This window comes from Thamnophis sirtalis, unplaced genomic scaffold, assembly GCF_051295495.1.
Source record: "Thamnophis sirtalis isolate CommonGarterSnake01/CBP01778 unplaced genomic scaffold, rThaSir2_p1.2 scaffold_2, whole genome shotgun sequence".
NCBI classification, from domain to species: Eukaryota; Metazoa; Chordata; class Lepidosauria; order Squamata; family Natricidae; genus Thamnophis; species Thamnophis sirtalis.
Genome location: NW_028261382.1, coordinates 119,945,086 through 120,089,264, shown reverse-complemented (window position 1 = coordinate 120,089,264; position 144,179 = coordinate 119,945,086). Strand labels below are relative to the sequence as shown.

Sequence of the window (144,179 nt, the reverse complement as noted above, 5' to 3'; positions counted from 1 at the left end):
CAATTACTTACAAATTAATTTTGAATTCCTCCCCCTTCCTCCGACCCACATACCTTTTCCAGCTGTGTCACAGAGGATTTCAACTCTGCTCTTATCTGCCATGATGAAAATGTAAAAATGTAAAAGGAGAAAGGCAAGAGCTGCTGCGGTCAGGCTGGATTAGCTACTGCCAGAGTCCCCAATGGATGACTCTGTTTAACTGTTTAAAAAAGCCTCTAAACAAAGTGCCCTCTACAGGAGGAGGCAAGAGAACCACATGCCTCATCTACATAAGGAATTTTTCAGCTTTTAACCCTTGCTTAACTCTGCTCAAGTGATCATAAAGATGAGGCACATGGTTCTCCCGCCTTCTCCTGTAGGGGGCACTTTTTTAGAGACTTTTTTAAACAGTTAAGCACTAAGCAGAGTCATCCACTGTGACTCTGGCAACAACTATCTCAGCCTTTTTCCTTTTACATTATTTTTCTTTTCATGATGACAGTGGTGAGGCTCTTGCCTCCCCTGCCTCCCCTGACTGCATGTCACTGATACACACACACACACAAAATGTGTGTGTGTGTGTGTGTGTGTGTGTGTGTGTGTGTGTGTGTGTCTGTAGCCCTCGAATTACAGCAGTTTGTTTAGTGACCACTTCCAATATCTTGCATTTCAAAAATATGGGGTAGCTTTATAAGTCAGGATCCAGGTACACAGTTTGCTTGAAGAGGATATCGAAAGATGCTCAGTTACTTCAAACTGAAAGATGGGTGGCAAATACATTTGATAATAATAATGATAATGATGATGATAACAACAACAACAACAACAATAATAATAATAATAATAATAATAATAATAAATAGGAATCAAAGAGAAAGCAACTAATGGTCTGAGTATACCAACAAAGAATAGTAACATCAAGAATGATTTGCAGACTCAGAAGCAAACTGAGGAAGAAAGGGAGGAAGAGGATGCTGAAATGGATGAAGATAAAGAACAAGGAAGCACTGAAGAACAAACACCAACAGATATTGCTCAATTAGCTGAGAAAATAAAACATCAAATGGAAGATGCTGAAAGAACACGTTTGCCAAAGCTGAACCAAGTGAACCGGAAAGAATTGAGAAAGATACTAAAAAAGGTAAATGAGGCTGTGCAAACCATTCAAACCACTACATTAGCTCTAACAAACCAGCTGATGTTATGCAGCAGCCTTCATAATCACCAAAGAATTGGGTTTGAAAATACAAACGAACCAAGGAGGCAAGAAGAGGAAGCCTAAATGGAAAATTCGGTTGGAATTGAAAATCAAAAAAATTCATGAAGACTTGAGCAACTTGAAGAACCTAAGGCAAGATCAGCTAAAGAACAAGCAGGTCAAAAGCAGCCTGGAAGCAGGATATGATTGGAGAATAAAGAGATTGTGATAGTAATTGAAGAACTGAAGCAGAGGGTTGTTGCCGTTGCTGAAAAGATTAAAAGGTATGAAAACCGAGTAACTCAGTTCAAGGAAAACTCACAGTTCAGAACAAATCAGCACCAGTTTTATAAGAGCTTAGAAAGTGGAGATTGGGTAACAACAAATGAAAAGCCTGATAAAGAGAAAGCTCTGAAATTCTGGAAGAATTTGTGGGAAAATAACAAGAAGCACAACAGAAATGCAAAATGGATCAAACAGATTGAGGATTCTATTAAAATGCATAAAATGGAAGATGTGAAAATAACAAAAGAAATGGTGCAAAGACAGTTAAGAAAAGTGAAGAACTGGAGTGCACCTGGACCAGATGAGTTACATGGCTTCTGGTTAAAGGCATTTATAAGGGTGCACAAAAGATTGGCAGCCAAAATGAACCAGATGTTAAAAACACCTGAAAATGATGAATGGATGACAACTGGAAGGACATTTTTGATCCAAAAAGATAAAGAAAAAGGAAAGGATCCTGGAAATGATAGGCCAATCACCTGTTTGCCAACAACATACAAGCTCCTTACTGGTATCATTGCAAACCAAATTTATGGATACTTGGAAAGAAATAACTTGCTTCCTGTAGAACAGAAAGGATGCTGCAAAAATTCAAGAGGAACAAAGGACCAACTGTTGATTAACAAACTAATCCTAAAGAATTCAAAGAAAATACGAATCAACCTGTTCATGGCTTGGATGGACTATAAGAAAGCATTTGATTCAGTTCCCCATAGCTGTATCAAGAAATGTCTGAAAATCTTTGGCATCAGCAACAACATACAAAAATTCATGGAAACTTCAACGAACCTCTGGAAAATGAAGCTTATAGCTAATGAAGAAATACTGGGTGAAGTTGAAATTAAACGAGACATTTTCCAGGATGATTCCCTTTCACCCCTACTATTTATACTCTCAATGCTACCACTGACAATCATTTTGAATCATTTACTTCAATCATTTCAATCATTTACTACATAATAAAGTCAAGGAATTAACTTCAGCCAAGTACATTCGATGAATTTGCAAGATATTAAAGTCCAAATTGAGTGGAGGAAACATCATAAAATCCATAAATACCTGGGCTATACGTGTGATTTAATACTCTGCAGGAATAACCCAGATGCAGTTGGACAATTTGGACAGAAAAACAAGGAAGCTTATGACAATGAATCGTGCTTTGCACCCTAAAAGTGATGTTGACCGATTATATCTACCAAGAGTAGAGGGTGGCCGAGGACTCCTACAAGTAAAACAGACTGTGGAAGAAGAAAAACACAGCTTGAATGATTACATCCATAAAAGTGAAGAACCAATGATTAAGGAAGTAAATAAAGGAGGCCTTTTAAACACAACTAAGTCAAAAGCTGAATATAAGAAAGAAGTAATTGAGAAGCGAACTGAAAATTGGAAAAACAAAGTTATGCATAGCCAATACTTGAAAAGTATTGAAGGCAAAGCTGACCAAAAGCTGACTTGGAACTGGTTAAGATCAGGAGCACTGAAAAAAGAAACAGAAAGCTTTATTTTGGCAGCTCAAGAACAAGCCTTAGCCACAAACTGCATGAAGGCAAAAATTCAACATATTACCACCAACAGCAAATGTCGCCTCTGTAATGAGAAAGACGAGACAGTCAACCACTTGATCAGTGGGTGCAGCAAAATTTCACAAACTGACTACCTACAACGCCATGACCGCGTTGCTAAGATCATTCACTGGAAATTGTGCCAAAAGTTTGGATTTGAGTACAGTAAAAACCACTAGGAACATCAGGTTCAGAAGGTTTTAGAGAATGAGAAAGTCAAGATCTTGTGGGACTTCAGAATTCAGAGTGACAGGCGCTTGGCCCACAACACACCTGACATAACAATAGTTGAAAAGAAAAAGTATGATTCATTGACATTGCAATACCTGGAGATGCACGAATTGAAGATAAACAGCAAGAAAAAAATCACAAAGTACCAGGACTTGCAAATTGAAGTTGTGCAACTGTGGAAAAAGAAATCGTGTGTTGTCCCAATTGTAATTGCAGCCCTTGGAGCAATACCTAAAGGGCTACCTCGCTATTTGGGAATTTTAAATTTATCAGACTTGAACCTTCTGTTTCTACAAAAAAACACCCTACTTGGAACAGCTTATATCCTCCAACATTACCTTAAAGGTTCCTAGGTCCTTGGTTAGGATTCGAGCTGTTGAGCTACCAACCAGCCCCAAAGGCTGTGAATCTCACCAAAGATTAACATAATAATAGTAATAATAATAATAATAACAACAACAACAACAACAATTTCAAATATCCCACATCCGATGAGTTTAGCTTCTCCAATCATGATAGTAACACCCTTGATATATTTATCCCTGATGCATCTGTAAATCATAGTCTGTTCCTTCTCCCAAAATTAATCTCTCATAGTAGTTCTTTGTCAATATAACAATGTTTTAATAGCTGTTCAGTTGCTGTAATGATCTAATTCTGTAAAGCTGTATGTTATATGTAGCAATGAGTATGCAGGGTTATTGACTGCTACTGCTTTAAGAGGCTGTATTATAAGAGAGGTTCTGTGAGGGCGTAAGTTTCTCTCCGTGCGTGTTTCTGTGCTGTAGTTGATGATTGATTGCCTGACTTTGCCTAATACGTGTATGTATATATTCCTTGTTGATGAACCTCTATTTGAAAGAAAAATCTGTTTACTGCATTTTGCTCCTGGGTTGTCTCAAAATAGTCACACTGTATGCACTCTGACATTCTTGAAGCAAAATCCAGACTGTCAACCATCCATCCAAAACCAAAGTAATATTTCCAGCTTCTACCAAAGAGTTGTTAAGTTTTGGTGCATATCTCCAGATGTGGACCATTAATGGTGGCTACCAACTAACTCATGAGGCCCATATTTTTTGGAACTGGGCAGAATATTTTAATAGTTTATCATCAATACCAGTTTTCAGAAATACTGCATAGCAGTGTTAAAAATCACCCAAGGTGGTGTTTGCACAGAAAGGATTTGAAGAATGAGCATTTCCACAAACAATCATCCATACTGGAGCTAGACAATTGAAACTATTAAGGGAGGGAATGCACCCAGATATTATTAAAATCAGTGTTTATAGTATGAGCATGGATGTTACAAATTATCTTGGAAAGGTAGATAACTTTCCTTGTTGGAGATTTTAATGCTTAGGCAGTATAACCATTAGTGAAGAATTTTCTAGATATAACTTATTTTCTAAGATCTTTGATTGACTAAATAACCTTCAAGGTTTGTTAAAGCTTAATAAATCTGTTTAAATCTGTCCCCTATCCTCCTCTTGGATATTCTCATTGTCGCAGAGCAAATGAAATCCTTTTTTTTTTTTCATTACTATTCAATTTATGGAGTTCTTGGTGCTCTCTGAGCTTGGTTATTTGTTTGCAAATGTTTCATTAGAGTAATGAAACATTTGCAGGCAAACAACCCAGCTCAGAGTCTCGACAATTTAACACTGAGCTACAAATATTCTCTTCTGTTGAGATTATTCAAATCATAAAAACACACTTGGCTGGTTCCTGAATTGATAACCAAATCATAAACGGGAAATTAAGGTGGCGCTCCTAAGCATGCTTGCTTGAAAGCTAAGCCCATTAGAATCATAAATCTTGCTTAAGGAACAATAGGTTACAGGTGGCAGCAAGATATAACATCTGCAGTTATTTCTTACTTAAATTTAGAAATTGAGACATTAGAGGGAAGGAAGAGTATATGTATTCAAGAAAGGAAAGTAGACTTTCCCACCTTTTACTTTAGTATCAGTCACATATGAAAAAGAAGAAAAGGAAAAATGGGGTATAAAAGTACAATAGACTTATTAAAAAAATCTTGCATGAATCCATTAGAAACTACCAAAATTTGCCTTCAAATAGAAGGTTTGAATGTGTCAGGAGAGAAATATTAAATGGAACATGCAGAAATCAATTAATTTTGTTCTGTTTTAAATGTAATTTTAAAATGAAATGCAAGTTCCTTTTTAATTGGTTTAACTCTGCCTACATTTTAGAATATGGACTGCAATTCAAGATCCTACAGGAGATTTTAGCCTGGAAGTTGTGCATGCCTAAATTATAATACATATCAAGTTCAGATTCTTCCTGTTGACCAAGTTCTAAATGAGCTTCAGAAATTTTATACACTTGCCCATGAATAAAATGTGATGCTTGGGCACATGTTTATCTAACAAAATTTTATGCGATGATGCAAATTGGTATGTACTATTTATCAGCCAACTGTCCATTTGAAACTCTGGCAATAAATTCTTTACTGGAAGCTTTCAAGTGGCTGTCTGTTGGGAACAGGTAAGCACTGAGCAAGCAGCTAGACTAGTTTGTTTCTCGACCTCAGCAACTTTCAGATCATTAGATGTGTGGCCTCCAACTCCCTGAATTTCCCAGCCAGCATGGGAGTCCATACATATAAAGTTGCTGAAGTTGAGGAATCCTGGAGTAGATGACCTATGCATATTTCCAATATGTCAGTTCTCCAGTTCTCCGATTCTAACAGATCTTTTCTGGTATAGAACCCAATTTTTCTTCTCAGAACTTGCACCAAACTTAGTTCTGTTTTGGGGACCAGTGAAAAAGTGTGCACCTGACTTTTGGAGCCTTAATTTATGTCATTTAAAAGTCATCTTGTCAATTTATTTACTTCATATAAAGAACAAGAATATAAAAACCGGAGTCAAAAGATAAAACCAGAAATGTATAGCTGTTGAGTGCTCACAACTCCACTTCCAATCAAACAGAACACTACATTCTATTCCTCTCTTTATTCTGTTTGGTTCTTTTTTTTTCTCCTCTGGTTGTATCCTACCTTGATGTCTATTGATATTCAACTCTTGAAAAACATATAGACCTGCGATACATTTATGCCTAATATTAGGGCACAGATTGGCACTGAAAGAAATATAATTATGTCTATCATTTGAACTTTTCACCATCTACCTATTATGTACAATTGATGGTATACCCTAAAGAGCTTGAAGCTCAACTCCTATTTTATTTGCCCTGGTTATAGCTTATTTTTCAGAAAATGCTAACAGTAAGGCTGAAAGTGATATGATAATTTCAGCTCTGGCATGTCATGCACATTTTATGTGGAGCACGGAGCGTGTAGATAATTGTTTTCATCCAGCTTTTTCCCTGGCATTTCCCTGCTGTATATAATAGCTTTTTATAACTCAGTACTACTGCATTTAACAATGAGAAGTGCATACTTTAGGCCAATTTTAATGAGCCAACTTGGGATATTAAAAATAAGAGTATCAAGGCCAAATAATTGAACGAATACGGCAAACTATGGCTTTTAACTACAAGAAAAACACAAACTAGAAGGAAGACTTGCCTACTATTCAAGAATGGACATTGAAAGTAACAAACCTAGCTGAGATGGCTAAAATATCTGCATATCTCAAGGTCTATTCAAATGAGAGATATAAACTGAAGTGGAGAAGATGGATTGACTATACTCAAAATAATTATGGGACTAAGAAATTCCAGATAGCTTATGACTGAAGAAACAAGGAATGATATAATATGTTTAGATCTAGCCTAGCAAGGAGGAGTTAAAGCTCAAATGAAAGATGATATTAACTTTTTTAAAGTTTATTTTAGAATGTTTGTGTTAAAGATTTATACCCTGTATTTGTTCTGGGAAGGGGGGAGGAAGGTTGGGGGGGGATTGGGGGGAGGGAAGTAAATATTTGTAAAAGTTTTTTTCCCAAAATTCTCAATTAAAAAAAAAAGAAATACACAAACTGAGCATCTGTACTAAAGTCTACAGTAAGTAAGTCCCAATCATTAGCAACGATCTCCATCATTTATGTGCAGTTTCCCCCCCCCCCCCAATAACTCTATAATGATCATGTCTAACTTTGCTCATCTGGCAGCTAAATGAAAAGGAATCAAGCCTGAAAGCCCTAGTTTATCTTGTGACGTTAGCATGGAGAGGTTTTATGACTTAGGTGCTGCTAACACATTTTTTTTTCATAGGATTATCTCAATTAGAAAAATATCAGGGTTTTTTTTAACTTTTTTTCACTTTTAAAGACTATTGTATCTGGTGATGGGTGGTGGAAATGAGATGGTCCTAGTTTCTATTCTTTCATTTGTTTTTGAGATGCCTTTAAAGCATATGTACATGGTCATTTTACACATTTAAGGTAAAGGTTTCCTTTGCACATATGTGCTTGTCATTCCCAACTCTAGAGGGCAGTGCTCATCTCTGTTTCAAAGCCTAAGAGCCAGTGCTGTCCGAAGACGTCTCTGTGGTCATGTGGCCGGCATGACTAAATGCTGAAGGCACATGGAACACTTTTACCTTCCCATCAAAGTGGTCCCCATTTTTCTACTTGCATTTTTATGTGCTTTCAAACAGCTAGGTTGGCAGAAGCTGGGAAAAGTAATGGGAACTCACTCCATTACATGGCACTAGAGATTCGAACTGCCGAACTGCCGATCTTTCTGATTGACAAGCTCAGCATCTTAGCTCTTGCCTTACACATTTACCACCCGGGAAAAGAACAATGAAACAGTTTGGGCATACCTGTGAGACTCCAATATATTAGAATTATATGCAGCTTTTACGAATGTTAAAATTACGTTGTAATTCCCCTTATACTCTTGCAACAGAACATACACTCAATCACATAAAGGAAGGATACTGGGAGTAAGTGAAAAACCTGATAAATTACTTGCTCTACGCTGAAACATTTACAACAATATCTGGACTATTAAAAAAAAAACTCCCAATGATTCTAGTTCAATGAATCACATATATGTATTTCGTTATATAATAGTGAGTCAAATGTAATTGAGGGACTAATAAGTCACTTTTTTATATAGAATGGTTTTTCCAAAGAACTGGTTTCATCTAATCTTGTGGTTAAAACACCAGGCAAGAAAACCAAGAGACATTGAATTCCAGTCCCCTTATATGTAAAAGCCAGCTGGGTGACTGGGCTAGTCCCTCTCCCTCTCCTTCCACCCCTCTCCCTCCCTCCCTCCCTCCCTCCTTCCCTCCATCCATCCGTCCGTCCCTCCCTCCCTCTCTTTCTCTCTCTCTCTCTCTCTCCCAACCCACTAAACAGTATGTTGTTGTGGGAAAAATAGGAAGAGGAAGGAGTGTTAAATATGTATGTGGTCTGGTGTTATTTATAACAGGAATAAAGGGAGATTTTTAAAAATGTAGAAAAAAGATACTCATGATCAGCTGAGCCTTTATTTTTCCAATCAACCATTGATATTATTACATCTATGAACATAGGAAAAGTTCCTAGTCCAGATGATTAGTTCATTGAAAGCTACAAGACATATTAAGGTCTGTACCTTAATACTCTTGAGAGATTTTTATTGATGCTCTGGGAGATTAATATTGATGATTTTGAAGGCTAGAAAAGATCTTGTTGCATGTTATGTGTTATCTGATTTTCTTGTTAAAAGTTGATGGAAAAATACTGACAGCACCTCTAGCAATGAGATAATAAATAAAGATACTGTAGTCCTCGGCTTATGACCATTTATTTAATGATCATCCTTCCCAGCTGCTTTCACCATGCACAGTCAATTGGGGAAGCCAGATTCACTTAACAACCCTATGATTTGCTTAATGACTGTGCCAAGAAACGGTCGTAAAATCAAGCACGGTTGCATGATAACTCACTTAACAACTGCATTTGCTAGTGACAGAAGTTCCAGTCCCAATTGTAGTGGTAAGTCAAAGACTACTTGTATTATTTTTGATTATTCATCCTGCACGATCTAATTTTATAAAGACCTGCCAAATGTCTATATTATATTACTACTTAATATTGTGGGTGCATATTAAAAAAATTAAAATCAATAATAGCCATCATTTTGAACAAAGAAAAAAGCTTTAGATATGGTGCAGTGGAGATTGTTGAAAGACATTTTTATAAATATGCACTCTTTTTAAATTACTTGAATCAATATTATGGTACTCCTTTTGCTAGAGCTAATTAAAAATGGAATCATTTTATCAATGACACATGAAAGTCATCTCTAATATTCTTTCCCCCTCCTTATTTTGATTTGATATTTGAACCACTGGTTTTCAGGATTTAATAAATACAAAACGTTTTGATGGAGCTTAAACAGAAACTGCTATAATATGCTGGTATATTTATCATACTTAACATTGTTTTCTATGTATTTTTAATACCAAAATTTAATGATATAGTAAAAAAGGCAATTTATCAGGCTATTAATTTATTAGAATTGGTTCCTATGCTTCCTGTGGGCTATAGTATTTCTATGGAAATCCATCAAATTTAGTAATCGGCTTGTTGCTTGAATTCTTTTAAATATCTTTGGAACAACTATTCTGAGAAAATTATCTTCATTTGTTGATTGAAATATATCAGGGTTTTTCTCCCATAAAAAGCCAATGCAAACATATATTAAAATCACATAATATTAATATTTATTATTATTTATTACATGTATATGCTGGCTGATGGTAAATCTGGATGGTTCACACCTGTTAAAAACTGTTACGGAGAGCTAATGGAAAAAGATAAATGTTATACAAATGAATATTGCTTTAGATTTATATAAAGTAATATTCATTGCATTAATCAATTTTTTAATAAGTGTTCTGTAGGAAATTATCACCCAGGCCTCTCCCAGAAAAATGAAATATCCTAGGAAATATTGAAAAGGCAGAATATTTCTCTGGATGTGAAAAGGAAGAAACATAATTTAAAAGACAGAATAGCTGCCTGCAGCTTCCTGCCCATCCCCACTTTGTCAATGGGCCATTAAGAAGGCCAAGCTAGTCCCTTTACATAATAAGGAGTTCTCCCCTTCAGCTCCAGGGGGATGGGATTAAGGCATGATAATATTGGCCCTTTACCCAACTCACCACATGGCATCTGAGAACTCAACCAAACCTGGATTCAAAACGCAGCCTAGAGTTGCCCTGCATGGCCCCATGGGAGTCTGACAACCAATCAGAATACAAGCTCAAGATCAAAGGCCAGAGAGGGCGTAAGACCAGGGACTCAGCATCTCAGTCCTTCCTTCTCTTTTCTCCACCAACATTGAAGCGATGATACCTTTTCTGTTCAGGACAGGATACAGTGATACCTTTTCTGTTCAGGACTCAAGCCATGTGGTCCTGTCCACCAATAAACCATCTTTCCAAGCAGCCTCCATGTCTCCAGTGTCTTTTTCCCCACTTGGAGCCGAACCCAGAAGGACATTTCTTTTAACAGTTCCTATGTTCACAACTGATTTCAAGCAGATTATGATGGTTTTAAAGTCTAAACTTGACAAGAAAGCCCCAAAGACTTAATTCAATCTCCAGTGATGTACCAGCCTGTTGTAATGATAGGAGTTATCTATTTGACCTCTGGTGTGGTATATTTTATTTATTATGTTTTATTATTTTATCATTTTCCTTTGTGTTTAATTTTTAAAACACTTCTTAGCCACCTAGAGCTGCCTGGCGAGCTGCCTGCAACTATACATTTTATAACTTTATTGATTTTCAGAAAAAAATAAAATGAAATGTTAAACAAACAGAAAAAAAAAATTTGAAAGAAGAAAATGGTCAGAACAGAAAAAGGGTTAAAAGATGCAAGGGGAAAAAAGAGGAAAAATAGAAAAAGAATGACTTCTGATTTTCTTTGGTACACATATAAATAAACAAATACATGAAACTTTTACTCTAAGATTAGCATCTATCTGCATTATTTCCACAGTCCCAGATAATTCTAATCATCAAATCCCCCAAATCAACTTTTCTTCTCTTTCAGTTTCTCAAAAAAAGTTCAGAAGTGGTTTCCAAGCAGAAATAACTTTTATCAAAGTCTTTTCTGTTCTTAAGGCTGTCAGTTTCACTTTGCCAATTCCAGCAGCTTCACTATCCATTGTTCCACTGCAGGTATTTGTATATCCTTTATATGTGACAAAAGTCTTGCTTTTGTCACATATAAAACATGGGGTCACCCTATATATCGGAAAAATCAATAGCTAACATTTCAATGGGAAAAATGATTGCCTAGATTTACTTTATTTAAATGGCACCTACCATATCTTATTTTGTAATTCTTCCTGCATCTCACTTCATCATTGGGAATATTAGTGACCTGTTTATGGAATTCAAGTGATCAAGCCATGGCACTTTTAAAAAGTTATTACTGTGTAACTATCTCTTTGACATCCAGAACTTGGCCCCTTTTTATCAACAGCTCTGTTATATTTCTTACATTGAAAAACCACAAGGGTCATTTGCTGAGATAGAATTATAATTTTGACGCTTGTTTCCATGACGAATTTACAGCAGGTGACAAGGCCTGTTTGAACATGGCAGGTAAACCTTTGCTTTGATAGTCATGGGCAATTAGAAGTATTCATATTGTAGATCAGTTTAGTGCTGCAAACAAAACAAAACAAAACAAAACAAAACAAAACAAAAAGCAAAACAAAGTATTGCTGAGTGCGGTGGCAGCAAGAAGCAGCGTTCCCGCCACTGTCCCCGACAGAGGCGTCTCGCATTTATGTCTGCCATACACGCGAGATGCCTCTGTTGGGGACAGCGGCGGGGACGGAGGAGGCAGGGTGCGAGGCGGCAACTGGTGAAGAAAGGGGAGAGGAGGAGGAGGAAAGGGAGAGAAGAGCAGGACGGGGTCCCGCTGGGAGGGGGAGAGGAGGAAGTCATCATCTCTCTCTCGGCCCCCTCTTCTTCTCCTTCTCCCTCCTCTCCCTCCCTCTCTCTCTCCCCCTCTCTCATATTAAATAAAAAGGAAGCCTCTAATTTTGATGGTTCTTGTTAGCCACTGGCTTGTTCTCTACAGGGCGGGGCATAACCTTTTCCTAGGGGGTCACAGCAACACTTGTAATAACAACACAAATAATTCATACACCATTCGAAAGCCCATCAAAAACTGAGTTTATTGACACGATTTAATAGTCAGTATGACCACCATTAGCCCTTCTAACAGCATTCAAACGAGGTGGATAAGAACACAACAAATCTTCAAACAGTTCCGTTCGATTTTCCAGATTTTTCAACACAATTTCCAAATTCATTCTCAAAGTTTCAACCGAAACAAATTTAACATTTAATAGCTCATTCAATTCAGTTTTTTATGGGCTTTAAAATGAGGTGTCACGGAAGTTGTAAACTGCTGTCGATCTTGCTGTGACCCCCTAGGAAAAGGTTATGCCCGCCCTGTACTTGTTTTTAGAAAAATATTCAAGATTTCATTAATGCTTTTCTTCTGAAAAAAAAAAGAGAGCAACAACCATCCCCAATTAAAATGAAGCACAGCCTTGAGATTTCCACTTTCTAATCCACTTAATTCGAAGTTATAAAAAGACACGTTCAAATAACTGCACACTATACATACTTGAGGATAAGTTGAGAATTTTAGATGCTAACATCACTCCAAAAACTATGTTCAGTTTTTCTGGAAATGGATTTATCTACAACTATACACAGCAATGTTTTTTAAATGTGCTCATATTTCCCATATATGCTCATGTCAAAGTTCATCCATGTATAATTCAACCCTTGATTTTTAATCAAGGCACCATAAAAATATGGATTGGTTTCTTTGTGGGTGGCACTCTTTTTCATGGTAATTGGGTTAAAATAATCCAATGGGCTTATCCACACGTCTATATGGTATGCAGAATACGATATGTATTTTTTTCACCAAAAGCCCCCACCCCTGTTAGTGCATATAGATTTAAGTGTTTAGTAGGGAATGAGATTGTTAAGGAGGAAGAAGTGACCAACAGACTAATGTTATATGTTCCTCATGATTGCTTGATAATTTCCTCCCTCTTTCTCACACACATCCTTATGACATGACTTTCTTTTGAATCGATCTTGTGAATGAGTCTCACAGTTAAGAATAAAAGCTTGTTTTTCCAGTTTCCATGCTGGACCGTTGTGGTAATTTTGTATTATGAGACGTGGTGGTACAGTGGTTAGAGTGCAGTTACTTCTGCTGACTGCTGTCTGCCGTCTGCCTGCAATTTGGCAGTTCAAATCTCACCAGGCTCAAGGTTGACTCATCCTTCTGTCTTTACAAGGTGGGTAAAATGAGGATCCAAATTGTTGGGGGCAATATGCTGACTCTGTAAAGCACTAATCCTATAAAGCACTGTAAAGCAGTATATAAGCCTAAACACTATTGTATTATGTATGCTGATCCTAACCCAGAGACAGAATCTGATGATTGTGCATCCTTTAGAAGTTGCCACAGTGTTTTTACCTTTGATGTCTGGAAGTCCCTTGTCATCATAGTGATTTGCTTTGTTTTCCTACTTGCCAGTAGGGAAGTCATGGTGTTCCTGCTCTCCAACATTATTTTTATTTATTGACTTCTTGTGTGCCTTTTCTTCTTAGTGTGTATGGTGCATTTTCATTAGACCCAGATAACCTGAACAACTACGGACAAGAAGTTTTATGCTTAGTTGTTTTTCATTTGATTTATGTGTTTTATTTATTGCATGCTGCCATTGCATTGACTTTTGTATTGTATTAGCTGCCCAGAGTCACTTAGATGAGATGGGTGATCATATAAATCATTAGCAGAGAGTAGTTATAGTGATCTATTTATTGCACCACATTTTCATGGACCAATAAATCCTGGTTTAATTTTAAAAGCTCGTAAAAAATGGAAATTGTTTACTCTGTAGAGTGGGGAATCTGGTCCTCAAGATATGAATTATGCTTTTGACAGCCCCCCCTTTTACTAGCATAACCAGTAATGAGGAATGATGGAATCTTAGCAACCGGGGTGTCAAACTCAAGGCCTGTGGGACAGATCCAGCCTGTGGGATGCTTAGATATGGCCCTCACGGCAGCCCTGGAAACAACGAAGGACCGCCCCACAGTGTCTCTGCCAGTGAAAACAGAAATCACAAGCTCCATTTTCGCTGACAGAGGGTTGCAAGAGGCCGTCCCAACTGAAAAAGGAGCTCGGGAGCCCATTTTCACCACATGTGGCCCTGACGTGAGTGATATTGTAGGAAGTTATCACCCAGCCCTCTCCCAGAAAAATGAAATATCCTAGGAAATATTGAAAAGGCAGAATATTTCTCTGGATATGAAAAGAAAGAAACATGTTTTAAAAGACAGAATAGTTGCCTGTAGCTTCCTGCCCATCCCCACTGTTAATGGGCCATTAAGAAGGCCAAGCTAGTCCCTTTTACATAATAAAGACTTCTCCACTGCAGCTCCAGAGTGATGGGATTAAGGCATGATAATATTGGCCCTTTACCCAACTCGCCACATGGCATCTGAAAACTCAACCAAACCTGGATTCAAAACGCAGCCTAGAGAGTTGCCCCTGCATGGCCCTATGGGAATCTGACAACCAATCAGAATACATTTCTTACACAGGAACAGGAAACAGAGAGGTGGGACTGAACAGGTTATAAAAAGCCTAGCAAGACCCTCCCTCGGCCCTTCTCTTCTCTACCAACATTGAAGCATGTGATCACCTTTTCTGTTCAGGGCTCAAGCCCTGTGGCCCTGTCCAACAATAAACCATCTTTCCAAGCAGCCTCCATGTCTCCATTGTCTTTTTCCACACTTGGAGCCGAACCCAGAAGGACATTTCTTTCATCAATATCAAGCTAGCCACGTCCAGAAAGAAAAACAAAAATCCACAAGAGTCAAATCCTACTGAACTGTAAAGAAGAAAAGGGATTAAAAAAACACCTTAGTGATGATGAGACACATAATGTGTTGTCATTTCATTCCAGTTGCTCATTTCTCCTCTAGTAAAACTGAGTTTTCTATTAGATACAAAGAGGGGGAATATATTTCCTTGCCTTCCTTAAAAAAAAAAAATCAATTTCTCAATACACAATAGCATCTGTTAGTAGAGGAGGAATCACATCATGATTGAAGCTTCAGTTAAAGTTGTTCTTCAATTGCCAGAGTTGTCAGGTTTTGTGTATTGTTTTTGTGCTTCTGTCTTCATGACTTTCATCTTCATAGATCTCCTCTAGGCCCACCTCTTAGAAATTTCTGCCTGCAATTTTTCAAAACCCTGAACTGCATGTTTATATAATAGTCACTATTTGAATTCAGACTAATGTTTGAAGGAAAAGCAATGCATAAAAAATATCGGAGAGAAAGAAAAAAAACCGAACGTTGCATTTTATTCCAGCCTTCTTCAGCACTGTTTCATAAGAGCCAAGGTGGCGCAGTGGTTAAATGCAGCACTGCAGGCTACTGCTAGATCAGCAGGTCAGCGGTTCAAATCTCACCGGCTCAGGGTTGACTCAGCCTTCCATCCTTCCGAGGTGGGTAAAATGAGGACCCAGATTGTTGGGGGCAATATGCTGACTCTCTGTAAACCGCTTAGAGAGGCCTGAAAGGCCTATGAAGCGGTATATAAGTCTACTGCTATTGCTATTGCTATTTGATGAAGTTTATGTCCTTGCTTATTTTGATGTGCTTTTGGTCTTAGTTTCTGTTCCTGTGACTAAAGTTTTAGCCACAGGATATGACTTTACTCATTTGGGGAGCTTAACTTTACCCCTCCTTAACTGTAGACATGCAGGCTGTATGAAGTAGCGCTGAGGTTGAGTTTATGCCTTGCCAAGAGCAGAATCAAACAAGCAGATTTTGTATAAATTGAGTGTGACACCTTTCATAATGAATCTAAAAGACAGCTGATTTCCGGATAAAGTTTGTGCATTAAATGTGAGCTGCTAAGACGTCCTTGTTCAAGACTGATAAATATTTTGCCAAAGACTGTAAAAAGGTGTAAGCAGAAGGCATGTAAATTAGGGCCGTAATAAGACTCTGAAAATGTGCAGTGCTTGAAGGATGCTTTTAGCAAAGACACCTTCCCTTCAGAGGTGACTCATGAAACATTATCTCTCCGTTTCTTGAAAGCAAAGCAAAAACGTTGTGAGGCTTTGCATTGTCTCTAGGGCCTTCTCTGACATATCCTGAAGCTAGACACGAAACAGAAAGAACATCTAGCAGCTACACGACCGATGAAGCATCTTAATACATATACATATAAACTTGACATATGTTGTGGCAGGAACAGCTAATGGTACTCAGTTTAAAAAGCACTGCTTCCTGGAAATGTTATAAAACTTAGTCAAGAAACAAAAGAGTGACAGTTCCTTTATGATAATTGGTACTTGTTCTCTTTAAAAAAAAACCACACACATTTGAATGGATATTGCCTTTTTTTGTTATCCCAATTAAATTAAACAGAATTTAGGTGGATTAGGAAGTCAGATTGTTCTCATTGTTTGGCCATTTGGAGATTAGTTGTTTCCATTCACATAATTTGTGAGCCTGTGGACAAAAAGCACTGTGCCATTCTTTATTTAGCTACCAAAAAACACCCGAATTTTGGACGTATCTAAAATTGTCCTTCCAAGTGATGAAACATGTTACCATCTGTTTATGATTTTATATAAATCATTATATATGATTTATATTCTTTCTATACTGCTTGGATTGACAGAGATTATTCTTGGTCTCCCCCAAGCACTACATCTGTAGAAATATTTCAGAAAGCCATCAAATAATTTCCTTGGTACTTTTGGAAATTTTCTTTGGCAAGAATATACTTCTGATTTGAACGGACCATTTTTTGGATTGCAAGTAACAAAATTACACGAAGGGTGATAGATTGAATAAACATGAGCAGAAGGGGCAAAGATTCTGCTTAATTGCAGCTAAATGTGTTGTAAAATTTAGTTTTCTTTGCATTCCGGCTCTTCTCTAGAGAGTTTTTGATAATAGCAGTAAAGCATTAATGATTCACTGGACAGTTTTTAAAACCCTGCTTTCTCTCAGCTCAGAAGGCAAGCAATAGCATCTGGCTGACTTTGGGCCCAGCTGCTAAACAATGTTCACCCTAGTTATTGCTTTAATAGAAGAATCAGCAAAGAATCTCAGGGATCTGGCCTTTTTTCAGCGAAATTCAATACATACACCTCCTGGGGGAAAGAAAAAGACAAGGCACTTCTGTGCTGTTGCCAAGAAACTACATGGAATTGTCCAGGAAGTACTCAGGAGTCAGACTTGGCTTTGACGGAGATTTTACACATCATAGAAAAGCAGAATGCCGGTAGAGAAGGGAAAGTTTTAACAGGAGAGCTATTGAATGATGGCTTAGCACATTAACAAGATCAGGCAGTCCATTCCACGTTAGACAATCATAGAATTAACTAAATGAATATTGAATATTGTTCTGGACTTTGTCACAACATTGATGTTTATGGTTTTAGATGGCCTTATTTATTTATATTTATTTATCCTTCTGACCCATCTGAAAGGGAAGAACACCGGAGGGAATTGACTGACTTTGGAAATGATTTCTGGACAAGAAAAGATATGTTCCATTTACTAGGACTAGACAAAATGTGTTTGGCTGAAATATACTGGGCTTAATCAGGAATACTTTAAATAGAATCAGGGCTAGGTGGGTGGGACAAAGCCACTCATTCTTAAGAATTGGTCAAGGAAGTAGGTAGCTGTAGTAGTCTGTTGAATTGCTTAATAAAAAAATCAAGAACACTGGGTCATAAATGTTTATGGAGATTCTCAGTCATCCAGATAATGGTTGTCCTAAAGGTGCTTCAAGGAAAAACAAAGGTAGCCTTTTGAAAAGCACCTTTGGGACGGGATCATAAAGTTCATAGTCTTTGTGGTCTCTGTAGTAATGACCAGAATATGGACAATAAGCAAGAAGAGCTTAAATTCTTACACAAAGAAGTAATATGACTTAATAGAAATAAACTGGAATCCAATGAGACGAATCCCACGATTGGAATATACCATTCAGAAGATACAATTTGTTCAGAATGGAATGGAATGGAACAGAAATAATGGGGGTAACAGAAGAGGAGAAGTTGAACTGTACATTAAGAATATTCCCAGCTGATCAGAAATCTAAATGAATGAGCTTGCCAATGCTGTAGACCACATGTAGTTAAAATAAATGGAGGAAAAATAAACACAATAGTGAAGCTCAGACAGCCAAAGGCATCTGACTGCCCCCACTAGTTTTGCTACATGCAGTTCAGTACATGTAAAATTAAACTACTAAAGATGTGAGCATAACTTTCTTCAGACATGCTACTGAACTATGGTTAACTGAAAGCACAATTCCATTTTCAACATGGAAAGAAGAATTAGAAAAGAGCTGTTAATCTAGCTAGATGTGGTTCGTTGGTGGTGTAACTCCTTTTAAAGTAAAAGTATCTTAGCTGCCTCTTTCCTCTTATTAGTATATAGTAAAAAGGCAGTCTAGAGAAAGGAATAGCTTTTGCTGCAATTTTGCTTTAAACTAGCACATGAACATTTTTGAAAATTATTGGCTTCACAGTTGTAGTAACTGGAAGTCTTGTACAAAATATGTTTTGTTCTTTTATCCCATGGTAAAATCTACTTTCCCAGCCAGATTATCTTTAATGGGTTTTGGTAAGATTGTTCCTACTAGTAAAAACTTATATACAGCCATTTTAACTCACAATCTTTTTCAAATAGTACCAGCTCAGAGAAGACAATTTGTAACAAATCTTTAAATTTTCTCAAATCCTTTTTGAATGTCAGGGTAAAAAACACTGAAACCTTTTCATTTTTTAAAAAACTATTTTATTTCTCAAATGGATGAGGATTTGCCTCCGGAAATCAGATACAATCCAACTGCAATTACCACATTTGCACATAATGAGAATTTTGAGCTTCAATTAAAAGTATGCTTAAGAAAAGTGGATGTACATATTCAGTCTGATTTGTTCAATGAGCCAATGCAAGCATTTAGGAAAAACATTTAAAGAAAATGTTAAAAAAAATCCAATTAAAACAAAACTAAAAATATATTTACTTAGCTGCAAATGACATTTTCAGAATGTCTTAACTGATTCAGGAGACCAAATAGAAACAGTCACAATAAAAAGCTTTAAGGTAATTTGAAAATAATACTACATTTATTAAAAAATAAATCTCCAAATGTTTCTCTCCTAAATATACAGCAGAACAACAATGGTCATCCTTTAGGAGACAGTACACATTATATCTTTGCAATATAGTTGATACTGGTATTTTGTACTTTTGTGCTACGTTATGGAGTCATAAGTGGAGCTCAGTTACAAATGCAGAGAGATCAATGATATATGTAGTCATTATGAGACCATGATTAATTCTCATTGCTTACTTTTATTATAAATAGAACTTTGGTTGTGAGAACATACAACCTCTCATTTGTTGCTTGAAAACCCAAAAAAGGATCATGTGTTTCCAGAGTTGCTACCAACTGTTTAGCAAGCTGATCAACTTGTCTGCCTTCCTTTCGGTTGTAGAGAACAGTAGTTAGAGGGCTTGGCTGGCGATAGAAGAACACTCTTCGCTGGCACTCGCAAAGGGCAGAATATGAGTGGTCTGGTGCACAAGCCATGAATTTCTTGTCCCGCTTGGATGCCTGCACATAACCTAAAATGCAAAGAGCCAGCAAAAGCAAATAATTAATTTTTTTTATCTCACAGACCAGTTGTCATTGTGTGAGCTTTTGCTCTCTTATTTTGTGCAGTGTAAGATATGTATGGGGAACATTTTCTTTGGGACTAATGCACACAGGGGTATCAAATTCAAGGCCTGGGGGCCGGATTTGGCCTGTGGGGCGCTTAGATCTGGCCCGCAGGACTGCCCTGGAAACAGTGAAGGACCGGCCCACAGTGCCTCTGCCAGCAAAAATGTAGCTTGGGAGGGCCATGGCGGCCCTCCCAAGCTCCGTTTTCACTGGCAGAAGGTTGCAGGAGGCCGTTGCAGCTGAAAATGGCACTCAGGAGCCCATTGTCACTAGCAGAGCACTCAAACCACCACTGGTGCTCCTGACATAAGTGACATCTAGTTGGCCACTCCCAACCCCCCAAGTTCAAACACAACCCTGAGTGTGGCCCTCAATGAAATCAATTTTGACACCCTTGCTCTAATAGAATAGATTTTGGAAACAACAAGGCCATACAGCTATGGCAAACATGCTAAGAGGACAGCATATTAAAAATACATTAGTAGAACCTCATATCTAGACTGGCTCTCCAGAGCTTTTCAACGCAGCATTTGAACTCTATGATATGTTGCTCTCATTCTAATTCAAAGTAAACATCAAATGAAAATGAGTTTCTAAAGCTTAAAGAATTACCCTGATTATCTTTGACACATCTGTCTAAGCCCTATAATTGTGCAGCTGGCAAGATATTTTCAAATCTTTCATTATACATGGGAAAAGTGGAGCCATATTTTCTTTGGAACCAATTACTGGAACAGATTATCACCAAAGTGTTATGTTGTATGCCATGTTGCAACAGGCTAATAAACGAGAAGGAAAATATTGCTAGTTTTTAATCAAACTCTTAAGATGAAGCCAAAACAAAAAGGCCAGATTTCATTCTAGCTATCTGAAACATAACAAAAATCGTGGGCATTTTAGGTTGTTTTTTTCTTCCAAATAGCACTTTTAAGCTTTTAAGCTATTCACTGATATACTTCTATTTTCACCTTTCCAGGCAATATCAACAGAAATTAAATTTCTTCTTTTACAGACCAGGTTTGTTATTGGTATAAATGTTTCCATTTCACTCTGCAATGCATACATATCATGCAAAGAATTTTATAATAAGAGAAAAGCACAATTTAAAACCACTGAAAAATGTGGGTGTCCCTACAAATGTACACAGAGGCAATACTGAAAACGTATTTTCAAAAACAGCTAATGAAACTACACATTAGAGAGAGGGTGGAATTAACATCTAAAGTTTAAGCTGTCTTTTAGAGGATGTCAGATTCTCTGGTAAAAATGGGTGTTCCAACCTTCGATTACCAGGATTTTATGACTATTACAAATAACTTTTGCTGACTAGAATCTGTTCAAGGTAACTCAGCCTAAAGATGTTGGAAATATCAGTTTCTTCAGGAAGATTTCATTTAATTTGGGCTTTTATCCTCAACTGGATGTAGTCCACGCTTATAGCAATGGACAAATTTATTCTCTCCATATTTTCCCTAACATTTCAGAAGCTTTCTTCTACAAAGCTAGCTTCTAATTCTTAAAAAAGAAAAATAGATTTGATGAGACAACACTTCAATTACTCTACTGACCTCGTTTATCATAAGATTGCTATTTTCTGAGATAACCAGAGATGGTATTCAGCCGGTTTGGACCGGTTCGGGCGAACAGGTAGCAGCGACCTGTGGGTGGGCCAGCCCCGCCCAACCGCTGCGGCTCTACACTGTTCTATTTAGCTATGTTTTCGAAGCCGTGAGCATGCATGCAAGCTGCATGTGTGAGCAAAGTGCATGCGTGGAATGTGCGCATGCTCACGAAGCGAGCATGAGTGTGCGGGGCAAACTGGTGGTAGACTTCTGTGAATCCCACCTCTGGGGATAACCATTTCCAAAACTCAGCCCAAACAAATTTTCATTGGGAACTTTGCTATATGAACACAGATGACTGAACTAAGTGGAAAAGCGCTTCAATTGTTCAATCAGAGAACAATACTGTGTAGACCTTTCCTCTTACCTAAGGCATTGAAAGTAGAAATATGCTCCCATTTGTCTTGCTGATCTGGGCGAGGCTGCCAGAGAAGAGCATCAACATCATGGCGTAAGCAGAAGCACGGCATTTCCTTAGGATCTACAACTGCTGAGAAAAGATACTGATTGCTTCCAAGGTTTACCTGCAGGATTAAGAAAAGCAATCTTCTTTATTACCAATACAGAAATTACTAACTGGCTACACAGAACACAGTGATATTAGTAAAAAAAAAAGTTGACCAGTCCAAACCTCTGTATATTGCATTTTCCAGCCCAGTTCTGATCTGCTCTAAAGGATTAGGATTTGGGGACTGGAGGATTAGCGCACACTATATAAAACTGATTATAGTCAGTTGTGCTCCCTGATTCAGTTTGGTGTAGTGTTTTTAATGCTGGATCTACAGGTTCAGATCTTTGTTTGGTGATGAATCTTCTTGGATAAACACAGATTAATTTATTAATTTTATAACCTTTTCCAATATAAGTAATATTCAAAATGATTAACAGTTTTTTTTTTAAAAAAAACAACAGTACAAGTGAAACAAAAGTAATTCTTTCACTATTACTTGCAGTGCAGTATTATATTTCAAAAGACTTATGCCAGAAAAAATGCAATAAAATTTTTGGAGGTATCATTATGGGAATTTTATGTAGGATGTCCATATAGATTGTGGAATTCTGTGGGTTGTACTTAAACTGGAATAAAGATTCCTATTTAAAGTCTATGAACTTGGGGTTGGCTGTATGTTCCTTTAGAAAGGCAGTTTTTATTTGTCTTCCCCAGACCTATAAATGCCAATAGCACACTAAAAAAGAATCTGCTGCAATAGAAATCCTAATGAGGAGGGTTGATACGCCAAACCATTAAAGCTGCTGTTTCCAATAGAAGCAAAAAACTATCTTCATGCCAATTTAAACACATACCTATTTTTTTTTCAGACTTTGAATGGAATCCAAACAAATAAATTACCCTATTTTGAATTTGGAAAAGGGTATAAGGTGGTCAAAAAGGATCCAGACGCTACATATTCAATACCTTTCATTGTATTTTATAAAAAACACAGTGGCTTCACTGCTAAAAACCAAGGTTCAGAATTTGTAATCAAGAACAGTTAACTTCTTAATACAGTATCTTCTTTCCTGAAATATATTTAATTTTATATCAATTTTTGAGCATTACTACAGTTGCCTAGGCGTGTCATAAGTATGCTCTGAGTAGCAAGATGCCAATTACAAACACTTCGTTTGTAATTTTTGTCCTTGCAACTGAAGCTCTAGCATTATATGAACCCCAGGAAAGTTATTTATACCATAGAGGGATGTAACTTTGGTTTTAAAACTCTCAAGGGATTGAAAATGGGATCTTTTTCATGGTTACTGTATGGGCATTTCACACAAGTTGGAAGTTTTGAAACATGGGTTGTCACCTCGTGAAGACAGCATACTGCATACCCATTAGGTATTTACTTAGCTTTGCTGAGTTCAATAGTTTCATACCAATGTTTTAAATAAATCAAAATCAAAAGATACAGAGATTAGCAGAGGAGAAATCATGTTCCAGTTTTTTTAAAAAATATAGACTTTAATTAGAATTTGTTAATTTCTAGTTTTTAGTACCTACAAAATAAACAGCAGATGCTGAGAGATAATATTTTACATCTTCTGAACTGCAAAATTATTTATAGGGAATAACTGGCAATATTTATAATTACGTAAGATTGTAAGAAAATCTTACTGGATTAGATCACAACCAGCATTTCTCCAACATTTTGATGCTCACAGGAGCCAAATGTTTATGCGTTCTGAAAAACAGGCAGTGCAGACATCTTTCTGCCCAGCTGCTCATTCATCCTAAATTCAGATCATTTATGAACAAGTTCAAAAGCAATTTACCCAATATGGATCTGTTTTTCATGCTGCCTTCATTACTTTATCAATAACTCAAGGCAGTGAACATACTTAATATTCTTTCCTCCTCCTATTTTTCCTCACATGAACTCACCTCAAATTCTAACTCTCCTCCGCTGAGAAAAAAAGCCCATTTTTCCTTTGTTTTGTTGACCCACTTATCAATTCCCAAAATGTCAGGTCCTCTTATCCCATGACCAGCAAATTGATTCAAAAACCTTTGATTAGAAACTTTATCAATGACTTTTCAAAAATGCAGATATAGTGCCAATATTTATACATACACTTTCAAAGTACTCTAAAAGTTTGGTGTGGCAGAATTTACCTGAGTACCGTGTTTCCCAGAAAACAAGATAGGGTCTTATTTTCTTTTGACCCCCGAAATAAGCACTTGGCCTCATTTTCAGGGAGGTCTTATTATTTTTGAGGTGTAGGTGGCATGGTTGCTGCTGTGTTGCAATATTTGGGGGGGGGGTTATTTTAGCACATACGCTCAAAAGCCCAATTGGGCCTATTATCCGGGAGCGGGTTTTTTTTTTTGGGGGGGGGGGGAAATAGAGTAGTACTCATGCTGCTTTCCTTTTGACAAGGCTTGTTCCTTTCTATGCTTAAATACTGTTTCCTTGCTTCTCATTTCTATCAATTTGCCAGGAATATGTTAATCTGATTGTTCTATAATTTCTGAGGCATCGCCTGTGTCCTTTTAAAAATGTTATACAGTTTGTAGTTATACTCTTATCCACATGAAGTAAATCAAGAACAAAGAATCTCCAGACAGCAGAAAACGTCCATGTTATTGGAATGAAAAATGTTAATGCAAATGAAAAATATTTTTTCCACCTGTAAAATTCAACTTTTAACTTTTTAAAAAAAGAACAAATAAGGTAATAATGTGTGTGTGTGAATGTGTGTGTACCCCATTTTTTAACTGAGAAATAAAATCCACATGGCAATATGCAAAAGGTCAACTTACATTGCTGAATAATTAAATGATAAACAAAAAAGTCACTGCAATTTAATACAGTTCATTACACCAAGGAATAATTTTAGATATTATACTTTTTTTCTACTCTAGTAACAAAAGCAATTGAACAAAAGTTGCATTAACGTAAAAAAGAAAGGTTACATAGACAATTACACAAAATTGCACATGCACCAAATTGGCAGTAATGCCGGCAGCACCCCGCCCCCTGTTCTGACTTATATCTTGTTCTTCAGTAGTCAACATGCTGTTGCCCTGCATTTTTGTGTAAACTCAATAGCAATAGCATTTAGGCTTATACACTGCTCCATAATGCTTTACGGCACTCTCTGAACATTTTCTAGTGTCAGTAAATTTCTCCCAACAATCTGGGTCCTCATTGTATTGACTTCAGACGGATGAAAGGCTGAGTCAACTTCGAGCCCCATCAGGGTCGGCTCCATGATTTGTGTTGTCAATGGAGTAGATAAAGTTTTCAAACTCAATTTCCTTGTCATCGGAATTTGCAGAGAAAATACGTCCCTTAAGTGCCCCGCCCCAAAATAGCACCCAACATATGAGGAAATTTTAACTTTTTTCTTCTCAGAATAGCACAATAACAAAAAAAGGGGAGAGCTGAAAATTATGCCGTTTACTCTGACCAACTGTGTGGTATGCAACTCTCAAGGATGGGATTCCTGGGAGCTATAGTCTAATGTATTTGGAAAGCACTAGGTTGAAAAGGCTAATATAGACTGAAGATCTAAGCTTCAGTAAGCCTATAGATAGGTTCATCTTGATTGCATTGTGCTAGAAGTTAATACTCGTTCTGCTATTCCCTTCTAAATGTCAAGCTGCGTAAGTATTAGAAATCTGAAAAGGTGAGGTTTATTTTTAATGATAGTTAAGAGTAGATTGCTGCACAGCAGATTTTAAGTTAGGTTGACATGACCCATTAGAATGAGCTCTATTAAGCACTGGGTGGTTCCTGGCTAATGAAATGTTATGGCATGTCCGTCCTCCTAGCTTTAAGGGTTCAAGCTGACACTAGTGATAAGGTGTTTAACGGATCAATTCTTGGTGGCCACCTAACATATGATGGTGCAGATAAAATACCATGAGGAAATTCAAATACTGATTGTTGCAGGAAAAATAAAAGAAATCGAAAGCTACAATGAGGAAAGCAAGCGGTAGTACAAATTTATGGAGATTACTCTTCTATTTGAGGGATAGCACCTCAAATTGGAAGCTATGTTTTTATCCAGTATTCTTTTAATAAATGACTAGTGGAATAAACAAGTTTGCCCATTCAATGTGTATTAACTTGGCAGCTAAAAAAGAGCTCTAGCTTTTTTTCTTCACCAATTATGTCCCAATAAGTCAAGGTTGTCTCTTGGCAAACCCACAGATAGATTTTCTCCAGGATGATCATTCTACAACCTGATCCTTCATGGCATCCAAGGGTGTACCCATCACCCCCATAATTAAGTCCAGAAATTTACTGCTAATCATTGCCTTCTTTTACTTTCTACCTTTTTCAGAATTAAAGACTTCTTAACAGACATGGGTCTTCACATATGTCCAAAATACAGTCATTTCAACCAGGTCATTTGTGCCTCAAGTGATAACTCTGGATCAATTTGTTCAATGATCCATTTGTTGTTGTATTTTTTGATGCCCATGATCTTCCTAGGAACCTTCTCCACCATCAGAGTTCAGAAATGTGTCAATACTCTTTTTATCCTGCTTCTTCAAAATCTGTCAGACCCATAGAATCCCACGGAAAAGCCACTGCTTGCATAATGTTGATATTTGTAAACAAAAGCATGTTCACTGATCATCTTTCTGATTGTCCTAGGTATAACTTGCTTTTGGAAAGAGGGGGAAGGAAAGAGAGCTGGAAAATTATAAAGGTGAATGGTTTCCTTGGTGACAGCATGTTTGTCGTTGATAGTGGTCTCTAAGGAGGACCATAAAATAAGATTCTGGGAAGACCAGGGAACCAGGTGGGCTGAGGGGACAGCTCTACTAGATCAGGCATGTTGGCAATGGTTGAGGGAAGTAACTCGGGAAGAGATCACTTGCCATATTGTTTTAGAAAAGACCAAAGTCACAAAAAAAAATTGACCCTATCCATTTCTGTCTGAAAGGACATCATTATAGTGGAAAACCAATTAGAACAGGGGTATCAAACTTGTGCCCACGACCTGGATGTGTCATGCTCCGTAAAGGCAAGAGTCACAATGCGTCATGTGTCGCAATCAAGTTTGACACCCGTGAATTAGAAGGTCCAGAAAAACCAACAGAAAAAAGAAATGAACTCTGTCAAATTGTCAACCCTTATGGAATTTAAGAATATAATCTAATGCTTACCACATGAGTGATCTTCATGGTATGACCGTCAAATCTACACAAACTTGTACTGTCTTCAAGGAAAATGTCGCATTCTTCTAGCTCTTGAGCATTGCATGGAGGATTTTCTTTGTTAGGATCTGGATTCTGAAATCAGGAATTCAATTTCGTTTTCTATGCATTCTGTGAGCCAACATTAATAAAATAGCAGTAAAAAAGAAGCATGTGATATAATAATAAATCTATAATACATGTATTGCATCCAGTATTTTACTGCTACCTTAAAAAGGATTTAATTCCAGAATATAGTTAATTCATAGGAATATGGGATAATTGCACCGTAAATTGAAACATTTCAGACTGCAGGTTGGGCAACAATGATTGTTTCTCATTAAAAAAAAACCCTCAAAATTCTGAATTTTGGGAGGCCTACTGTGCTGGGTTTTTGTCTCCTTTTTAAATTAATGTATATTGAACTTTACTTCAAGGTGTAATGATTTAATTTTGTATCTGTAGTCTGAGATATGCCCATCCTGCCTACCTAAAGATAACGGGTGTACTGGTGCCTGCCCAGAGTACCAGGTACCGTTCTGGTATGGTGCTCCGGAGGGCCCACGCACCCGCCCGAGCTCCTTACCTGTCCTTTAAAGCCTTTGGCGCTTCCACGCATGGCGTATATAGCGCCTGTGTGATGCTCCGCCGAGCAGCTGGAGCATCGCGGAGGCTTGCAGAGGCGTTGCTGGCAGGTACGACGCATGTGTGTGTTGCACGTGTCCATGTGGACAACGCCGATCTAGAACCCACATTGGTGCGTATGCAAGAGTGTGCATGCTTACCAGCACCCATAATGCATAGCGCCCCCCCACACGTGCTTGCGCACACAAACCGTCCCCCTACTCTCCCCCCCACTGCGTGCTGCACTACTCACCTCCAACCTGAGCTTGGTATTTCCTCCAGTAACAAACTTCCGGTAGGCCCATTGGGCCCGTTTTTCCCCTCCTCAAGCTTCGGAGACTTTTCTGAAGCCTGGGGAGGGTGCAAATGGTGTCTCCTGGCCCTCCGGAAGGTCGAAAATCAGCTGGCGGGTGTGTGCATATGCCCTGGAACTGACAGCTTGTGTGCCAGCAGACATGGCTACACGTGACACCTGTCCCCCCTGTGCCATAGATTTGCCAACACGGCTGTATTATATCCAATAAAGTATGATTTCAAAAATCATGCAACATACAATTTAACCACTAGATTACAATACATTTTGGTATGAATTAAAACCACAAATTTTATCGTTGGTTTACCATTTCATCAGAGGTAAGATATGTCAGCTGCTCAGCTATTGTGGCACTTTGAGCTGGGTCCATAATAAATTCCCCCCGAGAATCACCAATTATCAGTTCTGGCCATAAACGCTTCTCTTCTTCCTTCTTAATTAAAATTATCTCTAATCTGGGAAGGGATAAAATAGATAAACATCGATAAGCCATAACCAAGGATAGAACACAAGACTTAATATTAAATAAATTAAATTAATCTATTCACAATGCTTTGTAACTGAGGGTTCTTCAAGGAAATCCAACTATGAATTCAAACCTATAATGTAAATAGTGCACTTTCACTGGAACAGTTTAGAATTGAATCATTCCTTAAGAAACTCTGCCTCCAGGCCTTATATACTCAATTTTTGATGACTGAAATCAATTCCAAAACCGTAAAGAAAAACAAACCATCTGCAATAGGAAAGCGAATGAATCATGTGGATTTATAGATGACCACATGAAAAACTTCAGTTATAGATACGAAATTGAGTCAACATTCTTTTATGAATCACACATGGGTGACTATTTACAAACTCAGATATTAAATGATATATAGGGACTGCTTGTTGAATGCTACATACTACTGATATTCATTTCATTGTGGCATTCTACATTAAAGATATTTTAGTAATGACACCATCTGATTACCCCTTTTCCCCATTAAACAGAAGGTGGGTGAAAAATGTAACAAATTCAACAAATTCAACAGATCAAGTATACAACACTAAAATAAATACCTATTTTCTTTAATTATCCATGTGGAGCTTTCATGGTCAATCAATGAAAAAAGGTCACCTTTCAGTATAGGAAACTGTGGATCTTTCAATGCTACACTGAGATGATTTGGAGAAAAGCTGACATGTATATCTTCTTTGGTAAAGTTTTCATGGAGTCGGAAAGTGATTGTCAAATCATCTTCAGTCTGCTGCCAGTAATATAGAGGTTCTATAAACAGAAGCACATAGTGGGAGTACATAATTAGGTAAAGGTTAAAACATTAAAGATTTGTGGAATAGCTGTCAAGAACCCAGTTATTTGTACAATAAAATGTTGCATTGCCTAGCTACCTGAAACTAGAAAAAGACAAGTAACAGCAGCTTCAAAGTACATTGTCAGTCATCATTTAAAATGTACGAGGAAGTACAAATAATCATTAAAAATAAAGAGAATTTAAAAATACGCATAGATAAACAGAATAATAAAGAGTTGCAAAAGAGCAGTTTAGGCTATTAGCTCAATCTATTGCTCAATGAAGAAATGCAAATTAAAGCATCCTAGAAAAATGACCAACTAATTAGCACTAAAACACATCCAGGTGAGGGGTTCCATGGTCAAACTGCTTTTAACATCAGGACACCTTTTCTAGCACTGAAAAGTGTAATTATATCCCTTATTAGTAATCTTTTATCAGGGTTAACAATATTCGTGTTTTCCATTTTTCTTCACTTAGATTTATAGTCCCTGATCATCTTTATTGCCCTACTTTGAAATTATTCCAATTTTTCAGGATCCATAAATCATGGAGCCCAGAACTAGAGGCAAGAGGCTAAAGAATGACCAAAAAAGAAAAGAGCAGAACAGTTACTTCCACCGATTTTGAAATTATATTTATGTTGATACAGTCCAATGCAAGTTGAACTGTATGCAATTATCATCCAATGAATTAAATGACAGGCCTGTTAGTCATATTTTCCTTCACTGTTCCCATTTATAAAATCACATCAACAATTGTATCTTATGAATCATTGGAAAACATTATTAGTGTCATTCTTAGACACTAACTTAATAGTGTAATAAACGTACCACAAATGTACTGTAATTTACTAAGCCATCAATATAATACACCAACTTTTTAAAATAAAATTATCACTTTTCCTTATTTGGCTATACAGGATAGATGAAACTATTGGCATGTAATCTTTTCTAGCAAATTTGGTAGCTAGCTAGCTAAAAAGGCAGAAGCTTTTGAATGAACATCATTACCCATCATTTATGTCTGAACGAGGCTATGATAGCATCTTCTGGGAAGTCTACTTATCTTATTCGCATAAATGGATATAAATTGGAATATGTCATATTTCTGTATCATCATAGCTTCTTATAATCTTACAATCATAAGTATTGAAGGCTTTGGCAAGTTAAATATTTAAACAGATGCCCTTGTATACAGGTAAATATATTGTAACTCTAACTTCTACAATTACTTCCTTTAACTGTAAAAACTGTGTGACAAGCTAATATATCAAGGTTGCTTTTGATGTTCTGGGATTACATCCCAGCATGGCTATGCTGAAGAATTTTCAAGCCTGCATGATTTTAATTATGCTTTCCACTATAAAGTTGCAGGATAGCATGAATTGTAGCGAGGTTACCTTTCCTGTTTGCTTCTGTTTTCTCCTTTTCATTTTCATCTTGCTTGGTTTCACCATTCTGCAAAAAAGTATAGGGCTTGTAGGAGATAACCATCAGGCCATTGCCATCTGGTTCTAGAGCTGCATAATGAGGAACAGATTTTCCTTGAAGAACTCGGCGTTTGGAGACCTCATACACTTCTTCACCTGATTTAAAAAACAAACTTTGAATTTTTAATCCCTCCCATTTTTAAAGGATAAACATTCAACAATACTTTGATCATACCAAAATTTGGGGCATCATCTGACAATGTCTTTAGAAGGCTTTAATATAGCCTTCATGAAAGGAACCAACATGAAGTCCTTGGAAAAGTGTTATGTAGATATAGGAGCACATAGAACATGTATTCTCCTTATAGCTCCAAGGTTAATTATGCTACTAACAATTTTTCTGGAATATCTCAAAATCCTCAGCTGCAAGGCGGTGTTTTGAATATATTCACAGCCTTGAATTATTTGTAAAAATTCTAAAGATGGGATAGAAATATTTTTTTAAAAAAAAATGTAAATGTTCTTGTGAAGCTTGATGGATTCAGAGAGAGTGATCAGCCCAAAGTCCCCCGGACTGGCTTTCCATTTTCTATCCTGCCTGATATCCAGAGCTCAAGGCAGAGAACAAGGACACACTCCTCTCATTTTTCCATGTAATATGAAGTAGGCCGGGCTGAGAGAAAGTGACTAGCTCAAATTCACACAGCACATTTTCATGACTCATTTCTATTTCCAGGCTTTGCCTTAGAGAAAAGCTATTCAAAAAGATGACTGTAACATGGAGTCTGTTTCAGCCATCTGAAATTGTTTCTATACATTTTTGGGAAACAGGAAGGATAACAAAATATGTACTGAAAACTAACTTAATTTCAATGTGATTTGCTACTATTTTTAAATGCCATCCCACCTTACCATATTTTCTTTTAAGAAATATTTTCTAACAGCTCTTCCAAACCTTCCGCCTATTAGGTATTTGCAAATTTGTATTCATATCCTTTCGCCATTCCCCAACTTAACAGTTTCCAGAATTCCTACAGTAAGAATGTAATAAGTATGTATAGATACCCAGTGAACTTTCTTTCATATACCAGCAAAGTAAAACCAAGTGAAACACTCACCCTCCTTAGAAGTATTCACAATTGTAACCCACTCCAATGAAACATGAAAGCCGCTGCCTTGTGCATCCAATTCATCCTTTTCTATTCGTAAGAGCAACACACCAACTGAATGTGCACCCGACTGCACAAATGATAGGCTGTGGACTATAATAAAAGGAGTCTCAAATTCTTCACTGAATAGAATCTGGAGAAAGAAGGAATTTTAGTAAGTGACTGAGTAATATTTTCTGAGTGCACAATTCATTCTTCAGATCTAATAGAACTATCAGGCTGTGTTTTTGTGGTGGTAACTCAGCATCTAGTATTTCCAATCCACACAGTTCATCTAACAGAATAAAATACTCATTTGAAGTGCTTGAGATGTTGCTGATGATATATGGTAATTTGCTTCCAATTTTAAGATCCCCCCCCCCATACAAATCAACAAACTATGTTGTTGGTCCCATATGTATTTGTATTTATTGGGATTTATAGGCCGCCCTTTTCCCTGAGGGGACTCAGGGCGGCTTACATTCGTAGGGAAAGGGGAAGTGCAATATAAAACAAAAACAGTATGTGACAAAAATAAACAGTAAAAAACACAACTTTCATTCAGCATTCAACACTCGGGCGGGGTGAATTAGAAACTTATCCCCAGGCCTGGCGGGATAGCCAGGTCTTGAGGGCTGTGCGGAAGGTCTGGACGGTGGTGAGGGTGCGAATCTCAACGGGGAGGTCGTTCCACAGGGTCGGAGCTGCTACTGAAAAGGCTCTCCTCCGCGTAGTCGCCAGTCGGCATTGACTGGCGGATGGGATTCGGAGGAGGCCCAATCTGTGTGATCTAATTGGTCAGAGGGAGGTAATCGGCAGGAGGCGGTCTCTCAAGTACCCAGATCCACTACCATGGAGGGCTTTAAAGATGGTGAGTAATACCATGAAGCGCACCCGGAGATCGACAGGTAGCCAGTGCAGCTCGCGGAGGATGGGTGTTATGTGGGCGAACCGCGGTGCGCCCACTATCACTCGCGCGGCTGCATTCTGGACTAACTTTATAACTAAATCATCTATCCCGAGCAATCTACACATAAATCTGGAGTCTAGACAATAAAACTTATTCTGCCTCTCCATCTTTTTATTCCTAAAACTCTTTTGCAAAGAGCAAAATATCACTTCAATGATATTCTTCAATATCACCTTCAAGCCTTTTTCTCAGGGACTGACTTATCATGATGGATGAATCCCCTTAATTGTAGCTTTATGTCACAAACCACGAACACTAGCATGCCTTGCATACACTTCCTTAATCATCCAGGAAAATGGCTCCGCCACCACAGATATTGCTCAATCTATAATAGAAAGCTCTATGGGCAAGTTGGAAATTTGTTTATCTTTTCGTAAACCAGTTTTATGAATCAAATTCCAAGACTGATTATGAACACATGAATGAGAAAAGATACTAAAAACTCTACTGAAATACTGAAAAAGCTCTGAGAGCTTTACAGATGTTTATAAGATATCAGTGCAGCTCTTGAGATAGAATGTATAAGAAGATAGGATGGAGAACCAATTTGGTCTATTATTTAAGGCAGCAGGCTAGAGGGGGAAGGAAGGAGATCGTAAGTACAAGTCCCACTTTGGCCATGAAAGTCAGCCGAGGGACTTTGGGGTCAGTGAATAGCTCTCAACCTAACTCATCTCCCACAGTTGCTGTGAGGAAAATAGGAGGAGGAAGGTACGGTGGATATGTTTGCCAGTTTGAATTATTTGTAAAAATAATAAAAGCAGGATACAAACAAATAAATAATAGTAACAGAATATTCCAAATTCTGAATTTAGTTATTATAGTCAACTCTCAACACCATTTCTAGGGGAAAAAGCTAATAATGATAATTATTATTATTCTGCAATGAACATACCTAATACTCTTTCTTCTTCCTATTTTCCAAAGAAAAATCCTTTGTGGTGGGTTGGGCTAAGACAGTCACTGGCCCAAAGTCACCTAGCTGGTTTTAATACCTAAGGTGGAACTAGAACTCATAATCTTTTGGTTTCTAGCCGGCTGCCTTAACTATTAGCTGATTTGAGGAGTAACAGAAGAATTAATGATATTTTTTTTAAAAAAACCCACTAAAGATTCTAAACTAGCAAAAAGCTAGATGTTCTGAACATTAGTTCTTTTGCTATATAAAATATGGAGAAGAAATAATTAATTTCTACGCTGTATCTTTTTCTTTCAGAAATGTAATTTATAATTTCTTTACTCAGAAAATGTTAAGAAATGGGGCAATCTTTAATGCTTGACAATAGCACTTTTGATGCTAGCTACAGCGAGATGCAATTAAGATCAACATGATGCTGAATGAATTAACTTTCTATATGAATTCATCTGCATATCTAGCATTTGGACAAAAATTATCATTCTAGAAATCAACAGAACTATGCAAAAATGCATATTTCATAGATACTTTAGAGAAAATGTATTTTTTTCTAGGAACTATTAGCCTTTATAGTTAGTTGTCTTTATTTTCATATTTTACCTATTTCTGAACATTAATGGTTAGATCTTTTTATGACTAGCAGTAATGTTTTATAAACATTTTTATATTTAATGGTATGATGCATTTAATTTTTTGCAGGTAGCAATCCTTGACTCACAACAATAATTTCCATTATAAATCATGATGGTCATAAGTCAAGGCAGCCACGGGACCGAACCTGATTTTATGACGCTTTTGCAATAGTTGTTAAGCAAACATCATAGTTAAGTGAACACCATATTCGTAAAGTGAATAAATGTATTTCTACTGCCATTTTTTGTTTGCTGGAAACCAATAAAAAAAACATAGTCACCTGAGTAACCACAACTGTAACTAGTTGTAACAATGAACTGGTTATCAAGCATCCAAAATATGGTAATGGGATTGAGTGGTGTGCAGCCATCAGAACTGCAGGTTGTAAATAGCTTTTGTGGGGTCCATTGAAACTTAGAACAATCAGTAAGTGACTGGTCATTTAACAAGGACTTAACAAGGACTTTAACAAATTTTAATTTAGGGATAGTGGTTTTTTTGCCCATTGTCTAGAACTGTTTTGTGTGTGTATCATATATTTGTAAAATTATAATATATAAATGACAATAATTATGTTTCATGAGATTAACAGTCTTTAATGAGGAAACAAGGAGGAAAACACTTATCTTACAATTTGAAACATATATGAAAGTCAATATGTTTATACTGAAGCAAGTGAGCAGTAGAAAGAGGGTAATTTTAACCAAGCATCTTGAACCATTTGAGAAAATATAGTTAATGCTTCTCAACACAAGACAAATTCTCAGAACTTACTTCCCACTTTTCACAAGAACCATCATCCCGCTTGCCAGTTTGAATAAGATATAGTCGTCCTGTTCCATCTGAAAGGGTAACCCAGGTGGGAGATGTGAAATGTAGTGATGCACAAAGACGATTATCACAAGCTAATAAGTCTGCCGGAAGCCTGAATACTTCTCTTGGTTTTTTTAAGGCAGTGTCCTACAAAGGAGGAAAACAAGAATGTGTTTAAACTCAAAAAACAAAGAATAAAAAATTGTAACAGTGTAGCTGAGGACTCTGGTAATGGTTTTTGGTCTATACATTCCAAAATAAGCAGAAACAAAGTTGAAAATGATAAGAAGTCCAAAGAAAACATAATCTCCTTATTAAAAAAGCAATATATGCTAAACAAGAATGTGTAGTGATTGATCCATAAGTTCTCTGATTAAGGGAAACTCAACCTTTGCCTCTGACAGGGGTAGTATTCCCCTGAAGCGGGATAAAAGTAAAAATCTGCTAGTATTTTTGGACTTAAGTTTCGTAGCATATTAATGCATGGCTAGTATTTTGGTTATTAACACACACACACAACCCTTTCTATTACATCAATTAGAACTACTTCTGGAATGAGATGTCTGGAATATTGATACATATACTTCTTAATATTCACCTGCACAATCTCTCATATCTTTTCATATTTAAATTAAAAACAGGTGCATAGCTTTAACTGAAGAGGCATTACACATTACAAACTGCAGCCTTTTTGACAAATATCCAGATCATTCATAATTACCTACCGGGTAATAACAGAGAGAAGATTGTTAATTTTGCATTTTGCTTTGACTAGCTAGAATAGAATACTTTACTGGCCAGCTGTGATTAGACATAGAATTGTCTCCAGTCCTCAGGCATGGAAGTTTAAACTTCCCCCTTCTGAATATTTAAATTTGAGACCCAAAAATGTGAAAAACAATATTTTTACTGAAAATTACACATGTAGCTCTTGGAGACATATTTGCAAGAAAATCTGCCCAGTTTGCTGCTACCGCCATGGACATCTAGCATATTTATTTTAGAATGAACTTACCAAAGTAACACTTAAATTCATGACTCTTCCAAGCTGATCAACATAATAAACATTATCTTGGTACCAGGAATCAAGATGTAGGTAATTATACATGCCAAATGCACGCATGTGTTCCAAGGTGTACTGATCATCTCTCAGTTTGACTTCTGCTACCGCTGAAGGGGGAAACAAACAGGAAAATTATATTCCATAACCACTTAGGAAATGAACTTACAATATTTAACTGATGGATCTTGTTCAAAACATAGTTTTCTGATTATATATTTAAAATAAGGGTACTGTAGTTTTGCGCAAGATACCACAAAAGTAAATATAGAGAAACCAGGCTGATAAGCAAAATTAGTATTAGAGTGCCATCTACTGTCTAACTTTTCTTTAAATACTTAGGCAAGTTTTAAAGGCATTTTTTTTCCTAATAGCTTTCATAGCTTCTATTTCCTCGGCATTCAGAAACACAAAGAAAGAAGTTGTGACAGCAACTTTAATCTACAAATCTACCACACCTATTTTCTTACACCAAGACCACAAACCTCTTGAGAAACAAAACAAACTAATATTATACATAGATACAGCAAGCTAAATAATAAGAAATAACTCAATTTTCATTAGTGGGATTATCAAGTAACAGAATACTGAATACTAAAAGCTGTCTAATCATCACAATGTTGTAACCTATTTATAGTATATTAAAAGCATTATCATTTTCCCATGTTCAACTAGTTTGCCATTACATCTTAGGGATCTCCCAAAGTATTTATCCAGCTGATCCTATATGGCAAGGTTGATAGGCTCCAGTATCTTCCAAATAAATGTTTCTGGATATTTGCATGTTCTTTATAGCAGTATCTACCCTCTCAAATGAGGTTTCCTCCAAGATTTGAACAGGTGCCAAGATAGAGCCTTGTTAGGTATTACAGTAGTTACATAGTATACAAGCGTCTATCTCACAATCATTCTTAATTCTACAGTGTTACTATAAAGTAACATCATCTAAGATTAACCTTTGCTTAAATCACCACCTTAAATCATCACCATATTGATTCCCTTTGATTTAAGATCTTTCTTTCAAGTAGAGAAATAATGTACATTAAAATCTACCTTTAATGAATTAGCCCAGAAAAAATTTACAGGCATCTTGAAAAATATTTCTTTTAAACTATTCAGAAGAAATATACAACCAAACTATACATTTGAAACCAAAGTATCTGTATATGTACTGAACAATTAAGTACAGAAACCCATATATGTGTATACCTATTATTTTTATGCTGTTTTATTATATATTTTAGATGACTTTATTCTATATTGTATTTATATTGTGTTTTAACTGTATTTTAAATGTCTATACCTACTGCTGATAAGTTAAAAATGAAGATAAGTTAAAAATGAATATGCATTTTTATGAAATGATCTTGCCTAATCTTGAAAATCTAATATTTGGACCTCAAACATTTCAGCTCATCGATCCCTTCATGAATTTTCAGATTGTTCATCCGAAACATTTATGATGTTGGTTCAGTGGTTAGAATTTATTATGTGGTGGCTCACTGGTTAGAATGTGGTACTGCAGGCTACTTCTGCTGACTGCCGGCTGCCTGCAATTTGGCAGTTTGAATCTCACCAGGCTCAAGGCTGATCTTTCTGAGGTCGGTAAACTGAGGACCCTGATTGTTGAGGGCAATATGCTGACTCTGTAAACCGCTTAAGATAGGGCTGTAAAGCACTGTGAAGCGGTATATAAGTCTGGGTGCTATTGCTATTATCTGAAATTAATTTAATAAATACAACTTGATCCTTAACTAATAGTACTACAAAGAACAATTTTGCTATTTTGGATAGTCTCATGACTCCCGAGGTGGCGCAGTGGTTAAATGCAGCACTGCAGGCTACTTCAGCTGACTGCAGTTCTGCAGTTCGGCTGTTCAAATCTCACCGGCTCAGGGTTGACTCAGCCTTCCATCCTTCCAAAGTGGGTAAAATGAGGACCCGGATTGTTGTTGGGGGCAATATGCTGACTCTGTAAACCGCTTAGAGAGGGCTGAAAGCCCTATGAAGCGGTATATAAGTCTAACTGCTATTGCTATTGCTACTCCCATCCACCTTTGGGATCCCTGTTTATTTTTCTGGGGAATCCTGATCTAAGCAGACTCCAATCTGATGTTTTTAGAACTTGGATGGGATATCAACAGGAAATCTGAGAGCTCCACTCATTTGGAGAATGAAAAAAATACCTCGGCCATTTTTTTAAGGATGCCAAGAAAACTACAGAGCCAGGTTGGTTTTGTGGTTAAGACTCCAGGCTAGAAACTAGGAGACCAGAAAGCCGACTAGGTGCTCTTGGGCTGGTCATTTTCTCTCAGCCCAACTCCCCTTATGGGGTTGTTGTGTGGAAATTAGGAGGAGGAAGATGTATCAGATATGTTCACCGCCTTGAATTATTTATAAAAATAAATAACTAAACAAATAAATGGGAAATAAATAATTTATTATGGTAAATAAATGTTGTGTTCTGCTGTTGAGTTTTTAAATACTGGATTTTTTTTCACCATCTGGGGAAGCAAGAACAGCATCTCGGTGGGAGCTGCCGGATCCCGAAACAAATTGGATGACTGTTAGATGTCGTTTTGTTACAGCACTGGCTCTGTTTATGTTATCTGTTTAGTTGACTGTTTTATTTTCTTGTGATGTATTGATTGATTAATTTTATATGCCTGCCATCTCGATGTCAAGAAACTGTTGGCTATTAGTTTCTCATTCCTTTGAGCCAAATTTGATTTCTGGTGGCTTTATGGAGATGCATCCATCCATCCATTACTTTATTCATCCATCCATTCCTTTATTCATTCATTCATTCATTCATTCATTCAATATGCCTCCTAACTCACAACTGGCAAGCAACTATCAACTATTATATTCTTTTGAGCCAAATTTGATTTCTGGTGGCTTCATAGAGATGCATCCATCCATTCCTTTATCCATCCATCTATCCATCCAATATGCCTCCCATCTCACAACTGGCAAAGGAACTATTATGTTCCTTTGAGCCAAATTTGATTTCTGGTGGCTTCATAGGGATCCATCCATCCATCCATCCATCCATCCATCCATCCATCCATCCATCCATTATGCCTCCTAACTCACAACTGGCAAGCAACTATTGACTATTATGTTCCTTTGAGCCAAATTTGACTTCTGGTGGCTTCATTGAGTTATTCTTTCTTCCTCAGGTAAGGAAAAAAAAACCCGGTATTTAAAAACTCAACAGCAGAACACAACATTTAAAAAAAAAACATTTTCTTCAGCATGGGCATATCCTCAGCTTTGCTCCCTTTTGCCTGCCTCCCTCTTGCCTCCCGGCCGATCGCCTGGAAGCGCTGTCCCTCTCCAGCCAGCCTCTCAGGGGGCTGGACTAGAACACCTCCAAGGTCCCTTCCACCAGCTCTATTCTATCCTATTCCCTGCAGCAGGACCGCAAATCCGGGAACAGCCGAGCCAGAGGGTTCCCTTTCTCCCCAGCAACCGCCACCTCCACCCCATCGCTGCCTACATTTTCCCCGTAGCCCAAACCCGGGCGCCCCGCTGACACTCACGCGAGTCCAGCCCCACTTGGTAGCAGGCCAGCGGCTCCAACGAAAGCTTGTAGCCCTCGAACCTGGGGTCGAGCAACAGTCGCTTGACGCGCAACGAACAGTTCGCCGCCGCCTCCATGCCGCGGGCCTCGGCCTCAACCGCCGCCGCTGAGGAGAACGGGCTTCCGGAGTGGCCCTCTAAGCCTTTTCAGCCGCCGCAGCTCTGAGGCCGTGGCAGCAAAGCCTCCCTCCACCCACTCCGCGAAGGATTCTGGGTAGGAAAGTAGCGCAGAGCCTGCTGGGAATCGTAGTTTTGGAGCCCCTGTTGCCGGCCTTTCAAACGCTCCTGTGCGTTTCGTGCTGGGGCAATTGCATTTTGGCTCCTGGTCCTTGTGGGATGGGTGGAGGCGGGGGGTCAGTGCTTAAGGATCACCATCATCACCCTAATTCAAATAATTCAAAGCAACGCTGGTGAGCTCATAAAGGTTGCTCCTTTTTTACATACATAATAGACAGACCATAGGAGAGTGCCCAAAATGGATATTTGGGTTACTCCTTGGTCTAAAGCAGGGGTCACCAACCAGTGGTCTTTTGACCACTGGTGCTTCGTGAGAAAATTTTGGTGGTCCGCAGAAAAATTATTTGCATTTTTTATATTGCACTAAATATTATTTACATTTTAAAACCATATTGGTGGTCCGCGAGATTTAAAATTATGAATTTAATGGCCCCTGAGGTCCGAAAGGTTGGTGACTCCTGGTTTAAACGAGTGACCACAACCCTGACCACTTTGAGAATCCTAGATTTCAAGTTCCAGAATTCCCCAAGCAGCCATGTTGACTGGGGAATTCTGGGAGTTGAAGTCCAGATTTAACAGATTAACAGAGTTGGAAGGGCCTTGGTAGGTTATCTAATCCAATGCCCTCAGCACCCTAGTCCAACCCCCCTCCCCAGCACCCAAGCAGGAAACTCAATAGCATTTCTGAGAAATGACTGGCCGGTCTCTTTTTGAACGCTTCCAATGATGAAGCTCCCACAACTTCCAAAGGCAAGCTGTTCCATTGGTTGATTGCTCTCACTGTCAGAAAATTTCTCCTCATTTCCAGGTTGAATCTCCTTGATCGGTTTCAACTCATTTTTCAACTCAAATGGGTGTTGGTTACTCACCTGATACGCCCCTTCTCCGAATGGTCATCATGGGTTATTCCAGCCATGTCTGGATGATGTTTCCACCTGATGGGAGAATAGAGATGAATAGAATAGAATTCTTAATTGGCCAAGAGTGATTAGACACACACGAAATTTAAAACACAAGGAATTTAAGCCATTTAAAGTAATAAAGGCAGGATAAAAATCCAAGAGACAGACAGACACAGACAGTTTATTGACTTTGGTTTAGCATATTAAATGAGCTCAATCATTAGGGATAATGAAATTTTGATTTCTTGGTTATGCTTAGTGTGTTGTATGGATGAGGACACCTAACATGCTATGCCCTAAAACTATGGTCTATGAACAAAATAATCTGCATCCAGACACTATGCTAAACCAAGATTAAGCAAACCACATTATGTCTTGGTGCAATGGGTCTACTTGCCTTCACAGTCAATGTAACTATTAGGATTTATTTTTAGGTTTAGTTAGAGTAACAGTTGGAATTTCCAGATATGTCTTGTTTTCAATACAGTGAATAGGATTTCCTGCCTGAGCAGTGAATAATATAGGGTTTCCTACCTGAGCAACTCTGTTATTCTGATATGTGTCTTGCCTTGCATCTAGTTACCCATATTATACAATGATTTCACACTCCAATAAAATGTAAATTGAATTACAAGTTTATTGGAAATAAAATTAATTGAACTGTAAGGATCCTATTTCTGAATTTTATTGGGATCATTCTGAATTTGGAAGCCACTGTTTACTTCCCTGTGTACCATTTACTTTCATGCTTTTCAAGAAAACTACCTAGAAAAATGAGTGACTGAAATTTACTTTCCATTCATTTTAAATAAAGGTCAATTCTTGATGGAACAATCATGTGTTTTCTTTTAAAATTGTTCATTATTTTTTTCTCTGGGATGTTTTCCCCATGTTTCCCATATTCACCAGGATTTCCTAGTGTCTCCCATCCCCAAAAACTAACCTGATCCCGCCTTGAATTCTGGTTGCTTTTCAATAGAACCAAACCAAGCTTCTGGTTTTTTAAAAAGTAAATCCCAAATACAACAGCCAATGGGAATCCGCCTCCTCCACCTCCATTTTGCTAAATAGCTAATTTAAAATCAGAAGAAATTGACTGCGGCATCAACATAAATCAACCTAGCGACCCAAAAGAGGGGGAAAAATGCAGTACAGAAGAGCATTGTGGGAAAAGTAGTTTTTATGTTAAGGCGGCGTGAAGGCGTCATGGGAACGGCTAAGAGACAACGTCCTTCTGGGAGTTGTAGTTTTCGTTGGGCGTCGAGCCGTTAAAGCCATGCGGCGGAGAACTACGTTTCCCAAATCTTTCTGCGGGGATTGAGGGAGGCTGTTGCGAGGCTTCTTTCTCTTTAGTTGGGTAAAGTCTGGGGCAACCTGGGGAGAGTTGGTCTTGTCGCGAGTTCGAGTCTCCATCGAAACGGGTCTCCTCGGAGGCTGAACTCGTGGAGGAGGAAGCAAGGGCTCGACGGAGAGGTAACCCCATTTGTTTAAGGGGGGCGGGCAGTGCATCTAATGGAGGCTTTTGTGCTAGTGTAGATGTCGATTCCTCTTCGAATTTGCTTGGTATTCCCGTCCCCCTTTTTTCCCATCCCTTCCAGTTTCCCTTCCTTAAAAGAGAAACCGAGCCCAGATCTGACTTTTCAGTCATTGCGAGGCTTTTTTCAGTGGTTATAGTTTGAGCATCATCGTCATCATCGTATTATTATTATTATATGATGAAACTGATGGGCGTGCAACTCAAAGCGTGGAGGACTCAAAAGGGGTGGTTTTCAGAAGAGGAGGGGGATCCCCATTCTTATTCAGTAAACTCAATTGTTTGGCTGCTTGATCCACTCAACACTTGGAAAATTGCAATTTGTACAACAGGGTCACATACTGTAGGTCGCTGAATTTAAACCCCTCTTATATAGGCTGGGTTTTTAGCTGAGTAGGGGATGCATGTTGTGTGAATGCCATCGAAATACATACCATGCAGGTTTTATTTTTTGTTTGTTTATTTTGATTCGTCAATCCTTTACAAGATAATAGGTATAAGAATAAACATGAGTATGAATGAAATGGGGACAAATTAATGGAGACACTAGGACAGGGACAGTAGGCATGTTGGTGCGCTTATGCACGCCCCTTATAGACCTCTTAGGAATGGGGTGAGGGCCTGTGAGGTCAATCGTAGAAGTTTAAGGTTAAAGTTATGGAGATTTGAAGATGTAACAACAGACTCAGGTAGTGCATTCCAGGCATTGGCTGCTCTGTTGCTGAAGTCGTATTTTCTGCAATCAAGTTTGGTTTCTGGGAAATCAGATCCAAATTGGCAACAGGACAAGCTAACTTTGTACCAAGTCAAGTCACAATATTGATGTCCTTATTTCAGTTGTGGGATCTGCAGGTTGAGGAGCTGTACCAAGAATTTATGGAAGCCAGAGATTACCCTTGAAATAGTTTGCGTCATTGAAATCTCTGCTTTTCAGTAGATCTGGTCTACTTGCACGCAGGAGGGGAAAAATGAACAAGGATGCACAAATGAGAGCAACTATTAATCAAAAATTAATTGAAACAGGAGAACGAGAACGGTATGTGGGTTTTATTTTCTAGTCTACTTGCAGAGCTGTGTTGCTTGCTGGTTGAGAACACTATTTAATGTTTTTCTAGTACCTGGTGTGGATATACCATATTTCTAACAATGTTGTTTTTACAGCCTTAAAGAATTACTGAGAGCAAAATTAATTGAATGTGGTTGGAAAGATCAGCTAAAGGCACACTGCAAAGGTAATTGTCACTTGGGAATAGAATGTTACCTCTCACTTCATTAATTGTTCATATGTTGGTACCATGGTCACAAATCTAATATTCATGTAAGATGTATGTTCTCATGTTGCATTTTCAATCACAAATGTATGCTATATAGACAATATTTTTTTAAAGGAAACAAATTTCAATGTCACACTAATAACATGATTCCTACATCTGGCCTACCCCTCTTTCTTCTATTTTGTCTTTTTTCAATATTTATTTATTTGTATCCCACCTTTATTATTTTTACGAATAACTCAAGGCAGTGAACATCTTCCTCCTTTTTCCCCACAATAATGTGAGGTAGGTTGAGTTGAGAGAGAGTGACTGGTCTAAGGTTACCCAGCTGGCTTTGAGGCAAAGAGTGGGACATGAATTCATGATCTTCTACTATCTAGCTTTGTGCCTTAACCATTAGACCAAACCGTTTCTCAGTCGTATTTTTTACAGACATTCTGAGATTAATGAAAAATATTAGGTATATTTGTAGAATATGCTAAGTTAACTATAAAGCTAGCATGGAATACAACTGGGCTGCCCTGAAAGTAAATTTCTCTTCCTGTTAGCCTGCAAAATAGGCTGTTTATCTACACTCTCTTCTTTCCCTCCTTCTAGCCTAATTCTATTTTCTTTCCTGGCAAAAGCTACATAAAAGGATGGATGGAAATTGCAATCAGAATGATTTCTATCCCCAAAGATTATGGACCTTATCTGGGCCCTGTAAGTTGTGTATCAGTGTACACACACACACTCACACATACAGATATACACACTGCATGGACAAGTTCCTGCCGGCAAGATTTGCATTTCTTCCTTCCTAGAGCTGAGAGAGGGGTGTCTGGCCCAAGGCTGCCCAACTGGCTTTCTGCTTAAGGTATTACTCATAGTCTTCAGGTCTGATGCTTAACCACTGCATCAAACTGGCTCTCTGTATTTTAAATTATTTTTCTTTATTCCAATTATTTTGAAAGGGAAAATTTAAATAAAATAGCAATGTCAACTTAGGTGGCAATGATGGCTAGTTATAGACAAAGATAGGTTCTTCCAAACAAGGACACAACTGGATGATCTTGCGTATAAATTGCTGTATTAGTTTTAAATAATGTAGCACTACTTTAATTGAGTTATGCAATTCAACAATTAAGGAACTCAAACACCAAAGCGCTCTAATCGGGATTTCAAGAGGGTTTTTTTTTGTCATGTGTTGAATACATTGCTATTCAAAAACTACTCAAAATAGGTTGGGTTGCATGGGACTAAATGAGGGAGTGGAAGAATGAGTAGATGTTGGATTCTAGAATATGTAAGTGTGTAGTTCAGACCACAATCCAAAGTATGCTTATTTATTTTTTTAAAAGCTCTATTTTAAAATAGAGCCAGTTTGATCTAGTGGTTAAGGCACCAACCTGGAAAGTAGGAGATCCTGAGTTCACGTTCCACCATAGTCATGAAAGTCAGCTGCATGACATTGGACAGGTCACTCTCTTAGCCCAAACAACCTCACAGGGTTGCTGTTATGGAAAAAATAGAAGGAAAATGTTTTGGATATGTTCACTGCTTTGACTTGTTTGTAAAAATAAATAGGCAGGATACCAATAAATAGTGTTTAATGTATAAATAGGTTTGTGCTATTGAGTTTAATGAGCAAAAATTATGTTTTAGTTACAGTTTGTGTAACTAAAGCAAACCTCTGTATTTTTATCTGACATAACACCTATCTGCTTGTCTTTATTTTGCTTAGATGTCATCAAAGAAAAAGGGCTAGAACATGTTACTGTTGATGATTTGGTGGCTGAAATTACTCCAAAAGGCAGAGGTAATAATGTTCTGTTGCTTTGGTACTTGAGCATAAAGTATACACTGAGTTGTTGGAATTAATTATTTCTAGGCGCTAAGCAATCTTCACTTGTATAGCTTTAAAAAGATGACTGATTCATGTACTCTCCTGCGATGCCCTGGAATTTACATTTGCATTTTATTCCAGTGTTTTTCAACCTCAGAAACTGATACAGCTGTTAAGTGACCCCAATGGAAATTTTCCTTTTTTTTACCGGAAACCAGAAGTTACACATCAGTGTCCAGCAGAAATCATAATAAATTGCAATTAAAAAGCTGTAAATGCGGGCAAAAACTCAAAATGCGATCACATGACTATAGAATGTGGTCTGGCTGTTGAACTTGAAAACTTGGTCATAAGTAGCTCTGGGCAGGTCCATCGTAACTTTGATCACTAAGTGACGAGTTGTAAGTTGGGGACTATCTGTATTTGAAATGATTTGCATAAAAGAGCAATAGTTTCATCTTGCTCTTTTCTTTTTCTTTTCTTTTTCAGCTTTAGTACCTGATAGTGTAAAGAAAGAACTTCTACAGAGAATAAGAACATTTCTGGCTCAACATGCCAGTCTTTGAGCCGTCCATTTGAATCTTCCCATGCTTTAACATGCTGTGTTCAGTGAATCACACGAAAAACTGAACAAACATTTTTCATACTTCCAAGTTCAAGTTCACTGTTTTTTAAAAATATTTTGTTTACTTACTCCAAGTCCACTTCGATATCCTGACTTCTTAATGTTTGAATAAAAAGAACAATGCCAACAACCTGCACTTACATGTTGAAATCAAGGATGTTTTGCCATTGTGTGTCTTAATGGGTCTGACCTGAGTCTATATACTTTAATATTAAATGGCTTCTCTGCCATCCTGCTAGGTGAATCCTGCAGAAAGGATAGGAAAGAATAAATTCTAAATATTTGGTGTCAACTGCAAAACAGCACAGCAGCAGAGGGAAAGCAAAGAGGAAAATAGATTACCGTACCATGGCTCCAAATAATGGCACATGACTAGTGACATGCAAATCCAGCCATTGCAGGCTTACCATGCTGACCTCGGATGAAAAGGCCAGCGTTTGTGTAACAACTTACACATTTTGTCATCTGTTTGCTTTTCCCTCCACCCCTTGGATGTCCAGGAGAAGAAGAATTCCTTTGAAATAATGGAAGGTACAGAATAGTAAACTTCAGATTCTGCCACCTTTTAGCCTGTCACAGTCCATAATGAGTAAGTAATAAGATGAATTCGGTCGTCGTCTTTTTTTTAAAAAAAGTAATAAGTAATGTGAGCCAAGGTGGCACAGTGGTTAAATGCAGCACTGCAGGCTACTGCTAGATCAGCAGGTCAGCGGTTCAAATCTCACCGGCTCAGGGTTGACTCAGCCTTCCATCCTTCCGAGGTGGGTAAAATGAGGACCCAGATTGTTGGGGGCAATATGCTGACTCTCTGTAAACCGCTTAGAGAGGCCTGAAAGGCCTATGAAGCGGTATATAAGTCTACTGCTATTGCTATATAATGTGTTTCATGACCAAAGAAGCCATATTCCATAATCTGCAACACAATTTGAGCCACATATACTCCAGTTGCTACAAAACTATCAGGATGTCAAAAATACAAGGCTCTCAGAAATACTTCTTACTTATTAGTATAATGTATAGGTTTGATTGAAATAATGTAGTAGCATTATTTTGAAAGTTTTAAATTTGAATGGCTCAATGGATCTGAGTCTAGAATAGAATAGAGTTGGAAGAGACTTTGGAAGTCTTCTAGTGAAACCCCCTGCTTAGGCAGGAAACCCTACAGCACTACAGACAAATGGTTATCCAACATCATCTTAAAAACGTCCAGTGTTGGGCATTCACAACTTCTGGAGGCAAATTGTTCCACTGAAAGTTCTAACTTTCAGGAAATTTCTCCTTAGTTCTAGGTTTCTCCTCTCCTTGTTTAACTTCTAGGAGACTAGCTTTAGGAGAGATTAGCTTCTCTACTAAATTGAACCTATTTCTAGTAGGATTGCATTTCATGTCTGTTACAGTTAGTCCTTGACCTACAAATCATTCACTTAGTGACCGACCATTTGATGTTACAATGGCACTGAAAAAAGCAACACGACTGTTTTCTACATAACTGTTGCAGCATCCCCACAGGCATGTGATCAAAATTAAGAGGCTTGGTTACTGGCATGTATTTATGATGGTTGCAAGGCAATGTTCTAGAATCATGTGATCTTCCTTTGTGACCTGACAAGCAAAGTCAAGGGGGAAGTCAGATTTATTTACTAACCATTTTTACTACCTTAACTGTGGCAAGAAAGGTCACAAAATGGAGCAAAACTCACTTAACAACTGCCTTGCTTAGCAACAGAAATTTTGGGCTCAGTTGTAGTAAGTTGAGGACTGCCCGTTTGACTATTGTAAGCCAGGACCAGGCTATGTGGTATCAAAGTGTAGCCGGCATATTTGTTACAATTAAAAGTATCTTGAGTTCTTGAAATGAGTGTGTGCATGGCCCTTACAAAGCCAGTGTTATTTACATTGCAAATATCCAGAGGTGGTAGCAGATTGCCTCTCTCTGCTGCCTACTAGTGATCGCCTAGATGTTTGCAGCCTAATTAAAGTAGATTTAGTATCAAACAGATCAAATGGAGGTAACAATTTCTGAAGGACAGTGTTCTTTGAATACCATTAAGCAAATATATGGATGTTAGGTCTCAATTCTGTAAAAAATGAAATGCTTCATAAAAAAATCTATTAATTAAAATGTATTCCTCAGTAATTTTAATTTGTATTTTTTTTAAATGAAACTGAATCGGGGTGAAATAAAATATGTTTTTGGAACAGAAAATTGAGCCCCAATTAAAACTAACATGAATACTCTGAAGTTAATGTTTTGCTAACTTTACAGTCTTAATTTTTCAGTTTAGAAACATTGCATTGTTTTAAAGGTTTATTTGGAGAAGTTTCCTTGCTTTTCATTTGGGTACAATCACATGCCAGCAAAAGGAATTGACTTTCCAGATTCCTATTTATGCCATAAGAATATATGATTTGATTAATGACACATTTTTTCTGCTAGCAATTTAACCCCATGGATGTAGCACCCTTTGAAAGTCCAAATGAATTGCCACCTATCTTCTCTTTAAAAATGCTTTTGAACATACTGTTAAAAAAAACAAAAAACACCAACTCCCAGCCCACTATATCTTAAGACATGTCTTTTTCGGAACTATATGCATGTATTATATATTTGATGATAAAGAAGTTGACAGTTTTATTTTGGAAGGCTCAAGTATAGACCATGATGGATAATATGCTGGATATTAATATTATAGAAGAAGGCAACGGTAAGCTTAAAGAGACAATCACAAAGATAAGTACATTTCAGGGAAGCAAAAATCAGCTGATGATCTTTAGATGTGAAAGCTGGACATTGCAAAGAGGGAAAATATCGTGAAGATTTGGAGATGGTTACAGTTAGTCCTTGTTTAACGACTGCCTCATTTATCAACTGTAACTTTCCTAAACCTCTCAGGTTGGCAAAGCACTGTAAAAACAACCCCAGCTTAAACCACTCCGCCTCGCTGTACCATTTTCCCTACTTCTAAATAAAAACATGCATATATTCCGATCAGTGAATGCAGACTAGCCAGCATGAAAAAAGCCCTTTCAGCGCGAGCCCGGCGGCTAACCCATCTGTCAGAATGCTTCATAAAAATTCTATTAATTAAAATGTATTCCTCAATACTTTCAATGTGTATTTTTTTAATGATGAAAGTGAATCAGGGTAAAATAAAAAATATTTTTGGAACAGAAAGCTGGGCCCCCATTAAAAGTAACATGAATATTCTGAAGCTAACCCATCCGTCAGAAATGATGTAGGGCAGGCGTCTCCAAACTAGGCATCTTTTAAGACTTCTGGACTTCAACTCCCAGAATTCCCCAGCTAGACATGCTGGCTGAGGAATTCTGGGAGTTGAAGTCCAGAAGCATTAAAAGTTTTCAAGTTTGGAGCTGTCTGGTGTAGGGTCTCCTGCTTTTTTTGGGTGGGGGGGAGTTGTACTAAAATGACCTACAAGATCCCTTCCAACCAATTTATAAACCTTTTCTACTGAGCCGCCAGCCAAAGGCGAATCCGAGGTCACGTGGCCAAGCGGGTCCTGTGCCTCGTAAGCTCCACCCTCCCTCCCGTCGCTCCCCGATAGCTTCAGCTTTGTGCGCTTGCGCAGAAAACGTCCATCTTTCCGGTTCAGTCCCCACCCCTTTCTTCCGAGGCCGAAGCCCCGGTTGGTTTAAGGTGTTGGGGCGGGACCGGAAGAGGCGATTGCAGGTGGGGAGGGGGCGGCGTCTCTAGGGTGACAGGAGGGTGGAGCCGGTAGTGGCCGGTGAGGGAAGCTATGGAGGAGCCGAGAGGCGCGGCTGGGACGGAGCCCCCCCAATCCTCTTTTGAATGAAGGGAAGTCGCGGTCGCCGAGGGAAGCGGCTGTCCCTCGGCTTGAGCCACGACGCTTCCACGTCCGCTCGCCTTCGCGTTGGACAAGGTGAGCGAAGGGAGCGCGCCTGCCCCGGAGCCGCCTCCCTTTGAGCCACTTTCTCTCCCGGTGGAAGAAGAAAGCGGGCGGGCGGATCTTGCTACCCCGCTCCTCCCTCAGGCCGGAGTCCTGATGAGGCGGACGCTGGTTGGTTTGCCATGCATATCCCGGAGGTGGGCGGCCTTGCCGTCCCAAGGAAGCCTCCGGGAGGGTCCAACGTGGCTTTTTCTGTCAACGGACCTTTTTGGGGTGGCTCAGTGGCTAAGACGCTGAGCTTGTCGATCAGGAAGGTCGGCGGTTCGAAACCCTAGTATAAGGTCATCTGCGTGAGCAGGGGGGTTGGATTAGATGACCTCCAAGGTCCCTTCCAACTCAGTCCAGTACAAAATCTTTGGTTTGGGTGTGTGTGTGTGTGTGTTATATTGGGGTGGCTCAGTGGCTAAGACGCTGAGCTTGTCGATCAGAAAGGTCGGCTGTTCGGCGGTTCAAATCCCTAGTATAAGGTCTCCTGCGTGAGCGGGGGTTGGACTAGATGACCTCCAAGGCCCCTTCCAACTCTGTTAATCTTAATCCAATACAAAACCTCTACCGTTGCAAAAATTTAAAATCATAAATGAATGCAATGTCGGACACTTACTTTCCAACTGAATTTAGGGAAGATTTAAAGAAAAAAAAATCATGGTGCACCTGTAAATTTAGCTGGTAAGGTTTCCCATGTTTGTCCCAAAGGTGCTTTTTTTTTTTGTCCCAAGAGACAATTTCTTAGAAGACGTTTCGCTTCTCATCCAAGAAGCTTCTTCAGTTCTTTATAGGATAGTGGGGAATAGAAGGGTTATATCCCCCCCCCCCCCAAAAAAAAAGGATGCAAATGACCAGCTGTCTGCAAGTGATATAAATCCTTCTATTCCCCAGTATCCTGTCAGAGCTGAAGAAACTTCTTGGATAAGGAGGGAAACGCCTTCAAAGAAAAACCAGTAAATCCAGTTGCCTTTTGAAAAAAAGAAGCACCTTTGGGACAACCATGACCTTTGATGACTGAAAATCTCCATAGAGTTTCTGTGGTTGGTTGGTTTTGTTTTCCTCCATGGGAAAGAGAAGGGTAAATATTAGAACAAAAAGTTTCTCTCCCACGCAAGCTGATTTTAGTATGGCAACACCTGTGACCATGCTGGTTTTGTTTTTTATTTCAACAAGCACTTTTTGCCCCAAGGAGCAACACTTTTATTTTTTGTGATATTCACAGTGATCTTTGAAGTTGACATTGAGTACTTGGTTTCTCTGATGCGTTCAGCATTTAATTACTGTGGTGTCCAAATTATTTATACAATTTATGAAGGGGAAGCCTATGTTCAGCAAGCTTGATTTCATTCTCATAAATCCTAAAACCCATATTTGGAATTGCGGTATCCTGAGAAATAAGGCTTTAGATTAGATTTTAAAAGTCTCTTGGGTATATTTTCCACTATATTGCATTTACCAGCTAGTTGATGGGATGTGAGCAACATATATTAACTTTCTACCTGTTTGTAGTTTCTAAATTTTTGACTATAGAAATGTGAGTATACTTGAGATAAAACTTGGTTGTTCATGTGGCACACTAGACTAAATGTATCAAAACAGACTGTTTGATACTAAATGTATCAAAACAGACACATACACTGGCATGTGTGTGACTATAGCTAGTAATCTCTGTTTCGTTAAAAATTATAGTATATGAAAGCCTGAGTTGAATAGAGTCCTGCATCTGGTGATGATCATGGCATATGAATGATTAAGATATGGATTGTAAGGTATTGGTAATGGTAAAAAGCATGAATTAACATATTTTACTATGTTCTTTCCCAGTGAGGAATTGAATACTGTCAAGAAAGTGAACACACACACACACACACACACACACACACACGAAACTGAAAATATGTATTGGAAAGTATTTGCAATTATATAGGTTTTTAGAAGATAGAAATCTATAGGTTAGTCATCATTGAATGTTATGCTCCAGTGAAAGGGGAAGAAAAGTAAGTTGATTTTTGAAAAGTCAAATTATTTGATGAATAGTTTGATCCTATTAATCCATCTTCTACTCTCTTGGAGTAGACTACTCTCTTTCCACTGGGATATTCTACTCAGATGGGCAAAACAGTTTTCATCCAAATTATGGGGTTTTTAAATGTTGTTTTCCCCCTGTTAATTCAGAGACACATTCTCATTAGTATTAATTATAATGCACATAGTTGGGATATCAAAGAAAGCTAACGGGAATACGGAAACGGAATAGATCACACTATGGTTTGGAAAAGAAGCACAAACCATCCACAATTAGGTTATTGAGCTAGTTAGTTAATCAACTAACTTGCTGTCCCACCTTGTCAGGAGAAAAAACATTTTCTATTTCTTGAAGTGCTCTATATATCTATAGATTCTGACAGTTTTTGTTGAGGTCTAGCACAGTATGAATACATATTCCACTAGTATTCTTGATTTCTTAAAAATCAGTGGCAAATTTGATGTAGCAATTCTGCTTGCAGACTAGCACTGTGAACTGCATTAGATCTTCTTCAATACCACACTTTCCTTTTGTTTTTTGATAGTAATATGCATTTGAAGTCATACTTAATAGGTTATAACTACATTGAAGTGCCAGAGCAACCACCATTGCAAAGTAGCATTACTCTTACAAGTACATTTTCCCCTCTTTTTCAGGTGAAGTCTTTCATCATGGCAATTACACAGTTCCGTCTATTTAAAATTTGTACATGCTTGGCAGCAATACTATCTTTTTTTAAAAGATTGATTTGCAGGTAAATATCAAAGGTTGCATGTGAGTTTGCTCTGATTTTTCTTCTAAGATTCTAACTCATTTCTCTTGAGAGCTTGGGAAAGGGGGAATGTAGTATTCCTTAATACTTCTTTTATGACAGTTTAAAACGGTTACAAACAGGAAGTTAAATTTCTTCCTTAATTGAACAATAAATAGTGATGTAATTTGATATTGCATTGAGATTTTTAAAAAATCATTAATATCCCTATTATCTTTGTATAGATCAGGGGTAGTCAACCTTTTTATACCTACTGCCCACTTTTGTATCTCTGTTAGTAGTAAAATTTTCTAACCGCCCACCTGTTCCACAGTAATGGTGATTTATAAAGTAGGGAAGTAACTTTATTTATAAAATTTATAAAGCAGAGTTACAGCAAACCCCTACCGCCCACCATGAAAGCTGGAACGTCCACTAGTGGACGGTAGGGACCAGGTTGACTACCACTGGTATAGATAAAGAAACCAGTATTATAACGATGCTTACAAAAACAGAAAACTATAATGTCATGTGATTAGTTTTAGCACTTAAGAATAAATGTCTGATACAAATTTTTATTTATAAAAGAACCTGTTTTGTAGGTGTGTGCTTCTTTCTTTGCGTACATACAATGAGTAATTGATTGAATTAATAAATATCTCAAGTATTAAGAGAAAGGGAAATAATATATTTACTTTAGGAAAAAGCCACAAAGTCAAATAACATAAAGGACAGTTGGTAATATAATACTAGTATTTGGCTAAGATTAAGTTTTGTACTGTTTTGAGAACTGCTGTGAATTGTTACTTGAATTATAGATACTACTTCTGATTAAACAGGTATATGAATAAGTATATATTCAGAAAATGTTTATAAATATTTTCTAAGGGACTAAGGAAACATATTAATTTTTGTTTAAGCTTTTATCACAACAGAAAAAAATGCCGAGGCATGCAATAAACTTTACTTTTTATTTTGTAAGCATTTGTGCTGCATCAATAGTGGCTATAATCTTTGGGGCAAAAGAAATCTAATATTTGATTTGGTTTATAAAGGAAAAGGACTGGCAATTTCTCTTTAAAATTCAGATGATTGGAACAGGAATATTTTTCCTTACTGTAGTTCTCCCGTTTTTGTTTAATATTTCCTCTGGTTCTATAAAGTTACTTTGCTCTTAAGATTTTGATTTTATAAATATATGCTATACTTTTCTACTCCATTTTTTAAATAATGTATTTTTTACGCTTTCAAATATACATGTCCAGTGTGCATACTATTTTTTCACCTGTCTGCAGGATTTGGAAGTTTAACACAGCACATTTTTTAATGTCTTGGTAGAAATAAAATGTAGAGCATGTTTTTAATACTGAAAAGCACTAAAGCATATAAATCTCTTCAATATTTCAATATTGAAATCTCTTCAATATTTCAATATTTCAATATTGAAATCTCTTCAATATGGAAAATAAGACATTCTTTATATTATAGGAGAATTCATCTAAATGAGCATGAATGTGGCAGTTGACATACCACAATGTAATCTGTAATGTTGTTTTATAGATATACTAAATTGTTTTCTTAAAGTTAGCTTTGTTAAATGTTGATTCTACTGTACTTTTTCTTATTGCATCATTTTATAAAGGAAGCTCATTATACCTTAATGAAAAATTCCTTGAGTAATATGGATAGTACCAGTAAAAGATGTGCCTTGGGTTTTAGATTGATAGAAAAAGATCTGGAGATCAGAACTGTTGGTTTTTATTTTTAAATTAGAATTTTAATCAGAACGGGTAACCCTCAACTTACAATAGTTCATTTAGTGACCATTCAAAATTACAACAGCAATGAAAAAAGTAACTTATGACCCTTTTTTGAACAATTGTTGTATCATCCCCATAGTCATGTGATCAAAATTCAGACTGACAACTGACTAATATTTATGACAATTGCAATTTCCCAGAGTGATCACATTTTGTGACCTTCTGACGAGCAGAGTCAAGGGGGAAGCCAAATTCACTTAACTGTGTTAACAACTGCAATGGTTCACTTAACAGCTGTGGCAAGAAAGGTTGTAAAATGAGGCAAATTTCACTTGACAACTGTCTTGCTTAGCAACAGAAATTTTGGGCTTGCTTGTGGTCATAGGTTGAGGACTCCCTGTAGCTAAACTTAAATGAAAAGTGCTAAGTTTTTAAAATATTCTTTTAATTTAGCTTTTAAATTATTTGTTATTTACAACTTTTATCAAATGTGTGAGAGTTAAGAAGAAACTTTTGTTTTTTCAGGACTGGAAGAGGACGAAAGCTTAGTGGAGACCAAATAACTTTGCCAACTACTGTGGATTTTTCGTCTGTTCCTAAACAAGTAATATATTGAATGGTCTGGATATCAATATTTAAACCCAATTCTTCTACCAAATGACCCAATAAAAATAGGTTATAAATTATGAACATTGGATGGCCAATAAAGAACGGAACTCTTTCCCTTTTCTTTTTAGCCAGAAGTAGAAGATTGGTCTTCATGGGATGAAGATGCCCCTACAAGTGTGAAAATTGAAGGTGGCAATGGCACTGTGGCCAATCAACAAAATGGATTGGAAGAAATGGAGCCTGATTATTTTAAGGACATGGCACCAACAATAAGGAAAACACAGAAAGTATGTTTTCAGCACTCTCACAACAGTCTAAAATCTTCCATACTTCCTTCTAATGTGGTTACTTAGCAGTGAAAATTGATTTCTATCTGTGGCTCAGTTAGATAGCATATGCAGTTAACTACTATACTTTAAAAATGATCATATCCAGTAGAGGTACAGCATTTGAGCTATTTAAATTCGTCATCATAGATTTGAATATATTGAAACTGCCAAAGCAGGCAATAATTTTCTCTCTTCAGTTTTACATCATAAAAAAACTTCATTTCTACACAAAGTTTACTGACTTTTGTGTTTGTATTTTTTGAGAGTACAGCAGGATATATATGTAGCAAAGAAGTCATTTACATTATTTTTTCTTTTCTGTTTTGTATTTGAAATGTAATCATATTGAATGACCTGTATGTTAACATAATTTCCCACTCATTTTAATGTGTTTATATATGTTGAGCTTTATAGTTTTAATCAAGGGTGAGGTTAAAGAAGAAAGTTTGAAACCAAAACTAGTTACTACATATGAATTAAGTTATGTGGATTGAGCGAGGTTATACATTTTTGTTTGAGGGTTTAGCAGGATTGCATGCCAACTTCCTTCAGACTGATGCTGTGGTAAAGCCCCACCTCATTCCACTAAGCAGCTGGACAAGCCTATATGTGCAGAGTCAAAGTGGTTTGCTTCAGTTTGCTTCAGTCCTATCCCTTACCATTAGTAAGCTGTAGGGATATTGCATGTAATTATGTATGTAATTGTATGTGCAAAGATAACTTATTTCAGATTATAGAATACTGAACAGTCTGGAGTGTGTATTATATCAAGAGGAATAATCAGATAAGCTTTTGAAAACAACATTGGACCATTTGAAAAGTGAATAAGCCTGCAAAAAAAGTACTTTTCTTGCCTGCAGATGTTAACAGAACAGAAGTATTTGCTTCTACATTTAAACAAACTACTTTTTTCTCTTTTCATTCATACCCAAGAGTTGATGAAAAATGTAAGAAAAGCAGTGCTTTCCAGCATCACTTACAACCAGGAGTTAAACTTAGTTTAGGAATGATGGCTGAAACCTTGTGCCCAAAAAAGAAAAGAGCAGAGAGCAGTGGTTTAATTGTAGTGAAGGCAAAAGAGGAAGCAGCCCGCAAGCACAGAGGATCCCTCATCTTGTGTTCTCCCCATCCTCATTTTTTTGTCTCATGCTTTTAAGAATCCTGATTGGATGACTGTATTTGGCCTGCAAAATCCTCGTGTCCATAGGAAACAGTGAAAAGAGTTTTCTGCATTTCTGTCAAAATGTCTGGTTGTTTTATAGCCTAAATCTGTTAGTCCAAGTACAGGGCCGTAAGAGGAGCTATATCAGAAGAGTAGCATGGAAAGAGAGAGGAGCTGTTCTCACAGCCAGTTCCACTTCCAAGTCACTAACCAGAAATCAAATGATTGAGCTGACCAAATTAAGGATACTTTGGTTGATTGAAAAAGTGATGGAAAACTTGCAGGGTTCAGACACATTGCTCTTCTTGCACTGGCCAGAAATGTAAGTGGACATCTGTGAAACAATGAACATAGTATTGTTGTGTGACATCAGTTTTTATAGTTGGGCTAATAAGTTTCCAGTTTTATTTGTTAATAATAGTAATATTGCAATTACTATTTTCAATTCATACTTTTCAGATCATTGTTAAAAAACGTGAACCTTTAAATTTTGGCAACCAGGATGGTAGTGCCGGATTTTCAAGTAGATTAGCAGCTACACCAGATGTTCCTTTTATTCATCAATCTGTAAGTAACTTCTTTATCACAAAAAAATTTGTATGTGTAATTTCCAGAATGTCTTAAAGAAGGAATGCTAGCGGTTGGGTTTTGTTTTGTTGTTTTTTTGGCCATAGGCAAGACAGATTGATAACTATAATCTAATAAAGCCTTCAGTTGTTTGAAAATTTAGAAGCATTTGGTGGTGTTGAATCTATATACATATAAATGGCTGTGTGTGTGTGTGTTCCAGCATAACTCTGGAATGACTCCAGCAATTTCAATCAAACTTGGTAAAGAGATGACTTACTCTCTGAAAACAAATACTGTGGGGGTAAGACACCCCAGGGACGTGTGTTATAGCCTATTGTGCTGTCCTGCCATACTGGCTTCTACTGTACAGTGCAGTGGGATTGCTGTGGTAACGGCTTCACAATACTCCACAAGGGGGCTCCCTCTGGTAAGAGGGAAAATCAATATTAGAAATTACATTTTTTCCAGACATTTCCCCCCTATAAATAAATATCTGAGCAATGCCGGGTTATCAGCTAGTAATATATACACAACACACACACTAGGTTTCTGTATTACAGTGAATACATTCAAAGAAAATTGTTGTCTATAAGTCTCCCTTCAGTGCTTTCCAGGAATAGGTGGTTACATTTTCCAGAATTTAAATTGCAGTACTTTATTAGAATAATTACTCGGTGGCATTGAACAGTATTTTGAAGATATTAATTAATTTTCATTTGCAGCCAGAACTAGGAGACATGGAGGCATGGCAGGAAAACAGAAATGCTTGGGAAGAAGAAGAAGATGCTTCCTGGCAAGCAGAAGAAGTTCTGAGGTAACTTTACCAAATCCTGTAATTATTATAATTTTTCCATCCACCATGATTCAGATAGGGTTCACTGTGGCTGTATCTGGATAGAATGACAAACTATAGTTTATCATATGATCAATGAAGTCATTATGTAAATTTTGTTCCCTGTCTCCTGGCATGGAGGCAAGAGGACATTAGGCTCTTTAGCTTTCCTTTTTATTTAACAGCCTTAATTTAAGATGTGAAGTTAAGCTTCTATCAGTAAATCTTTCTTTTTGGACTGAGGATACAGTTGCAAGTAGTGAGTAAAGGAAACATAAAAATATTAGCATGATGTATCACCAAGCACCCAAAAGGCAAATCTTCTGGAGTTTATTGACATTCCTGCAGATAAATAGGGTGCCAGGATGTGCTGCTTTGTTTTGAAGAAAGTCACCCACCGTATTTTTCAAAGTATAAGACACACCTTTTTCCCTCAAAAAAGAGGGTGAAAATCTGGGTGCATCTTATACACTGAATACAGCATTTTTGACCTCCGAAACTCCGCCCCCTTTGCAAAAATGGACGTGCAGAGGGTTTGGGAGGGTTGTAAAGTGTTCCTGGGGGCTGGGGAGGGAAAAAAGAGCATAAAATGGCCATTTTTGCCCCTCCTTTTTTTGTGTGTGCAAAAAATGGCGTATTTTTGCAAGAAACAGGCTGTTTTTTTCTTGTTTTTGCCCCCTCCCAGCCGCCAGGAGCACTCTACAAGCCTCCCAAAGCTCTGCATGCCACTCCTTTTCTTCTTCAAAAAACGAGGCGTACAGAGGGTTTGGAAGGCCTGCAGAGTGCAAAAACTTTTTTTTATTTTTAAATGGCTCTCTTCAAAATCATGGTGCGTCTTATACTCCAGTGCGTCTTAGAGTCCGAAAAATTGAATTGAATTGAATTGAATTTTATTATTTGTATGCCGCCCTTCTCCGGGAGGGACTCAGGGCGGCGAACAACTCAAAAGGGGGAAAAGGGGAACATAGAACAGAATACAAGTAATTAAAATAACCAAGAATCACACAACCATACAAGTCGAGAGGGGAGGGGAACTCATCAACCCCAGGCCTGCCGGCAAAGCCAGGTTTTGACGACTTTTCGGAAGGCCTGCAGAGAGGTGAGGGTCCGAATCCCTGCGGGGAGTTCGTTCCAGAGGGCCGGAGCTGCCACAGAGAAGGCCCTCCCCCGGGTAGTAGCCAGGTGGCATTGGCTGGTAGACGGAACTCGGAGGAGGCCAACCCTGTGTGATCTAATGGGTCTTTGGGAGGTAATTGGCAGCAGGCGGTCTCTCAATATGGTACTTATGTTTTATAGAAAGGTCTTTAGATGTCAAAGGTAAACTGATGGGTACTTACTTAAGGAGACATTGATGCTTGTAGACACTATATTGCCTATATCTGGATTAGATTTTTATTCTGAAAAATATGAAGAAGCTTACAGTGCAAACCTGCTCTAAAACTTCTAAAACTCCTTATGTCCTTTGAAGAAACTGCAGTTAATCACATCTCTAGATCTGAAAATTATTGGCGAGGGTTTCTACCAGCCTTGACATGTGCCATGCCTTTTGCTGCCAGATCTTGTCAGCTGTGGGGGCTGCTAATTCACACCTTCTCAGTTTACCAGCCCTTTGCTCTTAAAGAGTGCTGTTATTGCTAGGATAGTAATTTAACATTTTTCAAATATTAGGTAGTCTTCTAATTATTGTCCCAATTTTTTCAAATCCAATTTAAACCAGAGATTTTTTTTGCTAGGGATAATTAGAGGACCGTTTACAAAGGAAATCAATTATATCATAATTCCTATACTGACAGCAGCAAGAATAGCATACGCCCAACATTGAAAAATAGACTGCATACCCTCCGAAAACATGATAATTAGAAAAATAATGGACTGCGCAGAAATAACTCTTAAACTGCAAGATAAAGAAGAAAAAGAATACTATACAGTATGGGACAAATGGTATCAGTGGTTAGAGAATAGAAATAACAAATGAGAGTAGAATATTGATATATGTAAATATCAGGTTATAGGAATTATAAATGTAATGAAGAAATTGCAAATGAAAAACGAATGGAAAGTATGTAAGATGCTAAACAAAAGGGGATATACCGATGTCTTAGGAATGGGAAGAATGGATGTTGAATTTAATTTTTATGTTTTGTTTTGAAAAAAGCTTAATAAAAATAATGTATTAAAAAAATAATTATTGTCCCAATTCTATTTCCAAGAGCTTAGGATAGTAAAAAAGAGAGATGCATATGAAGCCTAGCAAGTAGGCAAAGCACTAGTGGAGAATATCTTGCTTATATAGAGAACTGAACTCAGTTTTCCATGATTTATCTTTTTATTGTATTGTTTTAACTCAATTTATGGAGGTTGGGATGTATCCCAGTCGGAGTTGTTTATGATTGGAGCAGCCTTTAAGCTCAGTAAAATAAATGAGGAGATTATATGTAGAGTACTCAAGTCAATGGGAAATCCTTGATCAGTTATTATTTAACATTTAGCCACAGTATAAAATTATATATCAGTTGCTAAGGCTGCATTCCCATGTATCAAGGATGCAAAATTTTGATTGCTACTATTGGCAATGGCAAAAAGTAAGAAGTGGGATCCAGAAAAAAAAACGTTCTATATTTTTTTACATTTTTTTTAATTTTGAAGACTCCTTTTTTTTGCCCCAGTAAAAGCTAATCAGAAGTAAAAGTGTTGGGTTTGTTGAAATACTTAAATGATGTTTTTATGTAGATATACAGGGGGGAAATCCTCCTGGTTCAGCCCGGTAGGGACGATTATACTTGGTTCTGCAAACTGGTAGTAAAAAAAAGCTTCCAAGGATCACACGGCTCAGCTGTGAGCTGCACAATTATCGAAACCTCCCCCCCCCCCCGCTTTTTAAATCATTTTTTCCTGCCAGTTCAGGCAAACCGGCAGGGAAAAAATGCTTTAAAAAGTGAAAAAAAGCGAGCTTCCGACAGTCGTGTGGCTCACAGCTGATCAGCAGGATTGTTGAAAGCTTTTTTCCCCACTTTTTAAAGCATTTTTCCCCTGAGGGTTTGGGCGAATAGGCAGGGAAAAAAATATTTAAAAAGCGGTGGGGGGTTCTGCGAAAGAAAGAAAGAGAGAGAGAGAGAGAGAGGGAGGGAAAAAGGAGAGGGAGGAAGGACCACAAACCTGGCACTAGATGCAGCTTCAGAGGATACCTTGAAAGAGCACAGCAATCCTGGGCTGGAAGGGACCTGGAGGTCATCTAGTCCAACCCCCCTGCTCCAGCAGGACATTGTTAAAGTGAGTTTTTTCTTTTTTGACCCCACCGTCACATGACTACATAGCCATGCCCACCTAGTCACATGACTCCCACTAAGCCACGCCCACAGAACCAGTAAGGGGGGAAATTAGATTTCACCACTGGAGATATATCTCCTAGCTGACAGTAGTGAATTTAACAATTTAAAAAATCTGTATGACCGTTTGATAAGATACTTCTGTTGCACTCTCTGGCATCCCATTATTTCCTTTTTCTTGTGTGGCAGACAGAAAGAGAATAAATACCATATTTTTCGGAGTATAATACGCACTGGAGTATAAGACGCACCAAGGTTTTGAACAGGCAAATTAAAAAATAATAGATAGGTAGGTAGGTAGGGAGAGAGAGAGAGAGAGAGAGAGAGAGAGAGAGAGAGAGAAATAGAGAGAGAAATAGAGAGAGAAATAGAGAGAGATAGAAATACAGTAGATAGGTAGGGGGACAGAGAGAGTAGATAGGTACATAGGTAGAGGGGGGGGAGAAGTACGGTAGATAGATAGGGAGAGAAAGAGAGTAGGTAGGTAGGTAGGTAGGTAGGTAGGTAGAGGGAGAGAGAGAGAAATACAGTAGGTAGGTAGGGAGAGAGAGAGAGTAGGTAGGTAGGTAGATGTTTCCAGGTGTATTCCATGTGTATATCCATGTGCTAGAGAAGGAAATCTCTGACAATCTGCAGCACCTAAGACTTTGTTTCTGCTGGTGCAGCACTTGATCAATGTAATTCTCATCAATCAATTGGATTTCCTATTTAATCTTTTTTAACTTTTGTCATATGTGTTTTTATGTTGTATGCCGCCCTGAGTCCTTTGGGAGAAGGGCGGCATATATGTCCAATAAAACCAAACCAAACCAAAACCAATCAGTTAAAGAGATTTCCAAAAGGGGAAAAAAAGCTTTTGCACTCTGCAAACCTTGCAAAAAAGGCCCATTTTTCACAAAAACGGGCCTGTTTTTTTTAAAAAAAGGCATGAATAGCCTTGAGGGGGCTAGCAGTGTGCTCCTGGGGGGTGGGGGCCAAAAATGAGCAAAAAACGGCCAGTTTTTTGTGAAAATGGGCCCATTTTTTTCAAAAAATTTGCATGCATAGCCTTATGGAGGCGTATAGAGTGCTACTGGAGACTGGGGGGGGGGGGGAACGGCCCATTTTTTGCTCATTTCTGCCCTCCCCAGCCCCCAGGAGCTCTCTGAAAGCCTCCATAAGGGTATGCACGGCCATTTTGGTGAAGGGGGCAGGTCTTTGGGAGGCCAAAAATGCTGTATTCGATGTATAAGACGCACCCAGATTTTCAGCCTCTTTTTTGAGGCAAAAAAGTGTATCTTATACTCCGAAAAACAATAGAATTGGGGTGATTAAAAAGTCTATGCAGTACAACAAAAAAAGACAGTCAAGAATGAATAGCTTCAAATATGGATTGAGGTGCTTTGGTAATATAAGGAGAATAAATGAGGATCAAATTGTAAAAGAAATATATCAAGGAATAATAAATAGATTGAAAGGAAGAGGAAGACCAAGAAGAAGTGGTTAGATATAGTTTATGAGATCTGGAAAAAAGGGGAGTAGTTTGAAGAACAAAAGCAGAGTATGAAACATGCCATGGTATTAGAAGGTGGATAGTTTAATAGTTTACAAAAATACAAAAATATATTGTGAAAGGCATTGGTTTAAACTAATTTTAATTTTACTTCCTTTCCTCTTCTCTCATGCCTTTAATTTCCTTGGCTTATTTCTCTTCTGCGCTCTGATAATGTTAGTCACCTTAAGAGAAAATAGCCTGATGGGAGTGTAATTATGTATCCGTGAACTATTATTCAGCATTAAAAACAACCCACAAAATGTTTTAGCAAGCCAGCAGAGGGCTCACCGCACAGCTAACATTGCCATTTGGAGTCCTGGATCGAAGGCATTGCTTGGAGATTGCCGTCTTTCTAATGCTAGATATTGTATGAGATCTTTGCCGTGGTAGAATCAAGCTAAAAAGCTGAAATCTTTTGTTTCCTCAAAGACAATATGACAGTATTTGAACACAAATCTCAAAACAAAACAAAAATCCCCAAAGGCGGTTATTTATTTATTTATTTTAATGAGCATTTAAGAACATGGTAGAAAAGATAGGGAATAAGCAAATCAAAACAAACATTAATAACAAACACAGTATTTAAAAACAAAACAAAACATGCCAAATTAAATTGAATTCTATAAACCACTTTTGTTTCAAGTATAAGGTTATTGTTGACGAATTGATCCACATTTGCACTGCTTAATTTGTTATTCTTCTAGAGAAGGAATTAAATTTTCAGTAAAGCGGCATGGCAGTTGTTATATAAAAAAACCAATACATTTATTGTTGTGGTTTATTAAATGGCTTTTATATTACTTTTGGTTGATTTTAATTGCTTTTTATTGTAACTGATGTATTTTGCTCACAATCATAAATAAGTTATGAGTTGAGTAGCCTTATAAATTTTGTAAATTAACAAATGGCCATTTTTACTCATTCATTCTAGTTTCCCCTTGCATCTCTACAGACTCTTGAAGGTGTTTTATCAATGAACACACTGAGCCTACCTCTTATTAACAAAGTTATTATCCTTGGCTTTGCAGAACCATAAGAACAGCCTTGCTGTATTACTCATATGTCTGTTTAGCCCGCCCAACTGTTGCAGTTACCAACTGATTGTATTTGGGAAGTGCAAAACTTCCCAAATGTTGCCTGTCATTCAGAAAGGGGTAAACAGCCATGGCAATTAGTGTCCTTAAATAGCGTCTTCCTGCATGAATTTGTCTCCTTTCAAGGCCATGCAAACTGCCATTATCAGATTTTCGTTGATTTTGGACTTCCAACGTATGCAGTATGCAAAAAAGTATTTTCTTGGTTCTACAATTGTGGGGTTGCAACTCTGATCCCACCTGATAATTGGCCATGTGGAGTGGAGATAATGGAAATTATAGTGCAACAAAAACAGGTGTTTGGAAAGGTTGACTTGAGAATTTGGGCCATAATAGTGAGTGGCCCTCTGTACAGGTAGTCTTGTCTTACCATCACAATTGGAATGGGGACTTCTGTTGCTAGGTAGTGTGGTTGTTAAGTGAGTTGCACCTGATTTTAAGACTTTTTGCCATAGTTGTTAAGCTAATCACATGGTCTTTAAATGAATCTGAATTCCTCCATTGACTTTGCTTGTCACATGTCCACTGGGAAGATTGTAAATGGCACTCACTTGACCCCAGAACACTACAATTGTTTTAAATACATGCCAGTTATCAAGAACTTGAATTTGGATCATATGACTGATGGTCATAAATGCAAAGAATGGTTGTAAATCACTTTTTTTTTCATCCCACTGTTACTTTAAATGGTTGTTAAATGAATGATTGTAAGTTGAAGACTACCTGTATATTCTAGTGCTGCCTAAGTATTTCTTGGAACAATAGCCAACTCCACTCCCATAGAGTTAGTGATGAGAAGGATCACCGGTGGAAGTGAGTAACAAAAAGTGTATTTTTCTAATTTGGTGACTTTAAACCAGTCATTCTCTGTCAGCCCAACGCACCTCACAGTGGGAAAACATGAGGAGGAAGGTGTGGTGGATATGATCTCTACCTTGAATTATTTGTAAAACAATAAAAGATGGTATATACATAAATGAATATATTATTAAAACCAAGCCCAAAATATAGAACACAACATATTTCAAATTAACATTTGAAATTATTAATGTATGCATTAATGTAATTATCAAAAGAATTTTGAAAGTGCATTTTGTAAAGGTAAGTTGCAGGTGAAAAAATAACAAACATGGCATACGTGATGGCAGAAAGGGTCAAATTCCCCAAATAATGGATTTTACAGCAATCACCTAAATGTTGGATAGAATATAAGGTTATTAAGGATATCTATAGAAAACTTGGCATACTGTGATCCACTTGATTGCCGGAAGGAGGAGTTCCATCTAATCCTGCAGGATGCTGGTCACTGAACCCAGGAAGTGCTGTCAATAGAGCTCAATTTACCATTTCTTAGCTTGGTAGCTTAATATGCAGTCATAATTCTACTTTTAAAATGAAATGATGCTCCACTTTATCTACCTTCTGATGGATTATTTGGATCATTTGTACAGTTCAGGTATTTGGCAATCCATTCCCATGCAGAATATAAGCAAACAAACCGGTACCGGTGAAGCTCAGGAAGTGCCTGCAATAGTCTATGATCTTGAATTACTCGAGGGACATTTAATTCTGTATTTTCTGTGAAATTTCAGGCAGCAGAAAATGGCAGAAAGAGAGAAACGGACAGCCGAGCAGCAAAGGAAGAAAATTGAGAAAGAAGTACAGCGCTTAATGAAGAAAGAACAGAATAAAATCGGGGTGAAGTTGTCTTAATGCCGCTTGTTATGCCAGCAAAGGAAGAGGGTTCGGTTTCCACTGAATTGCATCCTTTCTAATGATCTCAGTATTTAATGGAACTAAAGTTTGCCATTTCATTTTTGAAGTCATCCAGGAAAAACAGTTCATAATTCCTTAGCGTATCTTCAGCTGGACAGTTGAAATGACAGAAGCCTCATTGCACCCAATTCCTCTAGGACGGGACGGGGGTTTTCTGCTGAAGCCGAATCCCATTGCATTCCTTGCAAAGAGATACTGCTACGTAACCTCTTCAGCTGCCTGTTTTTGAAGCTAAAGTAAAAACAAAAAAGGTGTAAATAGTTGAATGATGGCAATCTATTCTATTGTCTATTACGCTTATTACTGAAAAGACTAATTAAATGATTTTAAACAAAGTCTTGCTTTTTTTTTTTTTTTTTTGCTTGTTCCCACAATTCTTGTCTTTGCTACAATACACCAAGTGCCTCATTGCATATTGTGAAGAAGCTGACCGAACTGACAGCATTATTGCACAGAAGAGAAAGTAAATTCTTAATGCCAGCCGTTGTGACGTTGACTTTTTTGCTTTGTGTCTCTGGCATATCTGTTTTAGAATTAGATGCTTGTTTTCAAGTAGGGAAAATTAAGTGGAGATTTTACGTGATATGGTTCCCAGCATTTTTATTTGAGGGGAGTGCAAAATCTTCCTTTGTCTCTTTCTGGTTCTAGTTGGTGGACAAGAAGCTCACTCCCTAGACCCCTGTATGTGTGTGTGTTGGGGGGGTGCCTCAGGGCTTGAGTATTTTCCCTCTCCTCTTTAACATCTCAATGTAACTGCTGCATGAGGTCATTGGACAGCATTGGATGTGGTGTCATCAGTATGCTGAGGATACCCAGTTACACATTTCCCTGAGCCAGGCAAGTAATGCTGTTATGGTTCCTGTCCAAGTTCCTGGAAGCTGTAACAGTCTGCATGGACTCAACCATTGCAAGATAGAGTGGCTCTAGGTTTTTAGTCCCTCAAACAATGGTGATTTCCATCAATCGGAATACAGCTGGAAGGGACCTTGGGGGTCTTCTAGTCGACTCCCCTGCTCAAACAGGAGACACTATACCATTTCAGATAGGTAGCTGTCCATTTTTTTCTTTAAAACCTCCAGTGATGAAGCCCCTACAACTTCTGGCAAACTGTTCCACTGGTTAATTGTCCTCACTGTTAGGAAGTTTCTCCTTAATTCCAAATTGCCTTTCTCCTTGATTAGTTTCCACCCATTGTTTCTTGCCTTGCCTTCTGGTGCTTTGGAAAATAAGTTGACTCACTCCTCTTTGTGGCAGCCCTCATATACTGGAATACTGCTATCATGTCACTCTAGTTCTTCTTTTCTGGCCAAACTCAATTCCTGCAACCGTTCTTCAGATGTTTTTGTCTCCAAGCCTTTAGTCATCTTAGGTGCTCTTCTTCAAAACTTTTTCCAAAGTCTCAACATCTTTTTTCTAATGTGTCCAAAAATGGATGCAATATTGCAGTTGTGGCCTTACTAAGACTTCATAATGCGGTACTAATACTTCACTTAAACCAGGTTGCACTCCCCTGGACCAAGCTGATGCACAGTTTGCTTGGACTCATAGCTTCTGGTTGACCAGCAAGTGATAGCTGTGACTATAGAAGGGAGGGGAGGGCTTTGCACAGATCCATTTTGTGTGCCAATTGCATCCTTTTCTGGACTGAGAGACCTTGCTCATGATCACTCTTTTGCCTTAATCACTTCCCATTTGGATTAGTGGAATGCACTTTACCTAGGGCTGCCCTTGAAGGCCACTTGAAAATTGCACCTGGTCCAGAATTCAATGATGTGCACAGTATTAGGTGTTAATAGGTTTGCTATACCTCGATGACCTGCCCCTGCTCCCAGTTTCTCTCTGGGTCCCATTTAACATGCTGGTTATCATAAAAGCCCTACATGGCAGGAGACCTGGTTATTTTCAGAACCACCTCTATCTAAGAATATCTGCCTCTCCACTAGATAAGGTGCAGTAGGCAGACTCTAGGTCAGGGCTGCCAAACTTGCAGCTGGCGGGCCATATGTGTCACACGCTGGCCACACCCACCCCCAGTTTAGCAAAGGGGGGGAGTTGTGATACATTACGGGTCGACAATGTGATGATACAGGTCTGACACCTCTGCTCTAGATCCTTTCCCTGACATCCTTCCACTTAATAGGGCCTCAGAAGGGTGCCTTTACTATGGCTATCTCTAACCTAGGGAATGCCCTCCGCCCAACAATTCAACAAGTCCCCTGTCCATTTTAGCTTTTGGGAAGGCCAAAACTTGGCTGTTTACTCAGGATAGGACATAAAGGAACAAAACAAGGGTCGTTGTAGCTTACCGAGGAGCATCTCGAGATCATTAAAGCTTATTTTTGTCTGATCTTTTTTACTGTTTTATAGGGGCTTTTTATGGTTATGTTAAGAGCTGCCCAAAGTTTAAGATAGATGACCATATAAACATTTTAAATAAATAAATATACTGGAGGCAAATAGGAGGTAGCACAAGGTATACATAAACTTTCATTTCTTGGTGTAACTTAAGAGTTATTGCTCCTAGGCCAAGCATCCTTAATCTTGAAAATAAATATAAGTTGCCATCAATCAATATGAGGTAAGATTCTCTAAGGAGAAAAATGAGCATCTGTTTATTCTAGCCTGGAATGAATTATTCCAGTATCTTAATATAGCAAGATGACCCAGTTCTTAGGTACTTGTCAAAATCCAAGGTTGAAAGTTTTGTATGAGTCCTGTGCTTTCACAGCTTGTTTAGGAATCTCCCATGATCGAGTCTCTTATCCTCCTTTCTAATCCACCAGTCATCAAAGCAGAATTAAGGGTTGTGCAAAGCTCTCATAATGGAAGTAAATTTTATGTATTAAAAAGTTTTCCAGTTGATGTTTTTGCAACGCCAAAGGATTAGTTGTACCAGTTTTTATGTTATTTTTTTCTTTACTGTTAGTGTGGACTTCTCAAAAGGAGTTAGGTAAGCAAACTTGCTTACTATCAGTGGTGGTATTCAGCAGGTTCGGAGCAGTTCGGGTGAACCGGTAGTAGTGACCTGTGGGTGGGCCATCCCACCCACCCCGGCACTATGCCATCCTATTTAGCCATGCTTTCTAAGCTGCGTGCATGCGTGCAAGCAGCGCACGCGAGCACGAAGGCGCACACATGCTCACATTTCGGTGCACGGTGAACCGGTGATAAAATTACGTGAAACTCGCCTCTGCTTACTATGTACTTATCTTTTGTAGTATTAAGTTATATGAGAGATTAGACAGATTCGTCTGGATCTTTATTAGACTCTAAAGTGGGGGAATCTAAATAATAGAATATAAGATTATTTTAGTGAATTGCTGCAGTTATTTGAATAAAGCTCAAAAAATAACTATCCTGTCAGAGAATAAACCTCGATATCACTGAATTTCACTGAAAGTAATGGGATTTAAGTTTCTTTTTCTTAGTTTCAATGGGATCCAATCAAAAACAACTTCCAAGAGGAAAGTTGTTAACACGGAATCTTGGCAACATAATAGATTCAGACTACTGCTTGAAAAGTAGATTTGAAGCACTTATGTCAATAAAGAGACCTGCCGATTATCCAAATTGTAATGAAGATTGTGTACAGAGGAGAGTGAAATATATATCCCAATGGCTTGTAGTAATATCACTCATTAGCAACTGCTAGTGCCATTAATCAACTTTCCAGCAATGTTGTTCTAGCCACCTGCTCCTTCTGGACGAAGGAGAGTTGAAAAGGTTACTGCTTGGGAGAGAGAGGGAAGAGAATAAAAAAGAAAAGATGTTTTGAATTTGAAACAAACCATTTCATTCTGGAACTTCTATCAAACTCTTGCTTTGGCTGGGGTTTCAGCTGAAAGAAAACCCAAGAATGAAATTGGGTTGATTTTATGGGACAACTAAGGTTAGTTTGGCATCTGTCACCCGTTTCCCCTCGCCCCCGAATGCCTGCCTGCTTCCCCTTGAGCTCCCTGGCACCTTCCTTTCCTCTGTCCTCACCCTATTCTCAGCCACTATGGCCACTGCCAAGATCCACAAATCTGTCCTAGACGAAATGACTCACCATAGCCCCTACTGTCCAGAACACCCAGGTTTGAGTCTAGATTTTACACACACACACACACACACACACACACACACACACACACACACACACCACAACCAAGCTCAGAGATCACCTAAGACTCCTCATGTCAACCCTGAGCTACAAATATTCTTTATTTTGAACACAGATTGCTTCAAAAGAATCGCTTATACAAAAACTATGCTAGGTATTGCTCATATGCAATTGCAGTTTGGTCTCAGAGATCATTTCTTAATGATTAATATGCTTTGAATTTCTTATCTTGAGAAGCAGTGGGCAGATGTACTAAAGCAAGAGAAATCAGGCACTATTTTGAGGATATTTTGGACAAGTTCTCTGTTTAAATCTCTAATGTTAGTGAGTTTCCCATGGCTTACCACTGTTCAAGAGGATGCAGTTTTTTTTATTTTCCAAAGGTTTTCTATCAATGATGTGGAGTCTGAAGATTCACCAGATATTTTCTTGGTATATTCTTTGAAGACAAGAAATAGAGCCAAAAATCAGAATCACAACTGTGTGATTAAAAAAAAAAAACTGCCCTTTTGGCTATAAAGGATATGCATGTTAAATAGTGGGCTTCTGATTACAATTGTGGCCATCACCTTGACTTATTTGACATACACATATTCCACTTAGTGGTAATGTGGTGAAAAGAGATGCTTTCCGTTCCACATAAATGCACTTCTGCCCGCTTATATTTTGAAAGTAATTGGCTGGATCTCCTCAAGGAAAGAATGGAATGGAATAAAATGGAATGTGGAAGGGATACTAGAGGTCTTCTAGTCCAGTCCCCTGCTCAAGCAGGAGAACCTAATGTCAGCGTTCCAAATATCATGCAGAATTAAATCAGAGTCCAAGGCAGAGCTAACTTTAAGACTTGTGGACTTCAATTCCCAAAGCTGGCTGAGGAACTCTGAGAGTTGAAGTCCACAAGTCTTAAAGTTGCCACAGTTGGAGACCTCTGGTCTAAGTTGTGGATTACCAGTAGTAGCTAATCCTCAAAGTTGCACATTCTACTATTGCATTTGTTTTCTAACAATTACCAGAGAATTTATGATGCACCCAACACACCCACCCAACCAGTTATGGTATTCTATTTTCTTCACTACCAGTTCGGTAGCCGGAGTGTGCGTATCTGGGCATGTGCAGACCGTTCTTGATGGTTCTTGACGTCAGTGTGGGTGGGCAGAGTCTCGTGCCGCTGCCACCACTACCGGTTTGCCCGAATCGGTGCGAAGCAGCAGCATACCACTACTGCACCCAACACCCACACCCACCCACACAGAGTCCACTTGAAATTGAGATTAGCCACTACTTCAGACACCAGAGGAAATTTCTGAAGCTTGTATGTGGGTAACAGCATAAAATATCTTGTATTGTGCCATAGGTAGCTACCACAAACACACCACTTCAATTTCAGCATGCTTTATTTACAACATGTGATTCAAAGGGTTTTTGCTTTCTTGAAAAGATTATTAAACAAGAGGAAAAATAAGTTAATACATCACACATTTAAAATATTCCTTCATAGATTAACCCCACACTTCCAGTAAGACTTCATTTAAGACTTCAGACAAATCTCAGTCAAATATATTCACAGCCATATTTATAAACAAAATAACACGATTCAAGATCTCCACCCATCTACATGAATACACCGGGTTGTGGGGCAGGGGGCAGTTTTGGTTATGATCCCTGGGTACACAAGATGAATGGAATGCGAGCGTGACTGCATCACAATTGTGCCATTTAAGAAGCGTAGACAACACATGCTGGGACTATATATGCTGCCTTTGACAGAATGAACCTGACCCTCACATCAGAAAACATTTGGTATCACAATCCATACATCCGACCACAGGATGGAAAGTGCTGATCATGCGCTATAAATGCACTTGTGTATACACTTAATGGATACATGTCTCCATGCCATCAATAGTTTGCCTTCAATTTCAAACAACGAACATGTTCTCAATTAAATATAGTGCAAATCAAACATTTAGGAGCAAAACAGGCAGATTCACCATGATGCACACCACTTTTTTTTTAATGGCCTCACTATATATCCACCAGAATACAATCTCTTGACACACCATTCAAGACAGTGATATCTAACGCTGAAGAATAACCGGTTCTTGACGAAGAGAATTCAAGGCCAGCAGGCAGCAGCCACGAAACAATGCTCCAAAAGTGAAGATTGGGATTGTTCCTCCCCTCCTAGTACTAAACATCCACATGATTGTTGGCACAATGGGGGCACCAATGGCCAACAGATCTATGAGGAAGTTGCTGCTCCAATACCTTTTGACAATGTTCCCCTCGGACAACTTTGTCACATTCCCAAGGGTTGTGGTGTGATAGTCTATGAAATCCAGTTCCTTCATGACTCGGTTTTTGTAATATCGAGAATCCATGGCCCTGGGCGTGGGTTCCAATGGAGTTAAGAGGATAGCAGAATTTGGATCTGTTGGCGTCAAATCCACAAGCAAGTCTGAGATAATTTCTGGATCAGATACATTGGCTTCCACCAAAACAGGAGATGGGTTGATTTGACAAACATCTTGTGCCTTGAATATGTTCTCAATCAGCTGCTCCATGCCTGACCTGTATAGCAACACATCAGCCTGAACAGCTTGTTCCATGGCTTCACTATGATTGTCATCTTCTACTTGGGAGCTGCCTAGACTTTGCACCAGATCCAGATGGTTGAAAGCAGAAGATGTAAAAACAGCCGGGTGACCAAATTCAGGAGTGGTAGCAAACATGGTTTCTTCAAAAATGTCATTCCCATTCGCAATATCATCACTGAGCAGTACTCCGCTATCTGCCTCCACCGAATGGTTCTCTGTGAACATGCTATCTTCCGTCTTGGAGTAAGTTGTATTCATGCTGAAAGACTTGTCAGGTGACAAATCACATTCATATTCTAAGCTCTGGTCATCACGAGAAGAGCCGTTCTGGGCCAATTCCATGCTCTGAAGCAAAGACTCCAATTTCTTGTTCTGGATGTTGATGTCCACAAAATACTTCTGAATCCCTTTGTCTTTCTCAGCCAAGCTGTTTTTCATCGTTTCAATGACCTGCTTGAGTTGCTTAATCTCCTTCCGCGCTTCTTTCAAGGCAAGCTGGGCCTCCACGCGATGGCATTCTTCTTCAATCCAGTCATCCCGCATGCGTGCCAGTTGAGATTTAAGTTCCTTGATTTCGCTTTCTCTAAGAAGGGGGAAAAAAACACGTTATGCTCTTTTGAGAGTCCAACTCTGGGATTAAAAACTTGATGATTAATGAGGAAGCTGTAGGACAGTGAAGAGATATTTGTTTTTATTTCTCTTGTTAGGGGACAGAATAAAATAGATCACACGGCAAGTGTTTTTAACAGTCAACAGGAACTTTTTCCTAAATTGCTACTTGCCCCAGCTTAAAGCAGGCAATCATATACAAATATTTTTCTTCCCAATGTTTTCTCATAACCCCCTTTCTTGTGGGAATATCTCACTGGACAAAACTAACTATTTCACTGCAGTTGTATAGTATGTTATGCTGCAGTTTTGATAATCCCATTATTCTTGAAAGTAGAATTAGAAGGGCTGACTTTTGTTGGGATACAATAACTGGAGGTAATATGATGCATGTAAGTTTCAGTTCTGTAAATATAAATCTATCTAAATCTGTATAGTACCAGTTATCTGGACATACCTCTAACAATCTTTGGACCATTATGTTATTACCCACTTTTAATGTCAATACTTTTTAATTATATTTTAATGTTAGTATTTTTTAATATAGTGTAAAAACTAATGTGTATTGCTGGTCTTTGACCGTAATAAAGATTTTACTTACTTACTTACTTACTTACTTATGATGCATGTAAGTTTCAGTTCTGTAACTATAAGTCTCTCTAAATCTGTATGAACAGGTGAATAGGCAACCTGATGTCCTTCAGATATTCTGGACAAAAATTCCCACAATATTTTATTTTAGAAATTTAAAGTAAAAGGGCACAAGATTGCTTACTACTGGTTTATAGCAGTAGAGCAACCAAAGGTCTTTAGTCTTTCCCAACATTTATCTAGATTAGTGGTGGGTTTCAAAAATTGTTTGAACCTACTCTGTGGGTGTGGTCTCCTTTGTGGGAGTGGCTTGCCGCCCATGTGACCGGATGGGAGTGGCTTGCTGCCCATGTGACCGGATATGAAGATGCCGACGACGCTTGTCAGAACCACCTTAAATTACCTCACACACAGCACTGGCATGCATAAGAATATGATGTAAACTTGTTTTTTAAAAGGCATCTTTGGTTTGCGTTAAAACAACTTCAACACACGCAATGTTCTGATTGCACCACAAACGCAGTAGTCATCTTTACCTTTCACAGAGGCACTGAGTTTTATAAATGTGATAGTGATAGAATAATCATATCCAAGGACCTGTGGTGGGTTTCAAATTTTTTTGCAACCTCTTCTGTAGGTGTGGCCTGCTTTCCGGGTCCACTGGTGGAACCTCTTCTAACCGGTTTGGTAGATTTGACGAACCGGTTCTACCGAATAGGTGCGAACTGGTAGAAACCCACCTCTGATCTAGAGGTGCCACAATTTCAGAGCCTTTTGAGTAAAACGCATGTATCTATTTATCTACCCCCTGTTGACTTTCCCTTCCAAAATTGTCTCTCTCTCAATCTAGCTACTTAAGCTTCCAATGCAGTGTTTAGAAAATCTGTAACTTAGGTTTATAATTGACATCTGTCTAGATCAGTGATGGCGAATCTGTTTTGGCACCGAGTGCCCAAATCAGAACACATGTGCATGTGTGTGCGTGCGTGTGCCAGAGCACCAAAAACCGGAAGACCTGTAACTGGCAAACACATGCCTGGCTTTTGGCTCTTTTTTCTGGCTGTTTTGCGTGGTGTTTTGGTGGTTTTCAGGCTGTTTTTCAGGCCATTTTCAGGCCAGTTTTCAGCATTCCAGCGCCTGCAAAGACCAGCTGGCCGGCACGCATGAAACCAGAAAAGCAGCTGGTGATGACAGACATACTCACAAAGAGGGCTCTGTGTGCCACCTCTGGCACGCGTGCCATAGGTTTGCCATCACAGGTCTAGATAATGGAAAATACCCTAATCACAAACTTCCAAACAAGCTTTACCTTCCAGCATTTGTTTCTACCCAGAACTTTTACCTTTCCTGAAGTCTGCTCTCTGATTCCTTCAGTTTTGTTTTCAGGTGCCTCACTGTAACTTCCTTTTGTTGGAGAGGGGTCAGGTACTGTTCTGGACTGGGTGGCTTTATCCCATGGTTCTCACCGCAAGAATTGTATCGTGCTGGCCGCCTGCAGTAGGGAAAAGTTTGTTATGCTTGCAGAATTGTGTTGTGTTCTGCGTAGGTGACTTTAATTGCATTCCTATACGCTGGTTTTTCTCAATTTTAGCAATTTTAAGATGTGTGGACTTCAGTTCCCAGAATTCTGCAGCCAGGAAGTCCACAAAACATAAAATTGCTAAAATTGAAAAACAGTGCTACATGCATTTACCTCAGAATAAGCACAAGTTAACTGGCTGCTTTTTTAAAATGAAGGTCTCTCTCTCTCCCCCCCCCTCTCTCTCTCTCTCACACACACACGAGAGAGAGAGAGAGAGAGAGAGAGAGAGAGAGAGAGAGAGAGAGAGAGAGAGAGAGAGAGAGTGAGAGAGTGAGTGAGTGTGTGGGGAGGAAGGAAGGAAGGAGGGAAGGAAGGAAAGAAGGAAAGAAAGGAGGGAAGAAAGAAAAAGAAAGAAAGAAAGAAAAGATTTAATGTCAGATTGGGTTGAAACATTTCTTGATATCTGGATTAATCTTTCTTTGGAGGATGGCAGGTCAATTTTAAACACTTTCCAATGAGAAATTGGCTTCAACAGAAAAAGCAAGTTTTCTCTTGTTATTGTTTTATTTTTTAGAAAAGACACAATAAAGTCTTGCCTGAAAATTACATTATTCAAATCCTAAATGTCCAAAAGCTGAACAAGCCAAACGTTAATCGATTGTATGTTAATCATAGTAGCTACAACCCACTTACTCTATTTCTTGTAAATGATTAAGAGTCCAAGGACTAATCACACTGAAGGCAGAAGCTGCACATTTGCTCCTGGTAAAAACTTCAGAACAAGCAACCAAAGGTCAAGTAGGGGCAGAGATAATATAACTTAAGAGCGACATTGTACAATGATTTTTTTTTTCTGAAGCAGATGCAGGCCAAGGAATGGAAAATGGTGTTAGATTACATCCCATCACACAAGGGAGATGGGTTCAAAAGGAAAGAAAAATAGTTAACACAGACATTAAGTTAGGAATGTGACCTTTTGAAAGATTCCTTCCTCCGAGGGGAGGCCAAAAAAATAAAATAAAATAGAAGAGCTTGTTCAAATGCTCAAAACAAAGCAAGTCAAAGATCAAGAGATTTCACGAGCTTGAAATAATGTGCCCTGGAGACACTCCAGTGACAGCTAGAGATGAAAGAGTTTAAAGATTTGGGAAGTGGTAGGATAGCAAGGAGATAAATATTATGGAGAAATTCGCTTGCCTAAAGGTCGGGCTGTTATCATTTCCCTTGTATGAACCGGAATTGCTGCTGCTGGCTGAAGAGGCCCCATAATTCTGATGTGGACTAACAGGACTCAATTGATTTTTGCACAGCATCGACAACAAGTCCTTCTCACGGGCTGTGGTTGGAGGGCTGGACCCAGACTTATAAGGCAAGGAACCATGATTGCGTCCATGAGGCCCCCGGCTAAAAGAGACAAGGTCAACAATGGGTTACGATATGTCATATTAAAGAAAGACATGAAGCTATGACAGTTTTTACTGATTACCCTTGGCATTAATTACCATGATCTCTTTGGCTCACTTTTACCATGGACCAAATTAACCAGGTAGCATGGCTAGTCTAGTGAAGAGAAGGACCAGGGGAGACAAGATAGCAGTTTTCCAATATTTGAGGGGCTGCCACAGAGAGAAGGGGTCAAACTATTTTCCAAAGCACCCGAAGGCCAGACAAGGAATAATGGATGGAAACTGACCAAGGAGAGATTCAACCTAGAAATAAGGAGGAACTTTCTGACAATGAGAACAATCAACCAATGGAACAGAAGTTGCCTTCGGAAGTTGTGGGGGCTTCATCACTTGAGACTTTCAAGAAGAGATTGTACTGCCATTTGTCAAGAGTGGTGTAGGGCCTCCTGCTTGAGCAGGGGGTTGTACTAGATGACCTGTAAGGTCCCTTCCAACTCTGTTAATCTGTCTGTCTAAATATATTTAAAATGCTTATTTTGAATCAATGTAGTTAGCAGAGACATTTACTGTATTCTTTCTGTTTTAAGATGTCATGCAAATCTTCTAAATGTATCAATTTCTTCTGAATTGTTGTTTTATTCACGCACAAATGTATGCCAATTAACTCAATTATACATCCATAGATAGAGTGGTTTATTGAACCAGTCCATGAGACTTTTACAATAAATCAACTTTTCTTTTTAAAATTTGTAAATGTGGATTCACAGAACTCCTACCTGGTGATTGCAAGTACTGAAATTATTAACTGATATAGAATTGATATGCTATAACAGAAAGCATTGACGTGCAGTCAGGGGAGGCAGGGCCTCATCACTGTCATCATGAAAAGAAAAAAAAATAAAAGGAAAAAGGCTGAGCTATTTGCTGCCAGAGTCACAATGGATGACTCTGCTTAGTGCTTAACTGTTTAAAAAAGCCTCTAAAAAAAGTGCCCTCTGCAGGAGGAGGTGAGAGAACCACGTGCCTCCTTTAGTCTATCTTTATGACCACTTGAGCAGAGTTAAGCAAGGGTTAAAAGGTGAAAAATTCCTTATGTAGATGAGGCACGTGGTTCTCTCGCCTCCCTCTGTAGAGGGCACTTTTTTTAGAGGCTTTTTTTAAACAGTTAAGCAGAGTCATCCATTGGAGGCTCTGGCAGCAGCTAATCCAGCCTTTTTCTTTTTACATTTTTTACATTTTCATCATGGCAGACAAGAGGAGAGTTGAAATCCTCTGTGAAACAGCTGTAAAAGGTATGTGGGTCGGAGGGAGGGGGGAGGAATTCAAAATTATTGTAATTTGTAAGTAATTGTAATTTGTATTATTATAAGTAATTTGTGTGTGTGTGTGTTTGTGTGTGTGTGTGTGTGTGTGTGTATTTTACCCGCCTCTGCTGGTGTGCGGGCTGGCACTTTATTTTTTATTTTTTAAAGCCCTGCCGCCGTGCCGGCCATAGAGCAGGATGCACGGCGGCGGGACTTCAGCGGGGCTTTCAGAAAGCCATGTCGGGGGCTTTGGTGTGGCTTTCCAAAAGCCCTGATGAAGCCCTGGTGCTGGCAGACATAGGGCGGCTTTTGCCCGCTTGCCTCACCGGCCATGAACCTCACTGCATGTCACTGACAGAAAGACCTCTAGACTGGGAACAAAGCCATCAGAGTTTTAAAACTCTGATTGGTGGCAGACACCTGGACAATTTACAGCCTCTGATTTATATGCCAAAAACTAAGAATTCATAAAGTATATTTTGGAAAACAGACCACCATCTGAAATGTAGAAATCTTTATCATGTGTGAAGGGAGTATATGATGAGCATTGACTTCATGCCTTGTGAAATTGTCCACCCTGTTGAATTAAAAATGTAGTAAGGAATAGATAAACGTCTGGAGATTCTCAGGAATCCAGGTCATGGTGATCCCAAAAGTACTTTTTCAAGAGGCAACTGGACTTTCTGGTTTTTCTTTGAAGATGTTTCGCTTCTGGGATGAGAAGTGAAATGTCTTCAAAAGAAAAAAAGCAGAAAGTCCAGTTGCCTCTTGAAAAAGCACCTTTGGGTGGTAAGGAATAGTTTACCTGTGTAGACTCCCCAAGGCTTTTAAAATGACAATCAGGATGAAATCAATACAATTCCAGAGTCTACTGACTGGGACTTTCCAAATTGTGTGAGCATCAGTGCAAGACTGTAAACATTTCATGCAGAGATTTCACATAACCGTGTTGAAATCTTGTGAAATGTTAACAAGTTTATATTGATTTGGGATGCTTTGAAGTGGCTTAGTGGGTCACCGACACAAAAAATAAAGATTTATTTATGGGATCCTTAGTGCTTTCTGAACTTGGTTGTTTTCTTACTATGTTTCATTACCAAACTAAGTATCACCATCACATATCTACTGGCATGGATGATATTACCTAGTGTGGTAGGGAAACATCTGCAAGAAAACCACCAAACTTAGATAGCACCAAGGATCCCCAGTTCAACTCTAAGAATACAAATATTCTCTTCTGCTGATAGATATATTTATGCATTTAATCATTTAATTTATATTCCACCTTCCTGTTTGTGTGAATTGGTAAAGATTGATTAAAAATAGCAAAACATACAAAATATAAAGCATAACAGGAAACTCAATGCAATTAAAATCAAACTTAAAAATGTTAGAATCAGGTTCATTCCAATAACCAAAGATTTGACAAAAAGAAGTACATTTTGCCATGTTTCAAAGTTTTCTTGAAAAAAAGGTAGGCTTACTAGCTGGGAAATTCTGAAAGTTGATGTCGAGGATCTTAGCATTGCTGAGATTGAGAAACATTGGTTTAGAGTTGCTTGCCTGTTTTTATTTAATAATTGCTCTAAATGACAGTGTGCAGAGTTCACAAGAGACAAAGCCAGGATTGTAAATATCCATGGTCTGTTCAGGCACCATGCCAGACTGTAACCATACTTTCACTGTTTATTTTTCTATTGACTGCAAATCTAATTTTGAAGCCACGAAACCTCGATTTCTTAAAAGTACCATTAAAAAAAATGTTTGATTTCTAAGCATATTTCATAACAACATCAGAGCATTGGCATAGTAATTAACCATGCTAACTTGCTTTGACAACTGGTTGGAGAATCTATTCACTGGACAATTATAGATGAATAAATATATTTATAAATATTTATGTTGTTATTGTTGCTATTAGTCACAAAGTCTTGTCCGACCCATCGCGACCCCATGGAAAATGTTCCTCGATGCTTTCCTGTCTTCTACCATCCTCTGGAGTCCATTTAATCTCACACCTACTGCTATGGTGACTCCATCCAGCCACCTCATTCTCTGCTGTCTCCTTCTTCTTTTGCCCTCAGTCTTTTCCGGCATTAGGCTCTTCTCCAAATATATATGGTAAATATTTATAACTTAACATTATGATAGATCTTTAGTGTGAACACTGAACAAATTACACATAGTAAAGATCTCTCTCTCTCTCTCTCTCTCTCTCTCTCTCTCTCTCTCTCTGTGTGTGTGTGTGCATGCACCCACATCTAATAATTAAAACTGTATCTTCTGAAGTACAAAAATAAGCTGACAAATAATAGGCAGAACGCCTGGATGAGAAGTCAGCAGCCAAGAAGCAGAAAGTTTTAATTAAGGATCTCTTTGAGTTGGTTTCCTCCACCCATTGCAAGGAACACTTTATATCATCCAGATGGTGGCATGGGTGTTTAGCACAGGCGCATCTCGAGACAGAGGTTAGTGGCTTCCGTCCCATTTGTTTAAAAAAAGGAGATGGGAGGAAGGGAAAAAAAAGACATAGCATTACCAACCCACTGAATGAGTCTCTGGCCCTCATGCGGGAAAAGGAAAACTGCACTGACAGTTTTAAACTAGGAAGAAAATAGTGTCTCTGTTCGGCACACATGGTGTGGCCAAGATATTTTTGGCAGGCAGAGTTTAGCTCATTGATTCAAAGGCTCCATTGGAAAGGACATTAATCTAGGACAGTGATGGCTAACCTTTTCTGGATTGAGTGCCCAAAGTGCGTCTGTGTGATTGTGACCTGACATTCACATGCAAACCCCCAAAATGCAATGCGCATGCGCCCCCACGGATGCACCCCACACATGCATGTGCAACTCTCCCCCCCCCACACCCTGCGCATCTTATTTTTGGACAGTGGCTTAGTGGGCTTGACAGTTGGAAATTTGACAGTTCAGGGCCTGAGCTCCATGCTCCTGTCCTTCCCACAGTGGCTGCTAACCAAGCCTTTCGAAAGCAAGAAGAGACCCAAAGACCTGCCATGCTGGTGGAAGGCACGCAAACATGAATGGCATTGCTGAAGTGGGGTGACGGCTCACGTGCTGTCAGAGAGGCAGTGGTGGGATTCAGCCAGTTCGCACCTATTCGGGAGAACCGGTTGTTAACTTTCTAAGCAGTTTAGAGGGCCAGTTGTTGGAAGAAATCTCATTTTGTTTTTTTCTCACTTTACAGGGCTAATCCTGTAAGGAAGGCAGGAAGGAAACATTCTGGTGTTGTTTCTAGTCTAATCTTGATTGCCCTGCTTACAGAAACTGCCTGTCCCGTTAAAACTTATTACAATGTAACAGCTGAGGCGAAGCGCCCATCGATGTGAGTGACCTTGAATTGGCCACGCCCATCCAGTCACATGACCACAGGACCCCACCTACCCAGCTGGTCATTAGGGCAGAGAATCAGTTGTTAAATTATTTGAATCCCACCATTGCAGAGAGGACTCTGCATGCCACCCCTGGCACACATGCCATAGGTTCACCATCACGGATCTAGGACTTTGGTGGAAAAGTAAAAACCTAACCTCTGTTTTCCTTGCTTTTCTTCCTTGGTACTAATAAAGGAGAATATGTGTAACTCAGGATTGACATAAGGGGTCCTTGCTGCTCTTTGAACTTGCTTGTTTTCTTGCAGATGTTCCATTGCCCAAACTAGGTAACATCGTCAGTGCTACTAATGAGTGCTTTTTTGCTGTCACTTTATATTTTAATGGCTTGGCTGCCAGTGTCGGTGATTCTTTGATTGGGCTGTTTGCTGTTGGCTTCTTTGTCAGTTTCTTGTTTTGGGGTATTATTTACTTGATTGTTGGTATGATGTTAACCTTGAAGTTAATCTATGATGATCTGGGTGCTGATTGCTGGCAGAGAGATGCTTGGATCTTTGTGTTGAATAATAGTCTTTTGTGCATGGCCTGTAGATGTCGTTAATGTCTATGTGCCTATTGATGGCTGATTTGTCAAAATGCCAAGATTCCATAAATTCCCTGGCACTGCTGGATTTGGCTTGGTCTAGGATCGACACCTTTTCCCTACTGAAACTATGATTAGGCCATAACCACAGACCTGTGGTCAAAGTGACCGCAACAGTTTTCCAAAATGTTCAGAACACCCCTGTTTTTTTAGAAATGGACTATTCCATTTGCAAATAGCTTTTGTTTTCCCACCAATACGAGTGTATGCAACATCACACTTGTGTCAATTATTTGGTGTTTTCTGCAGCGGCATTTCAATTTGAATTTCGGTCCTTTTGACCGCAGATCTTTGGTAACATATTTTTTTAAAAATAATGTCGGAGTTAAGTTTTCCACCAAAAAGAGTGCAATTTGGTGATCCAAACTTCAAGGAAACTGTTCTAAAATGGTATGGAGAAGCAGAGACTGATCTGAGTGAAGTGGAATCAGATTGTGATGAAAATTTTGTAATGGTCAACGAGGAACCTGTTGCCGCCGCTGATTCTAACATCAGCGATGATGAAGCTCCCAATGAAATTGATGACCAGGTACAATCTACGTCGGGCAATAATTTATATGGCAAGAACAAATTCACATGGTCTTCTGCACCTTTTGGAAGCAATAGATCCAGTCACAATATTGTTGTTCAATTACCTGGACTACAGCCAGCAGCTAGAAATCTGGGAAAATCATCTACTCCCCTGGATTTTTAAATTATTATTTTCTAAAAGAATTATCAGCGCCATCATTCAGTGGACCAATGTAAAAATTAGAGTAGAAAGGTTGAAGTTCAAGGATGGAGAAACAAAATGTGAACTGCGTGATGTGGATTTGATAGAGCTCAATACATCTTTTGCTTTAATGCTCTACACATCAATTTTTAGATCCAACCATGAAAACATTGAATGTCTTTTTGCTACAGAGGTCATTATGACCTCATGTCTGTAATAGCATAGCCGAAATAGTATGTCTGGTGATTAAGGGTTAAATCTGTCTATATGCTGTGAAGAATTTTCATCAGGTCTTCTGATTGCTAGTTGATGTTGGTGGATGTGTTCTGACACTGATAGGCAAGCTACTAGGACTGCGATGGTGAACCTGTGGCACGCAAAGCCATATTGGCTGGCATGTGAGCTGTCAGCTCCAACGTGCATGCATGTGCTGGCTTTCTGATTTTTGGCCTTCCGGAGAGCTAGGGGAGGCCATTTTCACCATCCCCAAGTTTCAGGAAAGCCTCCGGAGCCTGGGGAAGATGAAAAACGGGCCCAATGGGCCTACCAGAAGTTCAGAAATGATCCGTTCCCGGCTTCTGGAGAACCTGTGGCCTGCTGACCTCCCTGGGAAGGCAGCACCACTTAAAGGGCTTCCCTGGACCTAAGTTATTGAGGGGGGGTGTTGGGAGGGAGGGAGCACCATGTGGACATTCCCCCCCCAACTGTAAATAAATCTTTTTCTGGAACATCAAAAAAAAAAGAGAGAGAGAGAGAGAGCCGAGGTGGCGCAGTGGTTAGAGTGCAGTATTGCAGGCTACTTCAGCTGACTGCTAGTTCAACAGTTCGACTGTTCAAATCTCACCGGCTCAGGGTTGACTCAGCCTTCCATCCTTCCGAGGTGGGTAGAATGAGGACCCGGATCGTTGTTGGGGGCAATATGCTGATTCTGTAAATCGCTTAGAGAGGGCTGAAAGCCCTATGAAGCAGTATATAAGTCTAACTGCTATTGCTAACCTTCAGTGAGCTGAGGGAGGCCATTTTCACCCTTCCCAGGCTTTAGGAATGGGCCTAATGGTCCATTGGGCCTACCGGAAGTCCATTTGGTCAGTTGGGCTCATTGTTTACCCTCCCCAGGCTCCAGAGGCTTTCCTGCCCCCCTGGAAGAAATACCAAGCTCAGCCTGGAGGCGAACAATGCAGTGTGTGTGTGTTTGTGTGTGTGTGTGTGTGAGAGAGAACTTGAGGGGGGGTTGTGTGTGCATGCACATGTGGTGGCATACTTTGCATTATGGCTGCTGGCACATGCACAAGCTGTCACGCACACACGATCACATTTTTGGCACCCAAAAACAAAAAAGTTAGCTATCAGTGCACTAGGATGTAAACTGACCACAAACTGCACTCCTTACTAGCACTGATGAGTTTCCTGCTTTGGGTAATGAAACGCCTGCAAGAAAACCAGCAAGCTCAGAGAGTATCAAGGGCCCCCTTTTGCTTCCTTGGCTCAACCAATTCGTTGGGATGTGTCATCATGATAAACAGCTCCAACTCAAACATCCAGAATTCTTTCTGAGAGGAAGAAGGATTGGAATGGAAGCTGCCACGTTTTTCATGTAATTCAAACCAATTCTCACTGTCAAAGAATTTTTGTTAGAAAGAGGGGAAATCACCACCACAATTTGTACTTGGCCAGAACATAGTGAAAATAGTATGAATGTACGAGCATGTGTGTTTAAATATAAAACAGATCATCGGCAGCTGAAAAAAGTAACTCTTGGCCATAAAAACTGAAAAATCCAACAAATGAGTGCAATGTTAGAGGCTTAAAAAGTGAAACGTCCCTTGAACTGAGCTTGGGAAGATATATAAAGTCTTCTTGACTTTATATATCTTGCTTTCCTTTGACTTCCTTCAGGATGTTTTAAACTTCTTGTTTAGCACTTGGATGGGACACCACCAGGATATGCCAAGGGTGCAAGCTACACTGGGAAGTTTAAAAACACCCTAAAAGAAAGCAAAACAAAATATCTTCCATATAGTTATTAAAGCCAGGGAAATCAGGAAATCCAGGCAGTTCAAATGGGTATCAAGATTTATTGTAAGCTTAAGCTCTCTACAAGAATGTGAACTACTAACAGCCAAAGCAATATGTGCGATGGATAAAGAATTCATGGTGGATTCCACATAGATCTCTTGTGGGCTCATAGGAGCTCATAACTGATGACACATGTGAGCCCTCCCTCGGGCTCAACCTAGTCATCTCCTACAACTTCCCTGAATGCTACTACCAGGTTGAATCTGCTTGATTTTTTAAGGCCCATTTCTTTTTTTAATGGGTTTCATCACTTGGAAACCTGACACATATCACTACTTAACGGCAGTGATTCACTTAACAACTGTGGCAAGAAAGGTTGTAAGATGGGGCAAAAATCACTTAACAATGGTCTTGCTTAGCAATGGAGGTTTTGAGCTCAATTGTGGATGTAAGTCAAGGAATACTTCTTCACTATAAATAACCCAGATGAAACGGGGTAAAATGTTGTGACATACTTGCGGGAAAATGATGATCTTTTGTTTCCGGAACCAGCAGACATGTGGACCTCAGGAGCTGAAATGCTTCCTGTACTACTCGATGAACTAAAATCAGCTTCACTTCCTGGAAAAGGAAAAAGGAGGAATAAATTTGATGGAAATTCTAACTCAAAAGATTAACCCAGGACCTATAAGCGTCACTATGAATCACCACCATCCTCCTGCCTGGTTTGAAACTTTCCCATCCGGCAATTTGCAAAACTGTAAGGGCAGATCCCATTTTCAGATAGCTTAGCATTTCCCCAGGAATGAAGAACCAAGATTAAAAATAATAGCTCTTCTACAACAAATTAAACCATTAAGAAAACAAATAAAATAAGTGGTTTCTTTTTCAGGATGATGAGCAGTCCTGAAAATATTTTTGTTTGAACAGAAGTTTATTGTAACAATAATAATAAAAACATTTTAATTCATTTCTTGAACTTGAAAGCTATTTGTTTGCTTGGGTTCCTTTTGTTTAGTAGGAATAATGGAATTAATTGACATGCTAATGCACCTTTATAATAGCTGTTCCCAAAGAGACAGTCCCTTTAAAAAATCCAAAGTGTTCCTAACCTGAAAAAGAACTTCTTTTTAGATATTGAACAGTTTCCAGCTGGGAGGAAAATCATGCTTGGCAATAGGTTTTTGATTATTCTTTCTTTCCTATATGGCCCCCAACTCTATTAGCTATATAGTTTCATTTCTGCAACATTTTCCCAAGGAATTCTGGATCTAAGCCCAAAGCTGCAATCAAACTGCAGTTTATATTGTGTTTTTCTGCTACGGTTGATTAAATTTTTCTTTGCCCAGTGTCTTGTATTGCTTTTTTTTTCTATTGCTTTTATATATTCCAGGTTTTATGGATTTTAGCAGCCCATTCAGTCTGATTAAGGTGGGTTGGAGCCATATAACTTCCCATAATAAATAATTAAATATCTACTTGCTTTAGAAAGGGCAGCCAGTGGCATACTGCCCACTTCCAGCTGTCTAAAATTGCACTCCCCAAATTCAGAGGTAAAACATAAACTTTAAAGTGGTACATTGTTTTAAAAGATTTTTTTTAAAGAAAGGATAGCATAGACATCAAATCTCCACTGTGTTTGCCATTAACTTTTCTTAAAAACCCAAACAAGTGACAAAGGCACATGTTCTTCCTCTATTGATGTCACTGCATCACTGGTCCTTTTTCCAGGTGAATCTATACCACGTAACCTTGACTTCATAGTACAATTTTAAAAGTGTTTATTTGGAAGACTGCTGTTCTGTATTAAATTAAATGGAATAGAACAGGGGTGTCAAACACAAGGATCAAGTGCTTAGATCTGTGCTTAGTTTCCATCCACTACTTCTTATTTTATCCTCTGGTGTTTTGGAGAATATGTTGACCAACCACTCTTCTCTAGATAGCCTCTAAAATACTGGAAGACTGCTATTATGTCACCCATGCTCCTTCTCTTTGTTCGAATAGACATACCTCCGGAGGTGGTATTCTGCTAGTTCGTCCCGGTTCAGGCGAACTGGTAGTGGCGGTGACAGGAAGCTCCGCCCACCTTCCCAGACATCAACATGGACCCTCTGCACCAGAGGTGGGTTCCTACTGGTTCGGCCCAATTCGGCTGAGTAGGTAGTAACTCGCCCTGCCATGCCCTCAAACCTGTTTTCTCGGCGGCACCATACGCGCTGCCATTTTGTTTTTTAGTACTGTGCATGCGCCTGTAGTGTGCATCAAGCATGCGTACACGCAAAGTGTGTGCGCAGCACATCCCTGATCGAACTGGCAGTGGCAGCAGCCAGAACCCACCCCTGCTCTGCACATACGCGGCACGCGTGATCCCGGTCCCAAACCCGTAGCGAAGGTAAGCGGATTTCATGCCTGCATACCTTGTTTCTTCTAACATAATATTATTATTCAACTTAACCATCATATTTATTCATTGCTCTTTGGAATGAAGAAACCTATCTGCTGTGAGGCTGACATGTGAGAAAATATTAATTTCGCTTTACTGAATTAACTAACTGCTAGGGGTTAACTACTGAAAAGAATAAACCAGCGTTAAAATATCCCAGCAAAGGATACAAATACAGACAGAGAGACTTCTACAGGGTTTATACTGTAATGACTTGGAAAAATATTATAATGTGTGATCACATGGGAAAAATGTTCAGTAATGCAGAAGAAGAACAAGAAAAGTAAACAAGCAGGCTTGAAGTTATGCTCTGGGTCAACCTTTTGGATATTTTAGAATAAACAACAGATTATGCAAAGTGTTTATAGGTCCAGTTTCATGTTTATGTTGGCTCAAAGTCTTTCTAGATTGTTAAAGAGGAAAAGACATTCTAAAATATTATGTTTTCCCCATGAATCACAATGCTTTCAATTTCAAGTAGAAAAAAAAATGTAACAAAGGGGTTGGGCAGAATAATTTTTTCTTAATAATAAATACAGGTAGTCCTCAACTTATGATCACATATGAGCCCAAAATTCCTGTCCCAAGTGAAACATTTGCTAAGTGAGTTTTGTCCCGCTTTATGACTTTTCTTGCCACAGTTGTTAAGTGAATCGCTGCGGTTGGTAAGTTGGAAACGCAGTTGTTAAGTGAAACTAGTTTCCCCATTGACTTTGCTTGTCAGAAGTTCGCAAAAGTGATCATGTGACCCTGGGACAATTGCAACGGTTGTAAGTATGAGTCAGTTGCGAAGTATCTGAATTTTGATCATGTCACCACGGGGTTTGCTGTAATGGGCATAAATGTGAAAAACGGTCATAAGTCACTTTTTTCAGTGGTGTAACTTTGAATGGTCACTAAATGAACTGTTGTAAGTTGAGGACTACCTGTAAAGAATGGCAAGCAGCTCTGTAGCAGCTTTATACATCTCACCTTTTCCTATTGTCTCGAGGTTTCAGAAACACTCTTCTATCAATTTATTTTCTCCGTGCATAGCTGCACCCTTTCCTCTGCATGCCCTCTTCTCAGTTTTAAAACCCCTCTTACTTCAACTTCTTAGTAGTTTTATGATGCCACCAAAATAGAATACGGATATTGATTTTTGGCTTTGCAACACTCACACTGAGGCCAAAAAGACCAGGGAACTTTACACCATCAAAATCTCTCATCATTTCTGAGCGATTTGCAGAGATAGCTTCTTCAAAACTACAAAGATGAGACCTTACACAGAAGATAACTTAAACAATGTTTTGCTTACATTTGGGATTGTGTATTTACTCAAGGTTTCCAGAATGGGGAGGGGGAAAAACTCTTTACAAAAAGACAAAGCCTGTAAGATTCTCTTGTAAAGGGATGTGTAATTTATGTATTCCATGGAGCATAGTTTTATCCTGGTGTCTCCATGGAGACAGATCACTTAGTAACTCCTCACATCAGAGCAACTGGTAAGCAAACCTAGCCAGTACCATAGCAACCAACTCGACTAAAAAGTAGCCTATCAGCAATTGAGTATTCTCATGAGTAGCAGTCCATCCCGTTATTATGCTCTGCAGGCTAGCTTCATCAAAAGGCCCACATTCCCTTTGACAAAGATGCTAGAGAGGGACAAGGGATACAGCAAGCCAAAAGAACCAGACCAATAGGAAAAGGCTGCCTGTTAGGAACAAATGAATCTATTTTATTTGTTGTCTGTGCAACTGGTGATTAGGGGCTGCTGCAATGTCCTAGAAGAAACATAAGTAAAATAAGGATTAAAAAAACACCTATTTTTTATACATACATACATACATACATACATACATACATACATACATACATACATACATACATACCAGAGGTGGGTTCCTACCAGTTCGCACCTATTCGGTAGAACCGGTTCGTCAAATCTACCGAACCGGTTAGAAGAGGTTCCACCAGTGGACCCGGAAAGCAGGCCACACCTACAGAAGAGGTTCCAAAATTTTTTGAAACCCACCACTGGTCCTTGGATATGATTATTCTACACTATCATGCTCATATTTATAAAACTCAGTGCCTCTGTGAAAGGTAAAGATGATACTGCGTTTGTGGTGCAATCAGAACATTGCGTGTGTTGAAGTTGTTTTAACGCAAACCAAAGATGCCTTTTAAAAAACAAGTTTACATCATATTCTTATGCATGCCAATGCTGTGTGTGAGGTAATTTAAGGTGGTTCTGACAAGTGTTGTCGGCATCTTCATATCCAGTCACATGGGCAGCAAGCCACTCCTATCCGGTCACATGGGCGGCAAGCCACTCCCACAAAGGAGGCCACACCCACAGAGTAGGTTCGAACAATTTTTGAAACCCACCACTGATACATACATACATACACACACACACACACACACACACACACACACACACAGCTGTGATGTCTGTTTGGCCCTCTGAAGGTCTTCACTTCTCTAGATCAGTGATCACCAACTGGTGGTCTGTGAGAAAATTTCGGTGGTCCACAGAAAAATTATTTGCATTTTTTATATGCAGTAAATCAGGGGTCCTCAAACCTGGGCCGGATACGTGCATTGAACGCTTGTGTTGCTGCAGAGAGTCTCCCCCCTTCAGGGTCTTTTTGTGTAAGTTGAGGGGGGGGGCAAAAATTCCAACTTGGGGTCTGCTTCAGCCTCCTGGTATGGGGCTTTGGGCGAAGGCTGGAAGGAAGTGCAACTGATGGCGAAGAGCCCAAGGACCTCATTCCAGTGGGACTGCATCATAGTCGGGAACTGGCTGACCAAGTTGGTGACACCCACCTAGTCACATGAACACCTAGCCACGCCTGCCCACCCAGTCACTAGGCAGATCATATTAGTGGTCAGTGAGATTTAAAATTATGAATTTAGTGTTCCTTGAGGTCCAAAAGGTTGGGGACTTTTGTTCTAGATTTAAGGGCATGTCTACTGAAAGGGTAACGAATCCTCGTGATTCCAATATAAAGACTGTTATCAATTCTGTCCTCCTTCTGCTTGTCAATCATTTATTTAGGAAAGAAGACAATCTAGTGAGAAGTACAAAAAAAAATCCCAATATCACAAGCCTAAAGGCAAATATTTTAGAGCTGACTTTCGGCTTAAAAGCTGCATTTGGCCTTTTAAATGAAGTAAAGTTACTTGCTTAGATGAATGTTAAAATACAATTAAGGTTACTGTTCCTTAGTCAAGTATTAAATGTGTTTTCTATTTTAGCATTCCAAAAATTCTTATTTGGCAGCACTGTTTGGAAGCCTCTGGAGGAAACCCCACAGCTGTAGGCCACTGCAACTCCTGAGATTTCTGTAGGCCATGCCTCAAGGAATTTGCCTACAAAAGAATGACCGAATTATTTCTTTGGTATAAGATTTTGAACAAAAGGCAAAAGAAGGGGGCAAGAATAGCAACCCACAAAAAGGGAAAAAAGAAGAAAGGAAGAAGAAAGAACATTCATTTAACGAGATATCATAAACAAATGCAGGTGGTCCTTGTTTAAGGACTACTTGTTCAGTGAGTATACAAACTTGCACTGAAAGAGTGATAGTTCTGACCAGCCACCAAAGTTCCAGTCATCTCAGCAACCCATGATCAAAATTTGAGACTTTCCCTGCCAGCTTCCCACAAGCAAAGTCACTGGGGAAGCTGGCAGGAAATCTGAAGTAGTGAACATGGGAGAAATATCCCAAAAGAAGCATTGGCTAACCCTTCCTCTTTTTTGGCACAGGGCTTATAGTACCGTGTTTCTCAATCTTGACAACTTTTAAGATATGTGGACGTCAATCCTCAAAATTCCCCGGCCAGCCGTGCTGTATTCTTGGGGTTGAAGTCCACATACGTGAAATTCCGGGGGGTTGAAGTCCACATATCTTAAAGTTGCTAATGTTGAGAAACACTGGTATAGTGTGCTAGCTCCCCTTCTTGCCTCGGTTGGATAGTATCCAGGCAGAGGAGAAGAACTGGTGTGCTGTGCAGTTTGGGCCAGGCAAAGAAAGTTGTCTACGACCCTCTCTGCCAGCTTCTCACTAGATGTTCTGAGGAAAGATTGCAAATGGCAGTCACATGATTTCAGAGGGCTTGGCAACTCATTGTAAGTACAAGACAGAGTTAGCATATTGCCCCCAACAATCTGGGTCATCATTTTACTGACCCTGGAAGGATGAGTCAACCTTGAGCCAGTCAGGATCGAACTTGGCTGTGAGCAGAGTTAGCCTGCAATACTGCATTCTTCCCAATGAGCCACCACCGCACTTATATATTCACAGTTTTACTTAAGGATTGATTTGCTTCATGACCATGTAGCTGCTCTCAATTGTGGTCACTAAATGAGAACCACCTGTATTTTAAATCCAGTGAATTGAATGAAATTTAGCTGCTTTATTTATAGACTTCCGTGGAACAACTTTAACATCAATAACTTGAGCAGTGCTTTAAACATTGCCTTCTGTTTCCTTCCTGACCAGCATGGCTTATACACTCCACAAGGCTGGAATCAGTGATAGAAACATATGGATAAGAGATGTCTGATCACACATCTGGATTTTATTCTGCATGTGATTATCCAAAACAGTTAACTGAAAAATAAGTAGAAATGAAAAAGGGTGAACATTTCTCGGCAACAGCTTAACCATGAAATGGAAGCTATCTTTGAAATCTTCAGTTAAGAATGAACAATGCAGGATTTTGTTAGGTGTGCTGCAAAGCTATTATCCCCAAACAGTCAATTATCCCCATGACAAGGCCTCTATTCAACGGAGCACATTCTGTATTTAAACAACAAACATTATTTGTACCAGATTGCTGATCCCTGCAGCTGAGAACAAAAAGCAGCAATTCAAGCACAATTTTTAAAATGTCAATTTCTGCAAAAAAAAATTGCAGAATATTTTCCCAAGAATAGAATGGGATGCTCTTGAATCAGTATCAAGTCTACCATTGCCTCCTATAGACTGTAAACTCCTTTCTGCAAATAAATGATCACAATTCTAACTTTAACAGGTGCCATGATTGTTTAATCCATCTAAAAGTGGTTAATAGTCTTTCACATTCAGAGGCACATTCGTTTTCAATTCATTTGAAACTTCCAGCCTGCAGCTGAATTTGCTAGTATCTTAACAAAACATTTTGGATTGCTTGGATTCACCTTATTTAGAATAAAACCCCACATCTCATGAATTTCAACAGATCTACCCCAAGAATGACTAAATAGGGCTTTAATCAGGTCAAAAGACAGCGATGATATGGAATTAAACTCACTGGGAATTACTTTTGAGAAGATATACACAGAATTGTTCTGCAAATGACAGTGGTAGGATAATTACTTAATAAATGTGCATTGCACATTATTTTGTTCTTCCCACTAGTTTTGTCATCAGAGCTCTTCTGATCTTAATTTATAGTGAAGACCTGTCTGGACATTTCATAGGGCTCACCTCATCAGAAACTATCCATATTAATCAGATGAATTCAGACACTCACCCAATGAGACAAAAATGTGTTTACTGCTTTGCAAAAAAAAGCAACAAGAATGCTTATTTTCTTTTGACTCCGAAATAGATGTTTGGCCTTATTTTCAGGGAGGTCTTATTATTTTTGAGGTGCAGGAGGTGATGAGTGTTCACCTCATGGCTGCTGCTGTGTTACAATATTTTTGGGGAGAGCTTATTTTCAGGGGAGGGCTTATTTTAGTGCATGCACTCAAAAGCCCGATTTGGCTTATTATGTGGGGAGGTTTTATCTTTGGGAAAACAGGGTACATGTATTGCAGGTGGGAGGATATCAGTCAGATACTTAATCCATGTCCCATGTCCTTTTTTGAGGAATAAAGTATATAGGAGCTCTCAAGATGCTTGGAGTGGATAGCCAGAATTAAACTTGGTAAGGCAGTGCCTGATGTAACCTGGGGCATTCCATTATGGATCTTAAGGATCAGCATTCCAAATTTCACCTAGAAGCTTGTGAATAACCTCAAAGTTGGTTTTATCTGATATTGGTTGGATTTCATCAGTTTATCTGGCCACTGTATTCTGGACCATTTGTAGTTGTCAAATAATCTTCAAAGGTTATTTACATGGAGCACATGAGTCTAAATACCCGGAGATTGAGATATGAATTACAAAGGCTGTAATCCAGGTTTAGGTAGAATGGCCTAGCAGCTAAAGTTGAGCAAAGATCCCTTGGCCATCACTTCCTTTTGCTGTTGCGATGCCAAGAGGTATTATATATTAATTACCACCCTCATAAATGCCATAAAAAGCCTGAACTGGTGTACAAAAGTTGTTAGATTCTAGATGAGATGAAACAAGCACAAATTAACTCTTACCAAGGCCAATTTGGCTTTTATAAATGAACAATTGCCTCCTATAGACTGTAAACTCCTTTCTTCAAATAAATGATTACAATTCTAACTTTAACGGGTGCCATGATTGTTTAATCCATCTAAAAATGGTTAATAGTCTTTCACATTCAGACTATTCATTTTCAATTCATTCGAAACTTCCAGTCTACAGCTGAATTTGCTAGCATCTTAACAAAACATTTTGGATTGCTTGGATTGTTGGAATCCAACTTCTTTTGATCAGTAATCAAAATCTCTTGGCATCACAACAGCATTTAAACTTTACCTCGCATTAAGAATAAGCATTTCAGTCATTGCCTTTTTGCTACGCAGTTTCTGCTTTTAAACCATTCATAATATAACATGCATGCTTCATTCTGTATGCCATTTCCAAGTAGGTCTTTATTTAAGGAATAACTTTAAACAAAGTACGAAGAACACCAAAGTACACCCTCAAAGCCAAAGGGTCCTTCTAAATTATAAAGATCCAGAAGATTACAAATACGTATACCTGCAGACTTTATTTGGTTTACTGCAAATGAATTTTATGGATATAGTTCAATAAAGTTTATCATGCAAGGAGAAAAAAATATGTTTTTTTAAAAATAAAAAATAAAAATTAAGTAGTTCTTACCTGGCTTTATGAGGTTTGTCTTTGCTTCCTTTTTATAGCGAGCCGGCTGATGAGTTCCATCTGCCACTGTTCCTGAATTAAATTTCTTTCTGGCATAATCTCCCCCATCACTGCTTGTACAGAAAGCGATTGGACTGTTTCCCGTATCTGGCGGAGTCTTAACTGGAGATACTGATTGGCTACTGGGGCAACCGGTGTCATCTGAAAACAAGAGAGGGGCAAAAGTTACTTGCTGGGTATCTCTCTCTCCCTTCTCCTCCTCTCTCCCAGCTTCACTCTGTAAAGGCATTCTGTAAAGCAAGGAAGCATGCAGTCCTGGCTGGAGCTGAGTGCCTTTTTCTTTTCAGTGGAACATTGCTGTGTCACCATCTAATAAGCATCTTTTTAATCCCCACATCAGTAGCTTCTAGTTCACTCATGTTGGAACTACCTTCTCCAACACAGAGGGACAATAATGAAGTTTCCATCAGCACTGAGTGTCAGGCAAGGGGGTTCATTTCCCCACCTCCCTCACAGGGTATTATGGTATGGAGAATGGGAAAGGCAAACATGTGACTAGGTGCATGCCATCCAAGGACTTCTCAAAGAACCAGTTCCTGGCTTCATGCACTGTGTACAACCAATGGTTGTTCTGACCTAGGCTTCCCCAGCAGCACCAAGCCGAATCCTCGTCCCGATCAATCCCTTTTATTTAATTTACAGTGAATTCATCTCTAGCAAAGTCCCGGCCCACAGTCTTTCAAGATAGTTCAGTTACCGACCTTTCATCAAGCTTGGAGATTGGCCAGGCCGATATCTTTCAGACTAGGCAATAGTTGGCAAGAATGCAGAAATGAACTACTTGTCTCCTGCAAACTCCACTCCCCTTTCGCTCCCCTTTTATTCCCTATGGGAGGGGCCATTCACTGTGCACCTGTGGCCTTACTCCCAAGTCGATCCTTGTTCCTTAGCTCTTCCCTTCTGCCAACTCTGCACATGCGTGCACTGGGAACAGGCTCCAGCTGCTTGTCTGCCTCACTGATGTCTGACTCTGAAGGCAGCTGATAACTGTCAGATGGCCCTGGCCTCATCTCTGAACACAGAGCACTCGTCCGAGCCTTCCCCAGACTCCAGGACTGGCCCATTTTCCTCCCCAACCTCCACACTGTCCAAATTTGCTGTCAGTTCCACTGTGATGTGGGAAAACAAGATTCAGACAATGGTGATGGAAAACACACTGGAGATGCCACAAAGACAAGCTGAAAGTTTGAAAAGCCTTGCAAGAACCAATGACAGCAATCAGGGTTGCTGACAAACTGAGTAATAAAATAGAATTCTTTATTGGCCAAGTCTGAGTGGACACACAAGGAATTTGTCTCATGTGCATAAGCAGTATGATACAAGCAATAAGTGTGAAATCATGATCATAGTCATTATAAGGGAGCAGGTGTTACAAACAAAGTACTACAGATAGATTTCAACTTACAACCAGAGGTGGTATTCTACCGGTTTGGACTGGTTTGCTTGAACCGGTAGCAGAAATCGTGGGTGGCCCTGCCGAACTGCTCCGGGCTCTGTGGCATCCCATTTAGGCCCCATTTTTAGCTAAAAGTGCATGCACAGAAGGCTGAGCGCATGCGTGGAGGTGGCAGGTGCGAGTGAAGCAACCACGTGGGCTTGCATTTGAAAACCGTTAGGTAAGGTAAGTGAATAGTACCTGTTAGGAATATAATCTAACGGTTGGGTTGGCAATATATAAATCATGTAACAATGCTATACCTGTTTCTTTAGATCATACTGTAAAATGTGATTGGTTGTTGTTTTCCTCAATCAGCCATAAGAGGGAGCCAGAATAACTGTTAGCTCTCTGTTTGTTAGATGCTGGGCTGATCTGATCTGAGTGTTTTGGAAGCTGGCTGTTAGAAAGTGCCGTGAGCTATTGTAAGTTTTGCGACTGCTAGCAAACTTTGAATACCAGACTGTTTGTATGATTATGGACTATGTTATTCGAATTATCCCTTAACTGAAAGATGTTGATGACTGACTGTCTTAACCGTGTATGACTTGGACTGTTTGATGGACTCTGATACCTCTATTTCCACGAAAGTAAAAGCCTACTTAACATGCAGTGTCTCTGTATGCTGGTTTGTGTGTTCTCCAACACAACTCTCACAACGCTTCTCTGAATGTACTTGCTCTCCCAACAGGGAGCTTACCTAACAGTACCTCTGCTTACAACCAATTAGAGACAGCTCAAAGTTACAACAGCACTAAAAAAGTTATTTATAACCATTTTTCGGACTTGCCAATGTTGCAGCATCCCCATGGTCACATGATCAAAATTCAACTGACTTGGCAACTGACATGTATTTATGATGGTTAGCGTGTCCAAGGGTCATGTCATCGTCTTCTGCAACTTTCTGACTACTCTCTGAATTTTGATGCTTATCAATGGGGATTCCCTTAGCAACCGTATTACAAACTTAACAACTGCAGTTACTCACTTAACAATTGTGGCAAGGAAGGTTATAAAATGGGGGCAAAGTCCCCTTAACACTGTCTTGCTTAGCAACAGAAATTTTGACCTCAACTGTGGTCATTAGTCGAGAACTCCCTGTATATTACCAAAGGAAGAGCCTACAAGCATATTTTCCATGTCTCTCTTTCAGAGAAGGTCTCTCTTTATCCCACGGGGGGAGAGCAGGTGATTTTCAAAAGATCGAAACCAACCAAGATGGAAGGTCCTTTTTGATTGCATACACAAACTTGCCTGGCAAAATTTTAGTCAAAGCAAACAGAAAAGGGATTGGTCTAATGTCACTTTTAAAACAACAACAAATGATCCGAAACTAAAGAAACAGGACAGGTAAATTGAGCAAATATGAATGTCTTCTATATCAATGGCACTTAGACTTATATACCACTTCCCAGTGCTTTTCAGCCCTCTCTAAGAGATTTACAGAATCAGCCTATTGCCCCCAACAATCTGGGTCCTCATTTTAGCCACCCCGGAAGGATGGAAGCCTTAGTCAACCTTGGTGAGATTCGAACTGCCAAATTGCATGCAGCCAGCTGTCAGCAGAAGTTGCCTGCAGTGCTGCACTCTAACCACTGAGCCACCACAGTTCTTTCATTGCTAAGCAAATACAGCTTGTTTCTCGTGTATCAGAGTGACTAAGCTGGGCCTCTTAGAGCCCATTACATCATCATGACATTCCAGCCATGCAATCCCAGGTAGTCTATGCCAGCAGCCTACAACCTTTTGGGCACCAGTCCCATGCAAGGTTTTCAAATGGACTGGAGGGGGCATGGTTTCACATGCTGCCTGAATCCCCCAGATGGGGCTTCTCTTGTTTGCATGGCCTGGTTGTTGGCCGGTGCATCCTGGTCAACGCTGAAAGGAAAAGAGAATGAACAAAGCATACTTTTGCCTCCATCGGGTTTCTTAACCTTGGAAGCTTTAAGATCTGTAAACTTCAACTCTCATTATTCCCTAGCCAGCATACTCTATCAGGGAATTCTGGGAGTTGAAGTCCATGCCCTTTAAAGTTGCCACGGTTGAGAAAGCAACTCCATATCTTTGCATTTTGAAGCTAGTGGCTAGCAACAAATCTCCATGCTTTTCTTTAAAGAAAAATACAGTTAAACCTTCCATAGATTCACCTTCCTTCTCTGAAACACTGCATACAAGAGTCATTCTATCACTTGCCCCCAGGGGTGGTTTGCAATTTTTTTTTTACTACCGGTTCAGTGGGTGTGGCTAGATGGGAGGGATTGTGGCTGAGTGGGCATGGCCAACTTGATGTCACTCATGCAGACTCAGTCACATGACCCCCTCACCAAGCCATGCCCACCAAAACGGGGGTGAAAAGTTTTGAAGAGGGGGGCAGCCTCGCTGGAGCTAAGGGAGTGCCTGCAAACTACCCATTAAGAAAAAAACGTTTTGTCCTCCCCAGCCCCCAGGAACATTCTGCAGCCTTCAGCAGGGCTGAGGGAAGGGAAAAATGCCCCTGTTTTTGCAAAAAATGGGTGGAAAATGGGCCGTTTTTCGCAAAAACTGAGGTATTTTCACCCCTGCTGAAGCCTGAGGAGTGCTTTTGGAGGCTGGGGGCAGGCAAATACATCTCTGTTTTTGCGAAAAACAGCCTATCTCTGGGACCTCTCTGGGACTGGAATGCACACACCATTAAAAAAGGGAAAATATTACATTTTTTTAATAAAGATTGTTCTGCGCATGTGCAGAACAGAAAACAAATATGGCGTCGCCGAGGATAGAACCGGTATGGTCACGTGACTCCCGGAGTTACTACCTATTCAGCTGAGCCGTACCGTACCGGTAGAAACCAACTTCAGCTTGCCACTTTGCTGATTTTCCTCAATTCTTTAAGATTCAGTTATCTGTACCACTATCATTGCCACAGTTACTAATCTTCCACATCACCTAATTCTTTAAAATATTTCATCACCTAATTCTTTAAAATATTTGTGGCACCCAGTACATGCATTGAGATGAATATGAGAAAACATTTCCTCGCCATTAGGGACTGTGCTTTATTAGGGAAGTTGCAATATCAAGGAGTTGGGTTGAAAAGAAAAAGAAAATGCTACAAGGATGAAGTTCCTTACACACGAAGCCCCTTTCACGGTTCCAATTTGGAGTCCTGTCAATTCAGAGAGAAACATCTTAACATGGTTATAGGCAGGACTCTTTGAATGACACGGCAGATTATGTTCTCCATCATTCAAATCAGGGCTCTCCAAACTTGTGGGTTTCAACTCCCAGAATTCTGACTTTTCCACAAGCCCTAAAAGTTGCCTAGCTTGAAAATTCTGCTTTTAATCAATAGATGCTTTACACATTTGTTGAATCTATGCTGGAATTCAATTTACAAGGAGTGAAATGCTTAGACCTGCGACGGCGAACCTCTGGCACATGTGTCACAGGTGGCATGCAGCGCCCTCTCTGTGGGCACGTGAGCCGTTGCCCAGTTCAGCTCTGCCTCGCATGTGTGTGTTCCACCTGCAGGCCAGCTGGTTGTCAGGTCTCTGCCGTGCATGCGTGGGGATGGGGGAGCATGCAGAGGGCTGCGTGCACATGCGTGGGATGAAGGGCATGCATTGGGGAACGTTTGCATGGGGGGAAGCACATGCTCCTGCATGTGCATGCATGGGGGCAGGGAGTATGTGTGGCCACACACACATTGCATTTTGGGGAGTTTAGCCATGCAGGTATGCATGCATGCATTCATATGTGCACATGCATCCTTTGGGCACTCGGTCCAGAAAAGGTTAGCCATCACTGGCTTAGACGCTTTTTAAAAGTTACTCTGTCTAGGCTAAGTGGCTAGAATTTTGGGATACCTTTCCAATTGGCTTTTCCCAAATGAATATTTGAAACCTGAAGGATGGTAGTGTAAGGATCACACTCCCGATAAGGCAGCTCTTATTATGAATTTTAAAAGCCTAAACATTGCTAGAATGGGAGAAAATCAATAATACGTCTCAATAAATATGTTGCAGATCCTGTTTATCCTTTAATTGCTTTCTCAGTTCAGTTATAAAAAACTGAGAGCTTCTCATTTTGCAGCAGAAGGAATGGACAGACCCAGGGGTGGTATTCACTTATCTTTCCTACCGGTTTGCAAATGTGAGTGTGTGCGCATGCACTCAGCATTCCGCCCATGCGCTTTTGGTGAAAAAAAGGGCCTAAATGGGATGCCCTAGAGCCAGGGTTGGTGGGCAGGACCACCGGCTATTTCTGCTACCAGTTTGGGCAAACTGGTGCGAACTGGTAGAATATCATCTCTGGACAGACCAATGCATTGTTATCTTAAATAGTAACATAGTTGGAAGGGACCTTGGAGGTCATGTAGTCCAACCCCCTGCTCACGGAGGAGACCTGTACTAGGGATTCAAACTGCCGAACTTTCTGATCAGCAAGCTCAGTGTCTCAGCCAGTGAGCCACCTAGTCAGATAGCCACTGAACCACCTTAATGAGTTAATTTGCTCTCAGGCCCTTTGCTTTCATCCTAATCAAGTGTATCTCTAACACTTCCCTAAACCCAAACACAGCCCATCTCCTTCCCTCCCTCCCTCCCTCCCTCCCTCCCTCCCTCCCTCCTTCCTTCCTTCCTTCCTTCCTTCCTTCCTTCTTCCCATTTTAATAGCTCACATCTAGGCCTTTGTGGAAAACGTAGATCATGGTGACAAAGAGACCTGACAGCAGCAATATAGGAAAGGTTTTATCCAAATAAAACAGGGCTCCAAACAACTTTTAATCGGTCTTCTTGATCCTGGATCCAGCCCTGATTTCTATTATAACTAAAACTGCTTCAGCTCTGCAGCTTTCATGGACATCAAGCTGCTTATCATAGGAACAAAGCGATCTTGGCATGGAAAATCATTGTTCACTTGGCTCATGTTATTAGTGACCTTTATATATACCAATAACTCAGCAGGCTTTTGAATTCAAGCTACGGACAATCCAAGGTTCTGTTGCATACAATCCCTCTTTACCCATCACAGTATTGTGTTTTTTTTAATCAAACTATATAATGAATACCTGGTGTATAACCCCCTTTCTCTCTCTCCTCTCCAAATATTCACAGAGAAAACATACATCTGTCTAGTCATGTACCCTCTTCCACGCTGCCAGAGGACATTTTTCTCTCCCTGCACATTAGTATCAGATGAGCATTTGATCACTATGTCTCCTGCAGGATCAAAATTTTCACCATTACCAAAACAGCAGCTGCACAACTCCCAGCTCTGTCGATCACTCAGGTCAAAGTCATTCAGTGACTTAGACAGAGGTTACACTGTTGTACATAAAAAAATGCCAATTGCAGGAAATGGTAGGTAGGTCATCTTTGGGTATGATTTATTTTTCTGGACAGAAAGTAAGCCTGAATTTTCCTATGAATCTCTGTATGGCTTCAAAAGATTGAAATAGTATCAAGAGAGGACCAATATAATACAATAGCAGAGTTAGAAGGGACCTTGGAGGTCTTCTAGTCCAACCCCCTGCCTAGGCAGGAAACCCTATACCATTTCAAGCAAATGGTTATCCAACATCTTCTTAAAGACTTCCAGTGTTGGGACATTCACAACTTCTGGAGGCAAGCTGTTCCACTGTTAAATTGTTCTAACTGTCAGGAAATTTCTCCTCAATTCTAAGTTGCTTCTCTCCTTGATTAGTTTCCACCCATTGCTTCTTGTTCTACCCTCAGGTGCCTTGGAGAATAGTTTGACTCCCTCTTCTTTGTGGCAACCCCTGAGATATTGGAACACTGCTCTTTCTCTTAATTATATTACTGAAGTGAAAGAAAACTGGAAATCAAATCAAAGACAATTCTGAAATTCCATTCCACCTAACCATTCTCCAGATTCTAGGAGAAAATAAAAGTTTCAACAAAACCATCATAGTTTGTCTAACTGAGCAACTATCAGATTATTCTGATTGGAGATACCTTCTGCACAAAGGACTATCAGCTTCAGAATTATTTTAAAATAGATACACCTTAGCAATAGCAGACTTATATACCCCTTTCACAGTGCTTTACAACCCTCTCTAAGAGGTTTACAGAGTCAGTATATTAACTCCAGCAATCTGGGTCCTCAGTTTACCGATCTCAGAAAGATGGAAGGCTGAGTCAAACTTGAGCCTGGTGAGATTTGAACTGCCAAATTGCAGAAAGCCGGTAGCAGAAGTAGCCTGCAGTACTACACTCTAACCACTGCGCCACCATGACTAAAAAAAAAAGAGTAGCTTTTAAAGTGTACAGAAAGATTGCCTACATAGTTTGCTTTCTCTGAAATTTGATACTGCCTTGAAACATCTGAGTCACATATTTTACTACTTAGGAAGATCCTTAATTCAATTCCTTTCTCTTTATAACACTGGAAGAACCTTTGCCTTATTTTCTATACTCTTAAATTATGCTTGTGCTAGTATGCTTTATATTACTACACTGTATTAGCAAATACTGATTATTCTGTTGTTTTGTTGGCAATATTGTAGATTATTTTTTAATCATCAGTACTGCTCAGTGGTGAGATTCAATTTTTTTTTACTACCAGTTCTGTGAGTGTCACTTGCAGGGGAAGGATACTGTAAAATCTCCATTCCCTCCCACTCCAGGGGAAGGTTATTACAAAATCCTCATTCCCTCCTGATCAGCTGGGAGTCAGGAGGCAGAGAATAGATGGGGTCAGAGATGATATTTACTGGTTCTCTGAACTACTCAAAATTTCCACTACCGGTTCTCCAAAACTGGTCAGAATCTGCTGAATACCACTTCGGGTACTGCTACTACTAAGCAGACAGAGGGGACACATGGTTTTCCTTACATAGCCTTTCCCTTAAAACTAAGACCTTCTGCATTTCAATAATTATTATTTCCAATTCTGCATCCATACACAGAAAGTAGTAACACATGCTTATTTTACATAAACCTTCTTACTTCTCTACCTTTCAAATATATTTTAGATCCATGATTTTCCTTCCCCTCTTTTAACTTCCAGCAAGTTTTTCAAGGAGGTTAGCCTGAATAATATTAATTGGACTAAAATTACTAAATGAGCTTGATAGCTGAGTAGAGTTTTGAACTCAGTTTACATACAACTGATTTGACATTTCTATTTATGGCACCACATCGATTGTCAAGTACACAGGATATCTGTATTTTTATTATTTTTTCAAACTTTAAGTGCACAAATTAATTAATATATTAAAATACATGCACATATAGATGGAACCCCTGTTTCTAAACACAGTGACGCTAGTTTGCTGAAAGCTAGACTTCGTTCTTATTTTGCATAACCCAATTTTATGGTGCAAAATTGTGATAAGCTATTATTGGAAAAAATATCCAGTTTCCATTCCAAGCCAGGCACTGGAGACAAAATGGAGGCTGGGGGATGATTGGAAAGAGGGTCCATTTATTCATGATGCAGAACCACATTTGTGGTTCTGGACAGCTGGCCACAGGGAGTTGAGAGTGGGGGGTATTTATACCTTTCTTGGGCTTTGCACTTGAACTTCCTGTTCCTGTGCAACAACATATATTCTATTGGGTGTTGTAGAGCTTATGTAAGGGTGATAGCTGGCTTTGTAGGTTGTCTGAACTAGATTTGGTTGAAATTTGGACCTGCTGATGCAATGAAGGGACATTTGGCAATTCCTACTATGGCTGAGGGCTAATCCTACCTTTGTTGGATCTTGGGTGAGGGTATTTGCTTATGAATAGACCTATCTATTCATAAGTGCTGATTATCTAAGTGCTGACATCTGCTGTAAGCTATTAAGAAAGTTGGGGGCTGCTTTCCAAGAGCATGTTTCTCCATTTAGGGAAATATAATATTCTGCCTTTTTAATATTTCCTAAAATATTTTATTCTTCTGGGAGAGGGGTGGGTACAGGTGGCAACTTTCTACACTATTTAAGAATTTAAAATACTGCTACTACCTCTATAAAAACACTTCAGCAGAAATGTGAATCCTGATCATTTTTTTAAATATAATTGGATTCAGGCCTATATAGGTAGTCCTTAACTTACAACCGTTTGTTTAGCAATCATTCAAAGTTACGACGGCAATGAAAAAAGTGACTCACACTTACAATCATCACGGGACTCCCCATGGTCGCATGATCAGAATTTGGGTGCTTGGCAATGGGCATCTACTCATGCGGTGTCCTAGGATCATGCGATCACCATTTGCAACCTTCCCAACAAGCCAAGTCAATAGGACAAGCTGGATCCACTTACCAACCATGTGATTCACTTAACAACTGCAGTGATTTTCTTAACCACCATAGCAAAATGAGTTGAAAACCGGTGATTAACTTAACAATTGCTTGGCAATGAAAATTCTGGTGTCTGAATTTCCCTGTGGTTGTAATTTAAGAACTATCTTTAGTTATCCCTAAAAATATTTTTTTAGTGGGCCGGGGTCGGATGTGAGAATGAAGTGACCCAATCCACAACACAAAAAAATTCCTATGTAAAAAAATATGTTGAATTGTAAGAGCAAATTTGTTTGTGCTCCAAGAAGTAGAAGACCATCTTTGTTCCACAACTGTTTAGAAGCTAAATCAATATAATGTGGTTTTGATCAGCCACAGGCTGCTCAAACAGCAGACTCTTTAAAAGTTGTGGATTTTTTTAAGTGCAGGGTAAATGAACACCTGGCAGAATGAGGGGGTAGCAGATTTCTTGTTTTGGTAAAGGACTGGACATTTGAAATCCAAGTTCTGAAATAAATGTGGCTTCAGTTCAGTTCAACCCTCTGTCAAATGAAGACTACACTTATGCTGACCACTAAACCAAAAAGAAAGAAAATTGACTGAACTGAAATTCATTCATACATAGATGGTTGGACAGGTAGATATAGAGACTGCTAGGCATTCAAACAAGTTTGCTAGAAGACATGCAGTAAAACGCAATAACGACAGATTAATAATTACACACGATTATACTTAGCAATTAGGCAAGCCCTTTTGAATACTCATGCAGTTGGAAAAATAATTTTCACTGTGCCTTACAACAGCTCCGTAATAAAGACAATCATTAATGGAAACTGCAGATCAGATGCATAAACACACACAAAAGGGAATAACATCAGAAAACAATATGCTTTCTTTAAAGCTTATGAGTTTCTGATCAAGATAAAATCTAAAATCAGCCATCCCAACTTACAGCACATTGAGCAGCATCTCTTAGCTTCACAAAGACATTTGGCACAAATGAAAATGTTCTTTACCCCAATGCAAAGCTTACCATCATTTGCCAAGATCTCCATTCAAAAGCTCCTGTGACCCGCTTACATCCCTCTTGCCACAGCGCCTTCACACTTTCACCTCCCTAAGTGACTGCCCAATAAATCATAATGAGCAGTTGGCTGCCCCCACGAGTTGACTCTCCAGTGATTCTTGAAAACTTTCTCTCCCACGCCTCTACCTTAGCAGCCAGATCTCACCACTTGCCCCCAACTTGCTAACATGCACTATCTCAAAACAGAGAATGACTTTATCTCTAGAAGCTTCGAAATGACAATGACGAAATTGTGAAGTCAGAGCCTCGGTCACAAGTAGGAATTGAAAGGAAATGTAACCAGAAATAACTCTGTCCTTCCGAGTAACACCAGCTAAACGTACCACCATAGTTTTGCAGAAAATCAGACTGGAAAGGGAAGCAGAAAACTGGGGGATGACGGCATTGCCGTGAACATAGCAGGATCACTTCCTGGTTCCCGGTTTTATTTGCTGGATCATAGCATTTTTTTTTTTAACAAGAGAGGAAGAAAGAAATCTGCCAACACGCAGCTCGTTCAACTTGGCAGCACATCGTTTTGGAGAGCACAGAATGTTTTCCCTCCTCCTTTTTTCCCCACCATGCTGTCAGTTACAAACAGTTCCTAACTAGTATCTACTCTAACATGGTTGGTGGCTGTGGCATAAAGCACTTAAATTAACCTCTTAGCAGAACAAGCCCTTCCACATCCTCAATTCTCACGGAATGAAAGACATGCTATTATCTTCTCCACTCCCTTTCCTCTGATGTCAAGATTTCAAGATAATAACAGAGACAATCCAGGTCTTCGTCTGCCGATAGGTTTACCGAAAATCAGTTCCTACATCCTTAATCCTCAAACTAAGTTGTGGTAAAAGGGACACAGGTATTTCTTGACTCACAATCACGTTTAGCAACCCTTCAAAGTTACAACAGCACTGGAAAAAAGTGACTTATGACAAGTCCTTGCACTTACAACGCTTTCACCAGCATCCATGTGGTCACAAAATCAAAATTTGGGGACTTGGCAACCAGCATGTATTTTACACACAGCTGCAGCATCCGAGGTTCATGTGATCACCATCTGAAGTCTCCCCAGCCAACCTCTGACAAACAAAGTCAATGGGGAAACTGGATTCACTTAACAACTGTGTGATTCATCTAACAATTGCAATGATTTACTTAACAACAGTGGCAAAAGAGGTCGCAAAATCCCAGGTTGAGGCAGGATGAGTTCAAGGAAATTAAAAATAAATAAATAAACCAGCCTCATGTACACAGGGGCAGAAGCTTTGTATATCTCACAATTGCAAGACATCTAACAAAGGAGAATATTTTTAGCTCTGGGTTGACATGAGGTTGACATTGATGCTCTCTGAGCTTGCTAGTTTTCTTACAGACATTTCCTTACCCTAACTAGGTAACATCATCAGGGCTATGGTAATAAGGAGTGCTGCTTGCTGTCAGTTTATATTCTGGTGACTTGCCTGTGTGTGGGTGGGTAGAGGCAGTCTTTGAATTCTCTGGCTGGGGTCTTTGGCAGTTTCTTGACTGGGGAATTGTTTACTTGATTGTTGGTCTGAAGTTAACCTTGGAATTAATCCATACTGAATTGAGTGCTGATATCTGGTGGAGAGTTTCTCTTTTGGGCTGGTTGTTTATCTCTTTTGCATGTCTATAGATGTTGTTAATGTCTCTGTGTCTATTGATGGCTGATTTGTCAGAAGCCCAGGCTTCTAGGAATTCCCTGGCATTTTTGGACTTGATCTGATCTACCATAGGATTGTCACCAGTGGTGGGTTTCCACCGGTTTGGACCGGTTCGGCCGAACCAGTAATGGTTTGGCGGCCTGGGTCGCTGGAACCGGCTGCGACCCAGGCCTGCCACGCCCCTGAACTGGTTTTCCGGGCAGTGCCATAGGAGCTGCCATCTTGTTTTTCACTTCTGCGCATGTGCAGAACAATTTTTATTGCACTGCGCGTGTGCACAGTTCACACTATGAGCGAACCGGCAGTAGTGTCTGCCGGAACCAACCCGATTATCACATTTTCCCAATTGAAACTATGGGTTGAATCTGTCCATATGTTGTGAAATTAAAGAATTTCTGTCATGTTTTCTGCCTGCCAGTTGGTGAATCATGAATCTGATTGAGCAGGATGCAATATTTGGTTTCATTGTTCTCCTCATGTGGTTGTTAAAGGAAATAGAAAAAGGACAGTACAAATGTTGTGTCGTCCCCCCCCCCCCCCAACTCCAAAGGAGGATGCCAAAGAGTGATTTCTATGTTGTGGCACCTCAGCTTTGGGATGGACTCCTTCTGATCAGCAACCTTGCATGGACCTTCTCTATTTTTTCTTTGTTTTCTGATAACTATCCCCCAAGATTTGAGCCCACAGCTTCACAAAAGCCTTTTCCCCTAGCACCTCTCTATCAGCATTACAACAATTATTGTTATCAGCTTTAACTTACTATTTATCCTATTTGTTTTTTTTTTTTCTACGGTTTTTTGACAGATTCTATCATGGCAGGTCGGCCGCGCCTATTTTAAATAAAGATCAGGGTTTTCTAAGAAGAAAAGAAACTCATAGAAATGAGGGTTTCAGATTTTAGGTTAGAACTTTTAAAACCCATCTTTTTTTTTATAAGTAACTCAAAGCAAGTGAATCTTTCTCCTATTTTCCCCACAACAACTCTTTGAGGTGGGTTGAGCTGCAAGAGATTGCTCTTGATAGAAAGTGGTCTATGTTTTTTATGGATCGATAAATATTTGCCAGAGGTTTTCACTATGTTTGATAAAAATATTAGCAGGCATAGTTAGTCTCCCTAGCCAGTGGGGGAAATTCAATTGTTTTTACTACCAGTTCTGTGGTGGGTGTGGTGTGGCTTGGTGGGCGTGGCAGGGGAAGGATACTGCAAAATCTCCATTCCCACCCCACTGTGGGGCCAGCCAGAGGTGGCATTTGCCGGTTCTCCGAACTACTCAAAATTTCTGCTACCGGTTCTCCAAACTACTCAAAATTTCCACTACTGGTTCTCCGAACTACTCAAAATTTCTGCTACCGGTTCTCCGAACTACTCAAAATTTCCGCTACCGGTTCTCCAAACTACTCAAAATTTCCACTACTGGTTCTCCGAACTACTCAAAATTTCTGCTACCAGTTCTCCAGAACCTGTCAGAACCTGCTGGATTTCAGTCCCGTCCCTAGTTTTGTTTCATGTCGGGTGGCCAGCAGCTACATCTAGTGAAGTGCTCTCCACCCTTCAATTGTAAAGATAAATTATTACTGCTTTCCCTTGAAGAAGATTTTAAGAATGGAATGAAATAACCCACCAGTCCCTTACGTTTGTTCCAGAGGTGGTATTCAGCTGGTTCTCTCCAGCTTGGGGAAACTGGTAGCAGAGGCTGCCAGAGGCTCCGCCCACCTGCCCTGACTTAATGCGCGAGCACTGCACATGCGCATAAAGCGGTGTGGGCCCGCTCACATTTGCAAACCAGTAGGGAAGGTAAGTGAATCCCACCACTGTTCCTAAGTAAACTGAAAGTGTGCCTTAATAAAAAATTCTCATTACACAGCAGTGAATTGACTTTGCGCTGCTTTAGCATTTGGGCTGGATCCTGTTTTCAAAGCTCTGCCTTGATTCCTATGTGTAGAAAAGAAAACAGGTGATGGGGGCAGGAAGGATACATAACCTATAAGATGATTGATGAGCGAAACAGATGAAGACAGAAGTCAAGGTCACTGACTTGGCTTCCCAAGTACGCACACATGGGGGATAATCACTTATCCGAAGAGCTCATGCTACAAAAAAATCAGTCATGCAGGTGACACACAGAGGCTTAAAGGCTGAATTTATGTCCAGTATACCTCTAGAATATTCACTGGGAAACCTGCTAAATTAACAAGGCTTAGACTTTAACCCTTCACAAAAATCTTAGCCTGGTGGCACATTCTTATCAATGACTTTTTACTAGAAACATACATTTGTGCTGCAGGTTCAAAACAATGAGATATACAGGAAATAAATTCACCCCTTAAGAACTTTCCTCTTTTAAAAAGTCAATATTTAGATGACATGATAAGATGAGATGACATTCCTGAAATGGCTTTCTTCTGAATAGCAGCTTCACCAATTGTTACTTGACTGATTTGATTTGGAGAGCCGCCATGCCCAGAGTTCTTCTGTGGCGGTATACACATAGGTAAAGGTCCCCGTTCCACATATGTGCTAATCGTTCCCGGCTCTAAGGGGCGGTGCTCATCTCCACTACAAAACCAAAGAGCCAGCGCTGTCTGAAGACGTCTCCGTGGTCATGTGGTCGGCATGACTAAATGCCAAAGGTACACGGAACACTGTTATCTTCCCACCAAAGGTGGTTCCTATTTTTCTACTTGCATTTTTACATGCCTTCGAACTGCTAGGTTGGCAGAAGCTGAGACAAGTAATGGGGACTCACTCCATTATGTGGTGCTAGTGATTCAAACCACTGAACACAGCTCATGGGGGAGTGCGCGGCCCTCCCGGGCTCCGTTTTCATCTACAATGGCCTCCTGCAGCACTCCGTGAAAACGGAGGCCGGGAGGGCCACCCTCATGAGCTCTGTTTTTGCTGGCAGAGGCGCTGTGGTCAGTTCTTGCGGGCCAGATCTAAGCACCCCATGGGCCAAATCCAGCCCACGGCCCTTGAGTTTGACATATCTGCTTTACAGACTTGTGAAAATTATAAATGTGAGGACTGACGGCAAAGTTACTTTTTCATCACCACTGTAACTATGAATGATTGAGGTATGAGGCAGTTGCTAAACAAGGATTACCTCTGTCTGGCAAATGCATGTGTGCATATTAACCCGTTCTTTGTAATTAAGCGGATCTCGTGTATTCGCTAAGCCTCACGTTGTGTGCCATTTTTGAGGTGCAGCTACTTCGCTAAAATTAAATTACTAATCTGCAAGACAGTGAACGCTGCATAACAAAAATATATTGCATATCTTATTGGAAATATCTACTGGGATAGGTTAATAGGTTTAGGGATCCGATGCACAATATTATACTGCTGGAACATTTAAATACATTTCCTTTAGTGTCTTGCTTTCTCATTCTGGATTCCTTAAGTTAAATGGTTTAACTTTTCCAAAATGGGCAGAACTTCCTTTTTATTTCATCTATTCGGGACAGCTACCTTAAAGGTCAGGTAGTCAATACCCCTCAATCTGCATGAAAAATGGTTCCAAAGTGGCTGCACAATTTAGGATTAAAACAGAGCTAATACTGGAGAATAATCTGAAGTGAACAAGCCAGCTGAATGTTTCTGGTGAATGTTTTTTCTCAGCATGACATATGAATCCTGCAGCTGAAATCCAAACCTAAGGGTGGAAAAGGGGCGGAGGAGGTAGAGAAGAGTATCTAATTCCTATTTATTCAGTTTTTCAGAATGTTCATACCCAGCTGGGAAGGGTCTGTTCCTTTGTTTTTAGTGAGATCTAGTGAATGGGATTCACATGCATGGAGAATTGGCAAAATGGCAATTTTCTCCCCCACCCCCGAACAAGTATATCCTAGCATAGTTCCTTCTACCAACACCTCTTTTGCAGCCCAGCTGAGACTTAGCAAATGCTGCCAAGAAAGTTGGCATCAAGTTTCAAGCGTGGACACATTGTGTGATCAGAGCATTATTTGAAGAACAGAAGCCACCTAAAAAAACAGATTAAACCAGGACGTCAACTCTTCTGCAGCACACACCAATTCTGGGTGTAGTGAAGCATCCTTTACTCCAGGGGTGTCAAACTCGATTTCATTGAGGGTCACATCAGGGTTGTGTTTGACCTTGGGAGGCTGGGGTGGGCGTGGCCATGGTGGGCATGGCCAGCTTGTTGTCACTCATGCCGGGGGGCACCTGTGGTGGCCTGAGCACTCTGCCAGCGAAAACAGGCTCCCTAGCTCTGTTTTTGACGGTGATGGCTTCCTGTGACCCTCTGCCAGTGAAAGTGGAACTTGGAAAGGCTGCAAACGGCCCTTGTGTGCTCTGTTTACAGCTGCAGTGGCCTCCTGCAATCTTCCACTGATGAAAATAGAGCCCAGGAGGGCCATTTGCAGCCCTCCTGGGCTCTTATTTTGCAGCCCTCCTGGGCTCTATTTTGCAGCCCTCCTGGGCTCTATTTTGCAGCCCTCCTGGGCTCTATTTTGCAGCCCTCCTGGGCTCTATTTTGCAGCTCAGGAGGGCTGCACATGGCCCTCCTGGGCTCTGTTTTCCCCAGCAGAGGCACTGCAGGCTGGTCCTTTCCAGGGTGGTTCTGTGGACCAGATCCAAGCATCCCACGGGCCATAACCAGCACCTGGGCCTTGAGTTTGACACCCCTGCTTATCCCAAAGCCTATTTAGAGACTTCATCTAGGCAGAAAAGTCCAAATTGTAATTGCAATCTTGTACACATTCCTCATGTTAAGACTCACCTGGCTTGGCAAGATCAAGAATATAAGAACTATGTCCATAACCCTTAACACTCATCTAGCACAGTAACTTGGATACTGTAAGAAGATTTTTTTTCAACTTTAGTTATGATGAGTTAATTAAGATAGAGAGTGTTTTGAAATGCTCCTTCCAAGATTTTTGTTCACCTGGATCAAGTTGCGGTTTATGCATTACTTGTAGTCCTTGCCTTATAACAATTTGTTTAGTGACCAAAGTTACAATGGCACTGAGAAAACATGACTTATGACCATTTTTCACACTTAAAACCATTGCAGCATATCCATGGTCACATGACCGAAGTTCAGACACTTGGCAACTGACTCATATTTATGACGGTGGCAGTGTCCCAGGGTCAGAAAGTCACATTTTGCAAACTTCTAACAAGTAAAGTCAATGGGGAAGCTGGATTCAATTAGCAACTGTGTTATAACTTAACATCTGCAGTGATTCACGTAAGAAATATGGCAAGAAAGATCGTAAAATGGGACAAAACTCACTTAACCCCGGTCTCCTTAGCAACATAAAGTTTGGACTCAATTGTGGTTGTAAGTCTGTACACAATCAGTTAACTTAGAGCCAAGATGGGCAAAGATGGGCACAGGTGGCAAGCGGAGCCATTTGTCAGGGCACGTGAGGCGTTGCCCTGTCAGCTGACCAGCGTGCACATGTTCAGCCTTTTTTAAAGCCATTTTTCATTCTCCCCAGGCTCCAGAGCTTTATAGGAGCTTGGGGAGGACACGCCCCCTCCCCCCCCCCGGAGGCTTCAGAAGCTTCTCTCTGGAATGTGAAAAACCGCCCTGTGGACAAACTGGAAGTTCAGGAACGGACTTCCGGTTTGTTCGTAGGGTCGGTTTAAGCCCTCCTGAGGCTTTAGGGGCCTTCAGGAGGCTTCCCTGAAGCCTCCGGAGGGATTAAACCGTTCCTACGAGCAAACCAAAAGTGACTTTCGGTTTGCTCCTAGGTTTATTTTTTGCCCTCTGGAGGCTTCAGGGAAGCCTCCCGAAGGTCCCTGAAGCCTCTGGAGGGCCTCGGGCGGGGGAGGCTGTTTTCGCCCTTCCCTGGCTCCTATAAAGCTTCTTGAGTCTTAGAGTTTTCTCCAACCTTTCTGGTTTTGCTGACTGGTGCTGGTGGGGGGGGGGGAATGACTCTGTGTGAGCAGTTGGCAAGTGTGTGTATGGACTACTCCATTTGCGCGAGGTATGCATGTGTGCCTGCCACTCATGCAAATGGAGCATGCATGCAAGCCCTTGCCTGCCTCTTGTGCAGGAAGGGATGCCTGTGTGTGCACACATACATCTGCTCCAGGGGTGGGATTCTACCAGTTCAAACTGGTTCGGGCCAACCGGTAACTCCAACTATCAGTTGGGAGCAAACCATTTCACTCCGACTTTCAGCTGGGCCTGCCTGCTCACCCCTGTGCTATACTCACCTATATTCCCTTTTCTGAAGCCCAGCTGATGGGTGTGCCAGGGTAGATTGCCGTCCCTCAGCTCTTTTCATGCGAAAGGTGATTTTCCTGTAAACTGCGCACACGTGGGTCTGATGCATCAGATGCATGCAGGAAGCAAACCTGGTTCTTAAACCGGTTGGATCACAGCCGTGATCTGCTCTCTCACCATTTCTGAGGCAAAAAGCTCACAACCCACTCAGAACCCACTAGTGGGCTGTGGCCTAAAGGTTGGGCACCCCTGAGTTAATTCACCTGCTGCTATCTCTTGATTTTGATTACTATATGCTTACCTTCTTTTTCCATCAGTTGCAGATCCCCTTTGATACTACTTAAATGGTTCGGTCTATAAGTATCAGAGCTGCCAGTCAACATAGTGATGGCTGCCAGTCAACATAGTGATGGCTGCCAGTCAACATAGTGATGGCTGGGCATTCTGGAGAGTGTCATTCCAATACCTTAATGTAGGGGTCTCCAAACTTGGGAACTTTAAGACTTGTGGACTTCAACTCCCAGAATTTCCCAGCCAGATGCTGGCTGGGGAATTTTGAGAGTTGAAGTCCACAAATCTTAAAGTTCCCAAGTTTGGAGACCCCTGCTTTAGTAGTTAACATGTTGGGGATAGATGGAGGACTTTATTCAAAATGCTAAATACTTCCTTTAAACATTTTCATGAGCAACATTTTACAAGCCAATCTTATTTTTATCCTTTTTGTTCATGTATAGGCCACAGTTACTTATGAGGTCACCTGCCAAAGAATAGATATAAAAATGCAAGTCAAGCAAACATTCAGTTACATAATTCAGCAATGTTACTTCCTCTAAAAAGCATTGCCTGAAGCCGTATCCTCAGGACTAGAGCTGAAATAGCATGAGATACAGATGAGACAACAATGGGTGATGCTAAAATTGTCAGGCATAAATAACCAGGAGAATTCACTTAATTCAAAGCCCAGAAGAGTTTATTATTGCTACCTATACATAAGAATCTTGTAACTAACAGTCAAAGCTAAATTGGCACTAGATAGGGGGCAATAGAATTCATGAGGGAGAGAGCTACACTTATGTTTCTTTTGGGAGCGTAAAATGTTCCAAACTGATGACACATTTAACTCTGCCCTCCAGCTCTGACTGTTCTTCTATTAAAATTTAGAACTGCTTCCCTCTATTACACAAATACCTAGGACAATGCAACCCTATATTCAGCAAGATACAAAGGCAGCTTATAACATTGCTCAGCAATTGAAAATATTTCTTTTATTCTAGAACTGTGATGAGTTAATCTAGATTGATTGCCGGGCAGAGATAACTATTTGGTTCAGTGGCTGAAAGCATCATAATGTGATAATTAGCTAGCAAATTTCAAAGTATAAGCAAACAATTTGCATTCTGTCACAGAAACATTACCATCTGAAGCAATTATCTAGACTGGGAGCGAATGGCATGATTGTCTCATATTCTTACAGCACATCTGTCTAGATAATTGGATATGTTTTAAGTAATCTTAATTTTAGTTTATGTGTACCTCTCATTTGAAGCCATAGTAATCATTTTGCAAGATTTATGATGTTATGCTTATGCATGGACGTCGTTCATATTCATCAAGTATGCTTTTCTGTTAGTGATAGACAATAGTCTATATTATTCAAAGTCAAATGGTACACGTTCTGGAAATACTGCTATCCTAATTTGAATTTCATGGAATACTAAAAAAAAGAAGCATTACTTGCAATGTATTTTCTATACTGGACTACTGAAAAATAGGTTGCTATCACAGAATCAAATTAATGGCATTTGATTAAATTTGAATGTTCATGTTGATTTGAAAAAAAATGAATGTCCAAATTAGTTTAGAAGATATCTTGGACTGGACCAGTTTTGATTCATAATAATTATGATCTTTAAAACATACTGTATGTGGAAAGCATCCAGATCGGTTTGAATTGATTTAGACTCATTTGATTTCAACTGGTTTGCATCAATTCAGAAGGCTAAACAGTCACCCAGGCCTCGGATGAATTCTTTGAGAAGGTAAAGATAGTGGGAGTCAAAAAAAATTGTTAGCGGTTCTGTGGATGTGGCTTGGCTTGGTGGGTGTGGCTTGGTGGGCGTGGCAGGGGGAGGATACTGTAAAATCTCCATTCTCTCTCCACTTCACCTCTGGAAGGTAAGCATTTTCTTCAAGCAACTTTGTACTAGGAGATGCAATGTTTTGCTAGATCCAATCTAGCACACATTTCCACTACCAGGAATTATTTAGTAGCCATTGCTCTTTCTGAAGAATTCCCGTCGGGACTTGTTTGGAATTTCCATCACCTTTATTCACCCTTACATTCTTTGGTAGAAACCATTGCAATTAAAAGGACAGAAAACTATGTATACTTGCAACATATATAATTAAAGAATCACTTCTGTTTTGTCACATCTTCTCCTTTGGCAAGACCTTCCAAATGTTACTTGTATAGAGCCTGTACTCTTTGCTAGGTTGTTATTGTAGAAAAATGCCTTTTGCCATATTGTGTATGCTATATCTTTCTGTTCATCCTCAAATATCTCAAGATATCACATAATGCTCTCATCTCCAAATTAATCCTCATAGCAACCATGTAAGGCGGGTGAGACTGAGATTCTCCCAGTAAACTTCATGGTGACGTTGGATTGAACTACACATTCTCCAGTTCTAATCCACTAATCCAGGACTGGACAACCTGTAGTGCTCTTTATGTCAGTGAAATATAAACTCATCCTACCTGTTTCTAACATGTTGGTTAGGTTTGCTGGAAGTTCGACATTCAATACTAGCCAGGGAACCATTCATTATCCATCCTTGCCTAAGCTTTAAAGCTATGTAGATATTTGATTCTAATCTCCAAAATGAGCTTTGAAGACCCAGGAATGCAAACAAGCATCTATTTGCAATGCAGTTGTCCTTTCTGTAGGATCACAAGATCACAGTTATACATTTTTAAATATGCTACTGACAGGTATTATGATTGTGTTCTAAAGGACCTTTCAGAAACTGAATCTACAGCAGCACCCTTCCAAACATCTACAAAGAACAGAAGGATATTCTAGAGGAGACTCTAGAAAGAGTGCAGAGAAGAGCAACAAAGATGATTAGGGAACTGGAGGCTAAAACATATAAAGAACGATTGCAGGAATTGGGCATATCTAGTTTAATGAAAAGAAGGACTAGGAGAGACATGATAGCAGTGTTCTGATATCTCAGAGGTTGCCACAAAGAAGAGAGAGTCAAACTATTGTCCAAAGCACCTGAGGGTAAAACAAGAAGCAATGGGTGGAAACTAATCAAACAGAGAATAGCAATAGCAATAGCAGTAGACTTATATACCGCTTCATAGGGCTTTCAGCCCTCTCTAAGCAGTTTACAGAGAGTCAGCATATTGCCCCCAACAATCATTAGAACTAATGAGAAATTTCCTGATAGTTGGAACAATTAATCAGTGGAACAACTTGCCTCCAGAAGTTGTGAATGCTCCAACACTGGAAGTTTTAAGAAGATGTTGGATAACCATTTGTTTGAAATGGTGTAGGGTTTCCTGCCTAGGCAGGGGGTTGGACTGGAACCTCCAAGGTCTCTTCCAATTCTGTTATTCTATTCTATTCTATTCTCTCATTTGCACACTACAGCTACCAGAATCAACTATGCTGACAGATTTGATCATTGACTCACACATGGGTTAGAATTTGTTTCTGGAGGATCATCAATATTAATGAGTTAAATAAGTTAAACAGCATTAACAGATTATAAAATCAGAAATTCGTAATTCCTTCCATCCTGATGCCCTTCTGGTCGCTTGGACAGCAACCTTGATCTCTCATCCAGGAAGGACAATATGCAATCTATTAAGCTGGTAAAGGCTAAACAAGCCACATATTTTATACAGGCTGACTGAAAAACATCAAGCAGCTGTCGACAATGCGTAAACACCCAGCAACATTTGTGGAAGAGCTATGCCACCTTTTCAGGCAGATTCTAAAATAATTGTCTACTAACTCAAAACAGCAAACACATGATTTTAGCCAATGGAACATCTTATCAGCAATGATTTTAGCTCTATTGCAGGTACTGAAGCATAACAGCCCTTGAAAGAAGGAAGCAATAAACAAGCTGTGCCCCTTGGGAAACATGTTTTTGACACACCAAGCGATTGTTATCACTCACCAAACCAACTGATTCTCCATAAGTTTAATTGGCAAAGAATGGAACAATGGCCCCAAGTGACTCTATAGATAGTTAGGTTTTTATGGCCTTGATAGTTCAATATTTGAAATTCTTGGATAGAGCAGTGCTTTTTATCCAAGGTGGCAACATTGATCAGTTAAAGTAACATTTGAATATTTATTTATTATTATTATATACTTTATTCCTTAAACATGAATCTCAGCCAACTGAACATTCAAAAATACATCACAAATACCATTGACTGGTGCTAATGGTTGATACGGGTTGCTGCCAGCGTCCTAGGTAGCAACCAAGTACCTTCTTAAAATGTAGGAGGTTCCGAGTAGCAGTTTTTTGCAGTTCCACTGGTGTTATTGCAGGAAGCTGCAATTTCTTGATGTGTTTTGTAAAATATTATTATTATTATACAATTGTATCACAGCGGCCAGTTGTTTTGCCGGATTTGGCATTGATTATTAATCGGGCCCCACCCATAACGTATTTTCGTAATATGCATACAGATCCAAGCAGTGCGGCTTTTTGCATTTGACTGATGGTGATTTTGTCAATTTTTATCTGTTTTAAATGTAATTTCAGTGCTTTTGAAATAGCACCCAGTGAGCCAATTACCACTGGAATTACCACTGCTGGTTTGTGCCATAGTCGTTGAATTTCAATTTTTAAGTCCTGATATTTTGTGATTTTTTCGTGTTCATTCTCGTTAACTCTGCTTTCACGTGGTATTGCGATGTCTATGATTATAACCTTATTTTTCTCAACCAGTGTGATGTCTGGTGTATTATGCGCCAGTATTTTGTCAGTTTGTATGCGAAAATCCCACCAGATCTTGACCAACTGATTTTCAGTGACTTTTTCAGGCTTATGTTCCCACCAGTTTGTTGCTGTTTTAACATTATAATTTTTGCACAAATTCCAATGGATCATTTGTGCTACTGAATTGTGCCGCAATTTATAATCAGTCTGCGCGATTTTTTTACAGCAGCTGAGTATGTAATCAACAGTTTCATCAGCTTCTTTGCAAAGTCTGCATTTGGCATCATCAGAGGATTTTTCAATTTTGGCCTTAATGGCATTTGTGCGGATAGCTTGTTCTTGTGCAACCAGGATTAGTGACTCTGTTTCTTTCTTTAATGTACCTGCTGTTAACCATAACCAAGTTTTTTCACTGTCCACTTTATCTTTTATTTTTTCCAGAGATTGGCCATGCAATGCTTTGTTCTGCCAACTCTCCATTCTTGATTTTTTCACATCTTTTCTGTATTCTTGTTTCGTCTGTTGGACCTTCAATAGATTTTTGTTCTTTACTTTGATTAATAGATGTTCTTGACTTTCTTTTAAATAATCAGCCAGTGTGTGTTTTTCTTCTTCAACTATTTGCTTCACTTGTAATAATCCTCTGCCACCTGATTTTCGGGGCAGGTAAAGTCTATCAGTATCACCACGTGGATGTAAACTGTAGTGCATTGTCATTAGTTTCCTGGTTTTTCGGTCCAAAATGTCCAAATCAGCTTGTGTCCAGTTTAACTATACCAGCTGTGTATCTTATAACTGGTATTGCCCAGGTATTTATGGCCTTGATTGTATTTCCACCATTCAATTTAGATTTCAAAATTTTCCTAACTCTGATGGTGTACTCTCCTCTGACAATAGTTTTACTTCTCCATGCTTGATGTTATCTAATTGCAGAATGCCTAAGTATTTGTAGGCTTCATTTCCACTGCATTTAATTAGTTGGCCATTGGGCATTTCAATTCCCTCACATGTAGTGCTTTTGCCCCTTTTTATGGATACAGTGGCGCATTTTTCCATGCCAAACTGCATTGAAATATCGATGCTGAATACTCGGACTGTGTTTGTCAGTGATTGGATTTCTATTTCTGACTTTCCATAGAGTTTCAAATCATCCATATATAATAAATGCGAAATTTTTTCAGCTTCTTTGACTGTTTGGTAGCCTAATTTCATTTTTTTTAAGATTACTGATAGTGGGATCATTGCGATGATGAAGAGAAGAGGTGAAAGTGAATCACCCTGGAAAATTCCTCGCTTGATATTAACCATTCCGTAGTTCTCATTCGCTACTGCCAACTCAGTTCTCCATTGTTTCATCGCCTTTTCAGTAAAGGATGTAATATTTTTGCTAATGCTAGTTGTTTCTAAGCATTTTATCATTATTATTATTATTATTATTATTATTATTATTATTATTATCTTAGCATTAGCATTAGTATATATACTTTATTCATTAAACATGAATCTCAGCCAACTGAACATTCAAAAATGCATTACAGATACCAATGACTGGTGCTAATGGTTGATACGGGTTGCTGCCAGCGTCCTAGGTATCAACCAAGTACCTTCTTAAAATATAAGATGTTCTGAGTAGCACTGTTTTTTGCGGTTCCGCTGGTGTTATTGCAGGAAGCTGCAATTTGTTGATGTATCTTGTAAAATTCTTGGACATGGTGCCAGGTGCCCCAATGACAATGGGTATCACTGTTACATGCTTCATCCATAGCCGTGTAGTTTCGATGGCCAGGTTGTGATATTTCATTATTATTTTTTAGTTCTTTTTCTTTGACTCTGGCATCTCCAGGAATAGCAATATCAATAAACTGTACATTTTGGCCCTCTACAACCATGATATCTGGCGTGTTGTGCTCAAAATGATGAACCGTTTGTATTCGAAAGTCCCACAAGATCTTCACCTTCTCGTTTTTGATAACTTTTTCCATTTTATGTTCCCATGACTTTCTGGATACAGGTAAATCATATTTTTTACATAATGGCCAGTGGATTAATTTAGCAACTCGGTCATGTCTAGCTTTGTAATCAGTTTGTGCAATTTTGCTGCATTCACATATTAAATGTGAAACAGTTTCGACTTTGTTATTGCAAAGTCAGCAGTTTGGGTTGTCATTGGATTTTTGTAATTGGGCAATAGTTGCTTGGTTCTGTGCCTTTTCCTGGATCTTTCATTATCAAGTATGTTCGGCCAGCTGTTAACCATTTTTCACGTTGCATTTCGAAGCATTTGATCAAATTGAGTGGCCATGTGATGATGGCTTGTCAGGTGTTTTAGCCAGTATCCATGCAGTTCATCCAGGCCAGGTGCACTCAAATTCTTGACCTTCTTTGCTTGTTTTGCCACTATGTCAGTTTTTATTACAATATTTTCCATCTTGTTTTGTGTTGTTTTTTGTTGAATATGTTTGATCCAGGAGGCAGTGTTGTTGTATTCCACTGGGTTTTCCCACAGTTCTTTCCAAAAGTTCAAAGTTTTTTCTTTACATGGGTGAATATTAGTTTGGATTCAATTTTCATCAAGGGACTGGCAAAAGAAGTGTTGGTTTCTTCTGAACTGGACATTTTCATGATATTGTTTTATTCGTCCTTCATATCTTTCAATTTTCCTTGCTGTTGCTATTGCACGTTGTTTTAGTTCTTCCATAATTTCCATTATTGTTTTTCCCTCCAGGTTGTATTTTTTGTGCAAACTATGTTGTGTAAACTATGTTTTGCTCTTCAGTTTTCCTTCTTTTAAGAACTTCAGATTGCTGATATCCCCTCGTAGTTTTTAAATTTTATTTTCAAGTTGAATTTTCCACTTTGGTGTTCCAGTGGGTTTCTTTTTTTTTGGCATTTTATAACCTAGTTCTGCAGTTATAGTGGCAGCTGTGCTATACATTAATTGGTTGGTTTCATATAGTCTGCTGGATGGGATGGAAGTTAAAATGTTGTTCACGGCAATTAACAGATTTTTCACTCGTTTGCTATGCCCTTCACAAATGATAGGTAGTCTTTTTCTTTCTACATTTTCTTTGATGTGGTTTTCAATTTTTTCTTTCAGCATTTTTGCTAGATCACTTAGCTCTACACTTTCAAGTTGTTGCACAGGAGGGTTTTCATCCTGTATGTTTGTTTCTTCCACTGGCTGGTCAATTTGTTCAGGTGTTGGACCAATTTCTTCAGCTTGTTGATCATCACTTGTTGTTTTCTTTTTAGTCAATATTTCGAGATGTTGCATTTCAGCTTTATTACGGATGATGAAGCGCCTTTGATCCATTAATCTTTGTTCACTTATGTCACTTTCCAGGTATTGTTCCTTCCACAGTTGCATCATTCTTTTCTGGCTGTTGGTTCTACCTGGTAGTAATATTTGAGGATTTGTTGATTTTCTTCGTTTGTATAAGTTTTGCGCTTTGGTTCCAATTGCTTTGCAGTTGCACGCCCTGGTTCCCTGGCAGTAACAACTGAGCCCTGTAGCCCCTTTTTCGACAGATGTCCAGGAGCCATAGCATCTGACGTGGTCCTTGTTGACCCGGGCGATGACCGATCCAAAGTGGAATTTTGTTGATTTCTCCTCATCATTAGTGATGGTAGGTGCCTGGGTTGGTTCTCACTGCTAAGCCACTACTGATTCAAGGATGATAATATCATAACTGTAGGAACTGCACCAGATAGCCGGCCAGGCCCAGCCATGGCAGGAAAGAGGCCTACCTTCTTGTTTTGATGGTAGGAAGGAGGATCAGGAATGGAGGGAGGAAAGAAGCTTACCTTCCTGTTGGTTGTAGGAAGGAATGATCAGGAATTGTTGTTGTTGTTGTTGTTGTTGTTGTTGTTGTTATTATCTTTAGTAAGATTCACAGCCTTTGGGGCTGGTTGGTAGCTCAACAGCTGGAGTCCTAACCAAGGACCTAGGAACTGCTAAGGTAACGTTGAAGGATATAAGCTGTTCCAAGTAGGGCGTTTTTTTGTAGAATCAGAATGTTCAAGTCAGTTAAATTTAGAATTTTCAAATAGCGAGGTAGCCCTTTAGGTATTGCTCCAAGGGCTCCAATTACAATTGGGACAACACATGCTTTCTTTTTCCATAATCGCTCAACCTCAATTTGTAAGTCTCAGTATTTTGTGATTTTTTTCTTGCTGTTTATCTTCAATTCGTGCATCACCAGGTATTGCAATGTCAATGAACCATCCTTTTTTTCTTTTCAACTATTGTTATTTCAGGTGTGTTGTGGGCCAGGTGCCTGGCAGTCTGGATTCTGAAGTCCCACAAGATCTTGACTTTCTCATTCTCTAAAACCTTCTGAACCTGATGTTCCCAGTGGTTTTTGCTGTACTCAAATCCAAACTTTTGGCACAATTTCCAGTGAATAATCTTAGCAACGCAGTCATGGCATTGTAGGTAGTCAGTTTGTGAAATTTTGCATCATCATCATCATCATCATCATCATCATCATCATCATCATCATCATCATATTTTCCCCAAAATAAGACCTCCCCGGATAATAAGCCCAATTGGGCTTTTGAGCGCATCCACTAAAATAAGCCCTCCCAGAAAATATCACAACAAAACAGCAACCATGTGGTGACCCCACTCGCTGCCTCCTGCACCTCAAAAATAATAAGACCTCTCTGAAAATAAGGCCAAGCATTTATTTCGGGGCTCAAAAGAAACACAATAAAATAAAGGTCTTATTTTTGGGGAAACACAGTATTATTATTATTCTTTTTATTGTTATTATTATTTTCTGTCTTCTGTATTTACAATTTCATTAAGTAGGCCATTGGCACCAATGGGTGAAAAACCATGTAGAAAAAGATACGGAATGGCAAAAATGCAATGAAAAAGAAGGATGAGTATAGACAAGCAAATGTTTTGCCCATAGGCAGGGGTGTCTATGGATGGTGGGGACTTAAAAACCAATAGCTGAGAGAGTTGGGTTAGGAAAAAGTGATGCATGTTTGAGTATGGGTATCAGAGAGATGATGCCTAAGGGGATGCGGTAGCTCAGTGGCTAAGATGCTGAGCTTGTTGATCAGAAGGTTGGCAGTTCAGCAGTTCAAATCTTTCGTATTGCATAACTGGGTGAGCTCCTGTTATTTGTCCAAGCTTCTGCCAACCTAGCAGTTCGGAAGCATGTAAAAAATGCAAGTAGAAAAATAGGGACCACTTTGGTGAAAAAGTTATAGCTCTACATGTGCCTTTGGCGTTTAGTCATGCCGGCCACATGACCACAGACACCGCTGGCTCTTCAGCTTAGAAACGGAGATGAGCACTACCCCTAGAGCCAGAACTGACTAGCACACATGTGTGGGGGAACCTTTACCTTTACCTTATCAGAGAGGTATCACTAGTATGTGTTTAGGGAAGGTTACACGAAATGAGAGAAAGACTTGTGCTTTCAAAGAGATGGTTTACTATTTCTAGGCTCAAATCTCATTTCTATTGTGCAATCAAGATTTTGTGCAACCTCTTTACAAATCTGTCTTTCTGTGAAAGAATTTTTTGTGGCTGGATTCAAAGTTGTTGGCCTTCATCTCAAGGCTCTGCTCTTAACTTGTGGCATGTATCCAGATTCCTAGACAAATAGACTTGCTATGATAAATAGTTGGGCCAGTTTTCCCTTCTATGAAATTGATGCTTTATACAGGCCAATCTCAATATAGCAATATTGATAGCACTTGCTTACACTTCCAAAAGCCAGAGTTTTGGGGGGATGTTTAATTACTGACTCACCTCGCAGTGGCTGTACCAACAAGCCCCACTGCTGGCACACTTCTTCTTCAGCTGCTTTCTGCTGCTCGCACATATCACCTCCAGCCTCCATTTTGCTGTCAGATTCTGGAAATTCCTCTGCAGCCAATAACAGAGCTCTGGATTGGAAGCCAGGGCAATGCATGCAGGCAAGCAGCTGCAGAAGAAGTGGGCCTGCAAGGTGAGGCAGGTGTTGGGGCAGTGGTGGGTGGCAGGCGGTATGCCCCGGTACTGGAGTACTGGTGCCTGCCAGGAGCACTGGATACTGTTCTGGTACGGTGCTCTGGAGGGCCCAACCACCCACCCACCAGCCTTACCTGTATTTGAGCTCTTCGGTGCTTCCGTGCACCCACACGGAGCGTACAGCGCCTGCATGATGCTCCGCTGTGCAGCTGGAGTATTGTGAAGGCATCATGGAGCGTTGCAGGAGGGAAGGATGCATGCGTGTGCTGTGCATGTTCGCGCGCGCGCTGCGTGCATTCATGTGGTGGCCGTTGGGTCCTGTGGCACCCTACCAGTTGCAATGGGATCTGGAACCCACCACTGCCTGGTAGGTAGGACAGCTTTACCACCCCCATCCCCACCCTAGCTTATTTTTTACATATGCATATCATTCAATAATGATACTATAAAAACAGCCATTTTATCCTAACTGATGTACATTCTTTCTTTAATACCTGAGCAAAAACTGTTGCTGCTGATTGTCCTGGCAGACCCTCCAGATGAGCTTAAAGGGTTGAATTCTTTGCTTTCCTCTTCAGAAAAGGGGGATTCGGATGCTGGAGACACCTTCTGGTATTGGAAATTTTGCTGGGAGAGATGAGGCCGAAGTACCAGGCGAGGAATCCGGCTGCGGCAAAACTCCTTGTCCTGCATTTTGTGATCCTTCTAAATGGAAAAGAAAGTAGTGTCACTCGTACAGATGAAGTTACCTAGCTAGGAACATCAGCAATCAAACTACCACATTCAAGGAGCACCGAGAATTCCATAGTTCATATCAGAGCTACAGATATTCTCTTCTATTGAAAGTTGGATCAGTCCCTACTGTCCCAAAGGTGCTTTTTCAGGAGGCAACTGGACTTTCTTGTTTTTTCTTTTCTTTTGCTTCTCATCCAAGAAGCTTCTTCAGCTCTGTCAGGACTGTGCGGAATGGAAGGATCTAAAAGATGTTTAGCTATACAGTTTGGGATGAACACCCTTTGAATGGTGTGACAATAGGAATGGATTTCCAGAGGAAAAAAATGTAGACTACAGGAATCAGGAGCACTACTCAACTGACCCTGAGGACACAGATAAAACTCCAAGTGCTTCAATGACCCTAAAAGGATGCAAATGACCAGCTCTCTGCAAGGAGTATAAATCCTTCCATTCCCCACTATCCTGTCAGAGCTGAAGAAGCTTCTTGGATGAGAAGCGAAAAGTCTTCAAAAGAAAAAACAAGAAAGTCCAGTTGCCTCCTGAAAAATCACATTTGTGACAACCATGACCTGGTGACTGAAAATCTCTACAGACTATCAGTCCCTACTGTTTTTCAGACCCTCTTATACCCATGTCCTAACGAATAATCTGATATCAGCAGAATGGCCGTTGTCATCGAATTTTATCCAATGAAAATTTGTACAATTAGCCCTCCTGTTGAAAACAGTGAACAATATGGATTGGAGTCAATGAGTGCCTTTTTGCATGCATATAAATATATTTAGACTACATTCTGAGAACACATTCAAAACTATTGAAACCAGTGATAATGTTCTGCATCATTGGATGTAGAGAAGGCCTTTGATATGGTGCAATGGCATTTTTTGAAATAAATCTTGCCTAAGTATGCATTCTCCTCTTACTATAATTGAATTATTACATTATATTCTATTTCCTTTGCTAGGGTTATTAAAAATTATTTGTTTATCTAGCAGGATACTTCATAATTTGTAAAATATCTGCTTTATCTTCTGATTTGTAATGCTAAAACCACTGGCCTGTTTTCAAACACGGGAAATTTTCAGTACAACAATATTTGCATTGATTACTATATAATTCATACATCTTGTACTGCATTATATCTTATTACATCTTATTACAACTACCTACTTTTCTGCACCAAAATTTACAGTTTGATAATTTGTCGATTACAATTAACTGAAGTTCCATATCCTTCTTACAGACTCTAATAATTGCTATTACAATTTGTAATAATTGGCTTTCAATGAGTACTTGAATTCTGTAAATATTAGTAGATATAAAGATGTTTTTGATCATATATAAATAGCTATAAATTCTATGGAGAAATATAATCCAAAAATGAATATTACTTCTATGTAAAAGTATTCCTAATTTTTTAAAATGGATTAAGAGTATATTAAAAGTTGGCATTTTTTTTACAAAAAGGTCAACCTTCTAGATTTTTAAAACCTACTCTACAGCCATGATATAATAACTGATTCATTTCTCATTATCAAGGGGAATATACAATATGTTGACTTTGCTATGAAATATCAATGATTAAATTAAAAGAAACATACACTATGGTCATAATTAGGAAATTATTGTGTGACTTGTTCAACATTATGGGACAATTTATCTCTACTTCACCCTCTCTATTCACCAATCATTCTTATATTAAAGGCTGGAAGGTACATTTGGTGCACACATTTTTTTTTAACGTGTTCTCACTTTGATGATTTTCCAGAGAGCTTTAAAGACCTGGCAGTTTTCCAGGTTGGATGGAATCCCTTCTTGAACATGTTTTTCTCTATGATTATATACAGAACAGGGGTGTCAAATGGCGGCTTGGGGGCTGGATGCATCACACACTGGCCACACCCACCCCAGCTCCGTGAAGGGGAAAAACATTGTGATACATCATGAGATGATTGACACCCATGGTATAGAGGAGATATAGGTAAAGGTAAAGTTTCCCCTCACACATATGTGCTAGTCGTTCCTGACTCTAGGGGGCGGTGCTCATCTCTGTTACAAAGCTGAAGAGCCAGTGCTGTCCAAAGATGTCTCTATGGTCATGTGGCCGGCATGAGTAAACACTGAAGGCGCATGGAACGCTGTTATCTTCCCACCAAAGGTGGTCCCTATTTTTCTACTTGCATTTTTACATGCTTTCGAACTGCTAAGTTGGCAGAAGCTGGGACAAGTAACGGGAGCTCAGTCCATTATGCAGCGCTAGGGATTTGAACTGCCGACCTTTCTGATCAACAAGCTCAGCGTCTTAAACACTGAGCCAGGGCGTCCCGGGGCTCAGGGGCTATAACACATCTTATTTATGGTACTTACTTTGTGCAGTGTTTTTAACTATTTACAATTGAATATATTATAAACAGCCCAGAGTTGATTTGAAATTGGGGAGCACCCAAATATAAATAAATGAATTTGGGACAGAAATGTATTTTTGATCCTTATTCCCAAGACTAACTTGTATTCCTGAAAGATCCCAGTTGGAAAATTATAGTTATGGAAATTATGGTCAGCTTGAGGTATTAATACTTCAGATCAGCTTTTGACAATATCTGAATTATAGTGGCTTTTGAATTGCCCAAAATTAGAATTGGCTTCTGATCTTCAGTTAAACGATATTATTTTTACAATTGTTTCAAAATGTCCTGGATAAAATTCCATATTACGATCAATATTTTCTGTGTTTGGATGATGCCATATCTATATTTTTCATACACAAAAGAGTATTGCAAATGTGGGTATTAGTTATTTCCAAGAAATCTGAAATAAACAATTGCAATATCCAAATGCAATACAAAAACTGATTCATTGAGAATGGTCTTATAGATTATTTAATGAATCTCATTTATCATTTTTCTTCTAATTTACTGGACATTCCAGAAAATGTTTAAGAAAGTTTGCAAACAACTTCATTTAATTGGAAGTGTAAACTAAGCATCAATACACTTATTCATATGAGTTTTGTCTCATGATAGATCCCATTTTGGTTTAAAAGAATACTTTTAAAAGAAAGTGTACCTTTTTAAAAAAAATTATCAATGTATGAAGAATTATGGATTTATCAAAACAGGAATGAGGGGACAAAGAAGTCTAGTTTTATGTGTTGGGAAGCCAAATATTTCCAAATTTACTGTTTTAAATCACCAATATACATTTGCTTTCAGTTTACCAAATTCCTTACTATCAATGTAACTGAATCAATCAATGTACAATCAATAAACAGCGATGTGTTTAAGGATTAGGCTGAATGATTTCCTATATGTATTTCTTGTCTCCTTTTTTCTTTCTGCTGCTTGTAACAGTGTGTATGTCTTTGTGTTCCCTATCTTCTTTTGTGAATTAATTATTGTAATAATAATTAATAAAATTAAAATTAAAAATTAAATTAATGATTTTTATTAAAGCAGTAACTTTATTTTCTTCAGAGAGAAAAAAAGAGAAGCTGTGGCTCAGCAACAGGATGAGGTTTTCCATCTATAGGAGCCACTTTCAATCCTTAAACATTTTCAGACATCTTTGAAATTTCAGAGATGCAGCTAAATCAGCCTTCCCCAATTTGGTATCCCACAGTGGATTCCTTAGCTCAGTAGATTCTGAATGGTGATAACATGAAGATGTGCGGATTTCAACTCCCAGAATTCCCCAACCAGCATGTGTTTGCTGGAGTTGTTCCATACATCTTCAAGGTGTCCTGGTTGAGAAACACTGTCTTATCAAATACCATTCAGACAGAGGTCCAACTATGACAAACACACCTGAGGAGCATCATATTGTCAGGTGTATTAGATGCTCCCATGAGAGATTAAGGCTAGAAACAAAATGGTTTCATAATCTATCATAGTAATCTCATAGGTAAATCTTTGAGCTAAGTTTGACTCCTGTTGACACATCCAAGCTGTTTTTTCCATAGCAGTAAAAAGGTAGTCTCCATGATGGCTTTCACGATGTTTTCCCAACTCCCCAGTTCGGGTTCTAGAGCTAGTATTTTCTCTTTCCACTTGATCTTGTTTAACATTTTCAAGATTGGGTAAGGTTGGCCTGGTGTTTCTCCCTGGTCAACTAGAACTGATTTTAGGTGGATATTAAGCATTCATTCTATTAATAACTCTGGCATTGCCACTGGATACTTTAATAACTCAACTCAGAATTGATAAATATGACAAATTTGCAGAAAAAGGGATCCATGAACATGTTTATCATATTAGTGAATAAACAAACAACAAGCTGAAACTCAGGGGCTTCCATGGTTAACAGCTTCTCTAGTAGTTATCTCCAAATTTTAATTCAACTAACGGGGTAACAGTTCTGTAATCTTAGTCTTTATTTCATCAATTCCTTTTTCAAATTATCATTCAATTTATCAATCAATCATTATCATATATCATTACTATAATGTTATTATCAATCATTCATTTATTATTTCATTAAATCAAGTGTCATTTCTTTCTAATTCTTGGGAGTGGATCTTTTGACACATGATCAAAGCCAAGAGCAATCCTTGAGTCTACTGAGTTATGAACGTTTGATAAGGAACCACTCACGAGTGGGGTCCAATTGAAGATGTGGCTTTTAATTGATGGTCAATCTCTGAGCAAAGAATTGTTGTAACATCCAAAAACCTCTTAGGGTTTATTCAGGGATCTCATCAACATACTGTCCTTTAGCTCTTCTGCAGTAAATCCACATATATTTCAACTCACCTCGGAAAACAAAAAAACCCCACATTATATTAATTGGTCTCGACTTTGTTTTCTTTTGAAGGGAATCTATTTAGAAATGAACCCCTGATTGGCTAGAGAAAGCAAGAAAGTAGGGAGAAGATAAAACACCCAGACGACGCTCTATAAAATGGAAAGGGGGGGAAGAAGGGGAAAACAGAAAAGAAAATATTAAATATATAAGTATATATCCAAAAGTGTGATATAAGGGGGGGGGGGAACATAACTAGGGTAGACTAGCAAAAGTAAGGGAATAAGAAATGATACTAAATTATATTTGGGTTGGTGGAAATACCATCCAAACGAAAGATAAATTGAGTTTTGAAATATAACCAACAATAATAGAAAAAGAAAGGAAGGAGGAGGAGAGAATGAAAGGAAGATGGGGGGGAGAAGAGGTAAGGAGAGGAGGATGGAAGGGAGAGAAAGAGAAGGAGAGAGGGGAAGAAGGGGAAGAGGAAGAACAGGAGTAGGAGAAAGGTAAGGGAAGAAGGAAGGAGAAGGAGAGGAGGAAGGAAGGAAGTAGAGAAGGGAGGGAGGGAGAAAAGAAAGGGAAAACAAGGTGTTATAAAAAGGAGGAAGGGATGGTAAATAAAGCAACCCAAACTGTATATTATAACTTATTAAATGAAATAATAAATGTATGAGAATGATAAATGTAAAGAAGAATAACAATTATGTGAATGTATACTTAATGTAAGAGAATAAAAAAATAAAAAAAATCTTTAAAAAAAAGAAAAGAAATGAACCCCAATGTCAGAGATGCAAAAAAGGAAGATAAATTCACCTTTCAAAAAAAAATTGTTCCCGAATAAGAGACTCAGAGGCCCAGCATCCCCTGGAGAGGAACAGTAATGAATTTATTATGCTAGGCATCATCTGGAAGAGGGGCTCAAAACACAATTATCTCTTCCCTACCACTCTGGTTTCCCGGAATCCCAAAAGATTCAACCACTTCGGGAAAGGGGTGGGAGACAATCCAGCTTGGAGCTGATGTAATACGGTTGAGCTTCATTCTCTACTCCCCTTCCTCCCACCCCAAGTACCTTTCTGAGCTTTGGGCTGACGTTATTTATTTTTGAGCTTGATCCCACCCACCCATTCGAGAAAAAGATCCGCAGCAGAGGCAGAGGCACAGAAAATGATGTCAGCCTCCTTATTGAGGGGTGGAGGGGGGTTCGTGTGAAGGATGCATACCTTCAGCTGGGGAGGGAACAGGCTCAGCTTCTACCCCGCACACAAGGGGGCAGAAGATCCGCAGCCCCCTCCCCTCCCCATCCCAAATCATCCATCCATCCATCCATCCATCCATCCATCCATCCATCCATCTATCCCATGCAGTCTTCCATCGAGGGGCTGACAAACACGGGATCGTGGGTGACGAGAGTGGTCCCCCTCCCCGGCATTTAACGCCGTTTCTCGAAGGGCATTTTTGCGTGGACGGAGGTTGGGCGGGGTGTGTGTGTGAGAGATGAAGCCGAGATCTCTTCTGCCTAGGATCCACGCGTCTGCCCGCTCCAAAGAACGTGTGTACGCGTGTGTCTCTGGGCTCGAGTGGGTATATAGGTATACAGGCGGGCGGGTTGGAAACCAGACCTGGCTACACCTGGCTTTTCTCCCTCCCTGCAATACTCCCCCACCCCCGGTCGCCGTCTCACCTTGCAGCTTTCCTTGAGGGGCCCCATCTCGCCTGACCTCGGCGGTGACAGCCAGCCGGGCTGCTGGCGCGCAGGAGAGCGACGAAAGAAACCGGGTCGCTGCCAATGCTGCAGCCGCTCCCAGCTGCCCGAACCCGTGCTTGGCGCTCCGCAGCCCCAGCTCCGGCCAGCCCCCGCCTTCGCCGTCCCCTCGCCCCGCCCTGACACGTGGAGAGTCCGACTCCGCCGCCGCCGCCGCCGCTGCTGCTGGCTGTCGGCTTGCGTCGGGCGGTGAGCTGATGCTGGCTCCGCTGAGGCTCCGGAGATAGTTGCCGCCGGTGGGGACAGACAGAGATGAGAGACAGAGAGAGATGAGTGGGGCGGGAGTCGTGCCGCCCTCCTATTGACGCGGCGCCGTTTGCGATAAAAAGAGGCTGCGCAGTGAACGGGGAAGGTTTTAGGTGGGCTTCTCGGTCCGGGAAGGCGCTCCGCTTGCGTTAGCCCTGAAGAAACGGGCGCCAGGTTGCAGAGCGGCTGCCTCTATTTTTTCTTTGCTTCCCGACCGCCCCCCTTCCCTCCCCAATTTAAAGACTTGGTTGCCCCTCCCCACTTGTAGCTGGCTTCCCGTGGCTTCTCGGCAGGTGAGAACCAATGGGGCCTGGCAGGGATGTTCATGAGGGTGGGGTGGGGAGCGGGAGAAATCGCTTAAGGCAGGTAGGCCTCGACTTATAACAGTTCATGTAGTGACTGTTCGAAATTACAACAGCACAGAAACAAGGGACTTATGACCGTTTCCCCCCCCCCCACGTTGCAGCATTCATTCCTGTGGTCCCAGGATCAAAATTTAGATGTTTAGCAACTGTTTGGTATTTATGACGGTGGTTGCGGTGTTTTGTCATCGCCGTTTGTGACTTTCTGACAAGCAAAGTCAATGAGGAAACCAGACTCACTTAACGACTGTGCTACTAACTTAACGACTGCAGTGATGAACTTAACAGCTGTGGCAAAAGAATGTCGTAAAATTCACTTAACCAGGGTCTTGCTTAGGAACAGCTCCATGGTCGCAAGGTGAGGACTACTTGTAAGATACACATTAAAAAGAGGCAGGGTGGATTGTGACTGCTCTGCAGAACTCTTTGACAATCCCCCACCCAGGGGTGAAATTCAGCAAGTTCTGAAGATTCTGGAGAACCGGTAGCAGAAATTTTGAGTAGTTCGGAGAACCAGCAAATACAACTTCTGCCTGGTCCAAAGAGTAGGCTGGGAATGGAGATTTTGCAATATCCTTCCCCTGCCACACCCACCAACTCATGCCACGCCCATCAACTCATGCCACGCCCACCAACCCATGCCACAAAACAGGTAGTAAATAAAATTGAATTTCACCACTGCCTCCCATCCCATCCCCGGAACTTACTCCTGTGTGTCTGGGCTGGGAATTTAAGGTAAGGTTTGATTAACCCTTAGGAGAGCCCAGGCTGCAAGCTTCACTGGCAAAATATAGATTATACCTAGAAGGAGATATGGGCTAAGTCTGCCAGGATAACAGCAGGGCTGTGTCCATGGTAATCTTACTAATAAAGGGTGCTTACTTATATATTTAATTCGTGGGTGCCATTGGATTGTGGGTGCAGTTACACAGGATTGTTCATCAGGAAAGTTGCAAATACAGTGGTATGAACACTTACTTGGATCTTGCTTAGTCAAAAGCTCTCCTCCATTAAAAGAGACCCGCATTTTCCAGGCTTTTCATGTAAGCCTGGGGAAAAAAATGCTGCTTTAAGAAACCCATTCAACTAAATGCGTAAGATCCTTGATCATATTTTTCAACCTCATGGAAAAGCTAAAAAGAGTTGGACTCTTTTAACGAATAGCAAAGAACTGCTAAAGGTGGTTGGAAAAAACTTCTTCTTACCAATCATTTTTGAACACTGCCCATCCTTAATTGGGATGAATATCTGATTGGGTAATTAACATTGGCTTGATTGTTAGTATTTAGCAGTGAAGAGTGTGTATAACAGGGCATCACTTTTGCCGACTGCTTGTCTCTAGTACCCCCTAATGGCTGTTCCAGAAATGTGGCTTTCCTTCCTTCAGGAATAATATAGGCTTTTGCAACAGCTGAGTTATGGGGCCCCAATTTATTTATTTTTCATTTATTTATCCAGTTTCTATAGCTTCCTAACTCAGCCAATCGACTCTGGGTGGCTTGCAATTCTAAAATTATAAACATTAAAACAACGAAGACATCTACAAAATAAATAACTATAAACCACAGCTGAGAAATCCAAATAATTGGACCCTAAACACATTCCGAGCCCCAGGCCTGGCTACATAGTCAAGTTTTTAAAGCATTGTGAAAAGACAACAGGGTTGAGATCCTTCTAAATTCTAAGGGGAGAATATTTAACAAAGCAGGGGCTACAGCAGAAAAGGCCCATTTTCTAGTTCCTAGTAGCCGGTTGACACTCATTGGAGGACAGCATTTGCAGCATGCCCAATCTTTTGGATCAGACTGGATAGGTAGAAACTGTTGGAAAAAGATACTTCGGGTAATCCAGTATGTAGCCATGTACATTTTATTCGTGACCCGTCAAAACCGCGCTTGACTAAGCCGCGCCTGATTAAACCGTGTCGCTGACGTCATCAACAGGGCGACAACAGCCAGCGCGGAGAAAGAAGGGAGCTTTAAATAGCGCTTTGAAAGCAACTTAAGGTTAGGGTTAGGGTTAGGGTTAGGGTTAGGTTAAGGGTTAGGGTTAGGTTAAGGGTTAGGGTTAGGGTTAGGGGGTTAGGTTTAGGTTTAGGGGTTAATTTTAGGTTTAGGTTTAGCGTTTACAGTGTGCTTCTGTCTCCGTGCTGTTGTCGCCCTGTTGATGACATCAGCTACGCGGTTTCGTCGAGTGCGTTTTAGTTGAACACAGTTTTGTGGTGGAACCCATTTTATTGGCGTCTCTTGATGCCTTTTCATCTTGTTTATGCATATGTACACTATGCACCATATGCACCAAAGACAAATTCCTTGTGTGTGTCCAATCACACTTAGCCAATAAAGAATTTCTATTCTATTCCATTCCATTCCATCTCATTCTATGACTGAGCATAAGATTTGAGAGAGGTATTTGGTACAGGCTCGTATAGGATAGAAACCCAGTTAAAACAAAACATTTGATTCCACAAGGAAACCTTCAACCTTCTCTTGGCCTTGTAACTGTAGTGGGAGATAAGAAAAACCCGAGCAAATGAACCCATTTCCCCAGCTTGAATAATTTAGTTGCCTATCAAATTTTTAAAATCTTTTCTCATTTAGGTTGTGCTGACAGATGAAGTAGCTTGCTTCAATGAGTGTGTCATATTGCCATTCCATCTTTTCCTCGGTATCATTTATTTATTTAGACTTGTATCAGGAGCTTTTTCTGTAGCCCTCAGAGGATCTCAGAGAACTTTGCAAGGTTTATGTATAGTTTGTGTATGAACTTTAGGACAAGAAATGGCCAGATGCCCATTTGGTGCCAGCTATTTAGGAAGCCAAACCTACCGACTGACTTATTTATTTATTTATTATTTGTATCCCATGTCAAGGGGTCTGGGGCTCCCTGTTCAACCATTACAGATTTCAATGAAATTTGGTGTGAACGTGCACACACATCCCCAATGAACATTGGTAAAATGTTACGTTTGCCGATGCAATACTTGTGGAGATATAGTCATTTGTTTGACCCCATATCACAACCTTCTACAGTATGACTCTGAGGTTTCTGCAACTTTGAAACATAATATCTCTGGCAATATTTGGTTGAGAGAAACAAAACTTGGCTATCTTGTACAACTTCTTGTGCTCTATTAAACAAAATAATAAAAAAACATTTTCATAAGCGAACTCCATCTAGATAGGTTGGAGCAAAGTTGGCCAAAATGACTGCAGCTTGAAAAAAAGGTTAAAGTTTGGCTTTTTATATCTTTGGAAGGAAAGGTATGAGAAATGTGAAACTTTGTGCCTAATAACTTAGCAACACAAGGTTTTCAAATATAAAATTTCATTCTCCTACTGCTTTCCAATAGTTCCCAAATTGAGTGTAAAGTTGATAGTTTTTGTAAAAATGCCAAAAAATAGGATATTTTCAGCTTGCTTTTACAAAAAAAAAAAGACCTTGTGGAAACTCTATTAAATCCTTCTCATTAGAAAGAGCATGTTTCAAACCCCATAAAAAAGTAAGGTTGGTGTTTCATCTCTGATGTATAAAGCCCTAAAAATGGGGACAAAGTTGAGGATTTGGTATGGCAACGTCACATGCATTCTATTATTGTTTCGTCTTGTTTGTTTTATATAGCCATCATTACTGCTATTATATTGCATTGGTCCATGGTGACATTGTCACTACCAGTTCAGGTACTTGACCCAGAAAACCCATCGCCATAGAGGTCTTACCCAATAGCCGTACAATACCAGCCACAGGTGAATTTCTTGGTTCAGGATCCCAAGCTTGTAGTTTGGTTTCTTCCTCGAGGTTCCAAAGCCTTGTATGGGTATCTGTCTGGTTCCAATTGGGCAGCTTATCCTAGGTTCCCAAGCCAAAGTCCGTACTGTTTGTTCTGCCAAATTCAAATGATTGCTTATTTATTATTGAATTTACACGCCACGTTCTTTAGCGTCTCTTCTGGGAATTGATACTGTTGACCTGACAATGTAACTGAAGGCGCTGGAAGCACGCAAAGAAGATGTGGTTCTGGAACCCAACAAACATCTTGTCTTTCACGCCAATAAAATGAATGAGCAGGGCCTCGCGGATGCATAAATGTTACCAATGCATCACTGGTAACATTTATGCAATCAAAATTTGCAGGATGGAAAAGTAATTTTGTGACCACATCCTTCAGTCTCTAAAGCAAAGGAAAGCTGAAATAAGATTGTGAGAACAATAACAATTTCACTTAGTGACTGCTCTGTTTAATGGCCAACTTGCTAGTCCCAAATGTGGTCAGTCAATGAAGATTACCCATAGAAACAATATTTGATTTGTCTGGTTTCCAAAGTTTTGCACCTGGGTTTTCTGAAATAGGCATATATTTCCATTCCCCCCACCCTTTGTTCTTTTTTGGGGGGAACAGAACTGTTCCCTTTTCTTTGGCAGCCTGCTATCTGTTCACACTTTTCTTCCTTCTGCTGCTTCTGCAAGTGCTAATTTTATCTGACAACTTCAAGCCAAATGCCCTTGCTTAATTAAAAACAACGAGAAATGGTGCCTTTTCAAATATCTTCTGGAAAATGCAGAGGTCTGTTAAAGGCATTATTAGTACAAACAAAGAGAAATGTGAGGGCTTCTTATTTGGGTTTAAACAGTGTTACACAAACTGATGCCCTCCAGATATTTTGAGGCCTTAAGAGTCCCCAGGGATGCAGTGGCTCAGTGGCTAAGACACTGAGTATGTCGATCAGAAAGGTTGGCAGTTCGGTGGTTCGAATCCCTAGTGCTGCATAATGGAGTGAGCTCCCGTTATTTGTCCCAGCTTCTTCCAACCTAGCAGTTCAAAAGCATGTAAAAATGCAAGTAGAAAAATAGAAACCACCTTTGGTGAGAAGGTAATAGCGTTCCATGTGCCTTTGGCATTTAGTCATGCCGGCCACATGACCATAGAGACGTCTTTGGACAGCGCTGGCTCTTTGGCTTTGAAACAGAGGTGAGCACCGCCCCCTAGAGTCGGGAACAGCTAGCACATATGTGGGAGGGAGACATTTATCTTTTTAAGAGTCCCCAGTGCCCTACATTTAATCCACACAGGGGGAAAAATTGTCCAAAATGTGTACATTTTTCTTTTTTAAAAAAGACAGGTCAGTGCTAAAGAAACAGCAGATGCAGTTCGGATCCAGATTTAGTCTGTTTCACACTGACTCATTAACCCTGAGCCAAGGTGGCGCAGTGGTTAAATGCAGCCCTGCAGGCTACTGCTAGATCAGCAGGTCAGCGGTTCAAATCTCACCGGCTCAGGGTTGACTCAGCCTTCCATCCTTCCGAGGTGGGTAAAATGAGGACCCAGATTGTTGGGGGCAATATGCTGACTCTCTGTAAACCGCTTAGAGAGGCCTGAAAGGCCTATGAAGCGGTATATAAGTCTACTGCTATATTAAATCAACACATGCTGACCTGAATTTGTGGGATTTATTCACCTTTGGGCATTTCAGTACCAAGGACAGGGTAGAGAGCTCTCTAAGCGACATAAATCAGTCACTACGATTCTGTTCAACAGCTTCCGGTTATGTTGAAACTGACTAATCGGAATGCTTGTCAACATTCAGCTATGCATTTAAAGTGATGTATGTCCCACAAAACCAGTGTATAATTAAGCAGTACACTAAAAACAGCAATTAGCCCAGATTCAAATAGCACAAACAATAGCACTTGAAATCTGAAAGGAATAGTTGCAACACATGATACAAAAAATATTATAAAAAGAGTGTGGATTGATTTAATCCAAGTTCTGCATGGGAATTAACTGCCTCTGTGGCAATCTTTTTGCCAGTTACTTACCTCTGTCCCAAAAGCAGATTACTTAGCTAGTAGAGTTGGGGAAAAAATTATAATGGAAGAAAACATGCTGAAACAGTACATATATAAAGCAGTATAGACTGAATGTATAACACTAAAATCAATAAGAATAGTGAGCGTCCTGGGGCTCTCTAAATAAAAATGATCTACAACTCCGAGCACATTGCAATTTGTCGTACTAGGCTAGTGGAATTTGAAGCTCAGCAGTATATGGAGACTCACATATTCTTAACTACGCTGTACAAGATTGATATTAAATTTGTATCATCCAGTTCACCACTGCACATCCATATGGATACATTTTCAGATCATCAGCAATTCTCAGTGGCAAAAAAAAAAAACTTCAAGGAAATTGAGAATGGTCTGAGAATATGTATACACACACACACATATCATACGCGCGTGCGCGCATGCGGGCTCTCTCTCTCTCTCACACACACACACACAGGCTGGTGCCTTGGGCTTTGTGCCTGTGCGAGCAAAGCACGATCAGAGCTGCCGTCCCTATATAAATATTGGTGGGGGTGTGTAGAGTGCTGGCCTTGTTGCTGTAAGCGGATTGGTTGGCTATGTTGTAACATCTTGATTAGTTGATGTAGTTGATGTTTTCAGATTAGTTAGCTGTTTCGTAACATCCTGTGTGGTTGAGGTACTGGCTGTGTGCCTATTGTTCTTTTGTGTTGTAATGACCTGGGTAATGGGCTGTGTGATGACATCCTGAGCTCTATTGTAGTGATATCCTGAGTCCTGTGCTGCAACTTCCTGGGGGGTGGGGGATTGGCTGCATTGTAACATCCTGAGCCTTTGCTTGTAACCTCCTGAGTTCTGTGATGTAATATCCTGAGCAGAGGGCTGAGGTGTAGCATCCCCGGCTTTGGTTTGGCTCCGAGTTTGCGGTCTGGCCATGTGTTCATGGCGTGTGTCAGTTTGCTTTGTGTGGGGGTCAGAGGGGGGTGCAGCAGTTGGTGATGCCGCTGTGGTTTGGCTTCTGGATGGTGGTTGCATTTGGTCTATGGGATATGTTTGGGTTTGAGTCTGGTGAGGGTGATTGGTGGTTGCGTCCTGTGTTGTTCTGGGTCCGGTGTCAGTTTTTGTGGCTGGGACTCGTTTGTTGAATAGGGCTAGTTTCCAGATGTCTGGTAGGCGGGAGGTATCATCACGTTTATTCATGTTGTGGGGTTGTTTCTCTATTTCAATGGCTTCCATAATTATTCTCTTGTTGAAGTGTTCAGTTTTGGAGATTAATTTGGTTCTTTCAAAATCAGTTTCATGTCCTGTTGCTTTAAGGTGCTGGAAGAGGGAAGAAGTTTTTTCTTCTTTTCTGACTGCGTTCTTGTGTTCTGCAATGCGTGCATTTATTCTCCTATTAGTTTGTCCTATGTATGTGGCAGGGCAGATTTTGCATGGTATTTCATAGGCTCCTTGGTTTTCTAGCTGGATCTTGTCTTTGAGGTTTCTTATGATGTGGGCTATTTTTTGGTCAGTGCTGAAGGCTGTCTTGATATAGTGTTTGTGGAAAATTTTGCTGATTTTATCTGTGGTGCTTTTGATGTAAGGAAGGAGGGTGATGCCAAGAACTGAAACACAGAACAGGAAAACGGCATCACCCTCCTCCCTTACATCAAAGGCACCACAGATAAAAATAAACAAAATCAGCCAACCCCCCCCCCCCCCAGGAGGTTGCAGCACAGAACTCATGATATCACTACAATAGAGCTCAGGATGTCATATCACACACACACACACACACACACACACACACAAACACAAACACACACACAGAGGTTTTGGTGTATTCGGGTCTTTTCCCGTGTAAGATTGAGGGTATTTTGGTGACGTTTCAACAAGGTCCCACTCGCCATCTTCAGGCTGGTTCCTTCAGCTTCGTGCTTGTGCAAGCAAAGCTTGATCGGAGCTCTATAAATATTGGTGGGGGTGTCTGGAGTTCTGGCTTCGTTGCTGTAAGTGGGTTGGTTGGCTGTGTTGTTACTTCTTGATTAGTTGATGGAGTTGATGTATGCAGATTAGTCAGCTGTTTTGTAACATCCTGCGTGGCTGAGGTACTAGCTGTGTGCCCATTAGTCTTTTGTATTGTAACGAACTCAAACCCAAACCCATCCCATAGATGAAATGCAACCACCATCCAGAAGCCAAACCACAGTGGCATCATCAATTGCTGCACCCCCTCCAACCCCCACACAAAGCAAACTGACACACGCCATGAACACATACCCGGACCGGAAACTTTGGAGCCAAACCAAAGCCCGGGATGTTACATCACAGCCATCTGCTCAGGACATTACATCACAGAACTCAGGAGGTTACAAAGCAAAGGCTCAGGAGGTTACAATGCAGCCAACCTCCCAGGATGTTGCAGCACAGGACTCAGGATATCACTACACTAGAGCTCAGGATGTCATCACACAGCCAATTACCCAGGTTGTTACAACATAAAAGACTAATGGGCACACAGCTAGTACCTCAGCCACACAGGATGTTATGAAAAAGCTGACTAATCTGTATACATCAACTCCATTAACTAGTCAAGATGTAACAACACAGCCAACCAACCCGCTTACAGCAACAAAGCCACCACTCCACACACCCCCACCAATATTTATATATATAATCTCTATTCAAAGTTATTTTATTTTGACTCTCATGCTTGGCCTATACAGACTAATACTATTCACACTGACCTACAGCAAGTCTCTACATTTTTACAGTGGAAATTTTTATGATCATCTGCTTTCCAAGATATTTGGGTTAAAGTTGAGGCCATATGCATATAAAATGTTCTTTTTCCTTTGTTATGTCAGTATCTGTTTTTCCTCTAATAAAGAGTCACTTAGAGTTTATAGCACCATTAGCCACAATTGTGGCTTATCTATTCATTTCCCTGACTGACCACGATGTAAATGATCTGGTTGAGACACGGAATAAAGGAATATCTGAGACAGACTATGACTTTGTAAATCTGAAATGGAGGAAACCAAAGAGAAAGATGATTCTGTTCTTGCATCCTTTTTGCTCTGTTGCCATGGTGAATAGCATTTGCTGCAACCAAGCTTTTTTGCGAAACTGTTTGAGCTCATATGAAAATGGCTACAAGATCAGCCTAAAAGACTGAGCTGTGACAAGATCACACTTTTTATCCAAGTCAATTTTCAGGGTTGAATTTCAGGTTGGTTGAAGGGAATATCCAATTTTGGCTGGGGAATACCCTTGTTGAATCTTCAAATTTCTGAAAAGGGTTGTTCATGCAGTACCAGATTGGTCACTCCTGCTGGTTCAGGTAGAAGACTCTCACTGCACATCTCTAATCTTCATTTCTGTTTCTTTATATGTAGTATTCATAACACACCCCACTCACAATATGTTTTGGGCGTAGGAAGCTCAAGAAACAAGAGCCATTGGGATTTCTGCCAAGACCTAAGTTGCTAGGAGGATGAAGTCTTGAATTTCAAAGCCTCATCTTCACTTATCTGAAAAGCTAAACAGGCTCAGAATTGGTTATTAACTGGATGGGAAACCACTCAGCAATCCCAGATTAGTACACATAGTCCTCGATTTACAACTGTTATTGAGGACAGAATTATGGTCAGAAGTCATGCCAGTCACTAAACAGATCATCACCCAAGTGTCAATATCTCAGGGGCTGCCACAAAGAAGAAGGAGGCAAGCAATGGTGGGTTCCGGATCCCGTTCCAACCGGTTGGAATGGGCCTGGCATCGCCCTAATGGATGCGGGTGGCACGCGCATGCGTTGTAGCTGCCAGCGATGCTTCCACAAGCCTCCATGACACTCCAGCAGCTTGGCGGAGCATTGAGCAGGCGCTGTACGTGCCATGCATGTGTGCAGAAGTGCCAAAGGCTTTAAAGGACAGATAAGGAGCTTGGTCAGGCGGGTGGGCCCTCCGGAGCACCATACTGGAATGGTACCCGATGCTCTGGGCAGGGTCCGGTACGCCCATACTGGGGTGTACCACCTGCAACCCACCACTGGAGTCAAGCTATTCTCCAAAGCACTTGAGGTTCAGGACAAGAAGCAATGGGTGGAAACTAATCAAGGAGAGAAGCAACTAGAACTAAGGAGAAATTTCCTGATAGAACAATTAATTAGTGGAACAACTTGCCTCCAGAATAATAACTTCCAACACTGGAAGTCTTTAAGAAGATGTTGCATATCCATTTGCCTGAAGTAGTGTAGGGTTTCCTGCCTAAGCAGGGGGTTGGACTAGAAGACATTCAAGGTCCCTTCCAACTCTGTTATTCTATTCTATTTCATTTTATTCTGATTGCACCCAATTTTACAACAGTTGTTAAGTGAGCCAGGTATCCGTGATGGGTGTTGTTGTTGTTTTTTGCTGGAAACTGGAAGTAAACACTGGTTTCTCACAGAAGAACATCTTAAATTGTGATCCAGTAACTGCAGGACACTGCAAAAATCCATAAATGCCCAAAAAGCAATCATGACTGGAGTGTGTGTGTGTGTTGGAATTTTGAATCCAAGTAGCCATGGGGAAGTGTGTGTGTGTTGGAATTTTGAATCCAAGTAGCCATGGGGAAGTTCCTCATAACTTTGAACATTCTCTAATGACTAGTTGTAAGTCGAGCATTACCTATAGCTGACTTAGGAAATAAAAAAATGAATCTCAGAAAAAGGTAGTGGCAAATCAATTCTGTATTATTGTCAAAGGAAACTAAAGTGCTGTCTGAGCTTAAGTTTAGAGAACTTTTCCATTTTATTTATTGCCCAGTTCTCACACCATGTTCTCATCCCATCCTAATAAAGATGAACTGGGCTCCAGAAACCATCTGCCATTCATAAGAAAGTACCTGGTTCATTTAAAAAGCACAAAACATAGCCATTTTTCATTCATACAGTTGCATCACCCTGCTATCCTATTGGCTACATCCAGGCTCCTATGAAATTCTCTCCAGAACGCATGAAAAATCACATTTGGTGCAGCTTCCATTGCATTGCTCCTGGCAACAGCAGTGCTCTGGGTGACGTAAAACAGCCTGCCCTGAATTGGTGATGAACGGAAGCAGACAATACTTAAGATGCATGCTGAGAAACGAAATGAAATCCAGACTAGCAAGATGATTGCACACTGACCCTATTCTGTCAATATTTGAGTACATTTACTATGGCTGAGGGGACATAATGCAGCCCAACTGGGAAAAAAAACCTTGAAGTGTCTTTTATCCTAAAGAATGGGTCTCCTATATATGCAGGTTAAGATTGAATGATTCTTGTTAGCTTAAATTATGGCTCAGCAAATAAAATATGCTTGATTTACCATGCCTAAAGCTAAAAGGTTCCCCTCGCACATATGTGGTAGTCATTCCTGACTCTAGGGGGTGGTGCTCATCTTTGTTTCAAAGCTGAAGAACTAGCGCTGTCGCTGTGGCCATGTGGCTAGCATGACTAAATGCCGAAGGTGCATGAAACGCTGTTACCTTCCCACCAGAGGTGGTCCCAATTTTTTCTACTTGCATTTTTACATGCTTTCGAACTGCTAGCTGGGACAAGTAATGGGAGCTCACTCTGTTACTTGGCGCTAGGGATTCAAACCGCCAAACTGCTGACCTTTCTGATCAACAAAGTAGCCACTGAGCCACCACGTCCCTCCCTCCCTCCCTCCATAACATATGTATACATGCATGCATCAAAGGATGGAAGTTTAGTAAGAACCTGCAAACTAGACGTGATAATGACATTCAGGATGGGTTAGGTTGAAATGTTAGTCATCATCATACTATCATAATCTTACTTGAAAGTTGTCTTTTGCCCTGATTCTCAGCATTTTTGTGATCTATAAAGTTGCATCTTCTACAAGGCTGTGAATAGCAACAATTTACTATTGACTCTATTGTTAAATGTCAACTGTATTTCTAACTTTTTGTATTGTGATTGAATTTTTAACTTTTCTTAGACAAGTGTTTATTAGAATATCATAGAGAAGAATACTGTAAAATAATAAATAAACATTAGAATTACATAATTACATGCTCTGGTCTGATTGATCGTTACATTCAAACATAAACATATTTCTTGCAAAAAGGGTGAAACTTTGTGAGATTTGAGAAACTATTTATTTATGTATTAAATTTATTTATTAAATGTATGGGCTGCCCATCTTTATTACAGAGTAATTGCATAAGGCTTTGGGAGTTGCAAATTCTTATGGGTTCTTCCTATTCTTGTCCCGAATATTATGGGATTTTCATATCATTACTCCAAATCTTATGCTTTTAATTAAAATAAGGCTTTACAAATGACTCTCTGAATTGTAGTGGTGGCTTCACAGATCCTTGTATACAACTGTCAAAAAAAGGATAGGCAAATAGAAATGATCTAAAATTTGGACATTATTTAAATTGTTGTCAAAGGTATCATTCCTTTTAACAGAAAAGGTTC

At 39.6% G+C, this 144,179-nt stretch overlaps 4 protein-coding genes across 9 annotated transcripts; 2 read left to right on the top strand and 2 right to left on the bottom strand.

The window, feature by feature from the left end:
- Positions 1-19,061: 19,061 nt before the first annotated feature.
- On the bottom strand, positions 19,062-40,267 carry NUDCD1 (NudC domain containing 1). Its single transcript, XM_087706772.1, has 10 exons — positions 40,043-40,267; positions 36,453-36,607; positions 35,399-35,584; positions 32,076-32,259; positions 30,928-31,113; positions 29,293-29,500; positions 28,538-28,685; positions 27,264-27,389; positions 22,008-22,164; positions 19,062-19,921 (listed from the first exon to the last, which is right to left on the bottom strand). Exons 1-10 carry the CDS (start codon positions 40,158-40,160, stop codon positions 19,629-19,631), a joined length of 1,761 nt encoding a protein of 586 aa, XP_087562898.1. The 5' UTR covers positions 40,161-40,267; the 3' UTR covers positions 19,062-19,628.
- A 2,238-nt stretch (positions 40,268-42,505) lies between these two features.
- On the top strand, positions 42,506-46,619 carry ENY2 (ENY2 transcription and export complex 2 subunit). Of its 3 annotated transcripts, none has more exons than XM_014074329.2 (5): positions 42,506-42,694; positions 43,693-43,791; positions 43,917-43,987; positions 45,753-45,827; positions 46,344-46,619. In XM_014074329.2, exons 2-5 carry the CDS (start codon positions 43,724-43,726, stop codon positions 46,418-46,420), a joined length of 291 nt encoding a protein of 96 aa, XP_013929804.1. In that variant the 5' UTR covers positions 42,506-42,694; positions 43,693-43,723; the 3' UTR covers positions 46,421-46,619. The 3 variants fall into 3 exon arrangements, with proteins under 3 accessions (XP_013929804.1, XP_013929803.1, XP_087562897.1); XM_014074328.2 differs by having other exon boundaries at positions 43,593-43,791; XM_087706771.1 differs by having other exon boundaries at positions 42,508-42,694; positions 43,690-43,791.
- Positions 46,620-50,175: 3,556 nt separating this feature from the next.
- EBAG9 (estrogen receptor binding site associated antigen 9) lies at positions 50,176-66,494 on the top strand. Of its 3 annotated transcripts, XM_087706768.1 has the most exons (8): positions 50,176-50,378; positions 51,282-51,430; positions 53,073-53,170; positions 55,453-55,531; positions 55,665-55,823; positions 57,487-57,594; positions 58,320-58,411; positions 65,976-66,494. In XM_087706768.1, the coding sequence occupies exons 2-8, from the start codon at positions 51,401-51,403 to the stop codon at positions 66,094-66,096; spliced, it is 687 nt and encodes a 228-aa protein (XP_087562894.1). In that variant the 5' UTR covers positions 50,176-50,378; positions 51,282-51,400; the 3' UTR covers positions 66,097-66,494. The 3 variants fall into 3 exon arrangements, with proteins under 3 accessions (XP_087562894.1, XP_087562896.1, XP_087562895.1); XM_087706770.1 differs by lacking the exon at positions 51,282-51,430; XM_087706769.1 differs by lacking the exon at positions 50,176-50,378 and having other exon boundaries at positions 51,292-51,468.
- Positions 66,495-71,637: 5,143 nt separating this feature from the next.
- On the bottom strand, positions 71,638-131,385 carry SYBU (syntabulin). Of its 2 annotated transcripts, XM_087706765.1 has the most exons (7): positions 131,229-131,385; positions 124,564-124,774; positions 94,455-94,655; positions 85,529-85,634; positions 76,778-76,984; positions 75,401-75,550; positions 71,638-73,441 (listed from the first exon to the last, which is right to left on the bottom strand). In XM_087706765.1, exons 1-7 carry the CDS (start codon positions 131,253-131,255, stop codon positions 72,340-72,342), a joined length of 2,004 nt encoding a protein of 667 aa, XP_087562891.1. In that variant the 5' UTR covers positions 131,256-131,385; the 3' UTR covers positions 71,638-72,339. The 2 variants fall into 2 exon arrangements, with proteins under 2 accessions (XP_087562891.1, XP_087562892.1); XM_087706766.1 differs by lacking the exons at positions 124,564-124,774; positions 131,229-131,385 and adding an exon at positions 105,213-105,495.
- Between the last annotated feature and the right edge of the window lie 12,794 nt (positions 131,386-144,179).

Excerpts from the sequence above, each read along its gene's own strand:
- NUDCD1 (XM_087706772.1), bottom strand. The coding sequence starts at position 40,160 with ATGGAGGCGGCGGCGAACTGTTCGTTGCGCGTCAAGCGACTGTTGCTC. Across the intron at positions 36,608-40,042 it reads CCAAGTGGGGCTGGACTCGC|CGGTAGCAGAAGTCAAACTG; the intron begins GTGAGTGTCAGC and ends TTCCCCCTTCAG. Across the intron at positions 19,922-22,007 it reads TTCTACTTTCAATGCCTTAG|GTTATGTGCAGGCATCCAAG; the intron begins GTAAGAGGAAAG and ends TTTGCATTTTAG.
- ENY2 (XM_014074329.2), top strand. The coding sequence starts at position 43,724 with ATGAACAAGGATGCACAAATGAGAGCAACTATTAATCAAAAATTAATT. Across the intron at positions 43,988-45,752 it reads GCTAAAGGCACACTGCAAAG|ATGTCATCAAAGAAAAAGGG; the intron begins GTAATTGTCACT and ends TATTTTGCTTAG. Across the intron at positions 45,828-46,343 it reads AATTACTCCAAAAGGCAGAG|CTTTAGTACCTGATAGTGTA; the intron begins GTAATAATGTTC and ends TTTCTTTTTCAG.
- EBAG9 (XM_087706768.1), top strand. The coding sequence starts at position 51,401 with ATGACTGAAAATCTCCATAGAGTTTCTGTG. Across the intron at positions 55,532-55,664 it reads TTTCGTCTGTTCCTAAACAA|CCAGAAGTAGAAGATTGGTC; the intron begins GTAATATATTGA and ends TTTTCTTTTTAG. Across the intron at positions 57,595-58,319 it reads TTCCTTTTATTCATCAATCT|CCAGAACTAGGAGACATGGA; the intron begins GTAAGTAACTTC and ends TTTCATTTGCAG.
- SYBU (XM_087706765.1), bottom strand. The coding sequence starts at position 131,255 with ATGGGGCCCCTCAAGGAAAGCTGCAAG. Across the intron at positions 124,775-131,228 it reads CCCTCAAGGAAAGCTGCAAG|AAGGATCACAAAATGCAGGA; the intron begins GTGAGACGGCGA and ends TTTTCCATTTAG. Across the intron at positions 75,551-76,777 it reads GATAACAGCCCGACCTTTAG|GCGGCCAGCACGATACAATT; the intron begins GCAAGCGAATTT and ends TCCCTACTGCAG.